General features: G+C 41.8%; 4 protein-coding genes and 2 non-coding genes across 10 annotated transcripts; 3 read left to right on the forward strand and 3 right to left on the reverse strand.

The window, feature by feature from the left end:
* Positions 1-16,167: 16,167 nt before the first annotated feature.
* Positions 16,168-20,522, forward strand: lactb2 (lactamase, beta 2). Its single transcript, XM_070919222.1, has 7 exons — positions 16,168-16,317; positions 16,958-17,118; positions 17,429-17,549; positions 17,865-18,043; positions 18,810-18,958; positions 19,351-19,438; positions 19,681-20,522. Exons 1-7 carry the CDS (start codon positions 16,196-16,198, stop codon positions 19,722-19,724), a joined length of 864 nt encoding a protein of 287 aa, XP_070775323.1. The 5' UTR covers positions 16,168-16,195; the 3' UTR covers positions 19,725-20,522.
* Positions 20,523-31,461: 10,939 nt separating this feature from the next.
* Positions 31,462-66,884, forward strand: LOC139296236 (nuclear receptor coactivator 2-like). The gene is made up of 22 exons (XM_070918595.1): positions 31,462-31,486; positions 42,531-42,641; positions 43,549-43,721; positions 46,058-46,161; positions 47,595-47,772; positions 48,694-48,882; positions 50,381-50,482; positions 50,732-50,872; positions 51,170-51,317; positions 53,496-54,744; positions 59,413-59,653; positions 59,764-59,985; positions 60,387-60,584; positions 60,684-60,792; positions 60,934-61,102; positions 61,613-61,933; positions 63,438-63,515; positions 64,176-64,614; positions 65,347-65,581; positions 65,717-65,867; positions 65,961-66,035; positions 66,758-66,884. The coding sequence occupies exons 2-22, from the start codon at positions 42,550-42,552 to the stop codon at positions 66,767-66,769; spliced, it is 4,626 nt and encodes a 1,541-aa protein (XP_070774696.1). The 5' UTR covers positions 31,462-31,486; positions 42,531-42,549; the 3' UTR covers positions 66,770-66,884.
* Positions 66,885-73,737: 6,853 nt separating this feature from the next.
* On the forward strand, positions 73,738-103,472 carry LOC139296767 (ATP-dependent 6-phosphofructokinase, platelet type-like). Of its 5 annotated transcripts, none has more exons than XM_070919276.1 (22): positions 73,738-73,846; positions 78,769-78,842; positions 80,671-80,748; positions 81,319-81,508; positions 81,611-81,776; positions 82,252-82,296; positions 84,277-84,385; positions 86,687-86,782; positions 87,407-87,499; positions 87,688-87,813; positions 88,139-88,203; positions 88,592-88,661; positions 90,618-90,764; positions 92,416-92,486; positions 93,010-93,097; positions 94,937-95,089; positions 99,014-99,178; positions 100,183-100,244; positions 101,060-101,171; positions 101,529-101,628; positions 101,764-101,869; positions 102,492-103,472. In XM_070919276.1, the coding sequence occupies exons 1-22, from the start codon at positions 73,738-73,740 to the stop codon at positions 102,646-102,648; spliced, it is 2,382 nt and encodes a 793-aa protein (XP_070775377.1). In that variant the 3' UTR covers positions 102,649-103,472. The 5 variants fall into 5 exon arrangements, with proteins under 5 accessions (XP_070775377.1, XP_070775380.1, XP_070775378.1 ...); XM_070919279.1 differs by lacking the exons at positions 73,738-73,846; positions 86,687-86,782 and adding exons at positions 85,633-85,728; positions 89,241-89,242 and having other exon boundaries at positions 88,592-88,665; XM_070919277.1 differs by lacking the exons at positions 73,738-73,846; positions 86,687-86,782; positions 94,937-95,089 and adding exons at positions 85,633-85,728; positions 97,182-97,334 and having other exon boundaries at positions 90,618-90,770; positions 92,422-92,486.
* trnar-ucu (transfer RNA arginine (anticodon UCU)) lies at positions 84,692-84,783 on the reverse strand. Its single transcript is given in 2 exon segments — positions 84,692-84,727; positions 84,747-84,783. It is a non-coding gene; the product is annotated as a tRNA-Arg (tRNA).
* Positions 85,191-85,282, reverse strand: trnar-ucu (transfer RNA arginine (anticodon UCU)). The gene is given in 2 exon segments: positions 85,191-85,226; positions 85,246-85,282. It is a non-coding gene; the product is annotated as a tRNA-Arg (tRNA).
* Positions 103,473-104,540: 1,068 nt separating the features above from the next.
* On the reverse strand, positions 104,541-115,257 carry pitrm1 (pitrilysin metallopeptidase 1). The gene is made up of 25 exons (XM_070918803.1): positions 115,160-115,257; positions 114,896-115,047; positions 114,345-114,459; positions 114,114-114,210; positions 113,315-113,475; positions 112,844-112,970; positions 112,307-112,395; positions 111,898-112,026; positions 111,571-111,684; positions 111,384-111,480; positions 110,856-110,990; positions 110,047-110,185; positions 109,456-109,572; positions 109,208-109,337; positions 108,821-108,941; positions 108,391-108,467; positions 108,098-108,263; positions 107,715-107,815; positions 107,394-107,514; positions 107,239-107,289; positions 106,845-106,957; positions 106,469-106,591; positions 105,614-105,759; positions 105,247-105,349; positions 104,541-105,113 (listed from the first exon to the last, which is right to left on the reverse strand). The coding sequence occupies exons 2-25, from the start codon at positions 115,023-115,025 to the stop codon at positions 105,020-105,022; spliced, it is 2,796 nt and encodes a 931-aa protein (XP_070774904.1). The 5' UTR covers positions 115,026-115,047; positions 115,160-115,257; the 3' UTR covers positions 104,541-105,019.
* Between the last annotated feature and the right edge of the window lie 28,922 nt (positions 115,258-144,179).

The following is a 144,179-nucleotide window of genomic DNA, read 5'->3' on the forward strand; positions in this document are numbered from 1 at the left end:
CCACAGTGTTTGCACACAGTTGCCTATTTACATATCCAGCAGCCATAGAGCAACATCAGCACTCAGTTGCAGCTGCAAGTCCAATATTCAATCTCCTGTTAGCTGTTGTTTGGTCTGAGACGCTCCTGAGAAAAATATCTGTCTCTGTTTCATCCTTTTTCACCAGCTTTTCCCTGACTTGTCTGCCACACATTTGGTGCTGGACAGCGTCCCTGGGGTGTGTAGGAACTGAGGTTTGAGAAACTATCCAACTTCGCGAGTCAGAGCTGATTTCTAGTAGCCAGCGGGAAATCCCACGTTCTGATTAATGATCTAGTGCAGGGTAACACCTGAGAACCACACGGGGCCGTAAGGTGAAGTTCTTTGATCAAGGCAGTTAATGAAGCATCTTCTTGTTCACTCTCTGCAGCCGCAGAGTGTCAGTCGGGAATTAAAACCAGCAACCCTCTGAGTAACAACATCTCTGCTGCCACAGTGTCCAGTGGGTGCCGCATTAACAGAAGTCAGCCTTTACTCACATGTAAGAAAAGCGCCAGGACTCTTCACGTCAAATGAAAATTTGATGCTCGGTTTGGATTCTGTTTGGTGTTATGAAGCGGCTCTAGAGTGATGAAGCAGCCTAAAACTCCAGTCAGCCCCCCTAGCAGGCTGAGACATATATTATGGAACAGCTGAGTGAAACGAGTTCAGTATCACTAATCATCCCCCATGAGAGGAGTCAATAGGATTCTGTCTGTGCGCAGCATATCCAGGTTTAATGTAGAGTTTTATTAACATGCCCAACTGCTGCCACAGCACCGAGAGCCAGCAAGTCTTTCTGAGATACAGTATCACCACAGATCAAAATATATGCACGATGAAAAAGTGACCAATAACTCACAGGAGTCTGGCACACAACCGCTCTAAATCAACAAATTCTGTTTTTTTTCTCCTTTGGTTTTTGTGTGGATTAAACAAACAAGATATAACGTGTTAATTCGTGAGCTTTAGAGGTGATTACATTATGTATGTGTAGTTTTTCCCTCTCAACAACATGCAACAAGCATATCTACAACCAATAGTCACATGTGCTTGGATCATGTTCACCATGCAGAAATGGGATAAGTCATATATGGTACTGCAGCATGAGCTTTGTCACCACAGGCCCGAGTTTGCGGTCAGGTTTATAAAAACAGGCACTTTTTTTAAAGATAGGAAAAGGTTGCAGTCGCAGTTAAATGTTGAAAAAGTCAACACTGACTTGACGCTCAAGACAGTTCATGTGAATTTGTATGACACAATGTTTAGGAGACTTGAGGAAAGTGACAGAATACTGTGATTGGAGGTGGCTGATTACTCTTTAGCCATTTTCCTTCAGATAAAATCTGCAGCAGCTTTAAGGTTGTGGATGAGAAGGCAGATGTCAGCGACCTCCTCAATTCATCGACCAGCTCAAATCCACCGTCACGCGGCAACACGGGTACCCTGTGTTTGCTCAAGGTCTGAGCTCAGAGTTTCACCGCCGAGCAGAACTTTCCATCGATGCCATTTCTCGGCCAACTTCCTCCTCTATCTGTCTCGCTCCGGTGGCGTTGGCAGCGGAGGAGAGGAGCGCTGAGCTGGGAACGACGAAGAAGACTCAAAGTGATAACAGAGCTGGAGATAAAGCAGACAGAGGAAACGCACACACAACGAGCCGCAGCGTGTTCAGACGGATGTGTTCGAGAGCTATTAGAGCCTGTCACAGTTGGCTTGTCAGGGATCTGCTACACACACACACACACACACACACAAGCTGACATACTCCCCACTGTGGCAATCATGCACAGACACACACTCACTTCTTTCCAATGTATCTCTCTATAACGCTGTCTCACACACACACACACACACACACACACACACACACACACATGTGTCTGCCTGCCTTCTCTGGGAATCAAAGACTGCAGCAGCAGGTATTTTCGACGTGCAGACTTGAGCAATTTTCAAAGATAAGAGCGGCTGAGTGGCTCCTCCGCCATCTGGGTGGTGTGTTGGTGTGTGTGTGTGTGTGTGTGTGTGTGTGTGTGTGTGTTGGTGTGTGTGTGTGTGTGTGAGTGTAAGAGAGAAAGAAAGAGACCACAGACCAAACACTTCTGTCTCTGCAAATGTCATCCAGTGTCGTGGAGGAGGGACAACTGTGGCCAGGTGTGCTGCATAGAGGGGGTCTGCAAAAAGCAGAAAGTATACTGCACAACTTTTTATCCTGAATGTTTGGAAGACAACGTTGACATGAGAAAGGAAAGCATTTACTTCTGCAGCAGGTGTACACAGATTTAGAGAAGAGTAAGAAACAAAGTGTTGCTGCAGCGCTGTACAGTTCAGGTTATGTTAATGAGAATGATGTGTTTGAGACTAATTACGTTTAAGATAACAATTTGCCTCCTGTGCATCGTCAGCACTCCACTCTCCATTTAAGTGTTTCTATCTGATTTCCTAATGTAATGTGAAGTTATTAGTCCGCTCTTTTAAAAGCTCTCTGCGACCAGTTATACACACTGTACACACAAACTCCAAACTGTTCCATCAGGGTAAGAAAGTCTGTAAGATTATGAAACAAAAAATGTCAAACATCAGAAGTTGGCACTCGTCACATTCACACACCTGATTTAAATCATGGGCCTTTTCTACACTTGTCAGATGAAAGGGGGGTGGGGGGGGGGGGGTTTATGAATTCAATACAATAAACTAGGTGTGTGGATCAGACAAATCGGCAAGCTCATGTTTTATTTGCTCCGGCGGATACGCCTGGCCCCCGTCACAGTTTTCTATCCGGCCTGGCCCAGGTCGGACCAATCACAACCGTTTATCTGATATGGGGCGGGTTTAATACGATGACTGACAGAGGAGCACCGTTGAGACATTTTCGTAAACAACCGAGACGGCTGCCCGCTGATGTGGAACGTTCTGAATCTATCGCGTCAGTGTTAAACGAACTGGACGGTAGTTGTGTATTACGTTGAACTAGAAGCCATATGAATTGCATGTTTGGAACTAGCTACTTAGCCTAGCAGCCTACCGCTACGTCACACGTTTCATTGCTCTGATTTGTTGTAATGTCCAGAGGCATTTTGGTCTGTTGGAAAATGAGCTGAGAGGTTCCAGAGTGGTTTGCATTTGCGAATTGGTCTGAGGATGCCAGGCTACGTCTTGTGTGTCTTCAGGGCTTCGGCATTAATTCTGTGTTTTTTTGGCAACAAAAACATATCATATTTGGGCATTTGCCCAAATGGGCAAAATGGGCATTTATGGTGGTGGCTCTCACTGAATAATAATAATATAATGCACCTGTGCGCTTATTGTTGAGTGTGTTTGGATGGTAGAAAAATCAGCTATTCTTACAAACTCAAATGTCAACATGAAGGAAGTTCAATTACAAGACTGCGCTGCAGGTCGAATCTCTTGATTCATCCAACAGGAGATGATATGCGGTTAGTGTTTGTCGTAAAGAACAAACTCTGTGCCACTGTGACCGTTGGCTAGCTTAGCTGCTAAACATTTGGACAGTTTGTTGCCAAATGGGCACCACAGAAACATGACTGTATAAATGAAACTCCAGGGCTCAGTGTTTATCTACACAAGGATATCAAGCAGAAGCTTTTGTCCTGCTGAGAAAGAGCTGTACTGTAAACACAGCGTCTGATGTAACTCTCACACTGAGGTGGTGTGAGAGCCGCCCTCCATCAAACCAATAGAAGAGACTTTGATCAGGCAGGGAGGCAGCTCTCTGATGCACAATGACCCAGCATGATTGGCTGCATCACCTCCCAACATGAAGGTAAGGCTGGCGTCCTTATCTTGCAAAGGCTGCAGCAGTGGAATTGACTTCACATGGTTACTATCCATGCAAGCAGTTAGCAGTGAGAAAATCAAAGGTCAGAGGTCAATCTGTCAATATTCATGTGATTCTAGAGAGAAGTGCGAGGAAAAGGAACTTCATGTTACTTTTCCTGATCAAAGGAATTTTTGAGAAATGTCTGCGGCGCCTCAGAACATCCCAGCTCAGTTAATTCAGCCTGACCACATTGTCAGGAATGGAAAGAAACATATCAAACCTATTGGACTGAAGTGATTAAAAAAAAAACCCCAGTATCATTTTGAGCGTGCTCTGTCACACTGAGTTTGACTTACTTAGTTTAACTGAAAGTGTTAAATTCAACCTCCTTAATCACAGGCCAAACTGAACTGCAGCTAAACTAGATGCACGAAATTACCAGAACATCAGCCCACCAGAGGCGAATCAGAGAAATGCTGCACGTTCAGTTGATTCACCACAGTGGTCTCATAGAAAATAGTTTGTCAATCTTCAAATCGTGAATCAAATGAGTTGTATTGTGTATGCTTCCATTTAAAACCATGCAGCTGTCTACGGTGGCCGTGTAACTCTTCACATGTTAACAGGGTGTGACTGTGACCTGAAACATTTTGGGTGACGTCAGGAGGTGTCGCGCTTTCTCTCAGTATGATGCAGGACAGGAAGTTGCAGGAGTCCAGGGGGGGAAGATGCCGAGCGACTGGATAAACACCTGGGCCACCGCCCTAGTGAGACAGGGACAAATGCTCCTGTTGTACAGGAGGAAGCTACAGGAGCGAGCGTCCTTTATCCTTCCAGCTCCTGTTAGGGTTAGGGGCTCAAACGTCCGTGATGATGAGTTTAATTAGAGAGCGGCAGGGATAACATTTTAAATACCTACCCCCTGTAATATTAATCCCATCCGAATACTCCTTAACATTGTAAACCTGTACTGTACTTAATTATACTATTAAAGCAATGTTGAATGTGTGACAAAATGATGGAGACAGAAAGACAGAGAGAGAGATGAGTGAGAGTCCAGTCATCAGCATTTCAGATTCGCTCCTCCACGAGAAATCCAACCATCCATAATGCATCACATGTCTCCTAGCAACAGCCGGGAACCTAGCAACAGGATCTTAGCAACAGCAACAAACTGCCGCCTCCTTGTTTGCCGGCCAATGGGGGAGCAGTGTGTCCAATGCGCGGCGGCCAATCAGGAGGAGCGGGGCCGGTGAGAGCGCGAAGTGGGTGTGTCTTCTCGCACAGCTGATTGGGCACGCACACACACACACACACACACACACACACACACACAGAGAACGCATACATATACAAACAGGACACACACATAAACACACACGAAAGTCAAATAAAAGCGCTTTGATTTGGATGACAGTGGAGATGTATGGCAGAAAGATAACACAACTTCATCCTGATCACATAAGAAGTTAAATGAACTTAGTCAAGGAGCTTGGACACTTTACATGTTAATGAATCTGTAATTTATATACATTTATTTATATGTTTATATCTAAGGGACCATATTTCAGAATGAGTGCTCTGAAAAGACAACACCAGCGCTGTCGAATCACTTATCTGCATGATGACTTTGCAAACTGTTTCCGTTGCATTTTCATTGATTTGCTTTAATTTTGATTTTGATATCGGTATGAAAATTAACTCTCATACCATAAAACCTTGAAGAGTGTGCCAATTGATTATCATACAGATATGAATGGAAACCAATGGGTGTCTGGAATACTTGCAAACAAACTGATGTGATCATGTGATGCATTTAGTTTAGTTTAATTCATTTTTACAGTATTTTACATTGTGCAATTGGTACTTTTACTTTTTTTTTCGTACTTATATATTTTCCAATTAGCTTTCTGAGTCATCTTTAATGTTGTTGTCACAGCTTTATCACAGTTTGACAAAGTGCTGCCCCCCAGTTAAACGGTACAGTTTACACCCCACTGTCCATCTCACAGAAGGACCGCATGGTTTTAAAAGGCTTCCCTCCTATCTGTTCTCTCTCTCTGTTGTTCTGGCGGCTGTAGCTAATATCAGCCCTCCACTCGGAGGAGACTCAATACACCCCAGGGCGAAAAAAGAAGAAGAAAAAAAGCTCCATCTTTAACTTTAAATGAGCTGTAATGGCGTCTGGGGCCCTTTTCCCAGATCCAATATGGCCTCGCATCCTGCAGACACACGGGTGCTTTTCAATTCCCGGGGCCAAAGGTGTGAGTATTATCTGGAGATTCATTCCCTGGGCTTAAATGGAAGAATGAAAAGTGAGGCTTAACTCACCTGCCTCTTTGTGAGCTTGACGGAGCTCATTCTTCATTCAGTGCCGGGCAATCTTCAAACCAAGAGAGGAGGAGGAGGGGGAGGAGGAGGAGGAAGGGCGCTTTTCAGTCAAGATGGCTTCCCCATTTTTGGGATAAGCAGAGGTTGTTTTTTAATGTCATTTAAAAACTTGATTTGTTTGGTCACAAAAATCGAGGGAATCGTTTCTTAGTTGCAGAATCAGTGACTTTTAAATCACTTCTCATCTTATAATATTATATCTTGATATTATATATCGCTGCCGCTGCATAATCGATTGGTACTGTGTGTTCAGGATGTTTGAAACTTTTGCAGTTTGGTCAATAAATTCACTTCTTCAGCAGCGCTTCAGAGCTATTAGGCAATAGAGCGGCGTGGAAGTAGGATATTTAGCTTCCTTGTGGAGAAACTAGGGGTGTTTGAGACGTACTGAACACATGGAGAGAGAAAAGTGGAGAGAGATTATGTGACAGGAGTGATATGAGATGATTCTGTGAACATGTTGAAGCGCTTTGTTGCAGAGAATTCCCATTAGAGTCCAACTTTTGTGAATCCAAAAACTGCTCTCAAACTTGAACATCGGCAAAGAAGTTACAAGCTGAATCAATTAAACAGTTGGTCGACGTTTAATAAAATCAAACTATAATCAATAGTCATTTTAGGAATTGATTAATCATTCTGGCCGTTTGTCAAGTGTAAATATAAAACATTCGGCAATCCAGCTTTTCAAATGTGAGGGTTTGCTGCTTCATCTCAACTGAACAAATAATCCATCAATTGCAAAACAGAGCAATAATAATAACAAACAAATTAATCATAATTAATCATTAGCGGCAGTCGTACTTGCAAATAGCAAACATATGATCAATGCACTGCTGCATGAGTTGAGCTGAATTCCTCTACAAGCTTGTATGTGCATATCTTTTATTTTCTAAATTGCTGTGTGTGGGTGTGTGTGGGTGTGTGTGGGCAGACACCATTAATAAATGTGACTAGTAGAAAAGCACCACACTCATATAGATCAAGATCAAAAAGCAGCGAGTCCCTCAACAGGTGGGGGGGGGGGGGGGGGGGGGGTGACTGAATCAACCACGGCACTTTGAATAAGTAATTAAAGGGAACTTGCTGTTGACATGACACGCAATCATCCAGGATCACATTTGGACTTTTGGATATTTAATATTTAAACCTTTTCTTGAAGGTTTCGTGATTTGAATCTGAATTGCAAATCTCTTCGGGTCGTTTCAGAGAGATTCTGTGTCGTCTGGATGTGATTTTCAGACGGGAGAGAGGCGAAACAAATGACAGCGTAATGAAAGCCGTTCTGGGCCAGATGATGACCAGTGAAGGAAAACTCATTCCTATGAGAGAACAGGCGGTGAAATCCTGCCTGTTTTATATATAGATATGGGTTCTATTTGTTTCTGTGTCGGCCAAACGTAAGTGGATGAGTAAATCACATTGTAGGACTCCAGCAAAAACATATCTGACTAGATGCAATCTTGAAAAGTATAGACAAATGTTTTGTTCACGCTTCAACTCAACAAAACGTCTTCAGCGGTTAGAAGGTTTGAATGAAATTGGCTGAAGTATTAAAAATAATCTTAAGAATAATATAATGGAGAAAAAAAAGGGTAAATTGTTGACAGCGAGACTAAAGATTTGAAGCATGGAGTTATACGTTTACTTATGAATTATATTGAGCCGCTGTTGTGCAGAGAAGTTGACTTTTGCATCACAGCAGTGTCGGTCAAGACGACAGCCACAACACGTAAAACTCCTCTCCAGTAATATTAAAACAAGCTCGCTACTGTTTATGACATGCAAATCAAACTGCAAGACACTGGGAACAATGGAGACGGACGCAGTAGCCAGTGGCCGTCTAGTGTCTTCAGAGATAAGTTAAGGGGTCTGGACGGATCTGGAAGGAGTTTGGAGTAAAACCGCAGCACCTTTGTGTTGAAAGGAACAAAGTTATTGTTAGTTAAGTGCTGATACTAATATGTCTGTTCTGAGGATGTACTGCAGGCACGTCCGCAGTGTTTACATGTCCCCTCTGTCCTGAGAGTGCTACAGTAGGACGTCTGGTCTACCTGACACTGTGACTTGGACCTGAATAATTGGAAATTGAATGGATGGATGATGTTTCCCACCAAAAGTGTTAGAAATGTTGGTGTCCATTTTCTAAACAGCCACACAGCCGTCTGCGACCTCCTGGCGAGAAGTGGAAATCTATTTTTTTTTTTTTTTTTTAAGATGACGTGTTGTCAAAGTAAGTGTTGCTTGGTGGCTGGATGCACTCCGAAATAAAGAGTAGACACCAAACCCTTTCCTCTTGTCCTTCCTCAATTGCTCTCGTATCTGGCACCGTTTCACCTTTTACAACACTTCCACTTTCTCCACATCAATTTTCCTCTTCCCTCCGAATGTTCTCCCATTTTCTTTGTCTCACACCTCTCCATCTCTTTGTCTTCCTCCTCCTCTTCTTCACTGTCTCTCTCTCTCTCTGTCCCTCACTTCCCCTTTCACTCCTGTTCTCTCTGCTCTCTTTATTCAGTTCAGTTTCCATTCAATTTGCTTTATTAGTATGAATGTTGGCTGAGCAGCACTGCCGAATCAGTTGAATAGAAATAATACAAAATATCTACAACACAACAATAAATGGCTCTCCCTCCCTCGCTCTCCCTTTTGTCACACCTTGTCATATTTTGCTGCCTTCCTCTCTCGCTCTGTTGTCTCTCTCTCCCACACACACACACACACACACACACACACACACACACACACACACACACACACACACACACTGCCTCCCAGCTCTCTCAGGAGTTTTTTCTCCATCACTGCCCAGATTAATCAGCAGCTTCCTGCCAGTGTCTGACAGTTTTCCCCTAGTTGGCCGGCCTCCAAATCAGACAGTGTTAGACACCCGCTCACTGTCCTGTCTGTCTGCCTGTCTGACTCTCTCTCTGTCTGCGTGAACATCAGTCTGCCTGCTCTGTCCGTCTGTCTGCTTTATCCCAATTGGCCATAAGATGTCACTGCAATTCTTTTGTATCTACTTGGCTTTGAGCAACACAATATCGCCAACATATACTGTAAATCGTACTCTACGAGGCCGTGACACTATCTACTCTCATTTTAATTCTATTGCAGAGACAAGTCATCAATTTGGGTTTGATTAAACACACAGTTTGTGTTTAGTTTGAGCTGTTGTGGAAAAGTTCTGTTAAGAAAAATATTTTGTATTTTGTTTGATTCTTTTGAGGTTTGGTTTGATTACAGCTGGGGGCCTTTATTATGAGAGCTCATGGCTCTCAAGCAGCTTTTCTACTTAACATGCTTAGCACGTATGCATTTCATAGACTTTATAAAAGAAGTGGGCGTAGCCACCGTGACATCACCCATTGGTTTGTGGACTACCGTTTTGAAGCCTCGAGTTTGACATTTTGGCCGTCGCCATCTTGTTCTTTTGCGAAGTAGCTGCTAAAAAAGTTAGCTTGTAAATAAAAAATGAACAACTGACTCCTTAGAATGTCTTTTAGTGCGACCGAACGCCGCTATCCTGATTGATAGGTCGCCATGGTAGCCACCTGTCAATCACAAGGTAGCCACGCCCTAAAGCATACCCCGCTTTATCGTCTATTTTTACTCTAAATGGGACCATAATTTACAAAATGAACATCATGCTGTACTGAAGAAGACTTGAAAGTAGAGGCTGAGACCATAAACTCATTAGGAAAATGTGTAGTAGTAGTATTTTCTCATAGACTTCCATACAATCTGACTTCTTTTTGCAACCAGTGGCGTCGCCCCCTGCTGGCCATGCAGGAAGAATGCAAGTTTAAGGCACTTCCGCATTGGCTTCACTTTTCAGACACGGAGGTTGGTGCTTGATGCGTCTTTTAAAGATAAGGCTGAGGGCAAATAAATTAGGTTTGTCTAGGAGAGGTTTGTCTCCCAGTGTCACAAGCGCCATTGTGATAAATGTTTCCAGCCTGCTCTTAAAAAACTTAACAGCAAAGCATTTTAAGCTAACTGGCTGAGTTCAGGGGTCTGTATCGTGTCCTCTCCTCTTTATCTTCGTCTGCATTCGTCCCACCATGTTCTGTCAGGGTCTCTGCTGTCTGTCTACCTGCCCGTCTGTTTGCAGTGAGTCAGCATGTCGGTGCGGAGTCACCTGAATTCAGTCCGGAGGGAAACTGTGTCTGCTGCTGAATAACCGTCTCTCACATCCAGCCCTGCGCTTCAGCTGGAGGTGCTGCCTGCATGTTGACGACCGTGTACACAGACAAACACTCGTACAGGTACTATTTGTGTGCGACTAGAGGCAAATATGCAAACTCACACGAACATACACTCACAGGTGCTGCTGAATAATCACCTCGGGGCACATTGCACCTGCACACACACACACACACATTAAACCTGGTCATATCCGCACACACTAGAGGTGTTCAGTGCACGTACAAACAAATAGGTCGACATTTTGGGAAATCACTCACTCACTTTCTTGCATAGAGTTAGATAACAAGATGGGTAGCACTCATGTACATATGAAGCTACCACCAGCAGCCGGTTAGCTTAGCTTAGCATAAAGAATGGAGACGGGGGGAAACAGTCAGTCTGGCTCCGTCCAAAGGTAACAAAATCACCACCTGCCAGCACCTCAGAAGTTCACTGATGAATACCTTATATCTGACGTGTGTTTAAGACATGAAAAACGTGAATTGTAAAAAATGCGACAGGCACGCCCACGTTACGCAGAGGTCGGCCAGGTGTGTGGAGGTGACAACGTCTCCCTCCAGCTCTATTCTCTCACCCGTTCGTACGATTCCTCTTCATCTCACCCCTTCTCTACGTCGGCAGGGTTTCCACCCTCCTTCGACTGTGGCCATTTGGAGCAGATATCAACACGTTTGCATTCAGACATAGTCGCGCAACGCTTTCCTTTTAAGGCCTTAAATGCTTTGTTACGTCCTACAGGAGTCAAATGTCCAAGTTAATATTGCACTATAGTCCTCCCATGGAGTCTTAAACACACGTTTCTACTTTTTCTTCCTTTCCCACTCTCTTCTGTCTCTTCCTTGCTGCCCCACTTTCATAACCTCTGTACTTACTTCTTTACTTCCCTCCTGCTCACACAGTCTCTTACTACTTTCTACTCTGACTCTTACTCCCTCATCCTCTAAATTAATATTTCCCTGCTCTCTCTCTCTCTCTCTCTCTGTGTCTCTCTCTCGTCCCCTCTCCACTTATTTAATTTGGTATCACATTAAGGCTCTGGAGAAGAAAATTAATTACGCAGCATTTTGAATTATGAATTGCGATACAGTTTAGTAACATATTGCCTCATTTCTCACCGCAGACTGAAGCTGCGATGAGATTTTTCACAGTTACTTTGCAGGTATCAAAGGCGCCATGTTCAGTGGGATCTTTTATATGACTTGAATTTTATATTAACTTGATATACATCTTTTGTGAAAGCCCACATGACAGATGACAGCTTCATTCCAAAATGCAATATTATATGAATTAATTATGGGGGAAAATTTGCTATCTGAAATTCCTCGGTCAATATTTCTCACTTAGCAGTAAGCCATAATATGGCTGTCTTCAATGGCAGCTGTTATAAGAGTTATAAGAGTAGAGCAGAGTTTTTTCATAATAATACAGTCCAGCAGGGATACAACACTAATAGAATAGAAAATGTTTACTACATATCACATGATAAAGTTATGGTCTCTGCTTTATTCTACACATTGTAGTGAGTATATAGCGGAAAGATGCGGATTCCTTTAAAGGTTCAGTTCACCTACATGTTCAGGACCACAAGAGGGCGCTCATCAGGAGAACTTACACAGAGGCCATTTCAAGGATTTGAACAAACAACTGATGCTGTATTTTCCTCCGTCACCCTGGATGATCCACCCAACGTAATGTCAGCAGCTTTAAAAGGTTTCCTCAGTTGGGCAAAACTGACTACGGGGAATTTTTCCAATGTAATTCTCATTCACCTCCACTGTGTTCGGGTGGAGGCAGAAATCTCAGAAACAAATGTGATCTATAATGATAGAATCCACTAGTAAGAAGAAAGTCAGAGTTTTAGTTGAGGATCCAATCATGATGAGCAACATCATGCTTACAATCTAATGTTTGATGACAACACACTGCCTGGTTTAGACCACACCAACAGTCTGCGTTCAGTTTGTACATATTATTATAAAGACCTACACGACTTCTAGTAAATATAAGTACGGATTTGTGTGGAGATCAGACTCCACATTTACACACCATACTGTTCCTGACCTCCCCTCCCTCCCTCTCTCTCTCTCCCCCCCAGTCATTTACATTTATATTGAATTAGAAGCCGTGGTGGAGAGAGAGTGGAGGCAGCCGAGACTGATTATAATGGGAGATTACGGGCCGACTGCACCACCATTATGTCGTGTAATTACAAAGAGAGAGAGTGAGAGAGGAGGATGGGGCCCTTGGACGCCCAGATGTCAGGATCTATTTCATTTAGGGAAAATAATGTCTCTCTGCTTTCCCCTCCACCTATTCCACCTGTAAATATTATAGAGAGTTCTCCCCTCTTTTACGCCCAATTTTTATGGGTCACAATTTATTGGAGACAAATATCAAACAAGGCATTAAGGAGGATGTGTGTGTGTGTGGGGGGGGGGGGGGGGGGGGGGGTCCACTTTATGGCTTCATTTGACTGCATCGATCTGATGTCGTAATGCATGTAGGATTACTGGCCAACGCACTCGGGAAAAGAACTAATGGGTTCAACATAATGTAAAGCCTGTTCGAAAAGATCATCCGTTGTGTTTCCGCTTATAAAATGCTTTAGTTGATAGATTTTAGAGGAAGTGACTAGTAATTCCTGTGTTGTAGGCGCAGTAATAGCCAGGGACGTATTCATTAAAAGGACATTACAGGGAACACAAATCAAACATGTGTCCATGTAAGCGTTTAAGTCACAATGAAATTAAAAATGACTTCAATCATTTTAACACATTTTCCGTGGCATGAAACCCAACCAGTAAAATAGATTCATGAACAATCCCTCCCTCTTATCATATCAAAGTGAACTAACCTCAGCTTTATTCATGTACCTGCAGCACTTCAAGCACAACACAGTTGATCCAAGATCCAAGCTTTAAAACAAGGAGAGAAAAAGTCCCGTATTGGGACAGACAAGAGGCTTTGGTGAGAGGGTTTCAGGTCTCTGACATGTAGTATGGGGGAGAAGAACTCCAAAATGTAAGCACAGGCAAGACCATGTAGTGCTTTGTGGACAAACAGCAGGATTTTAAACAATTCTACCTCTAGCGGAGGGAGTAATGTGCTCCATCTGTTTTTAGCCTCGTTAAACAGGATAAAGTAAATCTGAGTGATACAAAGAGCTGCAGTAATCAAGCCAGGGGCACATGAAGGCACGGATGACTTTGTCCGGGTCAGAGCCACGAAGAATCGTTGTGACATTGCACACAATGCACAACTGATTTAACTAGCTATCTAGTCAATTCAACGCTGACGCAAATAGGACTGACTTTGCATGTGAATTCACAAAAGGAGACAGGAACAAAACATCAAACTGCCTTCTGCTCCACATCTGGTTTATACTTTTGAATGATCCCTCATTACATCATGTCCTCAACAGGGAAGACATCAAATTACAGCAAGGACCAATGTGGCAGAGTGAACCATTGATTTCCACTTCTCTGTGTCTATCCCTCATCATTCAGTCCATATTTGCTGCAGTTTATTTTCACACGTGAAGGCAGGATAGCGACTGTGTCTGAGTGGAGTTGCAGTGAAAAAACAGGCTGCAATTTACATTCATTTACCGTAAAAACCAAACAAATCTCAGGTATAATTGGTTACCGTGTGTGTTTTCTATACCTTACAGGTTGGAGCTTCGCCTGACATGCCACCCACATTTCCCTTCAATTTGTGATCCCGTCATGCTCTGTGTAAGAGATTCAACGCTAATTATAGAAAATGAAGGGGAGGCTGTCGGCCTGCGTACCTCATCACGTATGGTTTGACTGTCATCTTGAAATCAGCTCCTGAAATGCTGTTTTAATTGAGCTACCTTTGTGAATATGCCGCCATTGCTTTGGTGCTTTGCTCTCACTGTCCAAACGTACTGTAGACTCGTAAATTATAAATGACAGTGAAACCAGTCCAGTTGTAAAAGAGAGTTTTTCAACATGAAAAGGTGAATTGTGATCATTACTACTGTAATCACTTCTCATTAAGGTGTATACTCTCGGCAAAGCGCTGATTTTAGAAAAGGATTTCAGCCATTCATCTCCCAAAACTCTATGAGTATTCAGCAAATCCTGACACTACACAGCGCTGTTTACTTCCATGTTTTAACTCCTTCTTTCCCTTAGACACACACAGCCTGGATCCAGACTCTTAGATTAGATATAGTGGATCCACACAAGTCTGCCCACAGGATGGCAGCACTGACCAGGTCGTTTCCTGGACATCCACCTTGATCGGTTGTCAGTGTTGACAAATCTGATAGACAGCAGGATAGTTGGTGGTAGAAAAGAAATGAAAAGTGGGACAATATCTGTAACTAACAGATGTTTTTAATTCCATTTTTTTGGGGCGGCATTTTGGCATTGATTGGCACAGAGAGAGAATAGTAGCTGACTGATTCTGAGGGCCAATTCACATTGTAAGCTGATAAAATATGACTGGACTAGGACCCTTTACTGTTTATTGTTCTGCACATAACCTGCTACACAGACACATTGTCAATGTTGGTCCCAAACACATCCATCAAACACTTTATAAATAAACTAACAGACAAAATAAACGAGTCAATATGCCCGTAAACCTCTCAGAGGAGCTGACTGGCTCCGGATGTGCTTGTATACATATTGTCCAATAAACTTAAATCTATGTTAACTGCAAGACTAGGATGGTAGCATTCCTCTTCATTAAAAATAACAGGAATATTGAAGTGTTTTCTTCATGTGATGGCTTTTTCATTAGGCCTGCAGACAGTCTTTAGTGCAAAACTCCCTTAAGAGGTCCCTGAAATCTTCCTTAAATTAATTCTCAAATTAATATGTATATATAATTATGTGATGTTTCATTAACCCCCCTATAGAGAGGTCAAAGGTGAGGATCAGATGCAGAGCAGCAGCCATTCAGTTGGTAGTTTATGTGGTTAAACAGCTTTTAATGACCTTGATTTCCTCTGTTTGAGGTGTAATAAAAACACCCATTTAAACAGTCAAGATTAATGAGGACAATAACAACAGTCATTAAGCCAGATAGCTTTGATATTTTGGGTTGAACTGTGAGGAGTTGGCAAGCATCATAATCATTACCGAGTAATAAAATGTTCATTCTGTGAAATGCTGATAATTCAGCGGCTTGGTGGAGTTTATGAGGTGAGAGGTGAGCTAGCTATGAGCAGACTGGACAATGGCGCCGGCTAGTGTTCGGTTTGTGCTACTGACATTTCTGTGTCGGTCAGACGACATTTATTGTGACAGATTTTCAGTTAATATCCAGTAATGAGCCCATTCAGTTGTTACCAGCCTGGTCGGAGCTGCAATTGCTTTTGTCGGAGCATTAACTGAATGCATTTATTTATTTGATTATGCATTTGTACGGGGAATTCATATGGCACTAATGTGAAAGTAATGTATGCAAGAGTGTTAAAGTGTAAATGTGTGTATGTACAAGTATGTGTGAACGGGAGCAAATGAGAGCATGGCCATAGAAACCAATAACCATAATCAACAATAACAATTCATATCAAAACAATAAAGCAACTAAGTTACATGTAAGCCAAATGTTAACAATACAGTATAGAAGTATGAACAACAGCATCAAACAGAGACACAAGTGAGCCGTTAAAACGAGACTTTTATTTTGAAGGCTGCTCTGGGACATACAGGAAGTAAACAGTATTCACGTGCCGTTCCGTTGTTTACATCCTGTTTGAAGAGCTTTTCTTGGACTTTTACCTCCCTATGTTTCTTTTACTGTGTAGCTAACGTTACATCGGTTATGAGCGCAATTATTCCTCGGATAGAGCAGCTGTCTGCCAGAGTTGTCCGGGTCTTGGGCTGTAACCCGGGACCGATGACCCTGCAGGGAACCAACACTTACCTGGTCGGCACTGGGGAAAGGTTAAGCTAACGTTAGCGTTTATTTTGTTAGCAAAGTGAAGCTTACGTTTGTGTTTTCTTTTCCAGAATATCTGTATTCGGGAAACGACCATTTGGCCATAATCGTGACAGTTAGGTTTGAAGTCCCTGTAGCCCTCAAGCCCTGTTCATCGAAAACAACGTCATGCCAAATCCCATTACAAATATTTTAAATTCAGTGTTTTCTTGCTTCTGTGCTAAAATACATGACGTATAGACAAAAACTGAAAATGTATCTAGAATTGTCAGGATCCACTGGTTATTTCGGCATATATTCAATATACGAAATATTAATAATTTGGAGTGGGTGGGTTAAAACAACATTCCCATTCTGGCAGCCTGGAAGTTATACATGAGTAAAAGTTTGGTTTCAATCTGTTATGAAATAATATACTTGCCTGCAAAAATATAGACAGCAATTCAAAAACAACCAAAACAAACAACGCCTAATCCAATAGAGTATGTATGGGTTATGTACATGCAAGTAAAACAAAGAACTATAAAAGATATAAATAGTATGTAAATCTTTAATAATTGAGCAGAATTGTTGTATATGAATACAGATAGCTATCTTTAAAGGCTTAAATATGTATACTGTAGATAATGTGCGATTATATTCCAGGCGAGTGCTGATAGACACTGGGGAAGCTGCTGTACCTGAATACATCAGCAGTCTGAAACAGGTACTGAGGCAGTTCAACACCAGTATCCAGGAGATCATCGTCACACACTGGCATCACGACCACACGGGCGGAGTGGAAGATATCTGCAGGGACATCACCGGTGAGGACAGTATGTGTGGAACAGGTTTATTGACCTCTGAACACAAATTTAAAGATTATCAAAATCAGAATCAGAAATACTATATTGATCCCGTAGGGGGGGGGGATTATACACTGTTCATTCCTACAGTATTGTTGGAATTGGAAATACAAATTTGGAAACTGTAAATGGTCAGTTCACTTTTAAGTCAGAGTTATAAAATAATCCAAATTTCGGAATGCTTCGGATTGCAAAAAACGGTATGGATCAGGAGAAAACATGTCCAGTCAGTGTTTGTTGGTCCAGTATTTCTCTCTTCTCCCTCCTGCAGGTTCTGAGGTCCGAGTCAGCAAACTGCCTCGCTCCAGCCAAGTCAGAGAGACAGCCGGAAACAAAAGCTTTACTTACCTAAAAGATGGAGATGTCGTCCAGACAGAGGGGGCCACACTCAAGTTGGTTCAGTTTTATATATCTAGAGAGCATTTTCACTAGGAAATAAAAACCCACAATCAAAGACATACTGTAAATAATATGCTCTAGAGAAACATCATTCAAAATAATATAATTTAAAAAAAGCCTTTCTCAGGATGAAAATGTACAATATGTTGAAGATATTTTGAGAAGATGAATGTGCCACAGTAACATCAAAACACGTGTTACCATGCGTGGTTGATGAGTATCATACTCCACACTTGGATGGTGATGTCTGAAACTTGTTACAGTCAGTTATTTAAGCGGAGGGCCATGTTTTATACATTCTTTCCCAGAGTGCTGTTCACCCCGGGCCACACTGATGACCACATGGCCTTGCTGCTGGAGGAGGAGCGGGCGCTCTTCTCTGGAGACTGCATCCTGGGCGAAGGCACAGCCGTGTTCGAGGACCTCTACGACTACATGAAATCTCTGAAGATCCTGCTGGACTCTCAGGCCGACCTCATCTACCCTGGTGAGTGAGCACGTGTGGTACACTATTTTATTTCTTGAAAGGCTCACCCCCACTGGGACCGAGTTAACAGTTGGTTAGCTGTCTTACTCTAGGGCATCTCAGAGGTGAGGGAGTAATAATTGAGCGGCAAGGGCTGGTCTTTCACGTTCCCATCTAGATTTATCTTGCCGGTCCAGGGATCAAACCAGATACCTTTCAGTCACAAGCTCACTTGTCATATTTCATGTTTTTTATCCCTTTAGTATTAATTCTCACTGTTTTGTTTTGTTTTTTGTTTTTTTTACATGTAATTACCAGAATTTAATATGCCTAAAATCTGTTTTATGGCTGCTATAGTGATTATCCTCATTATTATTATTATTATTATTATTATTATTATTATTTATTATGGCATTTTTGCTTGCTCTAAGTGATTTGTCAGTTAACAAAATTATTGTTGATTCATTTTCTGTTGGTCAGCTTTGACTAATCATTTCAATGCCACCAGTGTTGCCTCATTGATTTATACCTTTTGCTCCAAAATACGACTTTCAGCCGATATCTGGGGGTGTAGGAAGACCCACCTCCAGTCAATCAACTGACTCCAGTCAAGCCAACCGACAAACCATAACAAGAAGCTTCTTCTGTCACTTTATTTTATAAGATGAAATGCACCATTGCCTCTTAAAATTGTGGCCGTCCACTTAACTGATTTTACAAATCTGAAGCTTCATTGTAAAGTCATTCAGATGTTTGGACAAAAGCTCTGCTGCTGTTCTCTGTGCAGGTCACGGACCTGTGGTTCAGGATGCTGGCAGTAAGATCAAACACTACATCAGCCATCGGGACCAAAGAGAGCAGCAGATCCTGGCAGCCATTCAGGATGGAGCAGGGAAGCCTTTCTCCTCAATGGAGCTCGTCAAGATCGTCTATAAGGTCAGGACAAAACCGTCTGTTACTCTGACTCTTTTTCCACCATGTAGTAACGGGCTGACCAAAGCTAAGACCAGCAGTATTGAACACTTAAACCAAATCTGGACTGTTGTAAAATATAGTCTCTGCAGCTCCGGATGAGCTTGTTTAGAGGCATCCACACTGGATGGAGATGCTTTCAGGTCACTGTGGGAGCAGGCTCAAAATACAAAGTAAACATACTAAATTATGATACTGAAACTATGATAAGTCTCTGGCAGTGACCTGAAAATACGCAGCCTGCAAGCAATCACCCGAGCCACCAGTCTGTGTATGTGGAGGTGATCGTAGTCAAATGCTGTGCTTGTTTTTGTTCGGTGTACAATGACAGATGTGTCTCACTGCTTGTCTTGTAGGACACCCCTGAATACCTGCACCAAGCAGCTAATGTGAACCTGGTCCATCACTTAAAGAAACTGGAGAAAGAAGGCAAGATCAGCCTGGGTACGTCATCTCTTACTACCACTGCAAAAAAATAGTGGGAGAATTTTAAGCATTGGTTTTTGCCAGTGACAATTTGAATTAGTCATTTGAGACATATCTGGCAACGCAGATGTTGGTATCATGTGGTATTAAGGTTAAGGGGCCAAGAAAGTTGATTGCATGTGCTGTTGATGATTTAGAAAGTAACGCTTTGCACTCACTGACTATTAGCTAAAATACAAATGTCATTTTTTTTCCCTCAGCAAACGAATCTTCACAGAACATCAAATGGAAGAGTAACCTGTGATGTCCACTGAGACCCAGAAGAAACGCACTCTAATTGACCATTTGGACAGGATGATGAAAATCCATCTGATCTAAAATGATCACATTTCGGCATAATGTTTATGACTAAATGCCTTCGATATGCTGATTGACATGTGTGTTAATAGAGAATCAGGGATGGTGGACACACTTGTTGCCTTGGATGTTTCCTGACTCAGATTATACAAAACAAGATCAACAATCGCACTCACCCGCACTGAGCTGCAGCCTGTGTCAAAGTTTAACAAGGCCAAAACAGTTAACATGGGTATAAGACACATTTTAAGAGGTAGCAGTTGCTTACATGTAGTTTGCCAACTTTATAGACTTACAAGACTCCTTGTTGGGACTTAATCACACATGCATTTGTGTATGAAGTAAAGGGGATATACAGTGATGCACATTATGTAGTGATATACAGTGTATACAGCATACGCTGTGCTGTGTATCACTGAGTTTGCTTATGTATGAAGCCTTGAGGGGGACAGGTCTCAAAACATTTGTTCTGTCAACGACGTATTGCTTGTTAAGTGGTTGGCACCTCCCCATTACTGGTGTGCGTTCACTTTATCTCATGTGTTCTGAGCAGGATTTTCCTGGACATTAATTTGTGTTTACCTGGGGAGTGATATGTGATGAAGGCACACCTGCATGGAGGCGCTGGGTAAAGGAAGGTCAGTCGGAAGAAATAAGGCTGCTGACTGTGACAGATGACAGATGCTTTTACATGATGAGATATATATTTCTATCCAGACCCCCATTAAAACTCTTATTTAGTCTAGTCTGGTTTTCTTTTCAGTCTTGATGATTAAGCACTTGTTCTAGAAATGCTGCACAAATTCAGTCAGTCACTAGGTGGCAGTATTTGCTAATTAATTATACTGGGACAGTAAATTATAATATTGCAACATGCCAAACATTACAAATGTTATAAATGTGTTGTAAAGAATGTGAATGTGTGTTGTTAAAAAGATATTGAATGATCAACAGTATTCTACCGTGAGGTGTTGTTGTATTTTTCTGGCCGTGAATGAGAATTATTATTATTTGTGACAATTCTTATTAGATCTTAATGAGGGATGGCTCATGGTAATGTTTATATATCAACTATATGCAGCTGTGTGAATACTGAAGTTTACCACTCAGAAACAGCTTTGAGCGGCTGAATATTTTCCCAACTAGATCATCATGATGATCCAATATTCCAATGAGTAATAATCAGAACTTTTGACCTGTGGTCGACCTCTTTAGTGAGTCTCATCTGTTTTCATCAACTATAAACTATTTGTTTTGGAGCCGAAAGGTGACTTTACTGAAATCAACTTCACCACTTAAAATACAGAGCTACAGTGCATGAATCATGCAGCACATTACTACACTACAGGCCTACATGTTGAAAGCAGACATCTCTGACCTTAACCCGAGTTCCACGGAAACACCGTAAGGTGCTGTAGGCCTACCAAACTACAGAGACAAGTTTCAGTGGTGGAATACAGTATGCACATATAAACCTCTATTAGAATAAGAATGAGAATGTTAGTGGTAGATTATGAAACTGTATGTTACAGTGATAGTAATGGCAGACAGCACACAGTGTTGTAAGGTGATTATTCACCCGTGATTTGCACAGACACTGTAAATCATGTTTTATTTGATTTTTAGAGTACCTTTTAACAAATGGCCAGGGATGACTTATAAAAAATCTGGTATTTTACAGTATTTCTGTAGATAAATGTTCAATAAACTAGTCAAACAAAATTAACTATAAGACTTTCAAGGAATATATTAAGGATACATTGAGAGGAAAATAGCATTAGAAATGCAATTTCCTTTGGAAAAAGGTAAGTGCATAGACAATGACAGGGCCAGACAGTCCTTATAGGGATACTGAAATGTAAAACAATATACATGGTCACTGTGAACTACACAGACTATTAGTGAAATAGTACTGAAATAAAAACACTAAAAAGTAGGATAAGGTCGTTATTAACTATTGAGAACAACATACATGCTAGAAGTCACCATAGGAATATTATATTATTGTACTTTCTGTCAAAACCAAACGGCACAGAGCAATGTGGCCTAAAAGTAATTCAGCTTCAAAATGATCTTGATTGATTTCATTTTTGATTCCAAACCGTCAAAAATACAAAACATTATTGTATGTTTTCGTTCAGCTTGCCCCGGTTAGAGAGCTGTCGGTAGTGAAGTGTGGAGAGAGACGCTCAGCTCTACAGTGCGGTAATGAGATGAGTGGAGGTTGGTGGTGGTTGTGGAGGGGGGGGGTCTACTGGTAAAGATAAACAGCCGAGGAGCCTCTGAGCCACAGGAACATGGCGGCTCCGGCCCTGGACGCTGCTGCCGCTCCGTCCCGCTGACCGACAACACCGAGAGACTCGTCCCGCACCGCACGCACCCATGGCTTCTCAACTCTCAGGTAAGTTTCCTGTCATTCTCTTGACCCCCCACCCCCTTCCACCCCCACCCAATCAACCCCCCCCCCCCCCACTAAAAAAAACCCTCACATAGGTTAACGCCAGTTAAGTGTCTGTACCAGTTTATACCGACATTATCGTACTTTATGGTGCATGTTGCATTCCCCTTAACGGCGCCGTGACATTACCGTTAGCGTACTGAAAATATCATAGGGTTAACTAGTTAAGTCCGGGAAATAACGTTAGACTCGACCGGTAATTATCGTGCAGGTATTTCTTTCTGGTGTGTCCGCGGTGTTATAGCCTCTTTAATGTGTGTACGAGTGTACATACGGAGACGTGTCGGTTGGACTGACTGACCGACAGCCACCAGTACCGAACCGGGTTTTTAGGCGAAATTCTCGCTAGCTAGACGGATAAAAATGCTACTTTCCGCTGGTCATCTGTCAAATCCGCCGTTAGGTCTCAAGTGTTCGGTGAAAAAAAAGAAAGAAAAGTAAACGCTGGTATGCTGGTGTTTGTTTAACGTGTTCAAACATTGTGTGATAACTGCACAAATATCCCAAACGGGACTTTGCTGTTTAACTTTAACAGTTAGCTGTTAAAACCCCCCCTTCCTGATCAACAGAAGCGACAACCGCGGGTTGATGTCAACCGCGAGCCCCGTACGTTAGCCACAGTCGCGTTCGTCTTTTGCTGGTGTCAAAGTTGAATTTCACGACCCCCAGGTGTTTTCATGTGACTACGGTAAACATATAATAGTTTCACAGTGACATTTTTGAGTTATTCCCGGTTGATATTGCTCGGACTTCCTCAACCAACTCGAGCGTCAAGCGGGAATTAATGTGGCTGTACGGTCCCGGGTTTTTTTTTTCCAAAATAAAACACATTGATTTGGGTTGTTAATTCCTTAAAATTACTGATGCATTATATTAAATTGCGGATTAATTGGTAGTTAAAGATTTGTAGTTTCTAGTGCACTACCATGTAGCATGTAATTGTGTTGAAGCTGTCAAATAGTCATTTTCAAAACAAATGTCTGTTTATTGAGGTAACCGCAGAGTTACAGCCAAGTGAAAAGTAGTTGCAGGCAAGCAAGCGGTATGTGTAATCCCATCATTCATTATAATAATATCTGACTCGTGTTTTTGGTATTCTTGTAGCTGTAGCATGTGTCGCTTTTATTTTGAAGAGTTGTTCGACTAGCGTCCGGTTAGCTTGACGTAAGTTATCAATCAGCCCTGGGAAGTGATGTGAAAAGACGCATCTCTCCATAATATGTTGTTTTGCAGGTAAGAAGTTGTAAATAAGCAATGATAAAATGGATCCTGGAAAAAGATGAAATAATGTATTATTTCTAGCACAAAATCCCACTCAAAGCAATCCCAATACTGAAACACAATATGCTGGGAAATGTATACACTGCAGAGACGTGGCAGGACAATAATTGACATCTCTCAATTAAGTCATTCAAGTCTTTCTTAAAGGAGCCCAGAATCTGTGCTTCCCTAAAAGCAGTTAATAATCTGCACAGAAAGCTTGCTTTGCTGTGGTGAAGGGTGCATGCAGCCTGGGGCATTTTATTTTGGAAAAACAGAATCTAAATCTAACATACAAGTCACATTTTAACCCATTTATCACATTGAAATGTCCACAAAGTTCTCTTTGTATTAACATGTATATATGTGTTTTTAGGACGTATGACCCTAGGAAAATGCAAACTAATACCAATAGGTTTATATATATATTCCTCCTCCAGTGTGCACGATCAGTGCTTTGCATTCTGTGCAACCAAAATGTGTATCATTTGTACTGCTGAACGTCCACATGTCTACATATTTTTCCACTCACATATCACATTCTGGTCTTTCACGTATCAAAGACAGTCCCACTTCCCGAGGGGCATAGACTGTATTGACCACTTTGTGCTTCATGTGCTTCTATGATAATTCTCTTTGGACATGAAAGCCGCATGGCATGGGATGAGCTGCAGGGCTGTGATTTAACATGCTGCGCAAGTGAATACTGAATAGAAATATAGTGGAGTTTAAACCTTATTGCACAGTCAGGCCAGTGCAGGTTCAGGAATTTGTCCGTATTTGCTGTTGTACTAGTTTTTCTGTGTTTGCTGTTGTGCTGGTATGTTAGTGTAGAGAACCTGTAAGTTTGCCTACGTGACAGGTGCCATCTGACTCCTCTGGATGTGTTATCTTTGAGGGCTGGACTCATGATTTTTTGGCTCTTTTAAGCTTATTTGCTCTTTCCTGCAACCCAAAGTGAACTTTGAAAAGGATTGCAACATGTACACTACGCTGCCGGGTTCTGTCCTTTCTCTGAGAGATAGTTTCGGTGGTCTGTTGCTTTTGTTTCTTAAAGGGTTGAGGGCGTTTTCTTGCTGTTTATGCATTTACACAGTTCAACAACACGAAACAAACATTGTGCATGCTTGTTTTCACTCTTCGAGGATCAACTTGGATTTTTTTCCATTGTGCTTTTGTTACTGCTTTATTACAATTTAGTCAACCTGGCTTTAATGTACCAGGGTAGTGATTTGTCCGGTTAAATAACAGTATGCTTCAATACCGTTTCAATGCCAAAACTACCTTATAGTGCTGCAGCAAGAGTGCAGGAATGTATTTAAGACCAAGATCTTAACATGAGATTGGCAGCTTGCCCAGTGAGGGATTCTTAGTGGCTTGAATTTACTAAACCACGTGAGGGCTCAAATAATGCCCTAACCAATGACAACAGCAGCAGGAGAAGGAGGAGAAGGAGGAGGAGGAGGAGGAGCAGGAGGAGGAAGGGCAGAAGCTTGACTGTGCAGTTCTCCGTAGCAGGTTTTCTACCAGGTCTTATCCTCAGCGAGCAAGTCCATGCTAAAGAAACACATATGTTCGTTTTTAAACCATCATCATCGAATCCTTGCTCTGACACGTTATTCCCTATAACCATAGTCTTAATATTGAAATGCTTTTTATGATTGATTGGACTCAGAATCACGTGAATCAGCAAAATAATGGAAACTGCATGAAAACATCTTCAAAATGCAACACTAGATGCTCTGTCCTCTACTGTCGAATGTTGTTTCACTCGGCTGTTGGTATGCAGTGAAAAAGTAGACACTGATCGGGTAATATGAATGTAAACACTTGCTGTAGTAATAAAGCTAGGCAGCATTGGCATCAACCATTCAGGTGTGAGCTAACAAACCTGACAAACATTTCTTAAGCTCACAGTACAACAGCTCCCATCTTCCATGAACAAGCAACCGGCAAAACTTTCAGAACCTATAGAGGATGAGTATTTGGATGCACCCTGTCCATTTGATAGCAATAGGAGGAGACCCCATTTTTATTTTTGGCTCCTGATCCCCTGATCCTCACTCTGCTGGTTAATGTTTACATTTACTGATATCTTCGAGTTGTGTCTGTGTCTGTGTCTGTGTGTGTGTGTGTTTGTGTGTGTGTGTGTGTGTGTGTGTGTGTGTGGGGGGGGGGGGGGTTGTGTTTGTTTATGTCTGGCTCTTCTCACTGCCACCAACTTATCAAACACACACTCACACACTGCCACCTGGCTTTCTGTCACGTAGCAGAGACAGTCGCCTTCCAGGTCTGAACCTCCTGAGACCAAGTGCTCTAATTAACCAGCACCACACACACACACACACACACACACACACACACACACACAGCCATGTCATGACTCCTATGAAAGCCGTCTCCTGTAGCGCCTGAACACCATGATTACTGTAATATTCCCTCAGCAAAATGTATCTCCAGGATGTGCAGTATGGGAACGCATTTCCTCTCTGAACAGCACTACATTCACTTACAACTTTTTTGTACCTATTTTCTAACATTTTCCGAAAAAAATTGTAGTGGCAGGATAGCACTACAGGTAGAGCAAATATATTTTAGTCTAAAACTGTTATTTTTGCATCTCGGATGTAATCATCAGTTCAAAGTCTTGATGACATGAGAGGCTTAACCTGGGGCTGACTGATATCACTACAGAAATTCTAAAAGCACTTTCATTTTTGTAATTTGAATAGTCTTACACTCACCATTTTTTTAAACAGCTGCCACATCCTCCAGTGGTCTGTATGGTTTGTGATGATTTGCTCAGAGGCTTCTGTGCCTTTCAGACAAAACCATTTGTTGATCTCCACTCATGATTTAAAGCACTCAGGAGGCGCCGAACAAAGCACAGAGGTTTTATTTCATCTTACCAAAGTCTTTTGTTTCTTCAAAGCCAGTCAGAGGAGAAGAGTTCTCACACTTCAAAAAACAGCAGCAGCAGCACTGATATCACTGCTCACATAGTAGGCAAGGTGATGCAGCCGAGGTGTAGCTACACCTTGAAAGGTGTATGCACTCACTTTAGATATATCAGAAACACTTGGATCAAATGTGCAGGGAATTTTACAGAATATAATATAGAGGGCAAGAGATACTATAGGCCAGACGCCTCTTGTTGTAGTAAGTTTGAGTTTCTGACCTTGACAAAATCTCTGAAAGGCAGCATAATATTAAGCTTCTGTTGCATATGAGACTTAAATGTGTGAAAGTGCTTTAATAAGGAAAAAAAAAAAAACATATGTACAGTCAGCTTTGCAGCAGTCCGCAGGGCCTTCCTATGTGCAAACTGTAATGAAAGCTGTGCAAGGTTGAAGCAGCAGACCTGGGAGCCAAGTCTAGCAGGTTGCATAACAAGTGCTAATTTGGTTAGCTGGAGTTGGCGGCGGCTGTAATTCTCCAGCACTGTGACAGCAGAGCTGGGTTAGAGAGAGAGAGAGAGAGAGAGTCCTCAGGCCTCCAGCAGGATAATACAAGCTAATAGCATAACAAGCTTTTGCAGAGCAAACGTAGGCCGTGGCCAGAGCTAATTGTGGTGTTCATCACTGCTTTTTGGCGGCAGGACGCTGTTGCTAAGATGACAGTGAGGAGAATGAGCAGTCAGAGAAGTATTGTTGTGGTTAAAATTAATGGTAATGCTTCATTTTGATAGTCTAATATTCTTACTAATACTACTAATACAGATCCCATTTTCACATAGTAGTCAGATTCACCTGAAACTGTGTAGACAAACTGTAGTCGTTTCATTGCAAGTTATTGAAATTTGTTGCATCAGGAAATACTCCGAAGCTTGTAAACTTCAGTCTGCAGACAACTTCTTCTTTTTCCGCAGATGCAATCAAAGCAGCTTTGAGATTGAGTTTGTTGTTTGATTCAGCATCACACATCTGTGGCTGGAGGGGGCCTGCTGTGAGGCGTTTGAGGATAAAGGACGGTTGTAAAAATAAAAGCTGTCCTTTAGCAGAAGCATGTTGAGTCTTTAGCCAGTTAATTTGTGAATTAAGTACAACTGAGTATGAACTTGAGATGGTATACTGCTAAAGCTGGAATTATTATGAACCTCCGCAGAGAAGGGTGTTATGGGTGCTGACAACTTATCGTATCTTTTTGTTTTTGTTCAGAGTTTGACTGTACATTTATGCATTTCAGTTTTCTGATTTCCAAGTGGTTTAAATGTGATACTGACACATCTTGTAAATAAATTAAGCTGCCTTGCACCTCCAATTTGTACAAGTATGAAAGAAACACACATGCAATCGTGTCTGAACAACGCAGAAGGGCCGGAGAAGCAGAATTTCAGCTTGAGTTATCAATCGTAGTAAAAAAACACCAATGCATATATAATTATATGAATACAACTCAGAATGGCGTAACGGACTTCCGTTCATATTCTCTCATTAGATGCATGTGCACATATAGTAAATGCACAGGGAAACTGAAGCTAATGAAACATTGTCCTGAAAAATTAGATAAGTCACTGTCACCACAGTCAAGGATCATTGATGTGCTGCTTTGCGGATGGAGCATGTATGGCGATATACTTCCTGATTCAGGGCCAGGATTATGAGACTGTGGTCAACTTCTGTTATGTGGTCGTACAGTAAACCAGCTCTGAGCTCAGTTTAGCTCATGTGGATCTCTGTGTTACCATTGAGCTGCTTAGTAACAAATTAATCACAGTCAGGAAGTAGGCCGTCTCTCTGTGTGTCTCTCATTGACTTTCTGTGGCTCTCTCACTCTTCCCTCTGTGTGTCTTCCAAAGAATGTGTGTGTGTGTGTGTGTGATTGCTTACCAAAGTCTACCACAATGCCTCATATGCAAGTAATTTCCAGTGAAACTCTCCATCACTAACATTAAAATTAGGTCACAAACATGAACCATTAGCATGGCTGCGTATGTGTGAATTTGTGTGTGTGGGTTCTTCCTCCCTCTTGTTAAGAACAGAGTGGGGTGGAAGTCCACTATACCTATATGTTATTTATCTATCACATGTCTTGTGCAGTGTCCAAATGGGAGAAATTTATATTTTATATATTTTGATCTCATGATGCGCTGACTAACAGCCAAACAGCGACTTGCCACGCTCAATAACAACCCACTTTAGCTTTCTAGCTAACGTCTCCTTCTCTACAAACAAAGATGCATGTCTTGTCCAAGCCCCCAGGAAGTCCGCTGGGCTTTGAAGTCAATTTGACATAGAGGCCAAACTGTGTAATTACAGCTATCGGGTCCGTCACGTGATGCACACACAGAGTTATCTTGTTAGGCATTGTCACTGTCGTTCATGCAAGCGAGTCCAAGACTAGTATAATTGATTGGCTAGCCAGCTGTAAATGCCAAGATCAGTTTAGATGCTGGTATTGTCCTTAGCTGCCAATATCAGCACTAACGAGACACAGTTTTTAAGATGTAGCATAAGTTTGTTTACCTTTTCTCTCCGTTTGCCCTTCATGGCTCAATCAAACATGGACATGACCACTACAAAGGTCTACAAAACCCCCAATTCATTTAAAAATCACTCTGACATTGTGTGTGACCACAGGAGGGGATGGCTGATTGTAATTTTGTAGTTGGACTTAATTACTGTACCTCAAGGGAGTTTGTTGTGTGATCAAGTTATTTGCAGTTTTTTGCCCCACATTTTTAACTGTTTATTTCCAGACCTGTTCTGAGCTGTCTTCAGTGAAGGGTTCTTTGGAGAGCAGTGTCGTCTTGCATCAGGAAACTTTTTTGTTGTTCCACTCCCCCCCCCTCATCTCACTGTCTGTGACAGCCCTGGTCCGCTGAAGAATGTTTGTTTGAGTTGTGAGAAAATAGAAGATCCAGGAAGCAGGAACCTCTCTTTCCTGAGATTATTGTTGAAAACTATAACAAGTCTGCGCTCTTCACAACTGTCAAGTGCACAAACTGAGCTGAATCACAGCCACAGAGAAAAACATTTGTACTTGCATGTGTGCTTGTGCAATTCACAAAGCAGTTGGGTAGAGATCAGCTGTCCATCCCTCCTACACACACACTGACACACTATGACACACACACACACACTGACATATGTACACATATGCAGCTATCTCTCAGTGGTGGCAGGTGCATGTTGAAGTGTTGTGTGGTTTGAGTCTGCTGTGTCCAACTGACTGAGAGGGCGGCTGTCTCACCCGTGCACACACACACAGAAACCACACACACACACACACACACTCAATAACAACACACACAGCAGGGGGAAGAGCCAGCAGATGTTTCGGATTTGGCCGCTGACCAAAAAAACTCACTTCTTCTTTTACTACTTTGGTGTTCTTGATTACAGTAACCCTCCCCACCCCAATACACACACACACACACACACACACACACACACATGCTGCAACATGTTGCATTTTAAACATCACTGTATTATTATCAAATGGACTGTGATGCCTTGGTGCAGCACACATACGTAGAAGTGGACAAGATACAGTAGCTGGGATGTGCTGACCTGGGGAGCAAATCTGATCAAATTGCTTATGTAAAAGAGCTGACATGCATTGATGCTGGGAAACAGGGCAGTGGCCCATCGTGACAAGTCGCCACAACACACCACTAGTGTGTGTTACCCGGCAGGCACTGCCTCAAGAAAGTTTTGGTGTGGATTTTGCGACATGACACTGCATCTGATTAAACATTATATATGACTCAATAAAAATATCATTGACAGTAAGAGCCTTAAAAATAAATGTGGTACCCATTTCTAGTTCATTGGACTGAGTGGGAAGGACCGACCTTCATATTTTAAATGTCACTTAACAGATTTCAGAATAAGGGCTCAGGATACAGTGAAGATCTGACTCAGAATAATTTACAACGAATGCACCAAGCTTCAGTTTAAGCAAATGATAAACCAGAAGTAGCAATAAGTAGTAACCTTTCTTACAAAACATTTTCATTCCTTTTAAAGGGAGGAAGAGCTGGGAGAGAGGATATGATTCACTAAGGAGAACATGTGACGTGTGATATTTCCTGAGAAGATGTGTTTTCACTCGATTGCATAAGTTAAGGTGGGACGACACAGAGTGACTGACATGCAGTGAGCAGGTGGACTCTTTCAGTGTCTTTGCTCAAGGGCACAGCAGCAGGACATGTGATGTTGTGGACATGTGCGTTTTCAGTGGAGACAGTTTGTGTCTGCAACATGAATGAGAGAGATTCAAGCCGGTTTCCACATCAGCTCAGCTGTTCAAGTAAAGTGACACAAATTGTTTCGTAAAATAGGATGTTTGTGAACGTGAACCGAAGCCAGTGGGAACTCGATGAACCTGGAACAGCACCACACTGGCCCAGGTCAGCCTCACAGTGAGACAAAGGCCTCAAAACTCTCTGAATCGTCCTCCCAGGCAGGGTCAGTGTCTGGGAAAAGCAGCAGGTTTTCTTGTTATTGTGGGCAAGAGTGAGACTTCCAGCATAACCAGTGGGTGATGATTCTGCTAAATTATTTTACACTGTAAACTCTGAACTTCCACAACACACACATTTGATCGTGGGTGTGCTCTGTAGTTGCACTTGATGACTGATGTCTCACTCCATGTTAGTTTACTGCTAACTTTACTACCTAGCCTGTGAAAACAGTTTGTATTTCTGAGATAATAACCCCAGTGATGTCATCAGGGTTATCTCAGCTTGGGCTTGGTGAGCAGCCTGCATTACAAACTGGGGACACAGAATTTGAAAGTCACTTTTTAAGTTTATCTCCTCTGACGAAATTAGTTGAATTGAATTGCATCATGGGAAGTTTAGTTTTGCAATGTTTTTAGAGCTTGACACATATTAGGGATGAACAGTTTAGATATCTCCGCCTGTGCTAGATTGATTTCGACCATTCTTTTTTAAATATCTGTCTCCCAATGTCTTACAGAGAGGACTGAATGATGTCAGAACGTAACGCTTTGTAGATGTCTACCCAGGATGCTTTGCATATGAGGTGAGTGAGCTCACTTAATCATGATAATTCATTTTTTGCCAGTTTGATATATTCTTTAATTTCACGTGACCGGATACATATAAACTGGGATAGCGGCTCTCCAAACCCACAAACAAATCTCTTAATGCTCTGGTCTTAGTTTACCATTTTATTTCTTAGGTCTAAGATATAGTGGCTGAGTTAATGTTAGTGTTCTGCGTGTCCCAACCTTGGGGTCGTGACCCCACACATGGGACACTTAATTTCAGTTAGTTCAGAGACTTAAGTTCACAGGTCCTTTCTAAGTGATGGGGATTTTCTATGTATTTCCCATATATTGTATTAATGATATAATCAACTGACATGTAAATGGGTAGAAATCTATTCATTATTATTATTCTATTCAATCATTCATTTCTATAGAATCTGTTCAGAAGAAACATTCACATCCAACTTACATGATAGCATATGCAAAATGCAGCATTATACTGCACAGCACCACAGGGCTCATCTACCTATGTGAATTTTAGTACTTAGAATGAGTATGATAGCTCTTAAAAATGAAATAATCAGAAGAAGAAGAGGTGGGGTCTGAGGACTTTAGAACGCAAATATGACCACGGTCAGATCAAAGGTTGAGAAACCCTGCTAGAGTTTAAACAGTGGAGCATTAAAACTGGTTCATTGTAACTGCAACAGGCTCAAAAAGCAAACAGGGACACCCTGACAACATGGAAAGTGAAAGAAGAGAAAAGTGTGTGTGTGTGTGAGAGAGAGAAAGAGAGAGGTGTGTGTTTGTGTGAGTGTGTTTAAGTGAGGCAGCAAGCCTGACGAGGTGTTTGTGTGTGAGAGCTGTTTGTGTGCATATATGTGCTAGTTGTGTGTGTGTGTGTGTGTGACCTGTGAAGCACAGCTGCTTCCACCAGCTTTGAGCTTTTGTCATTTTTTTAAATTACCCTTCTCTCTCTCTCTCTGTCTCTCTCTGTCTCTCTCTCTCTCTGTCTCTCTCTCTCTCTCCCTCTCTCCCTCTCTCTCTCTCTGTCTCTCTCTCTCTCTCTCCCTCTCTCTCTCTCTCTCTGTCTCTCTCTCTCTGTCTCTCTCTCACTTTCACTTGTGTTTTCTGCCATCTCACTAAGTGTGGGGCTTATTATCAAAACAGGGACAAGGCTTATTATGCGAGTGCTGAATGTACAATAACAGTCTTTCTCTCTCTCTCTCTCTCTCTCTCTCTCTCTGTCACTCACTGGCTTTACTGTTTGTGACACACTTCCATTTTCTTTCATTTTGAACGTTTGTGGCCCGAAATTTTGGAAAACAATGGTCTGCCGTGAAAGTGTTTTGTAAATGTGTTCTTTTCTTATTCTTCAAAAAACAAACAAACATAGGAAAGTGAAAGGAAACGAGAGATGAATGAGGATTCAAGCTGCTGCTGATGTGGTGTAAATACACAATATGGCCACCAAAAGTATTTTGTCCTAGAATCAGCCACAAATGATCATCCCGTCGTTTCTTTTGTCCTAACAGCCCTCAACACTACGCGTAATGTTTGACCATAAAACATGCAACATTTGAGTTTTTGAATTTCACCAAATAAGCAATTTAAGCAATACATGTGTACATTTTCTAAAGATTGAGCTTATTTTTATACCTTCAGTGGTTTTTGTATACCTGCAACACAAGTTGGGTTGTAATCGTCTAATTCTGTGTAAAAATATGTAAATCACGTAAATCGGCTGTGAGGGGGAGAGAGAGGGAGGTTTTTTTTTTCTGCACATTGGCTAATAGGAGGGAGGAGTGTGTGTGTGTGTGTGTGTGTGTGTGTGTTGTGGGAGGAGACAGGGAGGAGTGTGTGGGTGTGTGTGTGTCTACGTGTTTGAGGGGGAGGGGACAGAGAGAGAGAGAGAGGATTTGTGGCATGTAGTTTGTCAGCTGTCATTAGGCGCAGATGACACACACAAACGGAGGTAATCTCACAGAGAAAAGAGAGGAAATACAAAACGAGTGTGTGTGTGGTGTATGTGTTGTGAATTGCTGTGTTGACTGTGTGTATGGTGTGAAAAGGAGTGTGTCCGCCCGGCCGGCATGGGATGGTCGGCCGGCTCTGGACTGGTTATGGACTGGTTTGACCAAAGCAGAGGTAAGTGGCTGTCAGACTCCACTCTGTTCTGAATAACCGCTTTAAAGGCCCAGCCTGTACAGTTTCCACAGTATGAATTGTATTTACTTTCATAATGTTAAATATTGAAGTGAGTTTGACTTGTAGATGAATATTTCTGATGACATTATGAAACACAGTCCTGTTTTACTCCTTTGTTTATCAACAAAAGTGATGTAAACAAACCTTTAACTGCATTACTACAGTTACAGTCCCAGTTGAAGTACCTGTCAGTCGGTTTGGGAGTGATGTAAGGGTCATGTGTTTTTATTGGAGACAGGTGAGCTACTGTTTTGTTTACCTTTGGCTCAAGATGACATTTTTATTCATGAGTTGTAGGAAAATATGTGTTTTTTTTTATTAATATAACAATCCTATTTCTTCTTTCTGGTTATATTGTACTATTACAGTTACAATAAATATCTAAATTATTATAAACTAGAACTGTGTTAAGTAGTAATACATGTCATATCATCATCATCATCATCATCATCATGTCTATTTATCCCCAAAAAGTGATGAGTTTGATGCTCACAGTATGCATGACTGTCTTAGTCAGACTTGGACTTTGAGCTGTCATGTATTATTGTGGTTTTCACACTGTGTGTGTGTGTGTGTGTGTGTGTGTGTGTGTGTGTGTGCTGGGGGGGGAGTGGTTATGAATGACTGGTCTCACTCCCACACACACGCACAGAGAGAGAGAGTGCCCAGTCAGCAGGCCTGTAGCTGCTCTGTCACCTGAGGTCTAACCAGCCAACTGTTTACTCAGTTTGCTGCGCTTCAATAACAACTGCTGTTAACACTCATTCAGAGAGCAGCAGGTTCACTACATGTATGGCAAATAATTCAAGTGAAAACGTCAGTAAACCAACAACATTTTCACAGTTTTACGAAGGCAGTTGGTGAATGCTGAGTTTCATGATGACGAGTTCACAGTTGAAAATATGAAAACGTAATGTACCCAGTTAGGCGTTCGTTAATAACTGTTTGCGTGTAAGGGTGTTTACACAGGATGATACATTTCCATAAGTTAATACTTCATATGCACACTGCAAAAACAGGAGAGTTTTATGAAGTCGCTCTGCTGTGACTGTCAGTTCATTTTCACATTGACTACGCTGCAATAGCAGATAAGTCAATCAGTGAGTTGAAGGTGGAGTTTGACCTCCAGGCCAGTGGAACAATGTGAAACTCCGGCAGTATCTCAAAGTGTTTTTGCTTTCGTTTTGTGTTGCATATGTTGTTAAGCTGTGTGACTCGTCCTGTCTGTTCATTTATCTCCCATCAGTTGGGACATCATATCAGCTGCATTGATATCCAACTTGATATAATTCAGTATCACAAGGTCAATTTAATTTGCAATATCAGCGTGCAAAATGCTGCATACAGTCGTGTAAAGAGAATCGTCATCTGTCTGACTTTATTTTCAGTTAAACTTTGTTAAAAGTATCAGGAGTGTATAGAACCAAGACTCCTGTATTGTCTACCTGATTAGCCAGCTTACTGTACTATTACAGCCCCTATTTAGTTCTCTGAGTTATTGTCCATTATATGCAACATACCTATCTGAGAAGCTTGATATGAAAGAGAGCAAGTGTCCCTGACGATAAACAAGGCTGCTCATACATTTTGTATTTGTGTGTGTGTGTGTGTGAGAATGAGTGCTGGTCCTGCATGTGCAAATTGGTGCACATGGGAAATTGCATTTTGTGTGTTTTTTAATCTTGAATGTGTGCACATATAGAGGAGTATCTGCGTTGTGTTTCTCTGCCTGTGTGTGTGTGTGTATGTGTGTGTACTCACAATTGAGTTAGCATCTGGGCAGGCATGTTCAATGTTATTGATTTCGGTCTATAATCGATCGGGCTCTCACATTACATGAAGCTGCACATGCAGAGTAACGAGCAGCTGCTGGCTGAGCAGCCTGCAAACAAGCCATCTACACACAGTTTATTCATCTCTTTTGATTCTGTCCCCATCTTTGATGTTATGATCATTGCTCTGGTGCTTCTGCGCTGCACTTGTCTGAAATCATCTTTCAATCAAACAGCTGTTTGAGTTCTCTGTGGTGCTCTTCTTGTTCTCTTCTCCTTATTTTCCAAGGGAATAATACACATAGGTTTGAAGATGATTTAATATTAAACTGTAGAAAACAAATTTCTAATTAGATTCATCATCCACATAATATGGATCATTCCTACTAAAATCAGTGATGATAACATGTTCCTCATTTTCCTGTGGCTCCAGTTAATGCTAACAATATTGATGATGAGAGTAAAAATAAAAATGTAAAGAAAAGTAGATAGTATTTTTGAATTGAACAGCACTCATTAAATCTTTGACTTTAGTCTGTATTTGTTGGGACAAGGAAGGGTGAGGTGGGGGAGGCTGGTTAGCCTGTATAAAGGGCATTGGTTAAAGTGGGTCAGTGTGTACAGCTTGAATTTTATGGCTACTCACTTCGCAGCACACAGAAAGACGTTTGCTTTTCATTCCAGCACACCAGTGTCAGGAGACTTTGGAAACTTTGACAACAATTCAATAAAAAAGGACTGCCAGGTGGCCAGAGAGGGCGACTGTTCTGTTGTCATGAGGACCGCTGTGACGGCTGTGGCTCAGGAGGAAGAGCGGTAGACTCTTCTGACTGGATGTTCATTGGGTTATCGATGGTGTAGTGACGTCTGGAGGACATTACCAGGGACCTAAATTGTTACTCCATCTCCTTTGCCATATCCAGTGTATTAATGTCAGCCATATTAAGGCAGACTACCAATTAAGCTCCAAATAAAGGCTTTGTATAAGCAGGCAACGCAATAGCTAATCTTAAATAATCTATTTTTGGTTGTAACATTTTTTTTCAGGCTTAGTCCAGCGTTTCAGTTCAGGCCTGATGACATTTTGGACATTAGAGGTTTTCACAGCATTCATTTAGGATTTGGAGATAAACTTCCTGTCTGATTTTTTTGTTTTAACACAGATTTAACAAATGTTTTCAAGGTTAAATGATCAATTTAAATGATAATAAACAATAATAAATAATAATTTAGCTGTAACACCAAGTTGGAGAATTGTTCCTTGCTGGCAGAGATGTGTAGAGGAGTACCTTCTACTTTGTAGCCTGACCGGTGACTTGTATTTCTGCTCTTTACATTGTGTTAGTTTAGTTGAAATGTTAATTAGAAGTCTAATATGGTTTGTGTATATTTACTGAGTTGGCTCTAATGAGCCTCAGGTGTCAACAGAAGCAGCAGTACAAGTTTCCCACCAATGTTGTACTTCAATATATTTGCTTTGTGACAGTACTCTTTGTAAAATTGAAGTACGTTTTTAAAAGTTGTAGTTACCGTGATGTAGAATAGATGTTGTCTCTGATGCGACCCAGAGATATAAAGCAGACTAGATCAACAAAATGCTTGTTGTCCTCAGCAACAGGCGGCAAGCCATCCACCATAAAGCCACCGGCTCAGAGCAGCATCACCTTGGCACCAAACAGCAGAGATGTACATAAAGAGATTGGACGTACTGACGTGGACACAGAGAGGCACTAACAAACACACCCACCGAGCATATGATGCAGGCCCTACAGTGTAGGCGAAGCCAGTGTTCTTAATCCAGCCTCAGCAGGGTATTACATCTACTTTATGTTTGTGTGTGTGACAGGAAGGTTTGCTGGCTTAGACAGAAGCTTAGACACCAACGTGGGGAAGGTCCCACCTCTCAGTCACCGCTGTCAAACCCGTCATGTTTACGTTCTTCAAGTGCTAAACATGATCCTCGTTTTATTGGTTTGGTCCACTGTTTTCCATTAAAGGAGTTTAACATTCTTCTATATGAAAATAGGGAAAGCTCTGGGTATCAGACTGGCATTGCTTTCCCATTGTTTCCCCAACGTTTTGGCTTGTGACCCCTTAAAAAGATGCTTAGTAATTCATAAGAAAAAAATAATTCAAAAAGATTATAAGAAAATGGCTGATCTAGGCTTGGAAGAAGTGTTGTATCCTAACAGCTAAGGTTATAATGCAGCTGGACGTCAGTGACCTTAGTGTACCATCGGTAATAATGAATGTTAACAACGTTGGTGTTAATTTAAAAGGTTCCACAATAAAATGTGAGGCTGTCTCAAACATGCACTGACCTGAATGGGTGAAGGAGTAGCTTCAATAATTCAGGGCAATATGTGTCTTTTCCTAAGGACAGGCTGGGTGTCTATATCATGGAGTGGAAACTGTAAATGATGGACTACTCTGGGGATAATAACTCTGACATTTGATATTGCATGTGCCTTAAGTAAATAGGAACCACACTGCAAAGGTGTTATTACATTAAGTATAAAGATAGTATTCCAATATCCCTGCAAAATAACTTTAATTTTGTGCTGTCCGTCATTATATAATTCTGCGCTGTTGTTCAAAACCTCCATTATTCTGCAAGATAAGGCCTGAAGATGACTCATTACTTTAATAACAACCCATAGTGTGCTTTACTTCCATGACAACTATCATATTGTCAGAGTAGGTCTCTCAAACAAATGGTCACATCCTCCCAACCATTTATTCAATTTTTCAGACATTGCCTATTGTACAGTATTTCTTGTTATTATTATATGGAACCTGGTAACAAACACTTTGTGTGCTATTTTATTAGTATTATTTTAACAGCCAATCATAATTGCTGCTAAATAGGTTGCATCCACTTTGTTTTCATCTCTTTCTTCCTACCTGAACTCCATCTGGCTGTAATCTGACACCTACCTGCTGTCACCTGTAACATACCAGGAAGTAGATTTCAAGGGATATTCCTTGAAAGCTGAACAGACCAGAAAGACAGTTTGCAGTTAAATATATGATAACACACCTGAACGCATATGGGAGCCACTGTCCCATATACTGACTGCAGGCATGATTTAGGTCAGTATTGAAGATAGGAGTCTTTTACATCTTTATGTTTTTGAAATTGTTCATTTTTTAAGCAAAAGATCATTTAGGCTCTTCAAGTATTGTTTGGTATTAAGGTAGCAATGTTTCTTTTCAATATTTTAATTTCTAGTCAATAATTGTCATCAAGTTAAATATGACACCTTAATATGATTACTGGAAACAAATGAGAAGATGTCTGCATGATAGATTCGATATTAGTCATAGTGTTTCTCATAATCAACATATTTTTCTCTTCCTTAAAACAATTATTCAGTGTGTCAAAATAAAGCAGCTTTAATGTGAAAATGTGACATGCGGCACCTCTAACAAGTAAACAGAACAAAAACACACCTGTGACAGCCTCACCCTGTCACTGGTTGTTTTTCAGAAACCCTAAACAAAGAAACTGAGGAGCGATGGTTTCTATTGGAGATAGAGTCCACTTAAACAGGCTGCGGTCGATCCTCAGCTTTAATTCCTTAATGGCTGGTTTGACCCTCTGGCCTCGTCTCTTCTCTCCAGCTCAAATTGTTTTTAAATGGCTTCACTTTGTGAAGCTCTTGGCTCCTCTGATAGCATTAGTATTGGGCAGGCTTTTGTCACAGGCTACATTAGTGTTAATTCATCGTGTGTGTGTGCGTGTGTGTGTGTGTGTGTGTGCGTGCGTGTGTGCGTGTGTGTGTGTGTGTAAATAAACAAGGCCATATGTGTCTCTTTGTATGTATGTGTTTGTGAGTGTGGGCTCATGTGCATCTACTTCAGCCGTTGAAATGTTTAAATGATAAAGGTTATGAGTTCAGTGTGTGTGTGTGTGTGTGCGTGTGCGTGTGTGTGTGCGTGTGTGTGTGTGTGTGTGTGGGTGCACCTCTCTGAGATTGATTTAAACATTCAGCCACGTTTTCATCAACTTCTGAGGTCACCCAGTTGGGCTCATGATGATGATGATGATGATGATGATGATGTTATCTCCAGTCAACATGATGTCAACATCACCTACTTCACACAAACACTAATAACCAGCCAACACTTTGAGTTTTAAAATGTCTAACGTGCTTAGTGTTTATAAACGTTTATTTTTTGCTGTTTAACACAAACTCCTTGATGCGTATATTGTGCTGCCTGATGGTGTATTGAATGGTGAGATTAGCCTAGCCTGGTTTTGCTACTTGATAACTAGTTTAACTAATTAACTTACCTGTTGCATATTTATTAGGTTGCTAATTTCACTGTTAATAAAGAAGTGAGAATGTTATCAAACATCCAATCCGCTTTCTGAAACCACTGTTTCTGTTAACTTGGAATAAGTTTTTCCCAAACCCAAACAAGATTCATGAGCAGAGTTGTCGAGCACAATTCGAAGAGTTGAGGGTTGTGGTGTCATCCTTCATGGCGAATGTGAATCGTAGATGAAAACTTTGACCTGCTGGTCAAAGGATCACCATATTTATCCTCCTCTTACCTTTGAATATCTGTACAAGATTTCATGGCAATCCATCCAGTAGTTGTCGAGATATTTCACTCTGAACCAGGATGGTGGACTGACATTGCTATCCCCAGAGCCTCTCCTCTCCTCGCCTCTCCTCTCGTGGTGTAATTAGGCCATATTCTCCCCCATCCTCAGGCCTGATTATTCAAACAGATGCCCCTCTTCCCATTCACACCCACTTGTCTTATTTTACAATATTTGCACTTGCTAACTTGATGTCTGTATGTACGCACCAGTAAACCCATTGTTCATTCGTCTTATGCTTTTCCTATCCTCCGTTCTGCTGCTTTTCATTTTATACTTGTTTTACACTCCCCGTCTCACTTTTCTCTCTCATCTCCTTTCTTTTCTCTCTCCCTCTTGTTTTCTCTCTCCCTTATCCCTCTTTCCTGCCTTCATCTGCACAGTATCAGCCCCACAGACCGGCTGTTATGTAACAGTCAGGTGATGTGCTGGCCCGTTGAAGGCCCTTAAAGGCCTACTGTCCCGACAGACGCTGCCTCTCCCCTGCTTGTGACTGCAACACTCTGCCTCATTAGTGTGTGTGTGTGTGTGTGTGAGATCGTGTAGATAAATAAAGATTTGTCACATTCAAAATCACCACATTCTGTTTCTATTTGTAATCTTGTTAGAAGATAATCTGTCAGTTGGCTCTTTTTATTTCCTAAACGTCTATTTAGTAACAAGCTTAGCTGAGAAACTCATCCTGTTCAATCTGCAATCAACTGTATGTGTAAAAACTAGACATAACTGACTGCCACAGATATTGATCTGACTGACATCAGGGCAGTCGACTTAATTAGAGTGCAAATAGCTGCTAGTGTTGATTTCTTGTTGAACTACTGACATTATTAGAATTGTTCCCATTTTTTTGTTGAAGCACTTTGCGCAATTTGTAATTCTTGAATCCAAGAGAAATCGAAGGCTCTACCACATAATGGCAACGTCACCGGTCAAAACCGCCTTAAAAATCATCTTAAAGATAGAGACAGGTAAAACACTGTCAGAAAATAAAAATCTTAATTCACAATGCGACAACCATTAGAAGAGTCGACAGTCCTGCGTATAAGCTCTTAAAAACTCACTAGATGGTGTCAAAACCTATTCACAGCTGCAATCACCAACACAGAAAAGATGAATGGTACATTCAGTGCGTTTAAGAAGAATGAGTTCTTAAAATCCCACCAAGACAAACACAGTGTTGACTGGTGTTGAGCCAACAAGATGAGTTTTGTCATCGGCGTTTGGTAGAAGGTCTAACAGCATGAAGTGACCATATGGTGTAACTTTCCCTGCCAATGGGTGTTGAATTTTCTTTCCACCTGCTTGTACTTTTCTTCTCTTCATTCTTACACAATACTTTTACGATCATGAAAATATAGACAATTTGGCTCTCAACAATATGACTTCTATTAAAGACCGTCAACTTAATTGCCAGAAATGTTCATGGAAGAACAGTGTGAATGCCTGAATTAGCTATTTTTAACTGAAGTAATTATTGACACCCACTGTATTCCCACTGGGCTTCCCACATACTGCCTGCAGGCAAATTACAATGGTACATTGTTTTCATGAGTCATGAGCACACTCCCTGTTTGATTATACACCATTCAAACAGGTTGTTGTCTTGTCTTTTTATAATACAGACAATACAAATGATTGGGAGCTTAATGCAATGTTGTCCAGTGCAGAGACGCCATGATACAATGAGGAAAAACATGAAGCTACATTGCTCATGAGCTGGAGTAGGTCGTCCACTGATTGCAGGGTAGGGGGTTTGAGTCCCACCTCCTCCTGTCCACATGTCAAATTGTCCTTGGGCTAGACACTGAACCCAAAAATTGCCCCTGCCGGTTGGCCAGCAGCTCGCTGTGTGAGTGTGTGCATGAAAGGATGAATGAGTGGCAAAAGCCTTGTAAAGCACGTTGGATAAAAGCGCTATATAAACGTAGCCATTTATTTATTTAATACTGTGGTTAATAATGCTGTGAAGCTCAGTGAGCAGAGAGAAGGGCACTTTTCAGTGTCAGTGGTGAGGTTTTTCATTTCCACAATGCTCAGTTGCACTTGTGCTGCATGGACTCTAGATTAAAAGAGGCCTCATCATGGCACAGATTTTATTACTCTTTTGTACATAAAAAAAAGAGGCAGATTCAGATGCATCATAAGTTTAGCAACAAACCATTTGGATATGTTTGAAATCATAAGCATAAATGTGTTAAGTGGCAAAGAACTGAGAGTTCTTTGGAAGCTGAGTTCCTTGGCCTTGTATTGTAACCGTGTCTAAATATTATGTCAAGCACCTCCAGTAACTGATCTGCATTTGCATTGTTCAAACAGGTCTCCAAACAGGAGGCTGTTAATGTTGCCTTGTAATAACTTTAAGGGTTTCTGTTTCAACATGACAAAATATCACCCTGTTGATCACCTGACTGAAGTTCTGATTCATTTTGATTTGTCGGGACTAAAATGCTCTCTCTTTCATTCTCCCCTCCTTTCTCTCTCTAGGTGCTGATATTTGCTGAAGATGAGTAGTGGGGGGGGAAACACCCCGGAGCCCCCCAGAGGGGGAGAATCTCTGAAGAGGAAGGACTGTCAGTCAGACCTCCTGGGCCCCAGGTGAAGACCTTTATTCTTAGTTTCAGTACATCTTCACTGTAACATCAACACACACCTCCTTTCAATAACCACAATACTTCAGTACAGCAGGAATACAACAATACCGCCACCATAACGTCACCAGGAAACTCAGCACAGTGTAGTATTCAATCAATTATTAATTATCCTCATTGTAGCGTTGTAGGGTTGGGTGTCACTTATTGATTTCAGTTCTTATTGATTCCTGTTTTTGATTTTTGTCCCACTATTTGAAAAGAAACATGAATATGTTAATCAGTCACGTGTTATAAATGAAGTAAACAATTTTGTAAACAATAATAAATAATAATTGTACTTTCATTCAGGGAGTGTGAGAAAAAAGCAGGGCGAGACAAAGGTTGGTGAAATGACGCTCTCGCAGGTCGATGAAGAAAAATGCTGATGCGGCATTTTTACAGACGACAGTTTATTTAAGGGCTAACAAGTCGTTGTGCTCTCAGTGTCCGAGAGGATGTATGAAGGTTGTAGTTGCACCGCACTGAGGTTACAACGAGGACACATAGATGTTGTAGCGCAGGTCGTAGTGAGGTTGTTAGGAGGCTGACTTGCTGTTAAAGTCAGGATGTCTGTGCTTCACAAGAGACAAAATAATCACTGCACAAAATCGTGCAAGGAAGGTTTGAAGGTTGATTTTCAGCAACTTGATGTAAGAATGCAGCACGTATGCCATACAATTAGCTAATGCTAGCACATCCAGAAAACAAGAGTAAAACAACAAACATTCAGCTTGAGCATGGCATAAAAAAAGAGTGATTTTTTCTTTTTTTGGCATTCATATATTTGGTGGTGAACTATTTAAATGTTCATTCTGTGTACATTTCATTCATTTTTTATGTAAATTGTGACGATGTCTTTGTTTCCCTCCCAGTCCGAAGAGGAGTACTGAGAGGAGGAACCGGGAGCAGGAGAACAAGTACATAGAGGAGCTGGCCGAGCTGATATTTGCCAACATCAACGACATGGACGACCTCAACGTGAAGCCGGACAAATGTGCCATCCTCAAAGAGACGGTGAAGCAGATCAGACAAATCAAGGAGCAGGGTGAGGATCCGCTGCGATTCACACAGTGTCCTTTTGCTAATGTTTTGTTGCCATATACTGAACATGCATGTGTATATGTACATATGATACATCACAACATGAGGCTCAATTTATACTTTAGAAAATTCACATTTTGAATCAGGTGCCACACCATCAGCCTTTTGAAATCTTCTACATATTATAAATCCGTAAGTCATATACGTCACGTACTGTACTCCTTTTCTTTCATTTCCTATACTGTCCTCTCTTTTCCTCTCTCCTCCCTCCTCTTTCCTATCCATCTTTCATCCTTCCTGAACCGTCTTTGTCCTTTCATTTTGTTTATTGTTTCTTTTCTTTCCTCGTTCCCTTTTCCTATCCCTCTTCCATTCTTCCTTAACTACATCTGTCCTTTCCTTTCCTTTTTCTTTCCTCTCCTCTTTTCTTCGTGTCTTTTTCTTTTCATACACATCTTTCCTCCCTCCTCAACAATCTCGGCCCTTTCCGTTATTTCCTTTATTTGCTTTGCCCCCTGCCCCCATCTCTTCTTCTGTCCTTCCTCTCCCTCTTCCTCTTCTCTCTTTCTGTTCTTTCTTCCCTCCCTCCATCACTCATTTTCTCATCCTCCCTCTCCTCTATTTGTTCCTGCGGTCAGCCAGTCGGTGTCCAAGAGTTTTAGCGCTGTTTGTGTCTGAAAACAACAGCTGAATAAGCACGCGCACACACACACATACACACACAGATAATACACAAGTCACACAGCTGCCTGGTCCACTTCAGAAACACGCTGTTGTCCAGCAGCCTTAGTGTTTAACTAATCTGACACAAAATGAATCGACTATGTTCATGAAATACAAGTTGATAGTTAATAGTCCATGAAAAGAACCAGTAGCTTTGTCTCGTGCAGCTTCGGGTGGAAAATGAAATATAAATGTTAGAGAACACACTCACACACACACACACGGACAAAAGCAAATAGTATTGTGCCTTGTTGTGTGTGTGTGTGTGTGTGTGTGTGTGTGTGTGTGTGTGTGTGTGAAACAACTTGAAGTAGCAGGGTGTGTATTTGTTCCACAAGTCTCATTTAATTGCAGGGTTGTATTATAGATGGAAGATGTGTGTGTGTGTGTGTGTGTGTGTGTGCTTCCTTTTCTGACAACTCAGCAGTTGTCCCTATACTCCGACTGTTTGTTGGGGGGGGCAGCATCCAATAATTAATGGTGTGTATGTACTATATATATGTGTGTGTAGCCGTAAAGCTCACTTGAGAATGCGGCCAAATGTAAGGCGTATCACATATAACATATTAAAAGGTGTTACACAAGTTTTGACAGGAAACTGAATAAGAAGATTACAAAACAAAATGCTTTCAGGTTATAAACTCTAACCAACAATTAAATGGAAACTCTGTTGACTATTTATTCAATTCTTTTTCTGGTGATCGACTAATTGAAGTAATTAACAAGGAGATTTGTGATTTAGACTCTAAACCTGAACACACAGACTGATCATGTATATCATATTGTTGAATTTAAATAAAAATGCGTACTGCGACTTTAATACCCTCCAGCCTACATGACGGCCTCTCCAGGCGCGACAGTGACATGGTTTAAGGGCTGATGACTCTGTACAGCTCTGGTCCTACAACAGGAATGTCAGCTATGTGGCCTAATGGGGCCATGGGAGGCTTAACAGTCCAGTGGTACAGCCAGGGAGGAGAGTGGAGACTGGCCTCTAATATGACTATAAATGTGTGTAATGTACCGGACATTAGTGTAGCGATACCTGCTCTCTATGACCTTCCACCACAGTGGTGGAGGACGTGGGTTATAGTTTACACTAGCAGACGGTGTAACTTAGGGTAGGACCAGCCGATCAATGTAATCAGCAAAAGGCCCTCATGTACATAAAAACATGAGTGTGTTAGTGGGTGTGTGTGTGTGTGTGTGTGTGTGTGTGTTTACAGGAGGGCGACATCATCACATAAACAACACTGTCAGTGTTTTCTGGGAATAAAAAATACCAGCTAAGAGGCAGAGCTTAAGAAAAAAATCAGACAAAATGTTATTCCCCAGAAATCAAACACACTGTGGTCAACATACAGTCAGTTACTTCTTTCGACACCAGCCGTCCTGTTGATGTTGGGCCTTAACTTTTGTGTCATCAGTGAGTCATGCATTCACTACATTCCTTCTGATAAATAAAGGCCTTTTTTTGAGATTTAGCTAGTTAATGTTATTTCTCGTCATGCAAAGACATTCATTTTAAAAATGCCCAGTGGAAGTTTGTAAACTCTTAAACCTGAGATATCAAGTGTCTTAACCAGCTCGTTTCATGTTTCTCGTTGTCTTGTACAGAAAAAGCTCCAGTGGCTGATGCTGAGGAGGTGCAGAAGGCCGACGTCTCCTCCACAGGACAGGGTGTCATTGATAAAGACGCCCTTGGGCCCATGATGCTGGAGGTAGGTTCAGCCAAACCTAAGTCCTTCTCTGTTATCATGCTCTGAGAAAAAGAGCTTTACTGGACAAATGATAGTGACACAAAACAGAACATTAGCTGGCGGTGCAATGATGCACCAAGAATGACTATTCGAACAAGTGGTACTGAATTAAATAATCTTATGTTTCAAAATGGGGCAGTACATTATGATTTTCTGTAACGTTGCGTGCTTTTCATGTATGTTGTTGTCTGAAACACGTTTAGAGCTGATGGAGCGTCTTTCTGACTTTAAGCAGCGTTGCACACAGATAAGGCTAGCAGCAATGCCGTCATCACGCCTCCTCGTGTGTGTGTTTGTGTGTGTGTGTGTGCACGTGTGTGTGGTGACGTATAACATGGGACCCAATGAGGTATAAATACCTTTCTGAAAAGCCAGATTAGAAAAGGAGGGGAGGAGCTTGACCACACTCTCTCACACACACACACACACACACACAGGCTATATATAGATTTCACCAGCCGCAACATTGGCTGAGGTGTCATTCTAGCCAAGACCCTTTCTATTCTGTTCTATTCTATTCTATTCTATTCCATTTTACACCAGTGTTCGGATGGTAAGCAGGCAGACGTACAGTATGAGGCTTGTGAAGACATGTGGCAGGCTAAAGGACAAATCACAGTCTGTACATATAGGTGGAAAATGCTGAGCTGACAGGAATGAAACACACACACACGGTGCTAGAGAGGCCCCTGTAGACATGCTGTCTTACCTTAGTGCTGTTAACACAAAAATATACCCAGATTTATTTTAAAAGGGGTAGATGTTTTGAAATTTTATGTTCACACGGATCCAAAATTGTTGAATTGTTGAATCTTGCTCCTGGAAGAAGACACTGTTTACTGCAGTTTACAGTAAACATGGCAAGCACACATATCATGCTGATCAAGAGCCAAATTTGCTGATTTAAAATGACAATAAATGGTTAAACTGTGAATGGTATTTTTGTAATGTATTTTTAGGAGGTAGCCGGACCCTGAGTGGAGGAGTAACAACTCAAGTTTCACATTCACTTGTATTAATTGAGTCTAATCAGCTTTAGGTGGAAAGTTCAGATGAAGTTTAATTAACATCCAATCTCCCCTCTTCATCCCTCTTACCTTCGCCTTATACGTTTGCTTCTTCCTCTAATCTCCCTCTGCCTTGTGTTCTTCCTCCTTTCCTTCACTCTTGCCTTTCACTTTCTCTTCTTTCTTTTCCCTCTCTCCAAACTTCCCCAATATCCTACCCCTCTATTTGCATTTTCTCCTCTCTGCTTCTATCCCTTCTTTCCCCCCTCTTCTGTCTGTCCAACCATCTCATCTTTCTCTTCTGCCTTCCTGTTCTACTCCTCATTCCCTCCCTTCATCTCAAACTTTCTGTCTCCTCTGCTCTTCCTCATTTTCCTCACCCCTCAGGCCCTGGACGGCTTCTTTTTTGTGGTCAACATGGAGGGCAACATAGTGTTCGTCTCGGAGAACGTCAGCCAGTATTTGCACTACCAGCAGGAGGAGCTGATGAGCACCAGCGTCTACAGCGTGCTGCATGTTGGAGATCACGCAGAGTTTGTCAAGAACCTCCTGCCCAAGAGCCTGGGTAAGAAACCACACTGGAATTTCAGGTCATGTGTGATGCTCCCTGGCCACCATATTGGAGGTCTTTAACTGTTGGTGGCAGACCCTGGTCACCTTGTCCTGCCCTTTGTAGTCCACAACAGTAAAAGGAATGGGGAAGATTCTCCATGATCAAGATCAAACAGGTTGGATTAATACCTGTCTTATAGTTCCCACATCTAAGTAGCTCATGTTACATGTCTAGTAGTTTCTTGTCACCAACATTACCTGCTTTGCTAAATTAGCTTTTCAGTCAACACTGCTCACTCTTCCTAAGTGACAACACAGAGCATGCACGTTGCTGTGGAACTGTCCTGTTTTTAACTTAAGTTTTAGCTTGAGATGAGTCACTTCAATTAACCTGAACAAGCTGCTGGCTGTCAAACCAGTAGGTTCATATAGCAGAGCACACAACGTTGATATTATGTTAATCTTGCATTGACAGACCTCTGTCTCCACAAGCTCACAGAGGTCTGGAGAATTGGGAGAAATTTACACTCACGATCAGTTTGAAAGAGCACAGTTGGCTCACCTTTAATATCATTCTGCAGAGAACCCAACCGGTGTTGCTATTTCTGAAGAAAAACACTGACTGAGCGTCTTATTGCTCCAATATTTTGTTGACAGACCTTGATGAAAAAGTTTTTGCTAAGCGCTAAATCCTGTTAATACTGTGGGCAGCTTCAGGGTTCAACTAACTACACACTAAAATCATTAGCATTTATTTAGCAGGTGACATACCTTTCCAGGGATTCTCAGTCAAAAGCCACATAGCCACTTCTGACTCATCTTGGTGAAACACCAGACTGCTTTAGGTCGATCTACTGTTACCGTTATTTAACATGCTTATGTTGACAGCTTCTAATGTCTCCTCTTTGCTTTGGCGTCTCTTTTTATCTTCCAGTCAATCATCGCAGCAGTGATTCGTCCAACAGGAACAGCCACACCTTCAACTGTCGTATGTTGGTCAACCCTCATGCTGACGGTGAAGCCCGGCCGGCGCCTGACCAGCAGGACGCGTCCCAGCAGAAGTATGAGACCATGCAGTGTTTTGCCGTCTCTGAACCCAAGTCTATCAAGGAAGAGGGGGAAGGTATTGTCTCATAGGCGTTTTTTCACTTTGTCTCTCACTTGCCTTCACTGTTTGTTGTTTTTCTGTCCTTTTTTATTTCTTTCTCACTGTATTTCTTTCTTTAATGTCTCTATCTGTTTTTCAGATAGAGACACATTTCAATTCAATTTTTCAGATTCAGGCTCTTCTTTTCTATTCTCTCTCTCAATCAGTCTCTTTTTGCTGCTTCCCTTTGCACTCGTTTTAATCTCTAGTTCTGACTCTCTTCATTTAGTCCCTCTTTTGTTATTTCCGTGTCTCACTATTTGTTCCTGTCTTCTAAGTTTTGCCCTTCTCCATCTTTCTATCTCTGTCTTGACTTTCTGTCATTTTCCCATCACTTTTTCCATCCCCACTTTCCCAGTCTCTTGTGTCCTGTCCTCCTTTCATCACCACTCTTCTCTACTTTTTCTCACATCCACCGGGAGAGACTAATTAGTGTGTGGCACTTTGTCATCTTCCCATCTCATCTTATCACACACATACACACAAGGGAAAAGAATCTGTCTGGCACTCTAATTTTAGATGTCTGACAACCAGATATTGTGCCAACCTCTCCCCCGACAGGAGGAGGATGTCTCGTGGACAGACTGAGGGCTGCAGGTTAAGACCGACGTTTAAGATGATGTTTAAACTGGCTTACGGCTTGATTCCACTAGGCGAGGCAGCATTGCGTTCTGGCTGTGACGCCAGAGCTGACCGCTGCCACTCTAGACTAATACTTGTGATTCCACCAGACATGCATTTCAGAAGTGTCGCAGAAGCAGCTCTCCGCTCTGCTTCACTATTTTAAGTGAAGAGCTCGTCTATTTTTGATGGAAGCAGCACAGAGCAGATAAGCCGGGCAGGAAGTCCGACACAGGAATGGCATAGAAGAGCATCTGGTCAATTTTCAAAATAAAACACCCTGTGCAGACTACCAGTCGTATATCAACAATAAACACATAAAAAGAAACCATTTAACTAGAAGCACAAAAATCACAAAAAAAGGAAAAATTATCAAATCAACCTCATAGAGCCATGCACCCCCCCCCCCCCCCAGCTTCAGAGCTAGGTCTGAGTTTGGGCAATCAGATCCATTGTGATTTTACTTAAAAGTGAACTCTTGGAAACATTATCTCTGTGAAGGCACAGACGGAAAGACAGACAGTATGAGGAATGAGGCAGACCTATTGCCTTGTGTTTTTAATGAGGGAAGCTTTGAAGCTATAACAGGTGGGGAGCCAGTACAAGACCACCCAAGAGAGGGAGAGTGAGCTCACAGTTACCTACAAACACACACACACTTCGACACACAGAATGGTTGCCTTTTAGGGTTTTAACTCCCACCAAAGGAAAAAGGCAGTCACAATTGAAATCACACAGCCCCTCTCTCTTCCACCCTTCCCTTATTCTTATATACGCGCTGTATCCCATTGCATTCAGGTGTAGTAGGTGTTGGTGAAGGATCATTTTAACCCATACTTTTCCAAACATGCAGATTTCCAGTCGTGTCTCATCTGTGTGGCACGAAGAGTTCCCGTCAAAGAGAGACCTGTGATGCCCTCGTACGAGAGCTTCACCACGCGACAGGACCTTCAAGGTAGGACCGGAGGAGGAGGATCCACCGTTAATAGGTCATGTGCTCAATGTAGATCAGTGTAGCGTTGTGCACATCCCATTCGATAAGTGTATTGTAGGTTGTCTGAAAACATAACCATTTTATAATCAGTTTTTTATTAGGTCAGGAAATTAGTGGTAAAACACTAAATAATTGCCCCACTGCTCTTGAACAGGCAAATATCTAAAACTTGACAGTAGTCTGTTAACATCAGGTCTTCTACTTGTCCAGGTAAGATCACGTCCCTGGACACCAGCCTGCTCCGTGCGTCCATGAAGCCGGGCTGGGAGGACCTGGTTCGGCGTTGCATTCAGAGGTTTCACCTGCAGAATGAGGGGGAGACATCCTTCGCCAAGAAACACCAGCAAGACGGTGAGTAAGACAACTCAGAGCTCACCCTGCAGCCTGTTACTCATTCACCAAACATAATGGAAGGATGATCCTCCAAATATCTATGCTGGAAATGTCCCATGTATTAAGTACACCTGTAGCTTTCTAGGGTGTCAACTAAAGATTATTTTCATGATAAGAAATGATAACTCTCTCTTTTTTTAATTCACTATAAAGCTTCATTTCTTTATCTTTTTGGGGAAAAGCATATCATATGTCTCGCTCAATGGCTGTCATGTGTTATGATGTTGATGTCTGTCTGTGTCTGTCTCTTTGCAGTGTTGAGGAACGGCCATGCCCTCAGCCCTCTGTACAGATTCTCCCTGGCGGACGGCACCATCGTCTCAGCCCACACCAAGAGCAAGCTGGTCCGATCTACAGCCACCAACGAACCACAGCTCTACATGTCGCTGCACATCCTGCAGAGGTACCAGCCACTCTTTCTCTACCTCTGTCGCTACTGCAAAATGTCTGTTTTGCTAAAACATTCTATATTTAGTCTTTTAGTGTAAGTTAAATAAGATCTGTTTCTTAGTTTCCTGTCCAACAGAAAAGACGCAGCTTCAGGCTGATTAAGAAGGTTTTCCCTTGTTTTCTACACTTACTGATCTCAAACCTTTTTTTTATAGTAAGAGCCTCCCCTGGACAAGAGATTTCTCTGAACTGAATCTTTTATTTTAGTTAAGTTAAGGTTGAGTTTATGGTCTGCTGATCCCAGTGTAAGAAGCTTCTTAATGAAAATTATTCTACACAGACTTGATGTACTTGAATCTACATTATTGAAAACAGTTAATGAACCAACATATTTTTGATATGCTTATACTTACGTACTATAGCTTAGTAGTAGCATTTTTTAACATGTTTAAACAAAAATGTACTTTACTTTCAATCTCAGCCTAAAACCCATATTGAGAGCGAGACTCTGTATGTTTAGAGGCAATAAATCATCTCAGCCAACAAGACCTGAAAAGCGACATTAAAAGACTTTCTCTTGCATCTGCAGTGAGTCAGTCGAGGGGCAGCTTCCCACCTCTGATTTCTTGATAATGAATCTCCTGTTGGACACCCAGTTTTCTCCAAAGTAACCTTTATTGAAATTGACTACTATCATTTTAAGACATAATGACTTTAATTACACAATAAGATATATATTATCTTCCTTCCCCAGTCGGTCTGTTTGTCCACAGTATCACATGTTCTCTCTCAGTGTTTGTGGTTTCTTCTTGATTTGGACAAAGTGGGGACACAGCAATGTGGATTAAGAACAAAGAGCCCGTTATTCAGTGCTGCCGCCACATGTATAGACCAAAACTGACACAAACACTACCAGTCAGTCCAGTCTACAGTACCACCATCCCTCCCTCCCACCACTGGTAGCAACTGCGACCCGCCCAGCATCCAGCCTTTGGTATGACCATTCAGAGTCAGGAATTGGACAGCGGTCAGAAAACAATGCCAGGACTGTTACCCGGAGCATTCGGGGATCAATGGCGAGAACTTGGCCCTTTTACTTACACAAGTTTCACATACAAAATTATCGTTCCAGCATTCGGCACAATCAGAGCTTTGTGTGTTTGGTGTGGGGCTGAATCTGATCCATGTTTAAAGCTCTCTCTCTGTTACAGCTTTAGGCCTCGTTACAACTTTGTTTTCTCAGTTGTGTACACTGTTTCAGAGCTGCTCTCTGTTCCGCTTTATGACATGACTGATTGAAGCTGAAAGAAGGGAGTTACGGAACCGCTCCATACTGTACTTTTTACTGAATATATCAAAATGTTATATGTTGAAGTTTTTACATCAATTATTAAACCAAGTCAAGAATTGAGTGTGAAAGTTCTTGAAAACAGTTTGTCCCAAAACACCAGTATACTTGTGACACACAATTAGCTGTTTGCTGTTTAGCTCCATTTAGCCTTCTAAGCATCAGTAATTCTGAGGTACAGGAACTGTATTTATCAAAAGTAAGGTAAAAACATTGTTATATACTGTTATCAGGAAAACTAGACTGAACAAGCAATGTTTTGACCCTACCTGGTCTTCATCAGCTAAATTGCAACATGACAAAGGGAACGATTTAATAAAGGCAATCACTTTAAATTGTACTCTCAAGATATGTTGTCAGAAATCACAAAAGACTAGACATAGAAAATACGTTGGTGTAATTGAAAAATTTAAATTAAATGGTGCTGCAGCATAATATAAAAACATTGTACATGATTCAGTAGACATCAAAAATATGTGTAAAGGGAGGAAAAATCCTCCTGTGATGAAGAATATGTATGTATTGTAGTTACAAGGTGACCATAAGCAGTATAATACCTTCTGAATTAGATTTTCCATGACTATAATGAATTCTGCGTCACTTAAGATGGTTCTTTGCGTCCACGTCATCCATATTACAATTGTGGAATGTAAAGCTTGCAGGTTTTATCCCTTTATGTATTGTATATTGCTTTGACAAGCCTAATTTATTCAGGGAACATTAATTAACCACCAACAACATCATCATTCTCATCTACATGTTCACACATACAATCTGTCTATGTACAACCAGCACTCCCCTGGACCAGGTCTGATTCTTGTGTCTCTTTTCTTTTCCTTCTAGGGAGAACATGGGTGGCATGACCACAGACATACCTGGCGGTCAGGGCATGGCCAAGCCAATGACCCCAACCAGTGTGGGTGGTCCCTCCCCTTCCCCTGATGCCAGTGTCACCAGCAACACCCACCACTCCGCCACGTCCTCCAGTGGCCCCGGACGTGGTTTTGGGGCCGTATCGGGTCGGGCGCCCACGCCTCAGGGAAACAGCCACGCACTCAAGCTGGGCAGTCCTTCAGCCCAGGGAAGCCCCAGCGTCACCTCAGGGGCCCAAGGTGCCATGCTGTCTCCTCGTCATCGCCAGAGCCCCAGCATGGCGGCTAGCAGCAGCAGCTGTAGTAGCCCTCACCTCCCCCAACACCCCCCCGGTTCTTTCTCTCCTGCAACCGGCCTCCACTCGCCAGCATCCGTATGCAGCAGTACAGGAAATGGCCAAGGGTTCAACTCCCTTAGTGCACTGCAGGCTCTCAGCCAGGGCCACAGGGTTTCTCAGGGACTCACCGAGGGGCAGCATTCAGAGTCACCTGACAGAAGGCCGATTGGTCTTCAGATCCCTCTTCACAGCAGCAGCACCGGTAGCCAACAAGTCAAGAACAATCCCAGCTTAGAGGCTGACTTATTTGGAACCTTTGGGGAGCAGCAAGACTTGTTGTCATCACAAAACCAAGAGGGTGAGCAGGAGGAGAGGAAAGACGGTGACTCTGAAAGCTTCGGTGGTGAAGGAAGCTTAGGGGAGCTCGGCGATGCCCCAAATCGCCTTCTGAACACTAAAGGGCACACAAAGCTGCTCCAGCTCCTCACCACCAAATCAGAACCCTCTGATCCGTGCTCACCAACCCCTCTGGGGGACGACCAGGACTGTAAGGACCAGCTGGGTGGGATTGGGGGTGTGGGTGGGGCTGGGCATAACAACCACTCCACCTCGTTAAAGGAGAAACACAAAATCCTCCACAGGTTGCTACAGAACAGCACCTCACCCGTGGAGTTAGCCAAGCTAACGGCTGAGGCTACCGGAAAAGACCCCATCGGTCCAGAGTCGGCTGCAGGGGACAACATGGCCGCCCTAGGTGAACTCTGTACAAAGCAGGAGCCAGGGAGCCCCAAAAAGAAGGACAATGCGTTGCTTCGCTATCTGTTGGATAGGGATGATAACGGCATCCTGGATAAAGCCATCAAGATGGAACCTGGTGACGGACCGAAGCTGTCCAACGTTAAGACAGAGAAACAGGAAGCGGGTTACAACATGGCGGACCAGGTCAGTGTTGTTGACAGTAATATTCATGGTCAGTGTTGTAACAATTAATCTGCTATTGGATTAATAGAAAAGTATTTGCCAGCAATTTTGATAATCAATTAATCATTTTAGTAATTTATAATGCAAAACTGGACTTTGACTCTGTCCATCTTCTCCAACTCCTCACTAAAAAGAAAGTCATCCCTCAAAATAAAGGGTTAGGTTTAGTTAGTGAGTGAGTTAGTCTTTAAGCAGTTACCTCTGACTGCTAACTCACCTCATGCTAACTGCAATATTCAGACTCCTTAAACTGTTGTGACAGTTTTAGTGGAGACGAGAGTGATGTTACAGAGTAATGTTTCTTTTACCTCACAAACAGTCCGAAGCTGGCAACAGACAAAAGTTTATTTTTGGCCTGTCGTCAAGTTACTTATGGAAATGTGAATTAGTGACAGCGGACATGATGTGCTAAAATGCTTGATATGAGAGAGTTTAGCAAATGCAGTTTATTTTCGGGACCGGGACCCAAAATGTAACTGGCTATCAAAACCCAATCCTACAGACACCCTATCCTTAATATGACATGTGTATTCACATGTAAAACATGCTAACGTTTACATTAGTAATGTAAGCCTGCTAATAGTTAGCATTTTAGCACGCTTTGTTAGCATTTGTCTCAGAGTACAGTGTGGGCTGATGTAGTTTGTAGTTTCAGAGGTTTATGTCATAAATGGAGGCTGAAATTTTGATCTGCTCATGGTGATACGTGAAAAGTCATTGGACCCCCAAAGTCATTTGGATTCATCCTCTGGGTAACATTAATGTCTGTACCAAATTTAATGGCAATCCATTCAATAGTTGTCTCGAGCCGTGGCACTAGCATGGCTCACACGTTGAATCAGAAAGGTGTTAGTATGCATCATCAGGTTGCATAAGAATGGTTCAGGTAATATCTGAGATGTCTTGTTTGAGGGGCAGATGGACAAAACAACACTCTGTCTTCTGAGTAAATAAAAATAATGTAGGAATCTGTCCACTTAACAAATTGACATATGGATGCATTTAACAGCTCCTATAAACACCTTCAGTGAGCTGACACTCGGTGTTTGATTCTGTCGGACGTGTGTTGACTTACTCTTTAGGCAGCTGATGGCAGGATGTCAGGAGTTAGTACACTCCCTGAAACACAAGATGCTCTGGCAAGGGAGGCAGAGGAGTACTGTTTAAACTTCTGTGTGTGTGAGTGAGAAAAAGAGAAGCCAAGAGTTATTGGAATACATACAGGTTGTGTGTGTAGCTATGATTTACAGTGAGAATGTTTATGTACTGTATTTGAAACAGACGGCGCTCTTGCAGGAATAGCAGAGGAGTTCTGTTTATATGACTCAGCATGTAGGAGTGTTTGGATGCGCTTGTACATGTATATGTGCAGTATGTCTGTTTGTACATTACTCTTTGTTTGTTGTACTGTGTGTGTACAAATGTACATTTGTGTGCAAACGTCCCAGAAGAAGAAGTACAAAAAAAAACCTTCTAGTTTTTAAAGTTGTGGTATTTACTGGTGCAGATCGTTTTGGTTTTATATGTCCAGGTTTTGACTTGTCCCTCTGAGATTTCCTTTTCCACCCCACGGTTACTCTGAATAATCCACAGACCTGCTTGATTAAAAGGTTTCTCATACTTCATTCAGACTGACACAGTGACGCAGGTTCACAACCCTCCTCCCTAACTGACTTGAAAATGGGTCGGATGATGCCCAGCTTTGGTTACCATGTGTCTACTAAGGATGGAAATTAATTAGATGATAATGACATATAAAAATCATTCAACCTACTTCATGGTTTAGCAGTGAGACATACACACTGCAGACTAGAGTCTCTGCTAAGAGACTCGACCAGAGATTAATTTGTGACGGCAGTTAGGCTTCATTTGAACGGTTCCAGTGTGCGTTTCGTAGACCTGCATCATACGTGTGTCTCTTGTTTGAAAGGGGTATCAACCCATCGCATTAATCCATATTGGTCTCTGCTTACCCCTGTCCCACCTCGGCTCCACCCAGGCTTCACTTTTTCTTTTCTGTTTTTCTTTTTTTTGGTCCACATTTGGATTTTGAGTAAAGTAAATCAAACTAATGGTTTCAGCAGCACCAATATTATAACGTGTAGCACTCCCTCTCTTACAGTTATTGCTTAGTTTGAACAGAGCAAAGAGTAGCCAGTTCAGAGAGTGCATTGACATAGTTAAAGTTAGCTCCAGGAAGGGGCTGAAGGAGGACGGCTAAGGTTCAAAAGTCTGACATCCTCCTACCAACAGTTGTGCCTCCGGACATCGGAGGCTGCTGCCAGAGGGCAGGTAGTCATTCAGAGGCTCCCACCCTGGATGGCTTGGTTTGTAGTTTGTAGAATAAGGTGACGCCTTGTCGAGCTGGTCTTCATGGTGCCAGGAACATGCTTTTTCAAGTGAGTTTAGCGCTGTTGAGATGATATTCCAGTTTCCCAGGAAGACAAAGCAAAGAAAAAAAGTAGCCGACGAACAGAAAGTCAACATGTCGCAAGAGAGAATGCAAGTAAGCTTGCATGTGTTCCCAGTGAAACTTTATACAGCACATTTTCTGAACATTTGCAGGGGCTTTAAATTAGGAATTAGACAACAGACAAATAATATAAAAAATATGAGGGGCAGAGTGTGTGTGTGTGTGTGTGTGTGTGTGTGTGTGTGTTATGAGAAAGTGAAGTAGAGCATGTGACAGTATGTGTTGTGTATCTGGGTTATAAAGTGTGTGTTTGTGTAAGACTGTGTACATACATTTCATGGTTTGTATATTTTTATTACAGTGTATTTGTGCTAGTGCATATCACTGTGTATGTGTGTGAAAGCCAACATGTGACAGTGTGTAGAATTTCTTAGTGTGTAATTGTGTGTTTAAAATATGTCTTGTGCTGTGTATTATTTGTGTATTATTAAGGTTCTATGACCTTATTCAACATCGGATGAAGTTTTATCCCTTTAAAACTCTTCTTCTTTCACAGGCATGATATAATGTGTAGGTGGAGAGCATTACGCAAAGCATTACCCATTCTAAGAAACTATGCTTACAGACTGTACTGGAGTCAGAATATAGAATACGTTAAACACAATATACATTTTCTAACTTATCTCCATCCTCTCTGATATTTTCTGCCATGCGTGACTGAGTGATGTACAAATTTGGCTTCTCTTCCATTCTTCTCTACAATGCAACATGGAACTTTGTTGAGCTTTGTCCTCTAAACCTGGCACAAAAGAAAGGCAGTGTGGTTGCTTAGCAGAGAGCAGCAGCAATCTCCATTGAAAATAATGTCCTTTGTCTGCACAATGTCGCATTTGCGTGTTGAGAGTGAAATCCTGGTAAAGACTGAAAGATACCAGTAAGGTATGGCTTTTTACTAACATCTAGTGGAAGCTGTGGGAAACTACAACAATGTTTGCAAACGTTTGTTACCTACTACAGTCCCCAAAGTTTTTCAAAGAGAATTTGAGTTGTGATTTGCTAGCTAAAGTTAGTGTGGTAATATTCAAATCTTCATCCATGTATTAGATTGTATGTATAAACTTAGAAACAGCTACTGGAGGCACAACGCAAGAACCATTGGGTGTTTGTGAAACAGTGACCGGCAGCAATGCTGACATTTAATATGCTGCACAAACAAAGACATCAGCTCTACATGGCTAAAGTTAGTGCAGGTTCTTCACCTGTCCACAAAAACTGGATTATGAAAAGTTGGGGGGACATGCCCCGCACATCCCCATTTGAAATGATGCCCTTGATATGTAGCCGTGCTGTGGTCACCGTGCATGTGTGTTTGTGTTTGCGTGTGTGTGCATATACAATCTGGCAAAACAGAGCTGTGACTGTGGGTCTTATTGTACATCACACATGACCTCATTAGTGCCGGCAGTTTATTTTTAGCTCCTCCTCTATTCATCAGCCAAACTGCCGGAGGAAACCATTCCTGTCTGTGTGTGTGTGGGGTGGGGGGTTAAATTACACTGTAATACTGGGTGTGTGGGGTGGGGGTGGGGGGTTCAGTTTGTTTGTTCGCATCAAAAAGTGAATATCAGATATCATGTTTTCATTAGACGAAAGTTTCTTTTCACATGCAAGGATAAACATATTTCTTTGTAGCAAATCGCTGGAAGCATCAGAAACCCTCAAAATGTCTTTAAGATGATCCTGAACTTAAAGCTTGCCTGGTTCTTTTTTTGGCAAAACCAGTTTCATCACCTGCATGTAAGAGAGTAACCTCTTCAAAAGCAAAAACATGTTTTAGATATAAGGTAGCAGTCAAATAGAAAGTTCTCTCTCATCACGACGATACTGCATGTGCTTTAAATTAAGATTCACACGGAGGGTGAAAAGGTCTTTTTTTTGTGTGGATTTGGGTTCATGTTGAAATCTTAAACCAAGTTCAGTGGGATGTCTGGATCAACACTCCAATATCCAGTCCAAATTCTGTGAAACATGGACATTTTTAGTCCTTGAATTTCAGCGGTCGTTGAGATTTCCTTTGACTTGATATCAAAGTTTATGTGGGAACCCAGTTAAAATGATGTCAGGTGGTGTTCACACTTCGTAATGTTTCGTACCAGTTAAGCTTGTCATTTTATGTCTTCTGATGTCTGTCTGATTTTTCCTTTGGCTGATCTCAGACCAGTGAGTTGGAGGACCTGCTGGAGGACCTGCAGAGTGGCGGCCAGCAGCAGCTGTTCGTGAGCCAGCCACCAGTCAGAAGACCAGCCTCCTCTTCGTCCTCCTCTTCCTCTGTCCCGCCTGGTTCCTCTGTGGACAAACAGACCATCATCAGCAACATCCTGCAGATGACAGACAGCAGCGGCAGCAGCAGCAGCCCCCCCAACCAGCACAGAGCCTTCCCTCCCATCAGCCCTGCAAGTACGTCTGCACCACTGCGTTCATCCGATGACTTCTGGCTCTTAACAATGTTTATGATGTATAATACTGTATATAACAAGTTAAGAAAAGAAAAAACTTCTTCCTCCCAGCAGGCTTTAATGGTGCCAGGCCGGGCCAACCGGGGCGAGGTGCTCCTCCAGTGAGGAGCACGTCTCTGGACAGCAGTATGGGCCCCAACCCCAACGCTGGCAGGCCATTTCCTCCTCAGCACAGGAACAACGGCCCCTACTCCTTACTGCAGCAGCAACAGCAGCAAGGCATGATGGGAACACATGCAGGCATGGCCAACCAGGCTGCGATGGTCAATCCAGGTCAGGCAGGAAAAGAAATAGTATCCTGTCGGTCCCGCCTTAAAATACTGTTGTAATTCTGGTGCAGCTTTTTGAGCAAATATATATGATATCATATCTTGAAGTTGTGTGTATAGCACTTTGGAATTTTATTTACTGGAATATCATTAGAAGTATTTTTTCCCTTTCAAAATGAGTGAAAGTTTCTGCCAACACAGAGTTTTATGAAATGCAGACGTAGGGTTACTTCCAGGGGGATCACTGGAAAATTACGTAGAATTCAAGAAAATTCTTGAATCAAGTTTATTTGCATCAGATAGACATCTGCTCACCTCTTTGTTCCTCCTAAGAAAAATAAGATTTTAAGATTCTGTATTGTATAAAATTATAATCTCATCTCATTTGTGTTCTCCCCAAATCAGGCATGCTGAGTAACGGGTCAATGCGGGGCTCCATGCAGCAGGGCTGGGGTCCTCAGGGGCCCATAGGGGAAACTGCGGGGCCAATGATGGGCCAGGGGGTTGGACCTGGTCGCATGCTCCCCAACATGAACGCTGTGCTGCCCACAAGAGGCCCGCCTGGATCCAGACCCATGGTCAACATACAGATGATGGGCAACGGTGAGAAGAACAAGCAAGAAAGAAAGAAACTCACAAACGGAATTCAGCAAAACCTGAACTGATTCTGATTCTGTTCATGTGCTTTTTTCTTCCCTTCAGAGATGCAGATGGCAAACCCCGCCTACCCTCAGCAACAAGCTCCGCCCAATCAGACTGCACCATGGCCAGACCGAATGATAGCTATGGATCACTATGGAAACCAAAGCAGGTATGGCGTTCATTCCATCCTGAAGCATAAATGAAGAGTCATCCCATAAAAATAGACATGAGTAACAGGTCTAGGGTTCAGATGTGGGCTTTGTCTGGACCCTTGAGTCTCCTGTGACAATAATATCAATTTACCTTCCAGGCCACCGTACGGTGTCCCCCAGGGGGACAGGATGGGGTGTTGCGGCACAGGGCCTGAGGGACAGCCAGATGAAGGAGCCCTGCTGAACCAGCTGTGCTCAGTGTTGAAGGACTATGAGGGTCTGGAGGAGATCGACAAGATGCTGGGAATCCCAACGCTGGCTGGACAGGTGAGCCCTTTCAAACTGACCAGGCCGGGGAACAACGAGAAATGACTCACAAAAAAGTATTTTAAAGACTTTTTAATCATGTTCTTTATATTCATCTCAGTGAATTTTTACAACTTGTTTGATAACTTGTTCTGATTTCAGAGTATCCTACTCTTCTAGGTTCTCTGCCTTTTTTAAAGAAAAAGAAGGAAATTGTCAGATTGTTGTTTGTGTTGATATTGTCATTAAATGAGCGGAGCTGAGCGGAGCCTTTACTAACTAAATGAAAAGTCTGAAGTATTAAGAATATTTATAATATTAATGTTGGTATAGATTACATCACAGTCAACCACTATGCTTCCATTCGACCTGAGAAATACAAATTGAATGAGATGTAAGACTGCAGACTGAAGATCTACACAGAAAACAAAGGACAATGTTGAGGAAAAACTCTTCTTATGCAGAGTAACAACTCCAAACTAACTTTTGATTGATTCCTCTCACTCGTATCCCGTCCTCCCCGCCCTCCAGGGTCCTGTGTCAGACCAGGACCAGTACCTCAGCTCCTCGGACCCAGCGGCCAACATGAAGCCTCTCCTGTACGGTCAACACTACGGTGGGCAGCCAGGTTATGGCGCCATGCCTCCGGACGGTGGGTTCCACGGCCCCTCTATGGGCGGCCACATGGGGCAACAGAGGATGCCACCCGCTGGTTACCCTCCAATGATGAGGATGCCTGGGAGCGTGGGGCCCAGACCGGCCGGGATGAGGCCAGGGGGGCCTAATCCAGGAGTGCCACCTCAGCCCAACAACCTGAGGCTCCAGCTGCAGCACAGACTCCAGGCCCAGCTGGTAGGTGGCACCAAATATTTTATACCTCCGTTTTGTGATGTTTACCTCAGATTTGTAGCGATGGAGCACATACATGTGTGTGATTCAACATTTTGGTAAACAGAATAGTTGGTGGTAGTGGGAAACCAGCCTACTGGTAGGTTTAACTTCTACTGCATCCCTGCTGCAAACATTTCAGCACGAGGCTGCTGTCAAATTGTAACTCGTCATCCAGCTTTGTCGTCCTAATGTTGAGTCAAACTAACAAACAGCACACTGATGGAGGAGCGAAGGTCTAATAACACATGCAGTGCAACTTCTTTTTGAGATGGATGTTCTTTTGTAGTGCTGTGACCTGTCAGAGGTAAATCAGTTATATATAGTAAATCAGATATTCATGGTGAGGCCCTTCCCTTATTAATACCTGAGGACATTCACAAACACACGTCGTGCCTCTTCCTCCCTGTAAATACAAACATTTCTGTAATCAAGTGTAATCATGGATCTTGACTCACCTGGAATCCTTGTTTCATCCTTATTAAAATGCCAGACCTCATTACCGTGAAAAAAGACATTGTTGTCCTGTTCGACGCAGTCTTTGTTCTTTTCTCTTATTACATGTGATGCAACAGAGCCGGCTGTGATGCCAACAGGGTTCACTGAGTTTAAACAGCAGCAGCCAGAAAGGAACACACACACACACACACACACACACACACTGGCTGCACCTTATGTGACTGACTAGTGTTGTTTTTATTTTGCTTTTATAGTTACACGTGTTTATATTAAGGGGGTTGATCCCTTAATTTTGAAACATAATAATTCACCACAAGGGACTTACATCTCACTCTGAAGATCCATATTCACATATTTAATTACAACATACTGAAGTCTAGACTGCCACCTGGTGGACAGCTGAGGGAGAACAGCTTGTGCATATCAACTAAAATAGCACTGATGATTTAGCAGCGTGTTCAGATGTGAGACACGACTTTTGCACTTCCATCTGTACATTTCTGCCAGCGGGGAAAGTCTGAAAGAAAACTGCCTTCTGGAAACACATACATGAGTCACTCAGATTAAGTTTTAACACTGAAGTAAATACTTGACATACAAGAGTTTATTTGAAAAGTTAAGAAATAAAGAAATTTCACCTACATTGGCCAAATTTGAAATATTCTGTATGATGCAGTTATGATACAGAATATCCTTCATGTCTAACAAGATCCAAACAGCAACAGTCTCAATGCTCGTGGCTTGATGTGAACAAGTGGCTTTATGAGTGCGAGACAGTATTACACAATAGAAGAAGTGAGTAAACTATAAGTCTAAAAGAAACGTTCATTAGAGAAACCTGCCAGACCTGTTTTAACGTTCAAATGATTATAACAAATGGACATGACAAGTCAAGATGATGTTTTGAAACTAAATGTATTTGTTATGTCTGAGTGGTTGTTGTTGTTGTTGTTGTTTCCTGTAATTTCCCATTGAGATCAATAAAGTGCTCTATCTGTCCGCCACCTAGAACCGTCAGCCAATGGTGAACCAGATGAGTGGAGTGTCCAACATGAATCTACCTCTAAGGTCTAACGTACCAAACCAGGTCAGTCTATACATGTATGTATGTATCTCTGTCACTCTCTCTTACTCCACCTCACTCGGTAACACCATTCAAATAACCTCCATCACACCTCTGTGAGGCAGCCGTCAGTGCTGAAGGAAAGTGATGTGTGTTTCCTCTGTCGATTGTCGACTCTTGCGAGTCCATTAAAACAATAAAGCGTACTGTGTGTGTGTTCAAAGCCTCTTGATCATCATCAGATTCAGGCGATGTTTAAGCCTTCACACAGAAGAGTGTAATAGCACAGTTATACCAAGTTATTAATAACATATTGTGACATTTCCGTGTTAATGATTTGAAGCATTTGGTTTTGAAGTGATGCAACTTGTTTGTTTGTTTGTTGATTGTTTCCTCTAGAAAAAGGCACTTTCTAAACTCTTAATGTCTTGTTACATTTTCATCGTGTGGAAATGTACATTTTAGAAATTTAGAAGCATTAAAGTAATAATGTAAGACTGAATTTTGCGCTCCTGATATGTGCAAGATGTGTCTTAAACAGCCCGGCATTTGCTCCTATTCAACTCCCCTGAACTGCAGCAGGGCTCATTTACATATTCAGACCTCCTTAGAGTCTCGTTCACAGCCTGTTTGCATCCTGTTTCATTTGATCTAAGTGTCACCTTACTGTGTTTCTTCCTGCAGGGAACCCTCAACGCTCAGATGCTGGCCCAGCGTCAGCGCGAGTACCTCAGCAACCACCTACGTCAACGGCAACAGCAGCAGCAACAACACGTGCACCAGCAGCGTGCCATGATGATGCGGACTCAGGGCATCAACATGCCGCCTAACATGCCCACCGGGGGCGCCGCTCCCACGCCGATGCCCGTAGGCGGCACCAACCCGCGGCTCCCGCAGGGCAACCCGCAGCAATTCACCTACCCGGCCTCCAGCTACGGTACCGGCCTGCCCTCTCCTCCTCCACCTCCTCCTCCTCATCCCGGCTCCTCCAGTCCCTTCTCCTCCCCTCTCTCCCCCAGCCATCATCTGGCTAGCCAGGGCATGATGGGAAACGTAGGCGGGCAGTACAGCGGGGTAATGAGTCCGCCATCACAGCACAGTGCCTTCCAGTTCAGCAGTTCAGGTATATGATTAGAGCACAGCAGCAGCCTGTGTGCTTCATCGACGATGTAGTCGCTTTATAGTTGTGGAGGCGGTAATCAAATATAATCATCTTTGTTCAGACTGCAATCATTTAAAGTCCTTTTTTAAGTTGATTGGGTGTGTTGAAGGTTGCATGAATGAGATGTTTTACTGGATTTGTTTTTATGTGCAAATCATCAGTGTTTTTGTTTTCTGCTTTTACGCTCCGATCAACACTTTGTCTATCAGGTCAGGAGACCACATGTGGTCATTTTCAGGGTATCTTTCGCTTTCCTTCTCTTTTCTTTTATTTGTTGACTTCATGTGGTCTTCTGTCAGTGTTTTTTTTGTGAGTGCACTCTTTACCAAAACATTTTTAGATTGCAGGTTTCTGAAGTGAGGACTGAGTCGTATCCTTAGGATTTTATAGTAGTTTTTAAGAGTTCAATTCCTTGCCAAGGGCATTTTGACAGACATGGACATGCTGGCTGTTGTGGACATTCAACTTGTTACTTTCAGTTTATTGTTTGCTCTTTCAATTGTGGAGTCACCTTAACCAAGATTTTTTAAGATCAATCCCATGAGTGTTGTCTGTATGAAGTTTTGTAAGATCTCCAGATAGTGTCGAGTAGACTAGAAGTAGAGTAACTTACTTTTAGATATTAGTGTCTGGTTAGCTTCCACCCTGGTTATCATATCCGTCCATGAACCTTTTGTCCTCTCCAATCTGCAGGAATGAGCCAGCAGCAGCAACACCAGGACCCAGTGTCAGGCTTTCCATGTGGGGCTGCGACCCCGCAGAGCCCCCTGCTGTCCCCCAGGATGGGGCAGGGTCAAAGCCCCATGCTGCAGCAGAACCAGGGCCAAACTCAGCCCCAGGGTCCGAACCAGGGAGGAGCACCGGCCTACCAGGCGAGCACCGACCTCAACGGATGGCCCCAAGCTGCCAACATCTCCACCAGCAACAGGTAACAACAGATTGGGAATTCACCAGATGCTATGTGAACGTGAAGATTTGAGTTTGTTTTTAAAATAACAACTAGCATTTTCTTTCCACCGTGATTTGAGTCTTCTCAAACATTATGCCCTGTGCCTCCTTCCAGTGTGTACCCCCAACAGTCCCCGTCACAGTACTCCACGCAGCCCAATGGAGGATTGTACAGCAACAACAACGTGAACCTGAGAGTCATGACCAGCAATGGCGGCAACATGAACCAGATGTCAGGACCGATGAGCTCCATGAATACAGAGCAGGTGAGAGATGATTTCAGGTGAGCTCAGATACCGCCGACTATATACCGTTTTTATCATTTGATTCATATTTATTGTGTCGCCCTCATCATTCAGGTGAATGACAGCAGCCTGATCCTGGGGCAGCTGGCGGGAATTGACATGTTGACGCAAGATGGTGAAGCCAATTCTGTAAGTAGAATCTTAGTTGTCTTTGTACACATTAACTTGTATGTTATAATGTTAAATGCTTTCATGTATTAATCACATAAACATCTTGTTGTATAACAGTGGTGTTTAATAAGCCTGAATTTTGGGCTCAATTTTAGGTCCAAATTAGTCCCCAGTGTACACACTACAACTTGGACACCCCATCCATGGCATTGCCATCTACTACTACACCCATGATACTACAATTAATCATTTATAGAACAAGTTAAATTTACTTGAGTTTCTTCTTACAGCTGAGGATGCAGGTGTATACAGAATGCATCATTTCAGGTTGAATTTAAAAACAATTCTATTGCTGTCACGTAAATTACTTCCCATAATTATTCAAAAATGATTCATTAGATAAATACTTTGTTCCCTTTCAAGAGGAAGTTTGCTTTTACAGTTTGCACTTACGACACTTAAGGATAATCACATGAGAGTACAGGGAATAGAATGGGAAACAATAATGAACAGTAAGCACCGCTTTATATTGGAATAATTGAATTCCCAATTCCAGTTTCTTTGATACATGTTTTAAAACCCATCATAATAGAAAAGCCCACACATCAACAAGCTTTGAAACAGGTTCTTTTGATTTGACATGTTACCAAAGTATACATTATAAATAAAAGGACATAATTTAAGTCAAAGAAGCCGTTTTTTAAATGTCCCTTGATGATTTATTTCTTTGTCTCTCATAGAATTTCTGCTGACCCCGGCTGTGGTTGAGACAGGTAACCCAGGAGCCCATGTAAAAACACTGACGCCTGCTCAGTTCAGCTCACGGAGACGCATCGGGACGGTTGAGGACACAGGATGGAAACACTGCTCCCTCTGTCACACCAGCCAACTCGGAGAGGACACCCAAGACATGTAAAACCTTCTGAACATTTTATGCAAAAAGTCAGAATTCACAGTGAAACTGCCGCCTGAACCATCCTGACAGCAAATGCACAATAGGAGAATTCAAGCATCACAAAGAAGAATACTGTACCACTGCTGATTCAGGGTTTTGTGGGAAACCTCGTCACTTTCATCCATCTAATTAAACAATACACGTCACATTGATCTGTATACTTTACTCTGGGAATTCTCACATAAAACCTGGAATTCAAACTATCAAATTAAATTACCAGTACCTGTACTGTAGCAGTGTGCCCGATAAATTCAACATGATCCACAGAATTAAAAGGAAACAACAGCAATAGCAAACTAATATGGCAAACGGGGGCAGTCTCTCAGTAAACATATAAGAATACAATTGAAGCCTGATTTTCCCTTACAGTAAAATCCTTCTTGCATGGAGCTAGGATATTCATTTTCCTAAAATGCCGCTTGATGTATCTGGTACAGTATCTCTGGAAACTTTGGGATGTCCTCTACAATTTAGATTTAAGTTATATGGGTTTGAACAATGCTTACCTTTGCAACATTAGTTTGTAATCACGGACACACAAGTGGTTCCAGCGAGGTTAAACTTAGTTTAATTTTGAGACATTAGTATGATTACTATCAACCAATACGGAAAATGATCAACCTCTAGCGGCATTAACTCTGCATTTTTCACGGTTAGTTGCTGAGCTGGATAGTCAAAACAGCAAATAAAAATACTCAACTTTATATCTTAAGTGCGTACATTTACATTCATGCTTAGCTGGATTGAATTCACTGGATTTTATCAAGAAGATGTTTTCTTCTTTTTGCTCCTCAGAAAACCTGGTAATGGTGACACGAAGCTCCTATATAACAACAATGTTATGCCTTTTAGACAAAAGTGTAAAGTAGAATATCTTTCCACTTGCATCTCGCTGCAGTAAAACCTCCACATTAGTTAGGTTGCAGTGTTTGCTGATAGTATGTGCTCTGGTCAGATGAATGTACTACTAAAGTTTTCCCACTGAAAACACACAACTGTAAATCCTCTCAAGTGTCTGAAGCTGTGTATTTGTGATAGAGTACAAATTTTTTTATGTGCGCATTTGTGTGTGAAACTGAAACAAATGGCGTCACAGTTTGACACTGGAGAAGCGAATGGTTGACGAGCGTAAACGAAACCTCTGGATTTTATCTTTTATGGTTCTATTTTAGAGCCTAACTGAACACGTCAAATGAGAAGGTTTATGAAAAATATTTTACAAGTATTTATAGTTTTGAAGAAGTTTTAGAGATTCTTTGTATGACACAAAAAATCAAGGATATCTTTCTTTAAGAAAATCTCTCAAAATGGTACATTTTGATGTCGATTTTAAAATTAATATATTTCAACTGCTGTAGTTACAGGGGAGCTGTATCCCTATTTAATGACTTTTTGAATGAAGGTGAATGTGTATAGATAGTGTACATACTTAGATTTTTAATACCTTTTTTTCTCCTATGTGGTATTGCAAAACAGCAGTTTGGAGTTTTATTCCAACAAACATTTCTCAGAGAGCAGAAATATTTCAATGGTTCAATTAAACCTCAGTGGGTGAAGCTAAAGAACCAAGACAACAAGAGTGTAAGTCAAGGCACTCTAGTCAAAATATAAACAAAATGTTTAAATACCATGGACTCATTTTTCCAGGCTCCATCTTAGAATCGTGGCTGGTGAGCATGCTAGCTAACTGGCTTTCCTAGCTAAAAATCGGCTAGCTATTGCTATTTTAAATCTGAAAGTTCAGCTAGGCTAACTAGATAACCTAGTATCAGAAGCTTGAAGCTTTCCGGTTAAGTTGCAAAATGCTACGCTTCATATTATTTCTTCTTGTAGCCCTTAGCTAGCCCTTAGCTCTATCCAATGTCGGTCGCTCCGCCATTTTGGCTCAGAATGAAACACCTTGACAGCTAATGGATGGGTTGCCATGAAGTCTGGTACAGACATCAGGTCAGGTTTTAATCTGTCCAATACTTCGGTTTTTGACCAAAGACCTGCGAAACTAATGGCATTCCCATCAGCCTCAGCTGTACTCTTTCGTGCTCATTAGCAAATGTTAGCATGCTAACATGTTAAACTAGATGGTGAACGTGGTTAAACATTATACCTGCTAAACCTCAGCATGTTAATGTTATTGACGGTATGGTCGAATGTCTGTAGTCATGTTATATTGACCTGCAGTCCGCCCACTCACATTTAACCATTGAAATGATTTCTGCCTCCAAAGCAGCTTTGCCTCTAAAAAATACGTGTACAGCTAATAAAACTCCACTGCGATTCATTGTGAAATGACACTTTATGATTGCGATGTGCTGGCCTGCAGGGGTTGCGCAGGTCTCTCTGTCATGCTGAAGGACAATTCAAAAGTGTGTTGTTTGTTGTGTTGAGTCTTTCTGTGGGTGAAGCTGTGATCTGTGAAGGCATGTGATGAATACAAATTCAAACCTGTCTCAGAAGGACCTGGTCCCTTTTAAACAGATCGGTAATCCTTAATTAGAGAGCAGGTGACCCAGAACCTTTACAGTCCACAGTTATATGGACTTTTACAGACTGGACTTTGAGCATTTTGGGAATCGTTTCATCAAATCAAATTGAAAGGTGCTTTCTTTATTCATTAGGTGCTGTCTCATATAAGCTTGTAATTGTGGAAAAAGAAACTGGCCACGAGGATTTCTTGAATGCCTCCTTGAAGTGAAGCACATACTGTAACAACGATGTACGATTACTTTTCTCCCCAGAAGGAGGAGGATGTGAAAATGCAAACAGACTGCAAAACGTAATTGTTAAGGTTTTTTTTTTTTTTAAGAAACTTTTGCATTGATCCCATTTACCTTCACGTCCTTTCAGCTTTCGGCACAGTAAATTATACTCCAGCGTGATCACATATTGTGAACTCACAAAGATTCTACGAGAAAACGGAAAATGGAAGGAAATGGAAAATGTCGAACTCTGCGAAGGTTAAAGGCAATCAAGAGCAAGTGTAAACGCTCATGTACAGTAACTCCTGATGTTTTAGATGAGGGTGAATTATTTTCTCTTGATTTTCACAGTATTCATACAGTATATATTGATGACTTTTCTCAATTCACTAGATACTTTATCAATTGCAAAATACTGTAATTCATGTAAGTACCTTAAGATGCTAAAGACAAAGCATAATGCCTTAGATCTGTGATTCTCTGTCTGGTGTGTAACTGTAAGGTTTACAGGTGTATTACATGTGTCACATAACTGCTGAGTGAGTGTTTTACCGCTTCATACTGTAGCTGCAATAATTAGACGACCAGAATATTTATATTTTCTCCCAAGACGTGACGGTGAACAACCTGTGTTGACCTGAGCATCAACGTGGAAACTCATGGAAATTACAAAAATACTGCGTTAACGTTTGTAGTCAAAGAGCAAAAATGGCAAAATGATTCGGTTTGTAGTCGCACTGCATTGTTGCACTGTTAGTGCACAGTGCACCAGTGGGATTCTCCTCACTAACGGTGTGTTTTTTAAAGGGGCATTAAGTCATCTCTGACCTTTGCTGGTCTCTGTTGGGGACCAGTAGGGACTGCAGCAACATCAGTGTATTTCTAGATGGCATTTTGAACACTTTGAGCTACGGTGGCCTGTAACTGACATTAGTAACACAGTCAGAAATGTATGCAGTGATCCAGCCCCAACGCAGGACCGTACTATTACTCACCAGGCTCAGGCTGAATACACAAAGATCAGGCCGCTGTAAAATTTACTCCTGAGTTTCTTCTCGAGGATCTTTTATTTAAAAGAATCCTCTCTGCCCTGATGTTCATACTAAATATCTCAGCGGTGAGGCAGTCCAGTACATACAGTTTATTCACAGTGTTTTATTATGCAAAAGTCCAGACGTTCACACCACTTTATGCAAGCTGTCGACTCTAATGTTGCTTTTGCCAATGCTGCTTGTTAATTTATGATTCATGCCACTGTAAATAAATTATTTTTATTGAGCAGGACTGCTTCTGTCTTTTTATTTCATACATAAGGAGGTAAATCGCCTCATTCTGGTTTGTTGTTCTGCATTACAGCTGTTTACACATACTCTATATTTACATGAAGAATAATGTATTGCAGACCTGACACTGACGCTTATCACATGATACCATTATCCACCCAAAGACTAATGATATTTCATCACCGTAATCTGGTAAAAAGGCATTTCACAGTGGCTGAGCGGCTCTCTTCCTGTGTGTGCAATGCTCTCTTTAGAACAACAGGAGGCGACGTGTTCCAGGAATCTGAGATAAACATATGGTCATACTCCAGCTCAAGTTCCCATCACTGCCCTCCTGAATGTTCCTGTCGTATTAATCTTTGATCAACCTCCACTGAAATCATCCTGTGGGCTGCAGGCCTGGTGTCTGTGTTTGAGTCCTGATTCCTGATCCCATGACCTGGACCTGCAACCTCCTAAACCTGTTGGACTTTGAAGGGACAATCCATCGATTTTACACTGTCGTCGGGGTTATCTCTGCTCGTCCCCTCGGACTACACATTTAACAGGAAGCCTGTGTTACAAGCTGGGGACATGAAGTTTGAAAGATGTGAATGAATTTACCAGGCAGGGAAGGCATAATAAAGATATGGCATCAAGTTGCATTATGAGAAAAGTAGGATCACTGCCCCTTAAATGTTCTGCTTAAATTTAACTTTGAGATTTAATGAAGCTAAATCACTCCTTTATTCACATCTAATGTACTATAATTATAAAATTTAATTAGCTGCAGAAATGAGCATACTTGTATACATATTTCCCTGTAATGCATCCTCACATATTGACCTACTGATTTGATGTAAAATAAGAACCACTCTTTGGCCACGTAACTGTTGGTAATGACTCAACCAGATTCATGTGGCGTTCAAGAAGTTCCTTATTTCCAATGTTAAGCTTGCATTTGGAGAAGTGAGAAGCAGCGAAAACGTCAGGAGGACACATAAAACAAGGGCACATTTGAGCTACACAGACGTACACGCTGTATTGCCTTGACAAGACTTTTCCCTGCTGAAAGGAACTTGAAACTGATCCAGAACCTTATGTCCTCTGCATGGCCCTTCCAATCTAATCACAGAGCAACTCCCCTATCTGTTCCAACTTACTCTCAAATAAACCCTTTTGTCATGAATATATTATTATGAAATATAACAACTGTTGGCTGGCGACAAGCGTGAGATGCCATGCTGCGTTTGGAAAGATATAGTCATTGAGATAAAGCTTACAGCATACAATTGCTCAAGGTCATGAACTTCATGAAAGGTCATGAATTCTGTGTAACTTGTGGCTTATAGAGTTAAAACAACTCTGCAATAATAGTTAGAATAGTTACATACAAATATCAGAACTATAATATAGGAAATACGCAACTGCTGAGAACAGAGATGATATAAGTCCCCATATAAATATTTTAGAAGTATCTGAGATTTTTGTATCGGTATTCAATTCTTTGTTGCTGCCATTACATAATTCATCTAATAATCTAATCTCTTTTTGTTGCATTAAGTCAACGTTTCAATCTGTTACAACACTCTCACTCTTTAGTGTTTGTATTTCAAAGAAACTTATGAATTGTTAGTGGAAGTGTAACATTTCCTGACTGAAAGACCACAATCTCGATCGCGATTGGTTGGATTGTATTTCCACAGTACGTGATCTGTACGCCTATTGGATAATCCACCTGTCAGTCAGGAAAACACCTGCGTCATTGGCTGTCTGTCTTTGGCTCGTGAAAGCCAAACAAGGATGAAAAAAGTGAAGACCTCTCACTCTGACTCTATTACCAGGACGCAAACTGGGAGCTAGATTAGCCTTATATTACAGATATTTCCCATTTTTGAAACATTACAGGTTACTGATTAAGTTAGATAGAATTACAAGTAAGTCAGCTGGTTATAGCCAAAACTAAAAATCATCATTTTATTTTTAGAGGTTTTTGTGAAATTGTTACAACCACTGTTATTTGTTTGCTTGTACAAAAAAAACACTGTTTTCTGTAAAATAATAATTCATGCGTTTGTTCTTTTCACAAATATCCTGCGTTTCCTCTATTTTGAAATGTATATGTGAAGAAACTCTTCTCAATTCAAATCACGGCTATTACAAGTAATGGAAAAATGGTAGCTGTGAGGTCACATTTGCTCCAACATCCCCATTGGCTTCCTCAACCTCTGGCTAATGCTAGCTAATGTAAAAAAAAAAAACTAAAAGTTAAAATTCTACAATTGGGGGGATAACTATAGACTACAGTGTAGACAGGCCTATCAATTTATGATATCATTGTAAAATATTAATTTTTTGACAAGTTAACCTTAAAGTGAGACTGGGAGATCCAATGACCTGCAAGGCAAGGGTCACCAAAGGGGTAGCCTAGCCTAATTAATGGTCCAATTGATATTTAATTAGTGTAAAAACACAGTGTAACAATAGCACAAGTAGCAAAGTCACAAATTCACACAAAATAACTGACTGACAGCATATAGAGTCCCTCTTTGGGCAGGTGACTTGTGGTTCAGTTGAGCTAACGTTACCATCATTGTCCGTAGTCACATAAACATGGAGTGAGTCATCTTATGAAATGTAGGATCTTGGTTCAGGGGGCGTGTTTGTGAAGCTTGAGGGCGGTAACCACTGCAGTCCTACTACTGTACCTCTGCTGCCTCAGATACTGACAGTGTTACTTTCCGCCGCAGTCTTGTTGAATTGTACATTTGAATTGTTTGGCAGGTGACAGGGACCCAGGGACAGGCATGGCTGGCACGGCGGCACCGAAGCGGCAGGACACCCGGAAATTTTTCGAGAATCTGTCCGGTGCCGGTAAATCCATTGCGGTGCTGACCAGCGGAGGAGATGCCCAAGGTAACGTTGCGTTATTTGGGTTCCATTATCGGACAGCTCTGCTAGCCGTGCCGAGTCTACCCATTTAATTGATTTGGCCGCAAAGTGCTGCTATTAAACAGCAGAAAAACTAACTCAGCCCTCAACCCACGGTGTCTATGAGATATATATATTTTCAGATAATATACACTACGTTATTTGTGTTTTTTCTCAGCGGCACGTACGTTAAATCACGAGCGTCAAGCTAGGTTAGCTAGTTAAAATATTAAACACTCCTCTCGCTGCCGGTGTTGATGTCTGCAAAAAAATATGTGTAACGTTTTCCCTCTGTTACGGTGATGTTTTGAGATGATAGAAATAGTCCATATTAAATAGGAGTAATGACAGAAGCGCGTTAGCCAAAGACCTGTCCGATAATGGATGTGTCCTCGCAGTCTTGCCCGGTAAAGGGCTCGTTACGTTACAGTTACATTCTCCTGTGGAGCAAATCAATGAAGGTGCGGCTTAAAAAGGCTGCATCAAAGAGGAAAAGTTACGTCCATTTTAATAGTATAGTTTATATATATATATATATAGATATATATATCTATATATCTATAGATATATAGATATATATATGTGTTGTTATTGTGCTACCTTATTTATAGGCTGTTAAATGAATCTGAACGGCGGTTATGCAACAGCTGACTTCACTCCTGTCTCACATTTTTACATGGATGTTGCAATATTTATGACGGAGACAGCCGTTTATTATTACATTAAACCATATTGATAAGCCAGCCCTACTTAATATTAGTCCAGGTTCACAATAGGTGCGTTTGGATCATTTTGAAAGCAGCACTAATATCAACAAGTGATCGCGATAATTGAATAATTCAAAAGATGTGTCCGTTTACAGAAGCTGTTTCTCTCCTTATCATGCATCCTGCACCATTGCACCTGTAGGGCCTGTGTTGCTTGCATAGCATAGATGGCGCACGTGTGTGTTTGTGCATGCATCTGCGTCCCTGTGCCGCGTGCGTCCTATCAGGACATATCATTTAATCATCCACCCAAATGAATCATTACTATAATATGTCTCATAAGGAGTTCAGTCAGCATGCAGTGACCTTGCTGTAGGATTTTGAATCTATTGTATGTCTTACTGACTCAGGCCTGCCTATGTTTGCCCTCATGATGTAGAGTTTATAGGTTTCCTGTTTTAAGAATTGCATTAGCTTTGTTTCATTAGGCTTGTGATTCTCTGTGCAAATGTTGCAGCACTACAAGTTGACATCACAAAGCCCATAAACACCATCTCATTTGTTTTGATAAGTAATAGTTTTAAAAAGTTTTATTAAGTAGCAGTGATCAAATGAACTTCCCACCAGGAAAAAAAAAAGGCTCGTGTGTGACAGCAGATGCGTAGAAACACGTGTCTTGCATCACTGAGGATGAGTCGTGAGAGGACCAGTGTCAAGTTAGCCACACTAAAACACCCCACTTCCGAGTGAACCTTTCACAATAAATCTCATGTGTTCCAATTTACGCTGCTGCGCTTTTATTGAGAAGGCGCACTCGTCGACTTCCGGTGTGTTTGCAGGTGACTTTACCCTCCCTGTCACGGAGGGTGGTGCCGCCTACGTGAGGAGCAGCGAGTATGCACTGATGTGTGATGTGTTGCTGAATAGAAGGAGAAGGAAATGAATGCAAATAGACGCTCATTATTATATTGTATTAATAATTTATATTCATGGAATATATCTCCAAAGAAACGTATTATGTGTCAGATACTGAGCTTATAAGACATTATGGTGTCAGTGCTCATATAATGTTCCTGAAATATCATCAGAACGTGTATTTTAACTCTGACACATAATCAGCTGTATACTGTCCTGCTATGGTTTATCTATATTGTGCTCTGCCATCTGTACTTACTGTATAAACTGTAGGTTACACAGCTATTGTTGTCTTACAGGCTGTTACATAACGCCGCGTGCCTATAGGCTGTTGCTGAAGAGCAGCAATATGTTGTTTCTCAATCTCACTGCAGCGTATCGAAGCACGTCAGCTCTCATGCTGGATATTAGAGTCAGCCTTTGTAGAAACGTGTGACAGCGTTTTTAGTTCCTGGCAGTGCAGCCAGCGTGAAAATGATGCACAGTGTCAAACAGTTTCCAGAGTTTCCTCATTCGCAAAAAAGTTTGTTCAGACATACAAAACTGCATATACTGAATGTAGATATAACGTTTCTGACCTACTCTGCATAAATCTGATGAAGAAGAGTCATTGGTTTTTAGGATATATTGGATTTTTCTTCCCATGTTCTATTTATGATCATAAATTTAATTAATGTGAAAAAATAAACAAACAAACAAAAAACCTATATAAGTGATTACGGAGGCAAATGTTGCTACTACTCTGCAGAGTACGTGCATACATGCACACACACACACACACACACACACACACACACACGTGAGATGAGATGCGTTCGTGTAGTTCATCACCATTGTACGTCATTCAGTGAAATCACTTAATTAATTTGTTGTATTCCTTTTTGTTAAACTCATTAAACATATTGTCCAATCCAAACTCTTTTCACATGTTTGCACAGATCCCCTTCAACCAATCGGCACTGTCCTGGTCTCTTAGCAACACTAGCTCATGCCATCAGCACTCGTTAGCGTACAACACTGCCTGAAACTAAATCCAGGCCTGCATACTGAGTTTTCTCCTGTGAAGGAACCCCCCCCTCTTTGTGCATCCATCCCACATGTAACCTGCATTAGAACGTTATTACTATGCCTCAAGGGCAGCACTAGCTATGGAAACTAACTGTTTGTTTAAGTCTTTGAGGTAACAGAGAGCAGGATACACATATTATCAGAAACACACAGATTTAAAATGTAACATCTCAATCCCAAAAAGATGTATTGCTCTTTTGACTGCTGACAGACAGAATTACAGACGTGTACGATCCAGTCTTCTGTAGATTGACGTGCTCGTTTAGTTTAATTTGGACCTGAAACAATTAATCTATTAGTGGACAGAAAACAAATCTATTTCGATAACTGATAACTCATTTAAGTCATTATTTCTAGCAAAAATTCCAAACGTTCTCCAGCTCCAGCTTCTCATGAAAATAATCGTTAGTTGCAGCACTAGCTTCTCATGAAGTGGCGCGATGTGGCGTGGCTTGCGTTTTTTTGTTTTCATGCGGTGCTTTTGTCTCTCTGAACTGAGCCTAAAGCATGGCAAGGGCCAATGCACGGGACGGGTAGTTTAAAGCGTGTGGTGTGGGAAGAGATCTGGCAGAGAGAGCCCTGTTGGCCATGAGGGGCAGCTTGTGCCTGCCGTGCTCAGTGCTTGGCTACACCCATGCTGCCACAGAGACAAGTCACTGCATGTCGGTATGTGTCATATAATCAAAGTCTTCAGATGATTCACAGGGAGATGGTCTTGAGACCCTTCGGGATGTTGAATGAAGGATTTTGACAGAACAACGGATTTGGTAACATCACCTCGAGATTAGGAACTGATGATGGACATTTATTGTTCATTTCTGACATTTTGTAGACTTAACAATTCAGTGGTGACTCACACATGAACTGATTATGAAAATAATCAGCAGTTGCGGCTGTAATTCTCATTTGCTGTCTATTTTTGTTGGTAATGATGGTTTATTATTGGCTTCCATTCCCAATTTGTCCATTACGATCATTCAGTTTTATCACTGCTCTCAATCTGCATGCAGGTGCGACTCTGAAGCCAAAAACAGATACAACCCTCCCTCAGACACTTTTTTAAATGAATCAATACCAATCAATCAGGGTATCAGCCTTTGTCTGCTTATGTGAAACTGTGCAGTCCCTGTGTCGATCACAGCCTCGGCCTGAAATTTATAGTCCGTCCTGTTTCTAATTTCACTGAGTGCTCCGACAGACACTTTGTTGTTTGGCACAAGATCCTCAAGGGCACTCTGGTATCTCTCTCTGTGTCTCTGTCTCTCTCTGTGTCTCTCTGTCTCTCTCTGTGTCTCTCTGTCTCTCTCTCTGTGTCTATGTCTCTCTCTGTCTCTCTCTGTCTCTCTGTCTCTCTCTCTGTGTCTATGTCTCTCTCTGTGTCTCTGTCTCTCTCTGTGTCTCTGTGTCTCTCTCTGTCTCTCTCTGTGTCTCTCTGTGTCTCTCTCTGTCTCTCTGTCTCTCTCTGTGTCTGTGTCTCTCTCTGTCTCTCTGTCTCTCTCTGTGTCTCTGTGTCTCTGTGTCTCTGTGTCTCTCTCTGTCTCTCTGTCTCTCTCTGTGTCTCTCTGTCTCTGTCTCTCTGTCTCTCTCTGTCTCTCTCTGTGTCTCTCTGTGTCTCTCCGTGTCTCTCTCTTTTGACCTCTTTACCTCTCCTGCTGTCTGCTCGTCTGTCTGGCTGCTGCCACTCCCTGTTTATGCTGTTATGTTTACATTTTCTCTCTCTCTCTCTCTGTCCATCTATGCCTTACTGAATATATCCAAAGTTGTGTGGAAGAAGGAAGCTTTTCTTTTTCCTTGAAATCACAAAAATGTTTCTATGCTCGCATTATTTTTTGTCAATGGTAAATGCAATGACAAATTACTGATGGGAAGGTTTGGCTGTAGATATAGATGTGAAATATTGACATTTAAAGTTTGATGGATTGATGATGAGTCGTAACAGAAACAGCTTTCTAATGTTCTGTTTTTTTCTAATGTATTGCAAACGCTAATATAATAACAAGTCCCCTTGACAGTTGGATTTACACAAACATTAGTTATTTGTGTCCTTGTGAAAAGATGCTTTCGTAGAATTTAAGACAAGCTGTAAAATAACTTCATGGTTAATTCCTCCACCTGTCCAAAAGGACTTCACTATAGGCTACTGTTAAAGTGACAGTCACAAGAATGAGAAAGACTGTTTGTTTCCTTGACAACCAACTCTTCTCTGTCCTTTCCCAGGTATGAATGGGGCGGTTCGGGCCGTCGTCCGGATGGGCATCTACGTGGGAGCAAAGGTCTACTTCATCCACGAGGTGAGGCATGACTCATGACTCAGGCTCCAGACGTGGCCTCCGGGAAGTCTGCAGTCTCTGTCGCACTGAACCAAATTAGTCCTGACGAGCCTTCCTCATCGGACTGTGATTATCTTTTGAGAGAGCCAGCAGGACTCAAAGACTTGATGGTACCCTGCATTTGGTACCAGAGTCATGCATCATCTGGATTTGACCTTGAAAGGTTGAGTTCAGATAACTGTAATGAAGTGGATTTCAGTAAACAAAAAATACGAAAATAAAAATTTAAATGTTAGATTTACCAAGAGGAATGTCACAGACAAGTCCGTGTGCCATCATCATAACATTTAAAAAATCACATATTAAACTACCCACGTAGAAGCATCAGCTGTGTTGAGTTATTGGTTCCTAAACAACATTCAACACGGTTAGCCACCAAAGACTAGCATCCAAGATTAATGTTGTGGGATCAAATATGTAAAGATTTGCAGCGGGCCAATCACTCCGTTATTTAGTGTATCTGAAACGTTTCTGTCCTGCAAGGCATTCTATAGGGCTAGACACACTGTCAACAAAAGCTGCCCTTCATCGTCATATCTTAGGAACATGATGCATATCACAGTGCTTTGTCACTTTCAGAAAGACGTCTCAATTGTTGATATTCCCTTTAAATTGCAATGAAGGCAATACTTTTAACCCTTTGCATCTTCCCTTGGTGGAAACACATTTTGGACTCTTGGTCTGTCTCCATGTCATCTACTGTCATTCATCCACTGTCCCCAGAGGGAAATTGTACTTCCTGTTCATTGCTGAAACTATTTAAACTCCCTGTAGGGTCTGTCTATGTTTATAAGCTGCTGGTGTAACACAGATACACCGGCTTGTTCGTAGTGAATAGCCGGATTTAGTGATTTAATATCAGAAAAAGCAAAGCAACAGTAAATCCCTGTTTCATTAATGTCTTTGCGTCGTTCGATATTGAATGTCTGATAATATATATGCAGTTTGAATGGGCATGACGCCACTGATGGTGGTGACACAGGCAGATAGAGACGATCTGGTCTCAGGGTCAATATAATTGGATTAACAGGGCCAGCCTTCATCCTTCACTGGCTGCGCTGTCCTCCCCATCAGCCTCGAATAACCACTGGGCAGTGAGTAATCACAGCTGACTGCCATGATGCCTTTATTGTGGTGTGGACTCCGGCTGGTCGTTTGGACATTGTAACTAGAAAATAAAAGTGGAACCTAAAAAGCATTACTAATAACATCTTTAGTGCTTAAATCATTTGCAGATGAATCAATTAGTTGATCTTAGTTGAATTTAAGAGAGGAGCTAAACAACTGTACTCTGAGAGACTCCAACACCAGTTCTCTGTCTGGATCACCAACTATAAACCTCACACCACTTGTGATCAGTTTGCACTTCCCCGCTCTGAATGCAGATAAACACGTGCATCATTTCCACATTTTCCCATTTTCTGTTAATATTTCTTGACTTTTGTAGTACTTATTTATTTCTTTATTTCTTTATTTTCTCATGCTATTTTTATTGTTATGCATCAATATAACAAAAAAATATTCCTTGTGTGTGAAAACCTACTAGGAAATAAACCATTTTCTTCTTCTGAAAATGTCATTTTTGTCTGTGGGATTTTTTTTACCGCATTTTGACATTTTATAGATTAAAAATGAATTCCATAATTGATAGATTACTTGATAATAAAAACATATATTTAACATATTATGGCTCAGGAGGAGAATAAAGCGACCTATGGTCACAATTACTGTTTATGTAGGTGTCATAAATGATCCAGTGGACATTTATTGTATTTGTCTGTCCTCTCAGGGGTACCAGGGGATGGTGGACGGTGGAGACAACATCAAAGAGGCGACATGGGAAAGTGTCTCCAGCATGTTGCAAGTGGTGAGCAGAGCTTTCTGTTTCAGGTCACACACATCAGGTTGAAATAAAACTATCCACGTTTCCTCTTCTGTGCTTTAATCAATGAAACTCTTAGATTTAGCTATCATTAAAAAACTGTGTTACCGTTGTAATTACCGCTGTATGTTTTAGCGCCATGAAATGCTATTTGTAAATGCTGTCTGACAGAGTGGAATATCTGCTGTGTTGGTGGACGTCTGTGACGATCATTGGAAGTGACTCAGCAACAACGCTATTAGCTTTGAGCCAAATGAGTCTGTGATTGAATTAGACCTTTTCACCGTTTGTCATAGTCAGACATTCATTGTCTAAAATAGGATTACATTCAGCACAACGGTGACAAAATATTTATGATGTAGATGAGCAACATTATAAACAACCAGCAGTGTAAGGAGCCATGTTGTCCCAAAAAACACTGACAAGAATATCACCACAATAAGAGATCATCTGAAAGTACTTTTTCACTTGAAGACAACAGCATAACTAAACCAGCAGAAGAGCAATTTAAGGAGAGAATAATGTGATTTCCGATTGTATTTCTGTTTCCCTCAGGGTGGCACAGTCATCGGCAGCGCCCGCTGTAAAGATTTTCGTACCCACGAGGGCCGCCTGAAAGCCGCGCGCAACCTCGTGCAGCGCAGCATCACCAACCTGTGTGTGATTGGTGGAGACGGCAGCCTGACCGGAGCCAACCTGTTCAGGGAGGAGTGGAGCGGCCTGTTGGATGAGCTCCTCCAGCAAGGTGATTGCTCACTGCGAGGCTTTCAGTTGACTTTACACACCATAACGCTCTGACTTTACAGTGGTAAAGAGAAGTGATCTCCCTCCCTCTCATGTTTTTCAGGTCTGATCGATGAGGAAGCCGCCCGCAGTAACTCGGTGCTCCACATTGTGGGAATGGTCGGCTCTATCGATAATGACTTCTGCGGCACCGACATGACCATCGGCACCGACTCGGCACTGCACAGGATCATCGAGGTGGTGGACGCCATCATGACCACCGCTCAGAGGTGAACCGATGCTGAGAGGAGAGGAGACGAGTGGAGACAAAAAACAACTCGTAGCAAGACAAGACATAAGAAGGCTAAAATAATACAAGACATGACGTGAAAGACATTAAGAAGTCAAGATGTAAGACATAAGAAGACAGACGTGACAAGACGCACATGGAGATAAGACCCTCTTTAGACAGTGTAGGGTGAAGGTTTCAGTGAGTCTCAGCCATCTGTCCTGCACTGACCTGCTTCAACAGATCAGTCAAGTCAGTTTTATTTACATAGCCCAGTATCACTAAACACAAATCTGCCTCAAGGGGCTTCACAGTCTGTGCAGCATACGACACCCTCTGTCCTTAGAGCCTCGATTCGGATAAGGAGAAACTCCCCAAAAAAAACCTTGGAACAGAGGAGGGATGTCGCATGTCCACTGGGTTTCATTGATGTGAAGTGCTTTTTCTTGTTTCTGACATTTCTTTTGTTTTTCCAGCCACCAGAGGACATTTGTGCTGGAGGTCATGGGCAGACACTGCGGGTAGGCACTTTTCTCTGTGTTAAGAGTGCACCACAGAGAGATAAAAACACCATACACAGAAGAGCATTCTGTATATATACATAACAATATGTAAGGTCTTTAAGTTAAATATGCTCCTCCACACACTAAGTCTCAATAACCAAACAAAACACACCGATAACTATACTTCAGTATTTTGTAAGGGTGGACATATTGATAAGTGAGGTCCATGCATACAGTGCATCCGGAAAGTATTCACGGCGCTTCACTTTTTCCACATTTTGTTATGTTACACCCTTATTCCAAAATGGATTAAATTAATTTTTTTCTTCAAAATTCTACACACAACACCCCATAATGACAATGTGAAAAAAGTTTTTTTGAAATTTTTGCAAATTTATTAAAAATAAAAAACTAAGAAATCACATGTACATAAGTATTCACAGCCTTTGCCATGAAGCTCAAAATTGAGCTCAGGTGCATCCTGTTTCCACTGATCATCCTTGAGATGTTTCTGCAGCTTAATTGGAGTCCACCTGTGGTAAATTCAGTTGATTGGACATGATTTGGAAAGGCACACACCTGTCTATGTAAGGTCCCACAGTTGACAGTGCATGTCAGAGCACAAACCAAGCATGAAGTCAAAGGAATTGTCTGTAGACCTCCGAGACAGGATTGTCTCGAGGCACAAATCTGGGGAAGGTTACAGAAAAATTTCTGCTGCTTTGAAGGTCCCAATGAGCACAGTGGCCTCCATCATCCGTAAGTGGAAGAAGTTCGGAACCACCAGGACTCTTCCTAGAGCTGGCCGGCCATCTAAACTGAGTAATCGGGGGAGAAGGGCCTTAGTCAGGGAGGTGACCAAGAACCCGATGGTCACTCTGTCAGAGCTCCAGAGTTCCTCTGTGGAGAGAGGAGAACCTTCCAGAAGGACAACCATCTCTGCAGCAATCCACCAATCAGGCCTGTATGGTAGAGTGGCCAGACGGAAGCCACTCCTTAGTAAAAGGCACATAGCAGCCCGCCTGGAGTTTGCCAAAAGGCACCTGAAGGACTCTCAGACCATGAGAAACAAAATTCTCTGGTCTGATGAGACAAAGATTGAACTCTTTGGTGTGAATGCCAGGCGTCACGTTTGGAGGAAACCAGGCACCGCTCATCACCAGGCCAATACCATCCCTACAGTGAAGCATGGTGGTGGCAGCATCATGCTGTGGGGATGTTTTTCAGCGGCAGGAACTGGGAGACTAGTCAGGATAGAGGGAAAGATGAATGCAGCAAAGTACAGAGACATCCTGGATGAAAACCTGCTCCAGAGCGCTCTTGACCTCAGACTGGGGCGACGGTTTATCTTTCAGCAGGACAACGACCCTAAGCACACAGCCAAGATATCAAAGGAGTGGCTTCAGGACAACTCTGTGAATGTCCTTGAGTGGCCCAGCCAGAGCCCAGACTTGAATCCGATTGAACATCTCTGGAGAGATCTGAAAATGGCTGTGCACCGACGCTTCCCATCCAACCTGATGGAGCTTGAGAGGTGCTGCAAAGAGGAATGGGTGAAACTGCCCAAAGATAGGTGTGCCAAGCTTGTGGCATCATATTCAAAAAGACTTGAGGCTGTAATTGCTGCCAAAGGTGCATCAACAAAGTATTGAGCAAAGGCTGTGAATACTTATGTACATGTGATTTCTCAGGTTTTTTATTTTTAATAAATTTGCAAAAATCTCAAATAAACTTTTTTCACGTTGTCATTATGGGGTGTTGTGTGTAGAATTTTGAGGAAAAAAATGAATTTAATCCATTTTGGTATAAGGCTGCAACATAACAAAATGTGGAAAAAGTGAAGCGCTGTGAATACTTTCCGGATGCACTGTATGTGCACTGGGTAAGAGTCTGTTTAAGAGGCTGTGTAGAAATATTTCACAACAAATATCTGTTACAGGGAAGTAAATATTCAAAACAGTTGTTAAGATATTTATGTGTGTGTGTGTGTGTGTGCAGATACCTGGCCTTGGTCAGTGCCCTGGCATGTGGAGCAGACTGGGTTTTTATTCCAGAAATGCCTCCTGAAGATGGCTGGGAGGACAACATGTGTCAGAAACTGTCTGAGGTAACACACACACACACACACACACACACACACACACACACACACACACACACACACACACACACACACACACACACACACACACACACACACACACCAGAACTTTAAAACATAGCTCAAGTGTTTGACCAGATGTCCAACGCACTATCCATTACACCACAGAACCTGTTGTGCAGCCAAAAACATCAGTAAGTCGGAGATTGAAGTTTGTAATAAAGATTCATCTGCAGCAGGAGTCCCACACGTTGGTGACTGAAGCTCACCTCCACTGAAGTATGCGACAGCAGCAGTCACGTTGTAAAACACCGACTCTGGTGGGACTCGAACCCACAACCTTTGAATCACTTCTTAAGTGTTTGACTAGAAGTCCAACGCGCTATCCATTGCGCCACAGAGCCTGTTCCACAGCTTTTCCTCCATTACCCACTTTCACAAAATACCCACTTCCCTAGTTGTGACATCCACATCAGTTGGTTGTTCATCTCACCTTTACTGTACTTCTAATCACAACTCCATTAAGGCACTATTTAGTCAGGTGGAAAAGTAAAGTGCACGGCAGCAGCTAATAGAGCTTGTTTGTGATGAAGATTCATCTATAGGAGGTTCAGGAGGAGTCACACACACTTGTGTCTTGAACTCATCTCCTCTCAACTTTGCCAGACAGCCCTGCTGTGGCTGAAAAAGCCATTTCTCTACAGGAGGACCCACTAATCAGGTTCAAGCAGCTAAGGGATCCTGTTTATAAAGAAGATTAACATGTAGGAATATACTGATCTGTGTGTTAAAGCCTCTCGCAGTACAAAAGCGACTCTGGTGGGACTCGAACCCACAACCTTTGAATCACTTCTGAAGTGTTTCACTAGAAGTCCAATGCGCTATCCATTGCGCCACAGAGCCAGCTGCTTTTAGAACAGAGACAGCTGCTTTTAGAACAGAGACAGCTGCTTTTTATTGCTGACAGACACACACACACACACACACACACACACACACACACACACACACACACACACACACACACACACACACACACACTCACTCACTCACTCACTCACCCACTCATACATATTTTGACATTGTTAGACCATCAGATGATTTGCTTGAAACTTTTTTGCTATGTAAAATATTGTTGTTCTATGCCAGTACTCAATAGTACAATTAGCTGTCAACAATGTACATTCTGCATAATGTGGTACTGACTGCTACATTTTCAGTAGATTTGATGTGGTGAGTTTGTTATCGTCCAGAGCCGATCTCGAGGTTCCAGGTTGAACATTATCATAGTTGCTGAAGGAGCCATTGACAGACAAGGACAGCCCATTACCTCTGATTTTGTGAAGGATGTGAGTAGAGCTCAGTTTCAGACTGAGGCAGAGGGGGAACCAGAAGCTGGACCAACTGGTGGATATCAATATGTCTGAAAAACAGAGGCCAATGACAGAGTTACAGCACGGCGTTTTCTCAGTGTCCTGATTGGTTGTTTTTCCTCTTGTCCAGACACTTGCCACATTCTGAGAGAAGGTTTCTGTTAAATGTTTTTGCAAATTTTGGTGTGCGATTTCTTTAGGTGCCATTTTGCACCAATGTTCAACATTCACTATGGAAGAGCTCTGACGGACAATGACACAATGTTGGCAGCCTCGATAGCAGAAAATACATCAGAATGCACTAAAACCACAACACAATTTGAGAAAAGTATCTGACATGTAAAACTCTCAGCGGGATGATCATACTTTCAAGCCCTTTATTTTGAATTATGTCCATCTTTGACTGTTAGCAGAAACTTTACCTGTCAAAGGGGTCACCAACTAAAGTGGAAGTAAACTGGGCCATTCCTTGATTTAAACAGTGGAGGTTTCAAGATGTTTTATGAAGAAGGAAATCCATTTGTTAGGCTTCAAGGATACACACTTTTTGGTGAGAAACACTACATGTAAACTCAACTGTTACCCCACAGGGTATCTTTAAGTTAACCCTTCTGTCTGATGTCCTACCAGAAGTATGTACCACAGTTTGTTTTAATGTTGAGCTGTCAATCCTTCTCTGTAGGAGGTGTTTTAAGTATATTCTTCATTTGTCCTGCAGTTTCTCTGCATTGCTAGCATGCCTCATTAAATATGAAACAATGTGGGAAGTGCCTGCTGAAGAAAGACAACCAAGTAAATGTCAAAGTGTCCTGGTGTTCTTGAGAGACATGAAGGTTTATCAGTGGTTATTCTCCATGACCAGATCCAGCTTTTGGCGATGCAAAACGTTTTCTGTCATGTTTTGAAATGCTTTTGCTTCTTTATGTCCCTCTAGAATCGCGCTGATAAGAAAAGGCTGAACATTATTATTGTAGCAGAGGGTGCCATAGATTGCCACAACAAGGCAGTAACTCCTGATTATATCAAGGATGTAAGTACGGTGGAGAAGCCCGGTCAAGCCTTGGACCCACTAACTCTTCAGAAGCATGGATTTATTTCTTCTTCATGGTTTGCTGTTGGTTTCCTTCAGCGTGGGAACACACACCACAAAGTGTTGTGTCCTATGTGTCATTAACATTTCACATTCTTGCATGTTTCATGCAAGATATTTTTTTATTTCTTTACTAAAGTATCCACTCCCTTATATTTCTTGATTCCACTTATCTGTCAGGCATTTAGACATTTTTATTCCATTTGCACCCGTTTTTTTTACTCACTGCTAGTTCACGTCTGCATGCACATTATTTGGCACTCGTTATCATGACAGGAGATGTTTTGCATGATTTCTCCTTCTGCCTTAAACTTGTTTGGTCCCTTTTATTTCTGCATTTTATTAAGATTGTTTCATGTCAAGATCCATTAGATAGATGAGTTATGTTTTTTAAGTAAGAGCAACTGTTGAATAGAGGAATATGTGCTTATGTTTTCATGCTGTGTATCTGTAATTCCTGAAACCTTTTTAAGTCATGATACAGCTCTTCTGTGTGCATTTCCTATATTGAGCACTAACTCCTCTACGTGCTATCGTCCCACTTCGCTCTCCCTCCATATCCAGCTGGTGGTACGCTGCCTGGGTTTCGACACCCGGGTCACCATCTTGGGCCACGTGCAGAGAGGTGGGACCCCCTCTGCCTTCGACAGGATCCTGGTAAGTCACAGTATCTGTAATTCTTCTCAATGGAGCAGTTTGTATATGAAATTCTCTCCAGTTGTGAGATGATGATTTTGCAGGCAGGTCAAAATTACATTCTCCTCGTCCGATGTTTCAAGCCTTTTATATCCCCTGACGTGGTTATTTACTAATATTGACCTTTAAATGACCTTCGACCCTTGCAGGCCAGTCGTATGGGCGTGGAGGCAGTGCTGGCGTTATTAGAGGCCTCTGCCAACACCCCGGCCTGCGTTGTGTCTCTGGTTGGCAACCAGGCTGTCCGACTACCACTTATGGAGTGTGTTCAGATGGTAAGAGTGTGTGCATGTGCACTTGGAGAGTGGAGAGACTAAAAAGGTCTTGTGGTGTGAGCATCACACTACATCTCACTACACAGTCTTGTAGTCTGCATGTGGCTTTAGAGGAATGAGGTGGAATAGTGCGTCACTGGGCCCAGATGCTCCCAGTTTCACAAAACCACACCTACCATTTACCTGCAAGACAGATGGAGGACAACAAGCATGCATCAGACACAGTCAAACAGACCCAGAGTCCTGTCACCATTGAAAAAAATAACATTAATAACACAGATTTTGACATGTATGGTGAAGGAGCTGTTTTATGTTTTGTCATCAGACCCAGGAGGTTCAGAAGGCCATGGATGAGAAGAAATTTGAAGAGGCAGTGAGACTGCGTGGCAGGTATTTTTTGTCTACTTTGATATGATCAAATATCTGAAATGTTATGTAACTGAGATTCATCTCAGCCTACAAACAAGTTTAAAAGGAAGATGAAACACATAAAAGGCTTAAATAGAGCGAACAGAGAGCAAGCAGCACTGAATCATTTCATTACAGAAAGTGCAACTTTAAAAGTGCAAAGAAGTCACTTTCTTCTCCAGTTTCATCAGAGGTCCTGTATGATACAAGATTTCAGCCGGATTGCATTTGTCTCTCGTCTTTTTGCCAGTGTGCCCTGTTTTAACTGTGTTTGTACTGATTTTGATTGACTCTCTCTACAGCAGCAACAGAGCTGACATCCCCTGTGAATTTACTACATTGGCTAACTTAATTTTTCTGTTATCTGCAGGAGCTTTGAAAACAATCTGAGCACCTACAGGCTCCTCTCTTACCGGAAAGCAGATTCTGAACTTCCAAATGTAAGTACCCTTACAACCAAATAACAAAAAAACAATGTTTATATGAAATCAATAAGATGATCACAATTTTAATTCTTCTGATGTATCTCTCCACCAGCGGCTCTGAGATTTGTACGGTAGCATAAGGTACTTCCTGGTCAGGTGCCTTGTGGGTGCTGCAGTCTTTTTGTGACACTAACAGAGTCTGTTTTTCTGTGGCTGTCTCTGTCCTGAGGGAGAGGAGAAGGCAGGGGATGAAGAGCAGTTCGATGTATGTGATGAGTAATGAGGCTGCAGCTGAACAGGCTCTAGGTCAGCTTGTGCAGGCGTAGTTCACAGAGCAGACGAGCTTTTCAGCAGCTAGTTTAGATCTTTTTATTCACTTTGGCTTCCTCCATGCTGAGATAAAATTTTGTGGGTTTTTTTGCTTAGTACCTAGATTCTCTAGAACTAAACTATTTTTTCTATTTTACAGAGACAAAACTTATAACTACACATGTTTATATGGTAACACAGTGCCACAAAATGACAGTGTCAGTGCTCATTATCTGTCGCTCTGTCTGTCATTGCTTATTTCTTCATGGCTCTGCTTCGAAGTAGAAGTGCAGACATGCAAAGAGTTGCTTTAGTGCTTCAGTGACGGCGTCCCAACAACCCCGCTGTCAAGGACAATCACAGCGTCGGCTGTGATCTGCTTCAAATGAACCTGAAGTAGCCCTCCTTACAGTTCAATGCCAAGTCTGTGGAGACTGAAAATGTCTTTGCTTATTCACAAGTCAAACTGGACAGGCTCCAGGCTCTCTCTGATAAAAATGGTCACTCAGGTTTGGGGAGGTTTAAATATGATGTGGGAAATAAGTATGTCTCTAGATTGGGGCGTCAAACCGCCTCGATTCAGATATATGACATTGGATTCAATTGGAAACCCACTGTGATGGTGCAGCAGACACTAATGATATTATAAAAGATATTAAGAGCTATGATTTTATAATCAGCAGCTGAAAGTTGGACGCCTGTCCATTTTGAGCTTCTCCACATCGTCTTCCTGTTCTTTAATCCAATCCGTGTCCTCAGTTACCCCGTTAAAGAACTGCGGGAGGAGAACTGCGGGAGGCCCAGTCTCTCATTAATTCCCAGCACTCCTTTGACCCTACTGTTACCCACCAAATACCATTAAGGCCTGTGGGTGTATGTGGCTTACATTCAAATGTGAGTCTTGTACACAACATCATGGTCTTCAACTGAAATATGGACCATGTGCGCTTTGATATTAGGGGCTGAAAGTTGCTGTGCAGCAAATTTTGGATTGTGCCCTAAAATATTTTATACTCAGTAACTAGTGATTTGAGTTTTAATGTCAAGAAAACTTTGGATAGTCTGCGAAAGTTTGCATTTGACCGTCTATTTCCAGTGGTTGTCATGAGAAAGCTGCTGCTGCTTCACTGCGTCTTTTAGCAGCATGTGGCTTCTTGCATGTAAGGTGATCTTTGCCTGCTGCTGTTCTGCTCTGAGGCAAAGTCTTGCCTGGCTCCTCAGCAGTTAATGAGACATGGATGGTATTATCAGGCAGTGGAGACGGACAACTGTCCTGTCAGGCATGGAGAATATTTATTCTTAATTTGCAATATAATTATGTGGTGCTAAAAGTAAAAAGAAGAAGCAGCGAATCACCTGCAGTGAGTTTTGTCTAATTTGCCTACTTCATGTCTGCTACAGAAATCACTGCTTGTCTTCATTGCCTCTGAACGTTGCTGATATACCATCTTCTTCAAACCAAGCGTCATACATGCTGTGATTGTACACTGAATGTAAGACTCGCGCCTGAGGTGTGAGGATGTTTTAAAAGCTTGGGGGTGTTATAACATATGGCCATACTGTATACAAGTGCTGGTTTTGCTCTCTCCACTATGTGTTTAATGTATTTGTGAGTACTGCGTGTACTCTGCGTGTGTGACGGCTGCTCTCTGTCACCCACAGAGCTCCTTTAACGTTGCAGTGTTGAACGTCGGCGCGCCGGCAGCAGGTATGAACGCCGCCGTGCGTTCTGCTGTCAGAGTGGGAATCACTGAAGGCCACAAAATGTTTGCTGTCAGCGACGGCTTCGAGGGATTCTACAAGGGACAGGTAAGAGTGAAACTGTACATACAACTTTGCAGTGTTCATATTTATTTACAGCGCACTTGTCTAGGGCTGCACCACATGATGTGTTATTTTTTCAATTAATTGATTAGTCGTGTCGTCTATAAATGTCAGAAAATAGTGAAAAGCCCAAAGATGCAGTCTTGAAATGACTTGTTTTGTCTGACCAACAGTCCAAAACTTTAAGATATCCAACTTAATGATATAAAACAGTGGAAAGCTGCACATCCTTTCAGTTTAAAAGCTGCAACAAGACAAAGTTTAATTATTAATGGTATTTTCTCCCAATTAAAAACTATTTTGAAAGACTCTTCAAAAGTATATATATATATATTTTTTTTAAACAATGTTGTGATGTTTGATGTTTCACACTAAATCAGTCAGTAAAGATTTGGCAGAATAAGGAAAGATACCACCATATATTGAAAATCTTCTGCATCACTTACTCTAAAGGCTAAAAATACATGTTGGCTGTCAAGCGTAGTCATGTCATTGGACATGTTACAATTTATGGGGTTTTGTTCAGTCAGTAAACTCTTAAAATGTTTTGATAAATTACCAACAAATATACAATTAATGAAGTCTGCTCTAACTTGATCTTGCTCAATAACGGTCTCAGTATTTTGAGAAGTGCAAGAGAAGTTTATTCAAGCTAAATAAATATTGCAGTCATGCTGAGTACACTGTAGCTCTGGGCTCTCATGTTACCACATTCTTGTGCAGAACCTCATTCACCTGAACTGGACACCGCTGACCAGTTAACATATCTTAAAACGTGATTGGCCAAGCCGTTCTGCCTTCTCTGTGGCTGTTATTTCTTCACTCGGCACCTCTCTATCATAAATGCCGTTGATTACATCTGCATTCCTCAGTGATCCAGGAGCAAATTCTGCTCTCAGCCCGTGAATGTGAAGATAAAACTTAAAGCTAGGAGCACTCTATTAAGAGTAAACATTAGGAGTAAGCAACATTCCTTGGAGGTCTTAGTGACTTTACTGACCAATAGCAGGGAGCAGGAAGTGGCGGTGCAGTCACTCTCCTCTCTCCCTGCTGCACTGGCTACAGTGATAAGACTTAAGTGTGTTCAGATAAACAGGGCTACTTACTGTAAGCCAATTACTCCACTCCCACAGCAGCTATACCACATGTACACACACACATGGTCACACTCTTCTTCTTCAGCTGTGCAGAGAGAAGAAATGACTTGTTGAAAGCAATGAAGCCCCGAGGCGAGTTGTCATGTAGAGGGATTAGACTTGATTGAAAAGTGAATAGAATAAATCTTTACTGTCATCGGGGGAACAATAAAGAACTGCTCTGATATCTGCCTCCACCCCTTTACAATGGATTTGAGTAAAATTGAAAAATTGGATTTGAAAAATTCATCTCTTTCCAAAATCGATAACAGATACTCCGCAGAACACACTGTCAACAGTGTTCTTAACAGTCTCTTAGATCCAGTAGCTCCAATAAAATCTGTCGACAGTAGGTCTGTGGATCTGTGCATTATCACCTAAACATCAACAAAATCTAAATATCTAAATATAAATATCACGTCCTCGCAAAGTGAAGTAGTTTTAAAGCAGAAATGAATGAAAATGTGAATAATTGTAATTAATCATTTTTTAAAAATCAGATCAAGGAGATCAAATGGGGAGATGTGGGCGGTTGGACCGGCCAGGGAGGGTCCCTGCTGGGGACAAAGCGGTAAGTTGAAGTGTAGAGGTGTTGTTTAAATCCTGTGTGGATGTAGTTTCTTGACACGTAATGTACATTTTTCTCTTTTTCCTTTCTTCCTTTTCTCGAGTTACCCATTCTTTTGCTTTGGACTCTGATGTCTGTCTTTAAAAATCAATCGAGTGGATCCTCGGATGAGAGATTTGAAAAACCTTGTTTTCCTTGCTCTACCAAGAAGGGATTCATTACAAAATCTTGAACATTCACGAGCTTAGTGACCAAAGAGCGAGGCAGATATTCAATCGTATCTGAATTAATTATTTACAAATCTCATTGTTTTCTTCTGCCAATTTAATGTGTATCAACTGAAAAAAGAACTCTTGTTATTTTCCTTACATGATTATGAATTTCCTATATTGTCAGTGTAACTGCACCCTAACTGATTTAAAAAGGAATAAAGTTAAACAACTCTAAATAAAAACTACAGATTTAACAGGAGTTAAGTGGAACATTGTTGAACTATTCATTTATTTATTTATTTTCTATATGTTAGAACTCTTCCAGGCAAACATCTGGATAAGATTGCTGAGCAGATTAGGATCCATAACATCAACGCTCTGCTTGTCATCGGAGGCTTTGAGGTATGTAACTTTACCTGATTTCTGAGCTTAGTGGCAGTGTTTTATCTTAGTTTCACAACATTTTATCTTTCTATCTTTTATCACTTAGGAAAAAAAAGAAAAACAAGCTTGCTTAACACTTTCATCAGTATTAGTATTTCCTTATTCTTTAAAAAATATTGTGTTCAGTTGTATAATTCAAAGAAGCTACTAATGATTATATAAAAGATGAATTCTTGAATAATCTGAAAAGCTACCTGCCATGCAGCATTATTAAGCACTCTCTCTTCAGTATTTTACATTCACTATGTATTGTGTTGTTTAGCAACTGATTTGCCCTTTATGACATCTCAATTTGCAAAACATGTCCTGACTTCTGTATAACTGTATTTTGATAATACAATTAAGACACATTTAAATGTTATAGGCTCTCTCCGTGTCTGTCCATATATGGTTTCTTTATGGCCAAGCTGAAAAGCCAAGCCTTGCTGATTTGTATGTATTAGAATCATAACAATGACCTTGATTTAATAGATGGTCTCATATTTGGAACCTCCCAGGTTTGAACCCTAATACTATGAAACACTAAAATCAAAATAAATCAAGTGTTTTTTGACTTTGGCAGCTTGGCCACAACATGAACACTGTCTGTCTCCCTCCCTGTCTGTCTGTCTGTCTGTCTGTCTGTGTGGAGCTACAGCTTCCACTTTGTGTCCCACTGTCCATCGTCATTGGACTGGCTCTCTCCCCTTGGCTTCTCCCACCAGTATACTCCTCCCAGACCTGTGTTCGTCCCACCTGCCATCTGACCTTCCCACTTCATTACTTTAGTGTTTGTTCCCTACATACTCCTGAGCGCCCAAACAGTGTTCAAGTTTTAATCTACATACATTATAGTTCTCCATAGTTCTAATTTGGTGTCTTCAGTGTGTTCATGCCAGAAAAGATGAAACGAATACTCAAACATGTCATATTGCATTTTAAGTCAGCTTAACTTTTTATTGTGTTCTAGAATAAACATAATTTTCCCATAATGCATTGACATAGGAAGTGAAGGAGCTACTTCTTGCTGGATTAATTTAAAACAAATACAGAAACGGCTCCAGTTAATCCAGAAAATGAGAAAATGGGAATTAAATCTCTAGATAAATATCTCGCTTTCTCTTTGTTTGATTGGCACCAGCCTTCCAAAGTTTAGCAGATCAATAAATACATGTCACGTACTATTTCTTATTAGTACAAAATGGTCAAAGTTGCAGTAATCAGTATATAAGAAATGGATAAAATAACTTTGTGTAATGTAACTCTGTAGCTCCGTGGAGCATTTTAGCCTCTTTTAGCTCATCGTTTTAGTTGTATAGCCCACAAATTCCACTTTCATCAGTGAGGATCATTAGCAACTAGCCAGTGAAGAAAGAAATATTTCTCCCAGGAGTTGGTGGAGACCAAACAGCTAAAAGAAATGTGAATATTCAACAAATGGATATGAACATAGGGATGATAACGTTGCTCTGTGTCTGCAGGACGTGTAAACAGCCAACAAAGAATCAATGACTGCAGCTTTAACTGCATTGATTTCTTGTACACTAACTGCAAAAACAGTTCACTTTGAAAGTGGTGTCGTACATTATAATAGATAATGTATACTGACAGTATGTAGTATGGGATTTGAACACTGTCCTCTAAAAGCTCCAGGCTCCTCCCACCATGATTTTTCCTAAAAGCTGGACTCTGTCCTGTTGTCCTCTGTACTTGTAAAGACCTTGGCGTTAGGCCTCTTCACTTTTCTGCCACACCTCATTCCCTTTGTCTGTACATCCTCAACAACAACCAATAAGACGCTGGCTCTCACTGCTGCAGGCCTACGTGGGATTACTGGAACTTTCTGCTGCGCGGGACAAATATAACGAGTTCTGTGTGCCCATGGTTATGGTCCCCGCCACCGTCTCCAACAATATACCTGGTTCAGACCTCAGCATTGGCTCAGACACCGCTCTGAATGCCATTACTGACGTAAGTGTGGCTGGGTTAGAGTGTATGCGTGTGTGTTTGTAGTCGGACATAACACACACACCACCCAGCCTGTAGGAGTTTTGGGCTTCGCTGATCGACAGCTCGCATCCTCGCATTAACAATCAGAAGGTGGACTTGATTTGACAAGTTAAGAAAGTAAAGAAACTTCAGCAAACGGCTACATGATATTGACAAAAATGAAAATTTTTTTTGACATTGAATAACAATACAGTCGATGTATAGATAACAACTTTAAATGTTTATATAAAAAGCCAGGTTCTCAAGCTGTGGGGCATAAAGCCTTTGTATAGGGGGAGTGCTCTGATGCTAGCAAGGCTTTCAAGATCCAGGTTAGAAAGATTTATTCAGACAGCTAAATAACACGAAGAGGACAAGATGGAGGAACGTCTGACAGAGGAGAAAAAACAAACAAAGGTAGTCAAATCAGTCGAATCCAAAATGTGACAAAAGTCTTAACTGGCTGTCAGCGTAGCTGGAGAGACATTATTTTATGGCTAAAAAGTTTAACCTGCAACTCATGAGAAACATGCATATAAAGAAACATTTTATTATATATAATATGTTTTATTTTGAGTAATATCATTTCAGTACATTAAACTTTGCTTGCTTTACTATTAGCCTCCCCAGTTTTTTAAATGGTTGCTAAGATTTAATTGGGTTATGGCTTTTTTTTTTTATGACACAACAGAAACAGTTTGAGAGCCGCTGCTGAAAAGTGTCAGTGGGATGTAATATTTTCTGTGTAAACACAGACAGCCTGACACTCAGCAACCGAACCTATAAGTAGGGTTTTCATTGACCTAAGTGGAATGTACAGGCTGAAACTTGTGCTTTCACATAAACAAAAGCATATTATAATGGCAGTAAATGATAGTGGCAGAGTACACAAAAGAAGTATGAAAACAAAGACTCAAATAAAACAATTCAGGCCCTAAGACATTTATTAATCATCCTTGAATTACAGCCTAGTTTAGTTGGTTATTAATTTACTGGGCTATATGTTGCAGTGTCACAGAAGCTAATAAGCAGGATTCGGCTAATGTCCCCACACAGCATCAGGGTACATAGAGCAGGTGGCTGCTGGTTGTTGTTGGAGGCGAGCTGGTCAGCGGAGGTCCCAGGTAAGTGTTTGGGCATGCAGTGACGTGTTGTGGCATGTTTTTGGCGAGTGGCCCTGGCGTGTTCGTGTTCCCTCTCTGTGTTTGTTTGGGAAACAGCAGATGACTCGATGGCGGTCTGATTCAACGCAACAGGGACGCTCTGCTTTCTCTGTCTCATCCAAATGGCCCAGAGTCGGTGCGTTTGGAGTCTGCATGCTGCGTGGGCACGTACAAGTCCAGCATCACTGAATGCTGTCTACATTTTAGTCTTATGACTGTTCTGAACCAGGCCAGGCCCTCTGTCTGACCTCGACCAGTCTGCATGCCTGATTTAAACAAGAAAAAGCCCTTTGCTTCTTGTTCATAAAAGGAAACATCGCTCAGAGCCTTTGGAGTCCCACCCCAACCTTTATCTTGTCACGTCAACACCGATACATGTCAGCCAGAGTGACCCCCCCCTCCCCCCCGCCCCTCCACCCTCTCCCCCATTTCCTCTCAGCCAATGAGAAGCCAAAGCCCCTGTCACCTGGAGAGAGCCAGCCAGCAGCACAACACACACTGCAGGCCACACACACACACACACACACACGTTACAGAGCTGCCTCTTAGTGGTCCCAGTTTAATTAGAAGGACCTTCTTTACTTGGTGGTGAAGTTTGCAAACAAATCTTTAACACAGAGTCCTCGGTCTGAACTGACTGTCCTGAATCATCAGCGTTTTATTTTATGATTTCTTGCCTAGTAATTGCAAGAATAGTATACTATACAGTTATACAGTATATGAAAATTAATACATAGCATCGAATTGGTTACCGAGGTAACGAAGGATTTAAGCCAGGGGAGCCACTGTGCACCTTGAAGCAGCCTGTAAAAACACTGTAGTCTCCTACACAAGGACACTCACTGACAGGGTCTCAGGTGTGTAGTGTGCCCTCTAGTGGTCTAACCCCATATTACGGCCACCACCATCAGGCCTTTGAGTCCCTGCTGCAGCTGTTCGAGGGCCGGGCCGACTTCGAGGAGTTTTGCATCCCGATGTGCATGCTGCCTGCTACCATTAGTAACAATGTGGCTGGCACCGACCTCAGTATCGGCGCTGACACGTCCCTCAACGCCATCGTGGAGGTAAGGGCCAATGGAAAAGACCAGAACATCAGCTAGAGGCATCCTGTCTTATAATAATGACAGTTAATGTGGTGATAGTACTGCTAGTGTTGAGAAACCACCCTGGAGTAATGAGTAAAGTGATGACTAAGGTGAATGTAGAGGCCTGAGGTACAGTATGTAGATGGGATCACAACACTACAAAAGGTGGAGAATCCTACTTTACCTGTTAAGAGACCTCGGTAACACAGAATCAGTCCTGCATGCTGCTTAGAGAGTTGAATTATTATCCCAGTTCATCAAGTGTTTATGGAAAAAGCTGTTTGAGAGAACTGAAGTAAAACTACAATCTGTGAGTACACATTTTCCCTGTTAATCCAAAGTACAGAACTTGCATGTCAGTGACTGCGGTTATGTTGTATTGATGATGTTAATCTTTATTTTGGAAGCAGTTATGTGTCAAATCCTTCTCCTCCTGCTAGTTTGTGATGCTGTCAGTGTTTGAGGAGTGCATCTCTGTGTCATGTGTTTGTTTGGGTTACATATTGCTCTTGTTTTACCTGCTGTACTGATACCAGATGAGAAAAGTCTGCTACCAAGAACAATACCATGAGAGCCAAAACTTTACACAGCCAAGAAAAACAAACGGAGGTTTGCCAACAAGATAAAGGAGACAGTCTTCTGTCCTGTTGTACACTATCTAGATCTGGTAGACTTCACCCATCTGGTTAGAATGAAGGTCCAGTACGCACAGGTCAACTCTGACGCTCAAATCATCGCTAATCATCCGAATTCAATGATTCTTTTCAATACAGGAATCTTTACCCACCTGTGTCTCAGAAAACCATTGTTTTCTAAGACAGTGAGCTTCTACACACACTATTATTTTAGCTGTGCAAAAATATCACAGAAGAAAGAGGCTTTTGTTGTGAAAGTACTGAATGTTGTGCATATGTAGCCCATAACAATCTAACAGTAATGCTTAAAACACACGCTAGTAACTTTGAAGTTTTTCATATCTTGCGACAACAAAAATGCTCATTCAAATGTGAGTTAAACGGTCTCATAGAAGACAGACAGTGTGCAAGACGCATAATCAAAACTGACAATCAAGGTCAATTAAACGTCCGACATGAAATACAATTCTTTTTTTTAATATGAGGCTTTCCGGCAGATGAGGTTAACAAGACAATTTCTTATACTAAGACGCCACAAAAGTAAATGATTGAGTATTCAAACACAGCATAGATTTTAAATCGTGTTATTTTAACTTGACGTAAAACTTAATTCACTTCTCTACAATGAGGAGTTAACCTGTGCGTCACTGAACCTCAGGATGTTTCATCTGACTCTCTTAGCACGGACTGTAAGAGGTAACTATGTCTGCATGTTTACTCTGTATTTGATTTACTTCATCCACTAAAGTAGAGCTGCAGCTGATCATTGTCTATAGACATGATGCTATATTCCCATCAAAGCTTTCCTCAGCCCAAAGGGACAGAAAATGTTGAGTATTTTCACTTTAAAGCATTATTTATATGTTAAATTCACTACAATCTTAAAATGGTTGTCAGTTTTCTGTTGACTGAATAACAGATGAATTGATTTCAGCTCTACTTTAATGATTGCATGTGGTGAACAAATCAACCATTTTGCTTGTTAATAACTGTAAAATCTGTGTGTGTGTGTGTGTGATTCAGACATGCGATCGCATCAAGCAGTCAGCCAGTGGCACCAAGCGGCGGGTCTTCATCATTGAGACCATGGGGGGCTACTGTGGCTACCTGGCCACTGTGGGCGGTCTGGCTGCAGGCGCCGACACCGTCTACATCTACGAGGAGCCGTTCAACATCCGGGACCTGCAGGTCAGAGATACAGTCTGCCTACTGCAAAACCATTTAGTAAAGCTGTTTAATGAAGTAACATTTGACCCCTCACATCTCCCTCTTTTGGCTTATATTCAGATGAGCACCTTGTTAGGTACCTTTTGTATTTCATAACCTCAGTAGTATACGTAAATATGTATCTTTTCAAAGTTCTGCTGATGAAGCAGCACAGATCACACTTCACTGTTCGTGTGCGCTTCGCAGCAGCTTCCATTGGTTCATCACTGCCTCTGCCTGGAGGTTTCAGGAGTGTGCAGGTGACCCAGATTATGGCAGTGCAATTTATTAATAACGTCTGAGCTGCATCACTCATTCCACGACAGACAGACAGATCCCATCAAAACAGATCAGGTGGGGGTGATTAGAGACGTCAGGGCTGTCACTGTGTTTATGAGACACAAACCTTAACTTTATTTGTGCCTTTAAGGGCAGTTGTATTCAGAAGACCTATCCGCCCCTCTACACCACGAAAAAATATTCAAATGTATATTAACATCTTGATTTTACTTGAGATAGTTCGTTGTTGTCTTATTTTTGTTTTAATCCAGTACAGTTTGATGTCTCGTATTAAGGGTTTTACTTTTTTTTTAATGTGATTGTGAGAGCCACTTTGCACTCTACAAATAATAATATACCAGAAGATTCATTGTAATTTAATTTGATTGCTTGTAAAAGAATTCTCTATTAGACATTATTAATAGTCAGTTTTATTAATATAGTCCCAAATCAAAAGTGTATTAGACAAATACTTTAGAGTAACCCAAAACAAACCTTTCTTTTGCATTAAAACTCCTCTTGGCTTCATCAGAATGGTAGAAACAGCAAATGTGGTGCCCCCTGGTGGCGTAAGCGTCACCCTACACCTCTCCACTCTGGGGAGTGATGAGACGGAGGCGAGATATTTGCGGCTGGATCTGCTGCTCGTGCAGGTTGCCGGCCGCCTTCGCTCCGGGTTAACGTGAGGCTTCGCTCTGTGTTTTCAGGCCAACGTGGAGCATCTGACGCAGAAGATGAAGACGACCATCCAGAGAGGCTTAGTGCTCCGGTGAGGCTCAACACTCGTATTCCACTTTCTGATGTTACATTTCCAGGCCACTGCTGTTTCCTTGGCATTACATTGTTTAGCATGTGGGATTTTGCGTGTGACTGTGTAGGTTTGAAGGAGAGAACACAAAAGAGTGTAAAAATATTTACATACCCTGTTTTAATGGTAAATCATTCATGTGCTCGTTTTCAATTAATTACACAAAAGCTGTCTTAAAATGTCGTCAACAGCAAATCGACCTCACAGACTTTATTTCATGTCATCTGTTGTGGCTATTTTAGTCCACTGCACCATCACGCTGTTTGAATTGCTCCCAGCAGGACGGAGGTCTGTGGAAATAGGACAGACGTAGTATTTTGGACAGTGTGTAGGTGACATTGTGTGCTGAGGTTTGCACCTGCGTAATGTCATTATGACAAGAAGCAGTCAGGCACAGTGGTGCGTCAGAAGTGGCTCTGCAGGTTGCAGTGGACAGCAGAGTGATGCTCTGGCTCAAGGGCACTTGAGCACCAACAGCTCGAGGACACTAGTTAGTCTGCGTAAAGGGTCGGTTCACCCCCCCAAAAAACCTCACTTGCCTCTACTGGTTTGTAGTCATGCAGATAGTTTTGACTTTATTTGTCCAGGTTTTTAAGATGTCTGTCTGTGAGATTTCTGTCTCCACCCCCAAAGCAATGGAGATTAATGGAATTGTATTTGTGGTGCTCACAGCATTGATTCTGAAAGGAGATTTGTGTCCCTGTTACAGCACGCAGTAGGAAGTTAGTAGAAAGTCTTATTTAACCTGTTGTCCTTGTCACGTGTGTGTGTTTTAGAAATGAGAACTGTAATGAGAACTTCACCACTGACTTCATCTACCAGCTGTACACTGAGGAGGGACGAGGAGTGTTTGACTGCAGGAAGAACATCCTCGGCCATATGCAGCAGGTTGGACACACACACACACACACACACACACACACACACACACACACACACACACACACACACACACACTCATTTGCTCCAGTTGAAGTAAATTAGCCGGCGATGTGAGGAACCATATCCACTTATCATTTCCATGGTCGCAGGGAGCTGCAGCCTATCCCAGCATGCACTGAGAGAGAGGCGGGGTCCGTCACTAAATATTGTGAATTAGGAGTTTTTAAGAAGTTTCGTCAGATATAATGCATAACAATGGAACACAGTTCATTGCATCGTTTTACATAAATATCCTTCTTTAATATTGTGATTTTACTTTACCTCACTTCATTTTAAATAAAAGAAAATGTTCCTTTTTCACAGGGAGGAGCTCCATCACCATTTGATAGAAACTTTGGCACCAAAGTTGCTGCTAAAGCCATGCAGTGGATCACACGGACGCTCAAGGAGTCTTACAAAGGAGGTAAAACACAACTTCTCTTCGCTCTTAGTTCCTGTCCATGTCCATGTCAGTGTCTGTGCATGACTGGGTGCAGTATGTGTGTGCACGGACCTGATGTGCTTTGGTTATGAAGGCTGACGCTCGTCTTCGATGCAGGGCGAGTGTTTGCTAACTCCGAGGACACTGCCTGCCTGTTGGGGATGCGTCGCAGAGCTCTGGTCTTCCAGCCCGTGGCTCAGCTTCGGGACGAGACTGACTTTGTGTAAGGAACATTTTCAGTTTTAAGCTTCCGGATTTATATTCACTAAAAAGGTGAGAAAAAACTTAACAGCAATTTACCAGCTACAAATTGGAATGACTTGCTGTACTTTATTTACCTGTTGGCAGCAGGTCCCTATATTTAGGTCTGCTGAATGCAGCTTAAACGTGTAGCAAAATATTCTACAATATATTTGTAAAACATATTATACTTTTATCAGAATCTGGTGCTCGTTGTGTAATACCTAAAAAAAATAGTTCAACATTTTGGGAAGTACACTTATTTGGCCAGACTAGATGTTTCCCCCTTCTTCCAGTCTTAATGCTAAGCTGTCTCCTCGTTCTGGCTTCATATTAGCGCACAGATATTGGAGAGTTTTATAGATCTTAACATCTAACTAGAAGAAACAGTGTTCAACTATTCCTTTTTAAAGTTTAAGGCTTATAGTATATTCTGCTTTTCTACCATCCAACCAGCAGTAATGAGACCAAACTCATATTTTAATCTTGCTTTAATAAAGCAAATACTTTTCCTTACAGCTAGAGTGAATCTACAGTGTCTCAGCATGAGTGATGGGACAGGTGTAGTTTTATATGAAAGCCTCATCCTTGTTTTGTCTCCTCAGCCACAGGATCCCTAAGGAGCAGTGGTGGCTGAAGCTCCGTCCGCTGATGAAAATCCTGGCCAAGTACAAGACGAGCTACGACGTGTCCGACTCCGGCCAGCTGGAACACGTGACCCGCTTCCGGGCTAAAGACAGCAACACCTCTGCGACCATCTGAACCGCCGCACTGCTGCCAGAGGAGAGCTTCACTCCAACAAGAAAACAGCTTCACAAAACAGTGACGGCTGCTCACACAATGACCGATCGACCGCTGAGTGACTGCAAATAAATTAAGGTAGATTTGAAAAGATAGGTCATTTTAAAAAGTTAAATTGTACGGCAAAGTTATGGCACTTTTCAGAAGGGATCTTCTATATTTTAGATAATGACAGATGAAGTTTAGATAATGACGGATTCAGTCGTCTGTAATAGAGCTCTTTAACAAGCTAGCAGAGCTGACCTTGTGTTTTCTAGATCCCCAATCAAAGTTATTATAGACCTAAATATATATATATATATGCACTCCTCATTATGTACTGTTTAAGTATTCAACTTGTAGTCCTGAATATTTTCTACAGCACTTTGAGCCCCATAATTAATGTCGTCCCCTGAAGCTGCTTGTGAACAGAATATATGCCCGGAGGATCATGCTTTCAGTCTGAAGCCTGTAACGTCCACCATCTTGATTGTAAAATGCTTCAAGATGAAAACTTGAAGGAAAACGTGACCTACAGGTTTAGTGAGCCGAGCTGGCTGGCTGTGTGTGTGTCCTATCACCTGCTAATTGTGTGTATGAGTGTGTGTGTGTGTGTGTTGTGATGTTGTCTTTGCTGTTCCTATCCACCCTGGGCTTTGTGTGTGGCATCTTATAGTGGTACTTGTGAGTAGGGTCCTGCTGTGTCTGTAGTTTGGCCGTGAAGTGGAGGATGTCTGGAACACAACATTAACTCTATGTGAGTGTCCTGTCACAGAGTAATAAAGCATTTATCGTGTGGAAAGTTATGAGACTGTGTTTGTCAATGAGTTTTGGCGGTAAATTCTTTTTGATTTAAGAAAAAAAAAGTTAATTAGGTTATGAGACTTCTGCCTCACAGCACTGAAAAATCATTTTTCAAAGGAAAAAATGTACACTGGGAAATAGACTTTCGTGCAGAGTTAAATGAGAAGATTGACACCACCAGGCAGCTGGTTAGCTTAGCTTAGCATAAAGACATGAAACTGCTAGCCTGGAGGTGTCCAAAAGATAACAAAATCCACCAACCAGCCTACTATCTGTACAAAAGCTGAGTGTAAAAACAACACATTGTGGTTTTACATGGTTCCGGTCTATTTCTTGGCCGGGAGCAGTGACTTCTCCTGGAGTCTCAGCTTCTTGCCTGGCAACCTCACGGCGGTAACAAGACTCAGAAGTCACTGCTCCCGGCCAAGAAATAGTCCGGAATTGAAGACCACGTAAAACCACAGTGTGCCGTTTTTCCACTTCGGTTTTTGCATGGATTACAGGACTATAAAGAGGTGATAGTAGGTGGATTTAGTTACCTTTTGGACAGAACCACGCTAGCTCTTTCCCCCCCGTTCCCAGTCTTTATGCAAAGTTGAGCTAACCGGTTGCGGGGGGTTATAAGATATCATATTTACCAAGCAGACATGAAAGTGGTATCAATCTTAGCTCACTCTGCAAGAAAGCAAAAAACAAAAATCACCATCTTTCTAGAGGAACACCTTTTAAAGATCTCTCTTGAAACTGTTCAGTGTGTTCTGTGGATTAGTCGAACATTGTTTCTGGAAAGAGGAACAAACAAGTTACTGTTGATTAACTCTGTTGGGTTGGAGGCGGACATCTCAAAAGCTGAGCAAGTAAAACCAAACTGACCCAATAACTAATGTTTGGTGTCAAGAAAGAAGAAAAATAAAACAATTCACAGCTACTAATGAAAGCAAAGGAAGTAAAAGTAAATTATTTCCTGTGGTTTTTAGATTACAGACTTCAGAAACTAAGTAACAGATTAGACATTTACAGTATGTCGGGAAACACAGAGAAATGCTGTTAAATCTAATATGAGTGTTGCACTGGTGATTTTTATTACTTAAAACTTCACGTTATCATTTGTACATACAATCATCACTGTAGGGAAGAACATCAGTTTTTATATTGAAGGATGTTTCTGATATTATGTGTTCTGAATAGTCTTTCCTGACCCACAGAGGAACCATATCACCTTTATACTGCAGAGAGAACACAATCACAAGGTTTTCGTGGTTTAGTGTTACCGACTCCATGACCACAAAATAACCACTAAATAAAAAGCAGACTCAGATTTTGTATTCCAATACGATAATGACATTTCTATAAATATGTACATAACGGAACATGAAGATCTGAAGAATCAGATTATCAGAACACGTTCATTCTCTTTTTTTTGCCACCATTTAAAAACAATCCTAACAAGAGAATTGCTTTTGGGTTTTCAGAACATAGTATGTCTTTCCACTGTGGTACATCGAGACTCCAGTTTAAGTTTTCAATTCTAAAATACCTACTGATCTGATTATTTTACAATCCACGAGGGATCTTTTTTAATCGTCTCGTTCTCTGGGCCCAGGATAGCAACACCACACGTCCTCTGACCAACACCGAGGTATCTGCAGGAAAACAAGGCAGAGAACACTTGTTTTATACTTAATATACAAAAAAAAAAAAAGGTAGACTTCTTCGTTCTTCATGTTATCTCCATTTCTGTTTCTTAACAACTCTGAAGTTAGGTAAAGATTTTACCTTTCGGCCACTTCCACCAGGCTCTTGTGACTGACGGCAAAGAGCCTTTCTCTGTGATTCTGCCTCATCTCATCTGTGAGGCCGCTGAGGAAGCGACTCATTCCTGCAGCACAAAGACATGATAAAGAAACGAGTGACAGAACTGATCTATGTGTCTCACAATCTGAACTCATTCATCACAACGTTCTACAGTTTATCTAATCGCTATAAGACCCTTTGATGGTTAGAGAATGTTTTAACCTACGTTCCACATTCATGCTGCCACAATGTGCTCAAATGTAAATACTCAAAGATCTGATGGGAATGAAGGTAACTGGTCCAGGAAGCATCACTTTACTCAGTCGATTCCACCCAGCGGGAGTCTCACCTTTGTCTGCGGGGGCCACAGGTGAGTCGACAGCTGAGAACACGGACAGTTTGGCTTCATCGATGTCCTGCTGGGTGAACTGTCCCGACTTTGCCCAGTCCACACTTTTATGAAACGCAGACAAAGTCTGCAAGGAGTTCGGGTCCCTTAGAGACAGATGAGAAATAAACACGAGGTCAACCACCGTTTTAAACTTAAAGTCATTTTATGTATTCTCATTAGGGCTGCAACTAATGATTATTTTGTCAATGGATCGATTAGTCGTTCGGTTTCAGAATTTCATGGTAAAAAAAATGCCCGTCACAATTTCTCAAAGCCAAAGATATTTAAAACCAGAAATGAGAAGCTGGAACAAGAGAATTTGTTTTTTTCTTTAAATAAATGACTCGATGACGAATAGATTATCAAAATAGTAGCAGATTAATTTTCTTGCAGTCATCTAATCAACTGACCGTTGCAGCTGTAATTCTTATGTTTCTCCCGAACATCGATTTCCAACCCATTTTGCAAAAATCTTAAAACACAATTTCAGCAGAGGTGAGAGAGAAGGGCAACAGATGTCCCTGGCCCAAGTTCAACCACAGACATTGCAGTTCGTGGTTGGACCACCAGAGCACCCCGAGTGAGGTGGATTTACTTATTGTAACCAGTGAGGGATTATAGCTTCCACATGGATTATCCAAGAAAATTAATCTCAAAGAAAGTACGACCATTCGACTGAAAAGACCTGATGTAAATATGAAACATTACACGGTTATCACCAAATGCTGCAGGACTAATTTTTCTGCTGCATTTCCACTTCCATGCAATACTAATACATTTGTGCAATGTGTATTGCAAAGCGGTGACCCGAACCTGTATGAATAAAAGGTGAAAAGACCTCCTCCCATCCTGGCCCCGCCCCCGTAGGCTCCTCCCTTCTCCCGGATCTCTCCATGAAGAAATTTAGCCGTCATCATCCTCGCCAAGATGCACAAACTGACGAAGAGACAAAATAAAGAAAAAGAAAGCGGTCATCAGACCGAGGGTGTGGACGGACCGAGTACCATTAAAATGCAATTTAAAGAAAAATCATAAACATGAAAAAAAGCAAGTCAACGGTGTCAAATAGAGTTTGAAAAGTCAGACATGGTGGCATTTACAGTAACAGGGTGAAAGACCAGTCTGAAAAATGAGACTAGACTAGACTAGACTCATCTTCCTGGTCTTTGTTGTGTACTGGGGTGGTCACCTGGCGTAGTCCTCGTGGGAGAACGGCACCGTACGAATACTCTCACTGACAAAGTTGACGGGGAAGGGCAGCTCGAAGAACGTTTTCATCTGACATGGCTGGAAATTCAGCTCCTGAAAAGTGAAGTAAAGACAGTAAATTCAGAATTTGGTTTTCCATCGTTAACCAAACAAGTCGACTTTGTCTCGGATACATCTAACAAAAAACTAAAAATAACAGCCGAGATTCCATCAGAGCACAAATAGTCTTTCTCCACCAGGCCAGTAGTCTTGATATATAGAAATCAAATGTGGCTAGTAGCAGCAGCAGTTTTGTTCACTCCTTTAATTATCTCCCGTAACTACAGTAAACTCAATATGCCTTAAAGATGTTCATCAGTGGACTTTGAACTTACAGAGATGAGTTTCCTACTCGGTCCGAGGTCATCCAGGGAGTCTAGTGGCCTCTTTAATGAAGGAGACGTCAAAGGAAGAAAAAGAATATCAGATTTAAGTCATGACAAATACTCTGAGTGTTTTTTTTGGTCCAGTTTGCGTGTTGATACCTCACCTCGATGATATTAGTTCTGACAGGTTTGCGTTCCTTTCTGTTTCCAGCGACTTCCTTCATGAAGCTCTCCAACTGTGCTGCTGTGTCGGACATTCTCTGTGGAGTAGCGTTGATCGCACACCTATAAGGAACAGACATTTCAATTTGAAGCGAGAAAAGGACGCCAAGTAGATGACGTACAGGACATTTACACTGAAATCATTTTGTTGAACTGCAGAAACTACAGCAGAACATAAACTGCAGAAAAGTAGTAAGTATGAGCTGTTCATAGTACTGGACATGTCATAAACAATTCTGACAGCAGGTGTAATATGAACACACCTCATGTTGTCAGGGTTGAGAAGGTGTTTCTTGATCCTGGGTAGTGTTCGGATGACTTGGCTGAGGTCTGACATCTCAGCTATCCTCTTCATAAACTTCACCTAATGTTCAAATAACAAAACAGCCGTCTCACAAACTACTGCCTCCGAAACAACCGGGGGAAAAAAGTGAAGAGCGCAGAGCATGAAGAAATGAAACCGTCTCCCATAGTAAGACAAATGATGTCCGGTGTCTGATAACTCAGCTGTGAGTCGATCAACAATATTTTATTATCATCCAGCCATACTTATAATAAATGGTAAATGAGGACGCGACACTTCCCCCGAAGTAGACAGGAAGTTAAAAGACAAAATAACTTTTTGCATCATCTACTCGTTCAGTACCTGTTCCATCCCACCAAACGTCTCCTGGAGGTCTCCTGCTGGAGTCAGGTGACGGACTGCGCGGGTCATAGCATACATGTGACCAGAGTAGGAGATCCCATTGGCCAGCTCCTGTGCTGACATCATCACCAGCACTCTCAGACGCTCCACCTCATCAAAGTGGGGGCTGGAGGAAAACATCTGCTTACTTTAATGCCACAGCGGTAACCACATCAAGATCAACATCAGACACCGTGTGAACTGAACGTGTACATGAAGGCCATGATGGTGATATGATGTGTTGGAGGACTTACCTGTTGAATATGTCGCTCCACAGCTGAAACATGTGAGGAAGGTTCCTCTCCAGGCAGGAGGAGGCCAGGAGGACGCCCTGAAACAGAGGGCACAATGAGAGACGCTCTTCACACAACGGACGGATGCTTGATGTTGTTACCTGCCGTCTTCAACCAAGACAAGAATCACTAACTGCATTTTCTACATCCACATATTCCTCTTCTGAGAAGCACAGGGCTGGAGCTTATCCCAGCATGCACTGGGCTCAAATCAGGGAGCCAAACTGGACTGCTTGGCAGGTTTACACATTCATCATTTTCTGATTTGCATGTGTTTGGGCTGCAGCAGGACACCAATATGCACTACAGAGCACTACACAGTAGGTTTCCTTTTGACTTCACAGGCTTCAGCGCGTTGTTTCAGTCACAGATACACCGAGCTGGCACTGACCTGCTCGTACATGTCCAGCTGGGTGGAGTCGGGGATGACCTGGGTGGAGGCAGACATGCCCCCTGTCCTCAGGTCCATCTGCTGGGCCTGCTGTCTGTAGTCCAGAGCTCCACAGCCCATCCTAATGAAACCAACAGAAACACGTCCAGTCTTTAAAACGTGCTTTGCAAGTTGGGAAGCATGTACAGTCTAAATACACACAAAATGTGTGCATGTCAGTGCAGTACTGTATAGAAACTGTACAGAAACTGTATAGAAACTGTATAGAACACAATCAGGGAAACAAAATGGACGACGCATTTTATTTTGTTAAAATACACAAATTCTAAACCTCATCTGTGCAGTCCAGATCTTAATCTGGTTTTACAGACTGACAGATTCACTCACTTGGTAATAACACTGCAGAAGAGCGGGACATAAGGCCTGAGGTCCTCTGGCAGGGTGTTGAGACTACACATGGCTCTGAAGTAAACCAAGCCGTTGGTGGGCTGCTCACAGTACTGAACTGGCACACCTCCTGTGGAGATCAGGAGAGGAAAGCCCTGAACATGTGATGATGATGATGATGACAAAAATGCATTCACTATATGACAGTTCATATCACATTTGCACAGCGACTACAGCAGACACTGTACCTGCAGCGCTGATTTGAACAGGAGTGATGGGTATCGTGGGCTCAATGTCGGACATTTTGAGTGCAGGTAAACAGGACGCATCCTGGGTTTTACTCTGAACAGCCAGCAGCTCCAGACCTGCCCAAGAAGAAAAACACACAGCAGACGTCTGAAGCGGAGGTGCCTCTCATTGCAACCTGCTTCAGTCACACACTCACAGAGCATCAGAATTATTTATTACCGTTTACAGAACAGTTTGATCACGCCGGGAGAGAACAATCCAATGGACTAGAAATCCAACTTAATCCCTGAAGAAATGTCTTAAATATTTAGAGCAAACTCTTGACTGACCCCGACTGAACCTGGTTAATGGCACTCTAATGCGTTCAGACATACTCCGCTGTGTAAAACTCACACTGCAGAGTGTCTGACATTCACTGTGGGGCTCAACTGCCAAGAGCTGGTAAACTAATGAAAACAACTCATAAAATCTTATACCTGGGGGGAGGGGTGGGTGGAAAACTATAATTACTAACACTGTGTGTACCCTAGCAAGCAGCCAATAAAGGCCTACATTAAGGCCTTCATGCAAACGAGAGAAACGCTCGTTACCTTTCTCATAGATGTCTTTTCTGTCACTGTCAGACAGAGCCTGGATCTTTTTCTGGAGCTTCTCCTCCTCAGCCTTGGCCTGTTTCTCCATGTAGGCCTCATCGGGGCTCATGGACAGGGTCAGTCTGTGTGTGTTCTCCTGCAGGGCCGGTTGGTGAGGGGTGGGGGATTTGAGGAGGGACAGAAAAACACGAATTAGCATTAAACCCCGACATTCAAATTGAGGACCTGAGGGATCTGTGCTACTGTCAGGAACAGAGACTAAAAACCCAACCAGCACCAGGGCTGCTGAAGCTGACCTTTGACCTCTGACCTCTCTGTGAAGGATAAACAAGAGGAAAGAGAGTTTCCCTACAGCGACCAATAGAGAATCACATTAAGATTATAAATTATTACAAGTTTGTTAGTGTGACTTTGCAACGCTGCATGACTGCTGCTGGTTGGCATTTTCTTCCCGAAAAGGATGCAGGGGACGTCGTCCGATAAATACAACCGGCAAATAAAGTTAAACTGTACTTAATTAATAGAGAAAGGACTCCATTTCATTAAAGTTACCAACCGTAAATGTTCATTTTAGTTGCCCAACGATTGATGTATGCAATAGTTGTCCTTTTTTAGTAAAAGAAAGCTTTCTTTCAATTTAAGAGATCTCGCCCCCCTCCAAATTCTCAACCATTAGGAGTCAGTAGTGCAGCTTACAGGGACATAATCCTGCACCGGTCTCACAAATAAAGACATGCAATCAACTTGCAGCAATACTGGAGACACACAAACACACACACGTTTAAAACAGTGCTTGTTTCATTCACCTTAAAGTAGTGCCTGACTTTGTCCTGGAGGAAGCGAGGGTTTTCCTTCAGGGCCTGTCTGAACTTCGCAACGCTGTCGCTGATCTGCAGCAGCTCCACCGGGTCGCCGTCATGGTTCCACGACGACGCTATGTACTAAAAACACACAAAACAAAACGTCAAGAGTGACTCAGGTTTTCATCAAAACAGCACTGAAGCAGTCTAGTATCTTGTCTCACTCTTGCTTCTTCCATAGCATCATTTATACTTTACAACGATTTTTAGAGTTACAGTAACATCCAACAGGAAGAAACCAGCAAATAAACTGCTCTGTGCTCTCAATAAGTACAGACATGTTTACATTCTTGATTTAATATACAGAAAAACAGGGAAAACAAACAGAAACTCAAGATTTCATGCACAGAGAACACAAACTAACATCCTTAGTACTGCTAACATACCTCCCACATGGAGGTTTAAAAATACACGCAGCGTCCTTGTGATTGTGAAAACAAAATGAATGTTACAGATAAACAGCAGTGAACTCACCGAGGCCAGAGCCAGGCCGAAGTTGGTGGACTGGTGTTTCATCTGGAGCTCAATCTTATGGAGGAGAGCCTCGATTCTTTCCTCCTCAAAGCCCTTCCTGTGAACGATGACCGATTGGTGCACATTTAACATCGAGCAATGAGATTAAAAAACAAACAGAAAACCCAGTGGGATCGCTGGGACTTACTCTATAATGTCATCCATGGTTTGGCTGATGATTTGTTTCACCCTCTCTGTGTCCTCCTCAGCCATGCCCTGCAGCCCTATGCTGAACGATGCCTCTTTGGTGCTGCCATCATATCTGTACAACGGGACATTTCAACACGCTCTCAACAAATACATGAATGTCGTGGACGCTTGACAGCACTTCGTCAAAGACAAATGGTCACATGCTTAGGATGACACAAAAAATGGCCATAAAGTGTATAGAATCAGTCAGAAGTAGCTTTCAAACCAAACTAGTCAAATCTAACTGTAACTTAGTATAATGCAGGTTTGGAGGTGATGCACACACCCTACGACAGAAGAGAAGTCGGTTCCTATCTTGGGTTCAATGAGAGCTTTGTAGAAGGCAGAGTTTGGTCCAGAGATCATTAGAGAGGAGAGCAGGCTGAGAGTGAATCCTTCAAACGTGTCGGTGATGCTGCACAGAGGAACCAGAACAAGAGATCAGATGTCACTGAATGACAGGGCAGCCTCAAATCTTCACTTTTAAAAGACAACGGTTGTGTGATGTCTTGTTGTATTGAGGAAGATACTCCTTGAAAAACTCGTCAACACGACTATACAAGCCACTGTAAATAAGGATCAAACTAGCAGATCAGGAGACACAGGTGATGCAGTGTCTGTGGCTTCAAGATCGAGTTCGAGAACAAACGTCTGTGAAACACGGCGGGAAGCAGAAAGAGACGATGTGATCTTACTCTCCCAGCAGGTAGCTCACACACAGCGTGTTCTGCCTGGCGGGATCCGGAGCCAGAGCGTCAGGGCTGCAGGTCACGTGGTCCTCTCTCTGGGGAGACCAATGAGATTCACGGTGAGATCAGACTGACTGTTCAATGCATTTCCGTTCCTAAAAATAAAAAGATGGAGTGATGCACGCAAGTGAAAATTAATTACAAAATGTTCTGTTTAAATAATTCAAGGAGACAACGGATGGTATTTTTCCAAAAGGATGAAATGCAAGATGTAACTTACGTCCTTAATAGTTTTGTATTTAATGCCAGTCGGCAGTGAGTCTGTTGACAACCTTCACACATGCTTTACATACCAATGTGTACTGATAAGGTTTGAGAGAAAACACAAGCAGCTGTTGTTCTCGAGGATTTTCCAGATAAAATGGGATTTTCTTTGTCAGGCTTGGAGTTTGACTGCAGTTAGGATTGTTAGAGTAGTTTCGTAATCGCAAATACCCTTTCACCCCTCGATGCTACAATAACACATCTGAATTATGAACATACAGGGCTGCTCCAGTGTGGCTGGGAGGGGACCTCGGTGTTCGGGTTGATGAGGTCAAACTTGGACAGAGCCTCTTCTTCAATCTGCTTCAGGTGCTGCTCCAAAGGCAAATCTCCGTAGGTGAAGAACCTGACCAACATATTGAAGACACTCTCAGAGGTGTGTGTGTGTGTGTGTGTGTGTTTGTATTGTAAATGTTTGTAAGTTTCTTTTAGGAAAAAATATGTGTCCAATTTAAAAAGCTGCATGCTTTCTGTCCTGTGTTTCTTTTCAACAATGATAATAGCTCAGAGACAGATTGACGTCGCTCTGTTTCAGACAGAAAACAGCGTTATGGTGCCAGTCTATGTGAATTTCAGTCTACAGCAATTATTCTTCACAACAAATACCTGCTCCGTCCTTATTTCATAACAGAACTAAACATTGTCTTGTTCTTTCCTAAGATGTGTCAGTGTGTGTGTGTGTCCCTCTACCTAGCGTTGCTGGGGTGGTAATGTGTGGCGTGGAATTGTCTGAGTTGCTCCCAGGTAAGGTCGGGGATGGCTAGAGGCTCTCCTCCTGACACCACAGAGTAGGTGTGGTCTGGATACAGCTTGTTCTGCAGGTGCTGCGCGTACACGCGCTCGTTGTCCGACTGTAAGAATACAGACGCACAAACACAAATTATTATTTAAAAATTCTGCCAGCATCACTATTATTGTCACAATTTAAATTTCCATAAAATGTTTCAACAAAGATTCAAATGCAAAATACTTTCACATACACAGCAACAAACAAGCACACTCTAGATACATGTTGTGTATCAGATATCAGGCTGAATCTGTTGCCAGTGCACTTTGTTGGGTGACTGAAATCAATAAAATAAATGTGTCATTAGCATTCAAGGTATCTATTCTTCTTGTTTCTTCCAACCACATTAGTTTGTTGGTTTAATACAACCCCCCCTCTGCCACTCCTTGTGCCAGTCGATGTCCATCTGCTGCCCAGAGTGTTATCTTTTCTTGCTGTTTGTTTTTCTTGTGTAACCTCGATTTGTTTTGTCTTGATTGCTGGACACTTTTTAAACTTAAAGTGCAACTGCAAACATGTGTTGTAGTTTTATATTACATCAGGGTTTTGTTATAATAAGCAGGAAAAACACAATTGCACATTAAATGTTTAAACTGTTGGGGAACCTGAACCTTTCTGAAACAACAATATGTTGAGCCTATAAGCACTGTATAGAACACATCATTGCAATGCATATGAAACTAAAGACTGAGAAAGACTTACAAAAGCCCCCTTCATTTCATTGAACACCACTCCTTTAAAGACCAGAGGGGAGTTGGGGTCTGTGGGGGTTTCATTCTCCAGCCTCCAGCCCTCCTGCCTGGACAAATCAAGACATACAGCATTAAACTAGGTAATGATGATTTCATCAGTAAGACTGTTACAGACCTAAGTATTAAGTTAACTTTGGGCTTCCTGTTTTGTTCTAATGCTATCAAGCTCAAACAAACTCACCAGAAATCCTGCTCTCGTAAACAAGGGAAGAAAACTGCATCCAGATAGACCGACAGAAGATTCTGGAAGTCCTTCCCATTTTGGGTTGAGAAGGGATACATGGTGTAGTCGCTGGCTGTTCACACACAAACAAAAGCTCATCATCTGGAAGTATTTCATTAATCCAGTATTCTGAGTATACTGGTGCTTGTAAACACTCAATCTCATTTTCAATACTTAAACAACTGTGATAAATTGTACAAGTCCAAATATAATAGCTGGAATACGCATGTGAATTCATATATTCTGGCCCGCAAATGCTATAAAATCTTTGTCAAGCAGAGCAAGGCCATAATAATAATGAGGGACTAATGAACACAGCTGGGAAACTAACAAACCCTAGACTATTTCCACAAACATGCGTTAATGTCAACTCCCATTAACTAGATCCTTAGTCAAAGTAAGACTGATTCATGTTCTATTCAGGACATTCATGTGTACATAAGCACACTTTGTTGCTCACAGTCTCAGAGGTCACTTGGTACTTTAAGGTCCAAATTCTTGTTCTGTACCTGTGAAAGCGTTCATGAAGGTGGACAGGGACCTGTTGAGCATCTTGAAGAAAGGGTCTCTGCAGGGATACTTCTCAGACCCACACAGCACCGTGTGCTCCAGGATGTGTGGGACCCCCGTGCTGTCCATGGGGGTCGTTCTGAACTGGACACTGAATTACAGGAACAAGTATAAGAGGTATCCGATGTTTTGCTTTTTTGTACAAGGACGTTGTCAAAGATGAATATAAACAGGTAGGCCTGCTGAAAGGCATTTCGACCAACCTGAAGAGGTTATTGGAGTCATCTCTGGCGGCGTGGAGGTACTGAGCTCCAGTTTTATCATGCGTCAACTTCACTGCGGTGAGAAACAAGTCAGGGACCACTACAACCTGGGAAAGACAGAATTAGCTGCTGAAATGACCATTTGCTTGATAGTAGACGACACTTTCATTATGAGTCAATGTCTGGACATTGTTCCATACATGCATTCAGATCTCCACAGTGTTCATATATTACTTTATAAGCCAGACATCATGCTACCAAGCTTACCCACAGAAGTTAGCTGACTGTACCACCGTCAGCAACAGTGACAGAGAGAAAACTTGAAATGAAATACCTCTCTGACTGTAAAGCCATGGAGTTTCTGTCCTGGTTGGTACTGAACAGCCTTTTCTCTTGCAGAAGTGCTCTTCAGCTTCCATGTATGCTGCTGTCCATTGAAACTGGGAAATAAAAATAGTAAATAGTACACTTTGCACAAACAAATACACATCTTACATCTCAGTGTTTTATAGCATTGAGTATCTTGTGTGCTGGTTGACACATCTGCTTCTATCATAAAGAATTCTCCAGCAAAGTAAATGTAGATTTTCCTGAAAACCATCAGCTTTGGTCCATGAATTAATAACGAGGCTAACGAACATACAATTACCATAAACTGACTAAACACTAGTAAACCTCTACAGGTCACAGGATGATACGTCACATAATATGGTGTAATTCCAATGGAGCCTTGTATGTGGCTGCAGTTGACCGCTGTCAAGACTTAGCTCATTTGTAGCTATACTCTCCTTTACCTTGCTCTGATACCCCAAAACAACAGTTATTGACCACAGCCGACAGGTGGCTGGACTAGTCAATACAAACGTTAGATAACTCCAAATGATGGGTTCCCATCTCTGGTTGCATCAGCTGTTTCATCAGTTTAACTGCCATGTCGCATTTCGACAAAGTCAAAGCACCCACCATCTATGTCTCTATATCTATAATCACACGGTCACAGCCAGTAAATAATGTCGTGTCACTACAAAGTCAACAGCACACAAAAATAATGTTTAACCCCGCGGATTTGCTGTCCCGTTAGCTAACTTACCTCAGATATCGAAGTTTCTGGAGCACCGCCTTCGTTTGCCGAAACATGGCTGTGTCAGCCGCTAAAAAATATAGTATAAAATAAGTATGTGTACTCCCAGTTTATTCGGCTGTGAAATCACACAATTTTAATCAAATGTTGTCAACAACTCCACATATATATATCGGCCGTGCATCCTGGGTGCTCGCATGCCGTGTGTGGTTACAGTGGACACGTTGGATCAGTTGCGCACATAAAAAAAATGGCCGTCACACCTGCGCAGATCGCAGATCTAACTGCCATTTTCTGCTCAGCGGTACTTATCCTTCAGCATTTAAACTCTACACGTACGCGCTGAGCATGTTTTTAACACCCGTAAGCCGAACGTCCACATAGAAACATGCTTGTTTCCGGTTGGTCGAGTTGGTAAGAAGAGCAGATATGATTGGCTGTACGTCACATCACTAAGGTTACCAAACCATGACTGGTGTGGGTTTGTTTTGAAGGGCAGCGATATTGTCACACAAAGTCAGCACTAACTAGCTTATGTCAGACCTTAACGCTTCCTTTCTTGCAACTTTAACTATAATGTTAACCAATTTACAACCATCCCGTTGTTTCTTTCCTTTCACGTGTAATTCCATCTATCTTCCAGCAGGTGTCGCTGTAAGATCATGTTTAGGAAAGACGTAAAGTCTGCCAGCTGGTAGGTTGGTTAGGAACTTTTTCCTAAATGCTGGCGTCCCAAAGTAGGAGAAAAGTGGGAAACACATATTATCATAATGCAACTGAACACTTTTATTGTGAAAAGAAGTGTATATAATCCCCAACATTTATTTCAAACTTATGTTCCACCATATTTACATAAATTAATACAGGATTCTTTCAGTGTTGCTAAGCAACTTTTATATTTGCCACGACATCGCAGATTGTATTTACTGTAGGGTAGAGCTTGAAAAACGAATAAAGAATCCGTTTCAATTTAGTTGACATTAGGTCAATTTTATTATTATTATTATTTGTTTTTCATTTTATTGTGACTGCTTCGTGATTTATTTAGTCTGCAACAACTACTTGTGTCAAAACATCTTTCCATCATTGACATGAAGAGTTTTTACACTTTAAACATCTTTCTTCAGCCTGTTTTTTCGCCTTTGTTTTCACGACAATTTCACCAACGTGTATAAGACACATACATTTTTATCTTCTTATTTAATACATACACTGCATGGTCATGGGTGGATTCATCTGTTAGAGGGCCCTGACATATAAAATGAACTGTATTCCTGTGGTAGAATACTATCCTCGCTCAAGGTTTACTGTGCAGTAATATTATTAAAGACAAATTCATTAAGAAATATCCACCTTGTAAGAAAAATGTCGGCTGAAATAATGTAGGTCTTAAAATTAGGTCTTGACACAAAAAGACCTTTAGGCCTTTATCGTGTCAGATGATATTATGCTTTATTGGTTACAAGTAATCAAAGTACCACAAACTGACAGTAAACGTGGGGGTTTTGGGGCGAACCCTGGAGATCTGGAACCCTGGGACCTCTTCCCAGTTGGTAATTCAGTCCTGTGCATGGTGCATTCAAACCCAAGATGCCATTATTATACGGCTGCACCGTTAAATCAAATTGAATATTGTTAGATGTCTCTTGCATAATTTAAACATGTTGCCTTACACTTTAGACTGGCATTTCTGGTGTCAAGGATTTAAAATAACGTTCACAGTATTTTGGACAAAGCTTAGCCGCATAAAGCCCGTTTGTAAGGATTGTTCTGTTGCAGAGTCCGGCAGGGTGTAAAATCTCTATGGAATCAAAGCAATCACCTGAAATCAGGAGGTGCTTGTAGTTTATGTATATGAGCTGTGTCCTTTTTCAGGGGCCACCTCCTTTGCAGTGTGTGTTTCAAGGCCAGTTATGTCTAAGGCTGTTTCTAAAGCCCTGCCTTAAGAAATGCAGCCGTCTTCTTCAATATCCCAAAATAAGTCACTGGTCTCTTTGAAGAAGGTAATTAACTCAATATGATGCTAAGGTGAATCCTCTGCAGGTGAGGGGATGTAGCTTCAGCCTGCTGGCCCTCCATCCTTCCTAGGCTGTTTAAATAACAATAGCAAGCATGTAAGAAGGAACGTGTAAATAAAACAGCACAAAAAACATCATGGAAAGGTTGTAAAGGTAAAACATAGTCGCTAACACGGAGTACTGCAGAATCACAATGAGATCCTACACAACTGGAATACGAACAGTGCAGTTAGTTCTCATTATAGTGTGGACTCTCAGGCACCATGCACAACTTATTTCTTGCCCACAAAAAAAATCACTCCACTTGTATTGACAGCAACAGTAGAGCGCCTTTTCTTTTCTTTTTTTTGAATCTTTTGAGGCACCCACGGTCATCCCTTGTGTTTCCACTGACAGCATGTGGGAGATTTTCCAGCAGCATGAATAGGAGGCCTTGGTGAGGAGGCAGGAGGGTTTTTGATGGAGCAGGAGCGTCCTCCAACATGGTAGCTGGTTCCAGTCTGCCACTGCGTGTTCGTTATCATCGAAAAAACCTTGATCACACAAACATGGGGTGAAACAGACACGCCGCAAAAATATTCTTATTTAAAAAATAGATTACACAAAGTCAAAATGTGGCCATGAGGTGACATAATTTCAGTGGAATTTAACTTGTTTGAAGGCTTTTGTGTTTCAGTGATTTCATAACATTGGTGCTTGTAAGTAGTTATACCTTTTCTTTTTGTCTTTCTGAATTTCACATAATGCTATTTTCGTGTGCAAACCACATATCTATCAGTCTACAGGAGGTGAAGAAGCATTTTGGCATCTTGCCTCGTTAATTTGACGTGCTCCTGTTGAAGCAGGACATAATGTAAGGATGATCTATCAAAAGTATAACGTTATGTGATTTCAAAGAAATAAAAACTGTTTTATTTGCTGGGAGTTTTATCATTTTATATTACTGCTGTTTTCCTTGTTTGTTTTTTTATTACATAAAAACATATGCATACACACATATTTTGGCACTTATTGTTATATAGGATTATACCACGTTGTGAAAAAATAAGCAAACAACTTGAAAAAGTCATTTTCCATTTCATGGTGACTTTAGGGTCAACTGAAGGATTACGCCTCTATAAGGTGGAACAAACTCTACATCCCTCTGCTCCTAAAGCCCTTATTTGATTAAAGTAATAAATACATGATGGTCAAGCTATAAACAAGGCTGTTTTTTGCGTTCTCCTTAAAAGTGGATTGTTTTATATGGCACAAAAACAACAAATCCTCAAATGTAATGCAAATGTAATGTCCACAACATACTTTATGTAATGGAAAATTAATCACTCTACATACAGTACATATAGTGCTGTGAGAGATGTGAGTGACTGGTGGCGTGTTGGTGTTGATGTGCTCTTTCCTCCAGGTAATCCACAGGATTTCATAAAGGTCTGGACTGTCCAGATGCTGGTTCATCCAGGCTTAAGCTATCCATCAGTGTCAGATGGAAAACAAAACCCCGGCTTCTCTCGCTCGTCCTCACTTCTGTCTTTTACAGCTTTGTTATCGAGCGACAGTTCCCTGCAAGCCATTGCTCCAGCCCGTTGGTCTGGGGCTGTCTTTCAAGGTTTAGGCTAGGCCTCTTAGTTCCAAGGAGAGGAAATCTTAATGCTACAGTATACAATGATATTTAAGAAAATACTGTGCGTCCAACTTTGTGTCAACAGTTTGCGTTACTTGTGTCACTTTCTTTTTACTCCCGTGCCCCCGTCAAAGCCAAGTCCATAAAGAAAGGGAAAAGACTGTCCTCAACCCCGTCCGACACCTTTGGGATGCAGCCCTCATCACCCAACATCAGTGTTGGACCTCACTGATGCTCTTGTGTCTGAATGGGAGAAATCCCAGCAGCCAGGTTTCACACCTGGTGGAAAGCCTGAAACCAGAAGAGCTGAGGCTGTTAAAGCAGCAGATTAATGCAGCTGGAGAATACTGTCTTGCACAAAACACTAGACTTTTGCGGATCTTCAATTGTCTAAAATCATCATCCGTAAGAATAATCCTCATTACATCTTTAATCTACATTTCCGTTTATTTATTTGGCAGATGATTTTGTTCAAAGCTACATACAAATGAGGTTCAATGTACAAGTATGAAGGAAAAGCCCTCAAATAACAAGTGTAGACTGCAGTTTCAGAGAGACAGACTCTGCTAACCTTATTTGTCATCCTCACCTAATCTAATTCTAATGTTAACCCTTAATTCATTTCCTTATCCTGAACTCAGTTAACCTCAACCTTCATTCTGGTAATTCTTAGACAAGCACTGCATTACGCTAAATGCTAACAATGCTCACAATGACAATGCTAACATGTTAAGCAGGTATAAAGTTCATCATGCACTAAACACAATGCTCAGCTGAGCCGTGCTGTAAGCGTGTCTGAAAAACATGAAGGCACCAATAACAGCTGGCAGATAAAATAGTGAATCTCAGTGCTTTATCACTGAAATAATTCAATAGTCATTCCATCTCTATCGTTGTTTATGAGTTCTGCAGTAACCACATTCGATGCACATGATGCAAACACAATCGTACGCGGTGGCATTTTGGCTCGCAATGGTCAGCCACCTGCCGTATCAGCGCTAAGGTTTATCACATAACGCCCTCGCCGTCCCTTTATCACTCCCCGCACAAAGGGCAAATAAAGGTTGGGTATGTGATAAAATAAATTATCATGGGCTGTTTACTTTAAGTTCAGTCCAGCTTGGGAAAGCAGAGCCGTGCTTTCTCCCTCAATTCAACACCAAGCCTTCATTCTGCGCCGGGTAATAAAAGTGAGCAGGGTGGGGATGTTTGTATATCTTATATTTTATAGAATGGAATGAGCTGTAATTTTGAGATATTGAACAATATCCAGCAACATTTTTGTCTCTCTGAAATTGGACTGATTTGGAAAACATGTTTTGGAATGAAGCCGTTTCAGACTGCGTAACAACATGTAATAAAGTATGAAGCCATTTGATGCCAGCCATTAATATGTGCTGCTTTTGTAAAACACATTGAGGAAGGAAACAGCAACAAGGGATTTAAATGTTCAACCTGATGCCTCACGAGATGTGTCCTCCTCACAGTTACTCATGCAGGTGCTCAGACGGGATGAAGAGAGTTTTACGTTCTGCATCTGCAACAGAGAATACTGTGTCTGGACATATTTTGCGATAAAAGGTTCGAAAATATGTTATGCAGAGTCTAATTAATACCTGTATGATATGAAATATTGAGTTGCTTTCAGAGTGCGAGTCCCACAGGGCTCCTTGCTTGGCCACTAGCCGATCTGACGCGGCTTTGCTCTTTTTGCTCCGAAATGCCAGTTTCTCCCCAGACCGTTTCATTAGCGCACATTTCAGATGGATAGTTGGCCCTGGGTCTGCGCTCCCATCCCATCCACTTTCCTCCTCACCTCTGGGGCCAATTAGGGCGCTGGAGCTGAAAATAAATGAAACGTGGTGGCAAAACAGCGTTTACTTCAAAACCTTCGCACTTAATTTGAAGATCTCTCTCTGATCTGAAGTTGAATTAGCAGGGTGATATTCCCTTTGATCTTGCAGGTTTTGCATTTGTTGCCAACTTATTGAGTGGAGACTCTAGAGGAACAGTCAGTGCTGAATGTGTGGATACATGGGGTGTACACACACACACCACACACACACAGATACACACTCTCACAGCCACATAAAGAAAGTCCACATACAGTGCAGACAAATTTTTATCCTCTCCACTCCCTTTACTTCAAGACATAAACATACAGAATGTGCCCAAAAAGCCATGTAGACGATTACACATATACTGATGTCCAAAACTACAACAATAAGTACCGAAGCCAGAATTATCCTTCAAAGGAACACTCAAACTAAAAATGTCTTTCCAATAGCATTTACTCACACTCGTGGAGGCTTTAAAGGTTTTGAAAAGTTTGCACTGTAGCCGCTCCTTCGAGGAGGACAGCAGCTATAGTCCTCTTGAAATCACAACAGTTACAATGAATTCAGTCATGAACAGAAAGCATACCTTCCAAACATCCATTCTCTCAGTATGTTTTAAACATTCATAGCTAAATAACGCAACATGGCCTCTGGATGTATATCAAAGTGTTTATGTAGCTCAATGGAGGAGGAGATGATTTTGCTGCAGGAGTGGTTTCTATTTCCCCTGTAAAACTGCTGCCAATCAAAGTTGAGCATTTAGAGTTCATTCTTGACCTTGGAAACAATAGTTTGAGAAACAAGGTCCACTTAGTAGCGTATTCTGAGCTTTCAACAGCATCTCAGTAGTTTGCTCAGTAGCCATGGAGCTGACTATAACTGTCGTCCCTCGTGCATTAAGGCTACAAACGTTTCGGAGCCGCTTTTCAAAGTGAATGAAAGTGACAATGTCCTCACTCTCAAGGTCTAAAACTCAAAAATAAAAGAGCACAGAGATAGATACACGGCAACACAAGTTTCTGAGTTACAAAAAACAAATTGTAGCTTGATGGACGCTGGTCCTTGGGTTTACACACACACACACTCCCCAGACATACACACTCACTAGACACACACACACACACACACCGCAGACAGACAGTCACCTATGTCTGCCCGGTTAAATCCGGAGCGTCGATCGAGTGTTTGACACTAATCTGGACGGATGGTCTGGACGGACGCTCGCCCTCGTACCTCAGACTCAGATGGCTCTCCTGACACACAGCCTCAGGCTCTGCTGTTTTTGTTTGGACTGTGGTAAAATTTTAAAAAGTAAAACATCACGCACACACATGCCACACATTGTGTCTACATGGAAGGGGAAATCGATAACACGTGAGGCCACTGGGTTCAAAACATTATTGGCTGTGAATTCTCTTGTTCAGGTGTTGTGGCTTCGGTATCGAGCTGTTTGTTGGCTGCTAATAGCTCTTCAGTGGGTGTGTGCGCCGCCACCGTGCTGGTTTTGAATGGGATTGATTCCAGTTCCCAAGCCAGAATATCTACAAACGACTCCCTTTGCTTGAAGTACTGTTAAATGACCAGAAATGTTTTATGATTACACCCATCAAAAGTCTAAACTCTGTATGCAATGTTCTTAACAAAGACAATAATAAATAATACAATAAAAGAGCAGTTGTTAACTGCAAGAAAGAAAAATGACCTTACATGTGTTTTAAAATGATGCATTCTTTGTATGCATGTTGTCAAAACTGGAATTATTGCATATATTTTCTTAAAACCACGACGTGTAGGATTTTAAGTGTCTCATTTTGCGCCCTGTTTGTTCTACCGCTTATCTAGGCAGCAACAGGCTAAAAACTTCATGAAATTCACTGCATTTCCAACACTTTCACACAAATAATTGAGTGGAGACAACCAAGGGTCAGCAACTCCACTTCACAACGCTGGTTTGAGCTACCCGGGGCCAAACTAGGGACTTCGAGATCTTCAGTCTAACTGTCTCCCAACTGAGCTATTTCAGCACAACAGCGTCAGTCACAAGGTAACACAACAGCCAACACAAACAAACAAACAACACAAATTGTGTGTTTCTCCTCTATGAATTATGTGACATTGGCATAAACTGAACAGTCCATTTTCTCACACCCGTCCCGAGGTGCTACGTTTACTTTTAGAGATCTATCTATCTATCTATCTATCTATCTATCTATCTATCTATCTAGTTTCTCTGAGGTTTGGGGAATAAGTGAAGGCTCATATTGTGCTCTGTGAGTTCAGTATGTGGGAGTTTTTTCCTCTTTGAGGAGCCCTCCCAGCAGCCGTGGCTCTGACCTCTAGAGAGGACGGATAATAACTTCACTGCAATGAATGTTCAAAGTTAGTTTGCCCTCCACCCACAGCTATATCTCCAATTTCTGCATTCACTTTCAAGCTTGCTCTCTCCCAGTCCCTCAGACTTTCTCTCGCACACATACACAGTCTATCTCTGCATCTTTGTGTGTGTGCGCATCAAGTCAGTCGCATTCTCCATATCTGCGGAAGATTCAGTCTGTTCCTGCACAGGAGTATGTATGTCTTTCCTTTCTGCATCTGCTCTCATAGAAATATCAGTGTATTCAGTGTATTTCACCTTTAAATTATCTTGACAGTTCAACAAAATGTCACTTTTTCTTTTTTAAAGATTTACAATAATGTTGCTTCACATCTGCTGGATGTGTAATTAGGCAGCTGTTTGCTAACATGTTATCAGCAACGTCGCGTGCTGATGATATATCAAAGCTGTGTGTCAGTTTGTTGTGGTTTTCTGTCCCTTAATGGTCAAAAATGTGGTTAATGCTACACTTTATTGAAAACCCTGTCTCCACAAAGTTTATAGTCTACTAACAGTTAGTGAGTTTTGAAAGAAATGTGATGCCGCCCTTTTTTTCTTATCAACACATTCAAGAAAAAGTTTTCTTGGACTTTTCGCCAAAGTCACAAAATGTTCAATAGCAACTTTTTTTTGTTTGCTTTAGCTACAGCGTCTGCTCCATGTAACAAGAAGCACGATAGACATTTTTATTTTTAATGTTTAGCCAAGTCAAAACACCAGGGAAAGATCGTCGTCTTGGTAACTGTAAATATTGAAAAAGTCAACGCTGACATGAGAAATAAGTTCAATAATAAACCAAAACGTCTTTCCTTCCCTAAACGTAATGAAAGTGTTTTGATGCCTAAATGTAACCACACATGGAACACAGGACATAAACCCGTCTCCGGTGTTGTGGTCTTTGTATCACTGGATGCCCACAACCCACTTCAACCACCTCCCTGAGTCGTAGCCTGCATGTAGCAGAATTTGTGGTACCACAAGAACATTTTGTGGCCTGGAAAAAGGTAGCCGGTGAACATAATGTGTTAGGGTTGTCGATTTGTAAAGAAGCAATAATGTATTAAACACAGCAACAACTCTCAAAACAGATCCCTTATGATTTTTTTTCAGGGTTGTTTCCTCCAATTCCCTTTTCATTCAGTTTCAGTATAAGTTACATTCTTTATCTCTCTGCATTTATATGGTTCTCTGTCTTATATCGTCCTTTTTAAAAAATCTTTTGCTCTGTTGTTTTTAGTCAGGGACAACACTGAGCCAGCTTTCGATTTCATGTTTGATACAGAACAACACTATTTCATCCGAGGTTCATCTGCTGTCACTGTCAAGCTCCACATTTGCACATCACTGAGTATGAATGTTTGGTTTGAACGTGTGAATTGTTTTTCTGTTTGTTCAAATGTAGCCTACATTCTGCACTTGGCGGAATTGTTTCTGAACAACTGTCATACCGATAAAGTCATTGACTCGAATTAAACTGTATGAAACAACCACAGATTGACAGGTGTTTGCCAACACAACAGTGTGCTTCCACCTGCTGCAGCCTCGCTCTAACCTTGTTAAATATTTCATATCTGCCAATATGTTTCTGTGTCACACTTTTGAAGTTGTGGCGTCGAATTTCACAGGGGTAGAAATTTTAGCGGATTGTTTTTTCTTTTATTGTTTTGCTTCGCCTTTTTTCCACCACAACAATGTCAATTTAGCATGCATCGCTCATCAAAAGCAACCTTGTCTGCCAGCTGCTGAGCAGAAACCTTCTCTTTCAGAGCCTGGCTGTTGTCATACATTTAAATTATTCATCCGAATTTTAATAGACAGGAATATGATTATATAGTTTGACAATGAAGAGGAGGGGGCAGAAGAAGAGGGAAAAATCCTCCAAAATTCATTTCAAACATTCATGCATATTTAATAGGCTGGGTGCCAAGACTTCACACAGCAGTATAATCCCAATATGCGGCGAGTCGTTATCACCGTCATAGGCAATATGCAATAATTCTGCCACTGTGCACCTCTTTGGAAGACCAAACAGCCTGGTGCTGGTGTTCAACAACCAAAAAACGCCCTCCAAAGTCAAAACCCACAACTTCCCTCAACCACACACACACACACACACACACACACTCCTTTTTGGATTCCTTCACTGCATAACTTTGCACCCATCAGCACTCCAGTCGTCACTGTTGCGATCTCTGCGTTCAGGTGGGTGTAAATGGGTTTGGTGTCCCATTTGGAGTAAAGTGCATTTCAAGGGTTCGTTTAATGGTAATTTTATATAACGAAATGTGCGTTTGTAGTCCCTTTATGCTTCACACACACACACACAAACACACACAAACAACAGAGCAAAACAAAAGATAATTTAAAAAATAATTTTGATGGAGTGAGGGTGAACAGGCTGTGGCTGGGGTGGGTATTATTGTCTCTCGGTATCCTCCGGGATCTACGCAGGGACCTCTCCTCATCGATGTCTCTGATGCTGGATGGATGGGTACCAATGTTGTTCCGGGTGGTGTTAGTCTCCCGCTGCAGAGCCCTCCTGTCCTGGGCCGTGCACAGTCCATGTTTCCAGTCAGGATGCTTTCTATTATTTTACTCCTCCCTCCAACCTCTCGACAACCCCAGCACTTCGGAGAGGCGACAAAGTCGAAATTAGGTTTTATTCACTACTTTTTCTGAAACTCTTGAGACACTCGATCTCAGACGAGAAATATTCATCAAACGGCGCAAAGGTAAATCTCTTTTTTTTTTGTCTTCATCTTGTAGAAAAATTTAATTGCAGGCTTTCCGGAGTCCCCAGATTGTAGAAGTGATCAGAAAATATGTCGGAGAAAGCGCTCAATAATGAAGTAGTGCCGGGAGAGCTGTTAAAGTACAAACACATGAAGATAGGGTGGGTGTTGGTGGCAGCGCTGAGGAGGGGGGTCTGCAGGATGATACAAACCCTCATGGGGTGTCCCCAATGGGGCCAACAAAGAATGTCATAAAAAAAGGAAGCGGTGATGGGGGAAGAGCCAAACACACTGCGACTTTATTTGCATTCAATAGTGTGTGTGTGTGTGTGTGTGTGCGTGTGTGCGTGTGTGTGTGTGTGTGTGTGTGTGTGTGTGCGTGTGTGTGTGTGAGGAGGTCATGCGTTGGATATAAGCTCATTGTGCTGGTGGTCCCACTGCCGCTGAGCTCATATATCATTCATTAGCCTGGTTCAGTCAACAGGTAACACACAGGTTACGTGTGTGCACAGAGATTTATGGCTCACACTGTGTCACATCTGTATAAATCATACACACTAAAGTAATAATAAACAACACGACTGAGACTCAGCCTTTCTACTGTCTGTGACAGACAGTCTGTCATTGGTTGATTTAATGCCAATTTGTTTATATGGGAAAAGTCCCTGATATGGATTGAAGGCCATAACACTTAGGCTAACGGGATTTGTTTTGTTCCTTGACACATGACCAGCTCACACGAAGACGGATCCATCGTCTCATGTCTTTTGTTGTTGCAGTTAAAAACATTTTAAAATATATTTTTTTGTTTTTGGCCACAGTGAAACAAGCAGTAAACACAGCGCCGACATACTATCACTTAAGTTTCGATAGCTAATGTGTTAGCAAACAGTTTGCTATTTACACATCCAACAGACACAGAGCAACATTAGCATTCATTTGGAGTTGTGTTTCTGGCCTCCAGGCAGATGTAAAACCAACATGCACTCTCCTTTCTGCTCTGTTTTCGGTCTCAAACAGCTACTGAGGGAAATGTTTGGCTCTTCAGCGACTAAATACTCCACTGTGTTCACCAGCTACTTGCTAATGTTGTGTGTCTGTTGTTTGGTGCTGGACAGGTAATGTTTCCTGTAAACAGCTGTCTGCTGCTGCTGGAAACAAGGTTGATGAGAGCCAAAGTAATACAGGCTGTAACACCGAAACAATGAGCTGAAAGATGCAAAGTGTAACTGCAGAGTTGGGTGATTTTCTCTGCAGGTTTGTAACTACGAGCAACCCCATCGCTTGTATAAATATATTGATTAGAGCGGCTTTATCATACCACAAAGACTACTGCTGAGAACTGCTGGCCTTTAACACATACCCAGGATCTGTTCATTTGAGGAACCAATTAGTAAGTAATCTGCATTTGTTCTCATGGAAAGACTGAATCTGATCGAACAACCTTGTGCTAGGAATAAAAACCCGACATACATAATAATGGGCGGCTGCAGCCAAAGACATTTAGAGCTAAAATGCATCGCAAACCACAAGTCAAAGCATCACCTGTCATTTGAAATAAAAAACCAAACAGCACGAACAGATCTGGGTTGTACATTTCCTTCTGTGTTGCAGTAAATAAAACTATGGGCTTGACGGTTGAATGCTTTGACTTTTGTGTTGTGGTGCATTTTAGGCGCACGTATAACTCCAGATTGATTCTTAAAACAGTACGGGTACAGCATAGACTTCCCATCTGCTACAATAAGAAAATGTGCTACAGGTTTTACAGTTACACTCCAATTAACATTCACATTTCCAGCTCTGACATGTCTGACTTTCCTTCCCCTTATAGATTCTGTGGGTCAGAATAAGCTAGGAGCAGATCACACACACCACTTTTTAAATAACAAGGCAGAAAATTACCCTTTTCATACTCTACTGAACAAAGTAATGGTGAAATGACAAGTGGATACCAGCCAAAGTGGTTCACTCAGAGCATATACTGTACCAGCTGTGACTGTAATATGAGGAAACTGCAAATTCATCCCTTACAAAGTCAGAATATACAAATGATTTAACACTCCAACGTTTAACTTTTTTTGCCCTCCAAAAAGTGACATTTGAGGAAGTGCCCTTCTCTTTCAGAGTTCAGGGGTGTCATTTGGAGATGGAAACTCCTGGTCATAGTACCTGACCATTTCAAAAGGCTGCCGAGTCTGAACAAGCCCCCCGTCACCCGTTGGAGAGCCGGTGTCCAGCAGCCACCTGCTTCCCATGAGCCTCTAGTGGGCTGTTGGCCTTCATTCATAAACGTCGGGGAAATTACCCGTCGGCACTGACCTGGACGGCCATGTAATGGGCAGCTCGCATAATTAACCCTGAGAACGTTTATTAGCCCCGATGGCACCGTACGCATGGTGTGGAGGTGCATGAGGAGTATATGTGTGTGTGTGTGTGTGTGTGCATGTATGGGAAGGGAGACATCTGAAGTGTGCACATGTGCTTGAGAGTATGAAAGAAAGCAGGAGGCATGTGTGTGCTACCTTGGTGGTGAGGACTGATATGAGTGTTAAACCTGGAAATTTTCGAAACATTTTTGAAAAAATAGGACACCTTCAGACAATGAGGACATTTTGGAAAGTGGAGAATGTTTCTGGACTGTGGGGATATACTTGAAAAAGTGATGATATTTTTGAAAAATAAGGACATTCTCTGTCCTCATTTCAGAGGACTGTTTGAGACTAAAGACTTGTGAGAGGTTTGAATTGGTTTGTGTTAAACTAATAGTAAAATATCAATATTAATCTCAAATGTTGTCCCTGTTTGTCAGTTTCTCTCTCTAATCAGAAAAACAAGACATTATGATGAAATTAAATTCTTAAACTTTTGAAACAAGCTTGAATATCATAAAATAAAATTTAACCCAATGAGCAAAACTGTCTGCCAGTGCAACAAGGAACCAAAATAGTTTCTGGATGATAGATGGAACAACTAGTATTAGTATGAAGCCAGTGTGTGCCTGATGAAGAGATACAGGAACTGTACAGTGTGTGTGTGTGTGTGTGTGTGTGTGTGGACTGATGTGTATGTCCTGAGAGTGTTTGCTCAACAAATGACTGTTAGTACTGAAATTCAACCTCCATTCTGTGGCGAAACCTCTCATTCAAATTCATCATCACTCACTACTTAGTTCCATCAATCATCTGTTCCCCCCCCCCCCCCCCTCTGCACCAACAACAAAGTGAATCTCGTTTGGAAGCAAAACAATTACTCGGGCTCTGTCACAGATAGGTCTGCCGAGTGCCTCAGTTCCTGTGAAAGTATGCCAGGTTTTTGATGCGTCTCTCCCTGCTCCCCCCCCCCCCCACCTCCCCCGTCTCCCCTGTCTCATGGAGATGTTGGCTGGCTATCGCTGTTGGCCAGTCGTCCCGCTGTTTGAGATGTGCTCCCTGTGCTTCAGTCTGGAGGGAAACGGTGACAGGCTTATCTCCCCTGACGCTCACTCACCTGGAAAAAGGGAAAAAAAGAAAAGAAAAAGAGGCTGAAGGGGATCGCAGCTTCACTGAGCACCTTCCCCTACAGCTGAAACCCACACTGGAAAAGATTGTCCATTTCAAGAATTTGTTTCTTCGGGAATTAAGTCTGTACGCTAAGAGATGTTGGCTGTGAGAGAAGGCCAACGGATATATCGAAGACGGATAAATATTACAAATATAACCTGCCTTATGGAAAAGATGCAGAGGGCCGTTTTGGTAGTGAGACATAACATTTAAGTTCTTCATTTCAAAACGCATCAGTCGACTTTCTTATCTAGAGACAGAGCTCAGTCCAACCAGACAGGAACATGAGTGGTCAGACCAGAGTCGTCGCAGGGTGGGTGTTAGGACCGATCATTGACTTCCATGCAAATGGCAGTGGGACACGTGTAGCTAATTCAAAATGGAGGACACAATTTCATACAAATGCCATTTGAAGTGCTATACACGTTATAAAACATTAAAACTATGTTTCGTGTCCACGCTGTACCACCCCTACAACAGCTTTTGGCACACCCATAACAGCACTATACACACCTTAAGCAGCTTTAGGCATGCCACTAGTGTTAACCCAAGTCTATCTCCATCTACAACATACCGTTTGGTAATGATTATTATGTTTGTCTTGCTCCTGTTCCTTAAACTGACAGTTTTCTTCTGTCCCTTTAGCTGCTAAATGCTCCACTATGTTCACCAGCTCATCTCTAACTGTGTCTGTCTGCTGTTTGGAGCTGAGCAGGTCGTGTAAAACGAGCCAAACAACGAGCTGAAACTCACTTTAAAGCTTCGTAAAGCCTCCGTGAGGAGGGGAGCCACAGATTCAGCTAATAATTCTCTGTAGGTTCACCAATACGAGAGACACCTTTCATATTGTCATTTGATGAATGGTTATTATAAAAACACAGATTATAGCTGATTTAAATTGGTGAGTAAATACAAGGTTTCCCTGTAAAGTGAGTCATTCTGCTAATAGAAGTTAACTTTGTGTCAGTGCTGCATTGAGGGAAAGAAGACAACAAAAAACCAGAGGACATCCATCCATCATCATCATCAGTCAAGTTTCTTTTACTGAGACTTCGCTGAGTTTCTAAATCCACATTATAAACCAAATGTATGAGTGGGCACTTGTTGTCACAGTCACATGGACTTGCTTTGAATCAGCAGCTGGCCTAAAGAGAGCGACGGTGCTTGTCACGTGTTACCGATTTGTACAGATGTGGTATGTATGAAAACACTCCTCACATACTGATACACGCTGATATCCTAAATGTCTTTCTACCGTTCATCTGCTGATCATATAAACACATATTCAGCTGTAGTTTGTCTGCCTCGGAAATGTTAAAAACAGCTGATGCAGTGTGTATTCACGGTCATTGTGCTGCAGGTACAGGTGATGGTTACACAGTCACGCAGTCTTTCATTAACACCTTGCCTATCAGGTTTCCATGGAAACAAGCTTGGCAACTGCACACATGTGAATGTCTTGGAAAGAGGATGGTCTATCTTCTCACTCTGAGTGTGTGTGTGTGTGTGTGTGTGTGTGTGCGTGAGCGAGAGATAGCATATGGCAGCAGCAGCAGCAGCATGTGCACGAGCTGAGTAAATATCTGTGTATGACTACATTATAGGTACGGCTGCACATGCATTTTCAGTGATGCTGTCATGCATGCCTGTGTGCTGCATATGTTCACTTTATATGAATGTGTGTGTGTTGCATTTACATGTGTGCCTGTATTTGCATATTAAGTTGTGTTTATGCAAGTTAGCAAATGTACAAACAGCAGGAGTGTGTTTGTGTTTATGCGTCCGCAGTTTGTTTACATAAGCATACATATGGCCGTTTGCTGACATGTCGCTGTGTACGTGTTTGTGTGTGAAGGTGTGTGTGGTTATGAAACAAAGAGTGCAGCTGTTAACATGAATTCTCATATTTTTGTTCATGTGTAAATTTGTGTGTCAGAGAGAGAAAGAGAGCTAATGCATGTGTGCATCTTTGCAAGCATGTATCTCTGTTCTCTTATCCGTGTGTGTGTGTGTGTGTGTCTGCATGGGTTAATGCAAATACAGAAGTGTGTATTAATGTGCATGTGTGTGTGTGTGTGTACAAGTGTGTGTAAAGACAGTGTGATGAGTAAACATACCAAAAAGAAAAGTAAACAACCAGTCTGAAGATGAACAAAGGTATCCACTTGATCTTCTTTTGAAAAGCTGCTTCCTCCTCTCACGACACACACACACACACACACACACACACAAACATTTCTGCCCTTTTCCCGTTGCATTGAGTGTACGAAGTGTTTCGTCACCAGTCAGCAGCTGGCGGCGGCGGCGGCAGCAGCATCCTGCACTATCTCACCCAGCAGACGCAAATTACTCTCCTGTGACATTTCAGTGCTTAAAAAGAGAAATTTCATTTGACCAATTTGACTCCGCCGGACAGCCGTTCGAACACTCTGCCAGCACATACACAAATGCAAACACACACACACACACACACACACACTCTGACACTATTAACTCCAGTCGAGCGCTGCCTTGAGGGAAAGAAAAGAACAAAAACCAGAGGCTAATGGGGACCTGAGGCGAGTCGGAGGACTTCTACATACGTGTTCATTTGTGTCAGCTTTGATCTCAGTGGTATTATTTATTCAAGTCCACTCCACCTACATGCATACACACACACACACACACACACACACACACACACACACACACACACACACACAGACCTCTTGCTGTCTGTTTTTTTGTCTATTTCTTTCTTTTTGGATTTCTCACTCTCACTGCCTCTCAGTTCTTTTTCTCTCTTTTAGACTTTCCTTCATTTTCACCTTGTCTCTCTCTCTCTCTCTCTCTCTCTCTCTCATCTTTCTTGACTGTCGCTCTCTCTCCTCGTTCTTCTCTTGATATGAGACTCAATTTCCATTCTCTCTCTCTCTCTCTCTCTCTCTCTCTCTCTCTCTCTCTCCTGTTTTCCTCTTATTTTCATTTAGTGTGATAACATCTCGGCTTTGAGTCTAAGATCACAGTCTTGATATGACCTGCTCCTTCATCTCCCTGTTTACGTGATTCTAACATTATTACAATTTCCTCTCGTTCTGCTGCAGCGTGGCCATGTCTGTCATTTCTGTACCGACTGAGTCACGTCAGTAGTTGAGGATGAATCCAGTTGGTTTCTGGCTGCCTGCTCTTTTGCTTTTTATACCGATCTACTAGATGTAGCTTCTCCATCTGATTACCAGTGATGGATGACAAGAATGGAAGACTGGTGTCAGACTTTCACTTCCATCATTACAGCATCATTGTTGGAGACATACCTGCACACATGGCAGATAGTGATCTGAAATAGAAAGCGTACTTTCTATTTGATTACTCCAGCTACAGCAGCATATTCTGATTTCTCAAAACCAGGATAAAGGGTTTCTGAAACTGACCCTCTTACTTTTTTTTATCAGACTCAATCCTCTCTGTCTCTCTCTCTCTGGGTTATTGTCTCTCACTTCCACTCTGTTTCCCATTTCTTTGATTCTGCCTTATAGGAAAAACATCCCATTCATCTCCTGCACATGCAGTGTTAGGTGAGTGACAGGTGGAGCACGTCAGAAGCTGCTAACTCTCCTGGTTAAATCATTAGCACACATTAAGACCACCTGCATCAGAACATCTCTCGCTCTTTGATAAAAAAGTCAGAATTACAAACGTTACACAACATCGTCTCCCGATGAGCATTTCAGTAAGAAAGTAAGCGCTGAGGCTAAAGATTACACTTTGCAGAGACCTGAAAATATATTCAGCAGTTATAATTCTGGGTTGATTTTGGATGAATTTGGCAACTCTGGTGCTGTGTTTTATTTCCAATTGCATCAATTAAGCCTTCTGAATTTGTGACACACAGCTGTATCTCTCTTTTTTTTTGCTTGATTTTATACATTTCATTGCGGGTTGTAACACTTTATTCTGCTAGTTTTGTTCTTCCTGTAAAGCACTTTATAACTTCTAGTTGTGAAAGTGCCGCATATATAAATAAACTTTACTTGCTTGTTGAAATCGTTTGATGTTGACGAACATCGAGAAAACTCTGAAATAGAAATGTACAGCTGGGAAACGTACTTCCACTTCAACTCTACTGTCATCTTTCTTCCTTGTCTTTCTTTTTCTCATTGTTTGTCTCAAGATACCGTCATTTCCATTCTCTCTCCATCTTTCTCTCTTTGCCCGTTATCCTCTCACCATTATGGAGTCTCCCTGCTCTGTCTCCTCTGTTCAGTTGTTATTCTCTCTCTGACTGTCCTTGAGTCTTTTTCTTCAGTCTCCTTCTCCGTATGCTTCACTTTTTCTCTCCGTCTCTCCCTCTTTATCTTTGTGACTCAGTCTTTCCTGCGATCTCTCTTTCCATGTCTGACTCACTCACTCTCTATTTTAATCTCTCACTCTGTCTACTCTCCCACTCTTTCTGTTTCTGTCTCAATGTCCAAATCTTTCTGTTTGTCTGTCCTTCATTCCGTTTTTTACCTTTCTTTCGTTTTCTCTCCTCCTATCTGTCTGACTCTACCAGCCCCTTTCCCTCTCTAAACATGGTTCCTTTAAACAGCTCTCGCTCTCTCTCTGTACTCAGTAGTCGCGCCAAATATGGGCACAAATCCTCTTCAGCCTTTTCTGTCTATCATCCTTCTCTCTCTGTGTACAAGCTGATTGACTTGGACCCTGCCCTCCGCCTTCACACACGCATGCTCCTCCAAAAGCACTCACTCCACGCATATGTGTCCGAATTAGCCTTGGTTGCCCACGGCGACTTCCATCTTAATAAGTGCGTTGTTTATGGGCCTATAAGCAAAATGTTGCCTGCACAGCTCATTACTGCTGAGTGGGGAGGGAAACTCCCAGGAGGCTGTGCAGGCGCGCACGCCCACGCACACACACACACACACACACACACACACACACACACACACACACACACACACACACACATCCAGTGCAACTGACTGGTTTCACTCCTGGATCCGTCATGTATTTATCCTATGTCATTACACAGTTGAAGAAATTTGATATTTTGGCTCTGCTTTCTAATGGAACGGTCGTTTATTGGTGGTTACTAATGTATGTATTAATGGTTATGAAATAATTTCATATTACTTTGTATATTGTAGGGGACTAGTTTTGCTGCCAGGTTGCTTTGTTGGAGGAAAACTCCTCACTTCTGGAAAAGTTCTGCATGTGGACAAAACTCAATTCATTACTTCATCGTTCACCTGACGAACTTACATTGCCCCCCCCCCCCCCCGAACACAAACACTACTTATACGTTATATTAACGTACATCACCCCTGTCACCCCCTACTGGACACTTTACCTGGACACTTTACTTTATTCTGGTCACTGCACTGTTGTTATTTATCTTATTTTTATTTTTATTCTTATTCTTATTTTAGCTTTTATATTCTACTTATTTGTTATCAAAACAATAGCACCTTCAGACCACAGCAAATTCCTTGTAATGTATGTTACTTGGCAATAAACAGTTTCTGATTCTGATTCTGATAACTTATGAACATTTACAACTACAGACGGCTTGTTACGAGCTCTTTATTAAGGACTTATTAACATTTGTAACTGCTACCCATGAGAATGTATTAATAGCTTGTCTGGAAGTATGAACAACCCAAAAGTTGATCTTATAAATGGCTTAAGTGATCTATTTATATCTATTTTGGATCTATTTGTATACAGAGTAGCATGCATATGAGAAACACCTCCAAAATGACCATAAAGTTGAACAAACACCTCTTTAAAACATTCATGAAGGTATACTTTATTGCAGGACAGTTGTATTACACTGCATTGGTTTTAGCGAGGTCTACATGTAATAAACTGTTGCTGTACAAATGTCGGATCAGACACCGATATTCTTAAAGGGGAAACTCTACTGTCAGCTCATCCTGCCAGATACCAGATTCTTTTTTTATAACCTCACTTCACTAAAAAGAGAGACAAGCTTTTTTTTTTTGCTCTCTCAGTCTGTTGCTCTTGGTAGTGGTCTGGAATATATAACATATAAATAATAAGCAGTCAATTAGAAAAGGTCTCAAAAGTGCCGCGTGTAGTAATTTAACAGAATAATTTAGTTTTTGGGAAAATCAGTGTGTTTGTCACAAAGTTAATAGTTATTTGCATTTTAACAGCTAACAAAAATGATTTTGGACAGTTCAAATTAGCTACACACCAAACTCACTATCATTGGATAACCACGGCTGGAGACACACACGGCAAAAAGTAGTCGGCAAAGAATCTTTGCAAAGTAATCTACAGTTTCCCAATGAAATGTCAAACAGTGAATTTTATGATGAGGAGATCTGGCGAGAAGACGATTACACTTTCTTCTTCTAGTATGAGCTCGAGTTTACCAAGGATGGTCATTTAAATATCAACGAGTAACTGCAGCAGACATTTTGAGGCATTAGTGTAAATATCACAAACAACAGAGACTGTTAGGACTGAGAAGATTGTCAGATAATTCATTTCATTCTCCATTTGGCAGGAAAACAGGGAGCTGCTCTTCCAGCACAAACAGAACGAAACTTTCAGAGTTTCTGGAGATGGGTTAAAAAGGTTGATAGAAAAATGACTTCCAACATGTTTATACCTTTCAGGGATGTGAAAGGAGACAGTGAGTAACTGAACTTATGGGAAACGTAGTCTTTATCACTGAATGATGATCAGTTGGCTCCAACGTGTCATCATTGATTAATGGCGGCGTGCCTCATTACAACAAATGATACTTATAGCAGATTCAGAGCAGATATTTTCACATCCAGATCTTATTGTCGTATCTTCCACACTGCCCCCTCCACAGACTGGGGAGCTGGGAGTCACTGTGAGTGCAGGAGCAACAGTATGTGACACTTGAACACATGTCGACACTGGGAGCGAGTTGGGAAACAGATGGCGGTGCAGTGCAGCAGGAAAGACTTAATGCCCGAACTGTGTGTGACAGAAGCTTTTCTGTGTGTCGCCTATGTGTGGGATCAGGCATGCAGAGACAAACACACAAATTAATACATACAGAACACACACACACAAACAAACAAGCAAACACACACTTATACAGACACAGCTGCTGCTGACAGCTGCAGCATCACACCGGTTATTACCGTCTTTAGTCCCTCTGGAGCGGCGCTGATGGAGCTGTGTTGTCGAGAGAGTTGCAGGTCAAATGAGTCAAGAGCTACAACACATGAAACACAGGAACATAATCTGGCCCCCTTTGCACCTTTTACATTGTGCCTTACTGAAGTGATGATTATATTCAAGTCAGATACAAGCCACTGTTGTTCAAAACTAAGCTGGAGTCAAACTTTAAGAAACCCAACAGGTTGATTTGAAGCCATTTTATAATCCTTCAAAATGCATCTTTCCCGTTTGAACAAAAAAGATAAGATGCAACTCTTCTCCTTCAACCACATCTTCTTGCTTCACCAAAGCTACATGTTGTTTTAATCAGGTTTACATTTACTGTATTTACACTCATCTATACGTGTCTACATTTATGTTGTCTTGTACACGTCAAGCGACGAGATGTGCTGCTTATTTGTTTAGCTGAAGGAATATAGAATTTAAATATTCAGTAAGAGGCAAAGGAACAACCTGAAAAACAAACCACTGACATGTTACTGCCTTTTAAAGTTGTTATGATTAACATTTTAGCAAAATCCTATTTACACATCCAGCAGGAACAGAGCAACATTAGCATTCATTTGGAGTTGTTTTTCCAATAGTCCAGTAGTTTAGCTAGTCTCTGTTTTTAACTCTGGTTTGGTCTCCACCAACTCCTGAGAATCTATCTGGCTCTCTAGCTGCTAGATGGAAGCTAGTTGCTAACAGCTGGCAGGCAGCATACAGTGGATTTATCTGACCTTTTTGCTAGAAACCAGAGACTGACGTGGCCTTTGTCATTAGGAACTCTTTTCATATTACACGTATTCATCTAAAATCTGTTGTTACTGTTGTTACACAACAATGATTACACGACAGGCACAAACTGGGGCTGGGATAATCCACTGTTAACAACGTTTTCAACCTCATTTCCTACATCTACTTCTATCTCTCTACACACACACACACACACACACACACACACGGCAGTAACAGTGTTAGAACGATGCTGAGGAATCTGGTCTTTGTCTAAACCCCCAAGAGACAAAAATAATTACTTTTCCATGAAATTCACACATTGTGAATTTTGTTTTCCTCTATAATTTTGTAGATAATTGAATTCAATACCCCAGAGGTATTATATTGCCTAAAAAAAAATTGAGCAAACACACACACACACAGGGAGAACTCTAAAAATTTGTCTCAGTGTTGACTTATTATATCTGTGCCATTAGACGACTTATCTGAATGCGCTCCGTGTCAGTCTGGATAATGCCGGATTGACTGACGCGGCCAAAAACCAAAATAATTGCCTTAAAAATAACTCAAGCAATCACTGCGTATATGCGCAGCCACACATACACTCAGAGAAACTCATACAAACACATCCATGCAGACAAATACAGACACGCACACACATTCAAACACATATACTCTTGGAGGCGAGGGACTACAAAGCACTTGGCAGTTCTGTATTTGCTTGTTGAGCTTTCATTAAGAGTGATGGAGACGCGAAGGTTTCGTTTGATCACCATCTTATCCACATCCCAATTACTTCAGCCTGTTAGCTGCCAACGGGAGTGAATGGGGAAGCTAAGACAGCCTTGAAGTCCATCTGCCCTCCCCCACCTTTTTTCACTTCAAATGAGGGTTTCTTTACACTTTCTGTAATGGATTTTTTTAGCCCAACATATATTTGGCTTTGGGCCGGTGAAAGTAGGGGAGAATCGCCTCTTTACTGAGCTTTAGATGAAAGGGATGTCATCTGATCCTATGTGAGATTCAGCAGCTACAACAAATGTCAACAGACGCAAAACAATATTGTGTTTTGGTGACGATGAAAAAGTACAAACCCAACCGAGAACAGCAGGATGTCTCACAGGACATCATTTACAGCAGACACAGATGCTATTGGAGGAAAATCGCATTTTTTTATGTTTTACATTGAAATCAAGTTTCATGGTCTTTTACAGGTGGAAAGTAATTTAACTAATGAAAAATAATGAGCCTTGATTGCAATTTCTTGGCTTTAAAAAAAGAAAATCTCCAGTCAGAGACTTCACAGTTTCATGCTGAACTGAACAAAATGATTAGAATCAGCGAAGTGATGCAGAGTTGCCACCTCTACCCAACAGTGACATGAAGAATCCCTTTGCCCTAGCAAATAAATTCAAGTGGCCAATAACGCACAATGAACGGTCCCGTCACAAGAAAATAATAGCAGAGGTGGAGCTGTTAAATCCACTCCTCCACCGGGTCCATTATTTTCTGTATCAGGACACCTCAGTGCAGGGACAGACTGGGAATGAGAAAAGGCCCTGGACTTTTTTTGACTCAGACTGGTGTGTTATACACCACTAGTATAATATTAATTCCAATTGGACAATATGGCCGTTTACATTTTTGTAGGTTTTGTTCCTACATTAAATCCTTGTGCAAGACAAAATGTCTACGTTGGTGGCTACTCTCTCATTTGTTAATGCTAACTAATGCTAATGAGAATGAGAAAAGTGACATCGACTTTATGACACGTTTCAACAAAAGGCACCTGATATAGCCAAATAGCCAGCTAGCCCAACCCAAACCTTTCTTATCTCCTCCCTATTGCCTTCTGTCTTACCGCTTCAGCTGCCAAACCTTGACCAACAGTTGAACTGGTGTCACTGGGCTCACTGGGCTGCTCTCTCTCCTCTCTGCTGCCAGTGGCTCACCAGTGTGATGATTGACTGGTATCGGCGCCAAATGAACAATTTGTTATTTCAAAAGATTTGGCTGCATCAGTCTCAGCGGACTTCAACCTCTTCTCTCTCTGCTTTTCAGCACCAGCTTGACTTTTTTCTCTTTTTATTCGCTCCCCTATTAATGCAGAGGGGCGGGGTTCCAGGTAGACATATTATGGACTGAACCGAAAGTAATTGGCCAGCAGGGAGAGTACTTACTGTTGCTGTGCAGTTTTTCTGTGCAATGAGGGTTTATTACTTTTCATGTGCTCTCACTTTCAGTTTTACCTCCAAATAAGTTGCTCAGATAATCTGGATACACTGTTGGTTGGTTTAAAACCTCTTTGAGAGTCTGACTGCTCATGCTTCTTGTCCCAGATCTCAGCAATTACTTTGCGAAGCACAATGTTTTATTACTGATTAAAACGATGGCCAAAACTCTGAACTATATGTTGTACAACTTTTTACTGCCAGCCTGAAACAAACACTTCTCAGTGGCCATTGGTTCACACTGGTGGAGTGGTGTAATAACTGCAGTCAGTCATTTTGCATTATACAATAGCACAGGGTAACTTGATATTGTACAAGGCTCAGCTGTAGAGAGGTCAGGTGTGCACTGCTATTGACCTCATTCACTATTCTAATCACACACACACACACACACACACACACACGGCTGAGCGTGCTCAGTCTGAAGTCTCCAGCTCGAGGCCACGAGAGTGTAAAGAGACAAGTATTAGGATATGAAGTGACACGAGGTCGCACACGGGGACGAGTGGTCGTCCGTCTGTCTCTGAGGCTCTGCGGTTACAAGTTAATAATGCTAGATCTATGTACACATCCCATGATGCACTGCTGCAATTCATGGCTAGACCCTCGCTGACCCCCTTTTCTCTTATACATCTGCCACCACCTTGTGCACCACACTGCCTGAATCAACAATGCAATAAAATGCATAATGTTTAACTGAAAAATCGCATGCGAGGCATAAAACAAATTTACAGCAGGAGGGTCAGTGAGCCATGAATTATGGGATATGTACACAGATCTAGTATTATTAACCTGTAACTGCAGATTTTCAGGGGCATTTTGGTCCGAGTGTATCGGGCTATCTTTCTCCTCCCCATTCAGTTCCTTTTCTTTGTTTTTTTTTCTTTCAATGATACGTGTATTTGTAGAAGTTGGGATCGTGTTCTTCTTGCTCTTTTTAATTCCTATTTATATGTGTTTTTTTTTTATATTGTCACGTGTTTCTTAATGCCTTTATGCCTCATGTAAAGCTCTTTAAATTGCCTTGTTGTTGAAAGATGCAACACAAATACACTTGTCCTGCCTTGCCTCACCTTCTGGCTGTTTGTCTTCATCTTTAGGTTCAATATTTGTTTTTTCTTAACTATTTTCTCACCTCGAAGCACAGCGCAGGGAATCAAACAATCAAATATATTGACAATGACAAAAAGTGAACGTTTAGAAATATTGGGTCGTCGGTTTTCATTTTATAATTGTACGAGCTGTCAAATACTCTCAAGGCAATTTGTCAACTTGGATCCTGATGTACAGCACACGTCAGTCTGTATTTCTTCAGATGTTTTGCATCGGTTACTTTGCATTGCACAAGGTTCTGTTTTCCTCCTCATGAAAAGTGGGACATTTATTTCTCTACCATGAGAGAATTATCCAAATGGCCGAACAAACCTATTTTCCTGAATTGGACTAAGTGATTATAGAAACACGGTCTGCGCAGCAAGAGTTCTCCTGGAGAAACATGATTTCCTGACCGCATGTGCATGTAACCAGGTTTCTAATGTTTTTTTTTTTAGAAGAGCGCATGTGCAAGAAAACATCTTGAGACATGGCAGTGACTCCTTCTATCCAAAAAGATTAAACTGGACTACAGCTGATGCAGTTCAAATGCATCTTAAAGCAGGTTTTTTACAAAAACCAGGTTATAGCAGTTTAACATGAAGGCTTTAAATGAAATCATGTCACAAATCCTTCATTTATCTCGTATAAGTGGTGTCAAAGACGGAGTTGCTTCTTGATCATCTCATGCAGCTCATCTAATACACACATCTTATCAGTTCTATAAACTAATAAGGGTTCTCCAACATTTCACAGCGCAGTTTATCGATGGGTGTTCATTTCTGATAAGGTACAGGCACACAAACGTATTGTGTATTTGGGGGGGGGGGTCGCCTTGTGGCAGAACCCCAATTGTAGTGTGTTGTCGTCTGTATTTAATCATTTCAATAATCTTTGACAAGACTGAAAACATCTTTGTAGGTTTGAAGTCTGCCATGTCTAGTCTTTGTAGGTTTTAATAATCTTCACATCTGTTACATAAAAGCTAATCCAGACCTGTGTGAAGCTGAAGACTTGAACTAATGATAATCACACTTCTAATCACGTCTATTGATCGGCCTCCCACACGCATTTGACTACATCTAATTCCAAGATGATGAAAGGTTGGTGCTACGCCTCCTTTTCTCTGTGTTTCACCGGTTTCTGCTTCAGGAGTGAATGTTTGAAGAGTCTTTCTGTGTGGATGTGTGAATCAGCCTCAACTGTTCACACAGACGACAGAAGAAGGGTTCCTTCTGCACTGATGCGAAGAACAAGAAAGAAAATCTCTTGTGACGACGAAATGAGTCTGCAAACAAAGACTGCTGTTTAGTTGCAGCCAACGTCGTCTAAACGCCCCAAACAGAAAAGAGCTGGTTTCTGTGTAGTTCAGGGCTTTCCTGTCATCACAAGAGCGACTGTGTGAAGAGTCTTCGTCTCGTTACGTCGTGTAAAAGCAATAACATCGTAATTGTTTTGTTTAGCGATCTCTGTGAAGTTGGGCTTCTTGGTTAAGTCCAAGTTTCATCACAGCTCATTATGTCGTGAAGAATCAATAAAATCACGCAATTATGGGTTTTCTGCCTTGAAACAACCCTTTAGTTTGGAGGAGTTTGCCCTCCTCCTCTCCATCAGCAGCACTGGAGCACACACCTTTCCCTTTGATGCTGTATATTTCCATCATTAAACTGTGGAACGGTAATAAAACGTTCAGATCATTTGCTCTTAAACCAAATTTACTGTCTCTCTCCACATTTTTTCCTTTGCGTGTTTCATCTCTACGCTGTAAAAAAAAAGAAGCTATGAAACAATCAACTCATTTGTTACAATGACATAGAGACCATGCAGTCATTGCAGAGAGGTGATTTAATTTGGGTTTTGTTAGATTCAGTTTGTTTGCTTTATGTCTGGCCCATTATTTGTTTCAGGTGTACCAGTAATACCTATATAAAACATTCAGTGGCCACATTCCTTCTCCTGACGCACACGAGTCATAACATCTTCAGCCACTAGAGGTCTTGAACTTAAACTTGAACTTAAACACGTCATTTTTGGGGCATTTGCTAAAACAACTGACGCCGTCGTTCGTCTTGGGCGGACAGCCTGGATTGTACTGAGAGAATGTTATAATAAACTGGAACTATGCTTTATCCTATCCCTGCTGTTTCTCTCTCCTCCTGTTTTTACTATCAGTAGAAGTGCAACACACCGTCTGATCTGAAGGAGTTTGGTTCATATTATAAAATGATTTCAGTGGATTTAAAACGACTATGCCTTTTCTCATGAACATTGTTTATACATTTACTGTCATTTTATTCTTGTTAGCATTAATCATTGACTTCCACAAACACCAAATTAATTCCCACAACTTGAAATAACCATAGTACCGCACCTTTCCCGCTGTGAGCACTATGCTACTGTATAACACACACACACACACACACACACACTTTCTTCTTTGACTGTACGCTGCGTTGCTCCCAGTGACAGAGGACTTTTTGATGTTGGCAACAGTGCCGGATCAAAGTCAAACACAAAAGCTCAGTGTGTGAGTGAGTGTGTGTGTGTGTGTGGGGGGGGGGGGGGGGAGCAGAGGGAGAGACAAGAGAGAGGGCAACCCCCCTC

This window comes from Enoplosus armatus, chromosome 14 (assembly GCF_043641665.1).
Source record: "Enoplosus armatus isolate fEnoArm2 chromosome 14, fEnoArm2.hap1, whole genome shotgun sequence".
NCBI lineage: Eukaryota > Metazoa > Chordata > Actinopteri > Centrarchiformes > Enoplosidae > Enoplosus > Enoplosus armatus.

Excerpts from the sequence above, each read along its gene's own strand:
- lactb2 (XM_070919222.1), top strand. The coding sequence starts at position 16,196 with ATGAGCGCAATTATTCCTCGGATAGAGCAGCTGTCTGCCAGAGTTGTC. Across the intron at positions 17,119-17,428 it reads TATCTGCAGGGACATCACCG|GTTCTGAGGTCCGAGTCAGC; the intron begins GTGAGGACAGTA and ends TCCCTCCTGCAG. Across the intron at positions 19,439-19,680 it reads AGAAGGCAAGATCAGCCTGG|CAAACGAATCTTCACAGAAC; the intron begins GTACGTCATCTC and ends TTTTTCCCTCAG.
- LOC139296236 (XM_070918595.1), top strand. The coding sequence starts at position 42,550 with ATGAGTAGTGGGGGGGGAAACACCCCGGAGCCCCCCAGAGGGGGAGAA. Across the intron at positions 50,873-51,169 it reads CAAGAAACACCAGCAAGACG|TGTTGAGGAACGGCCATGCC; the intron begins GTGAGTAAGACA and ends GTCTCTTTGCAG. Across the intron at positions 65,582-65,716 it reads AACATCTCCACCAGCAACAG|TGTGTACCCCCAACAGTCCC; the intron begins GTAACAACAGAT and ends GCCTCCTTCCAG.
- LOC139296767 (XM_070919276.1), top strand. The coding sequence starts at position 73,738 with ATGGCTGGCACGGCGGCACCGAAGCGGCAGGACACCCGGAAATTTTTC. Across the intron at positions 88,204-88,591 it reads GCAGTGAGACTGCGTGGCAG|GAGCTTTGAAAACAATCTGA; the intron begins GTATTTTTTGTC and ends TGTTATCTGCAG. Across the intron at positions 101,870-102,491 it reads CGGGACGAGACTGACTTTGT|CCACAGGATCCCTAAGGAGC; the intron begins GTAAGGAACATT and ends TTGTCTCCTCAG.
- pitrm1 (XM_070918803.1), bottom strand. The coding sequence starts at position 115,025 with ATGGACAGCACGGGGGTCCCACACATCCTGGAGCACACGGTGCTGTGT. Across the intron at positions 107,816-108,097 it reads CGTTTGGTGGGATGGAACAG|GTGAAGTTTATGAAGAGGAT; the intron begins GTACTGAACGAG and ends TTTGAACATTAG. Across the intron at positions 106,592-106,844 it reads TCCCACGAGGACTACGCCAG|TTTGTGCATCTTGGCGAGGA; the intron begins GTGACCACCCCA and ends TCTCTTCGTCAG.